General features: G+C 43.1%; 4 protein-coding genes and 1 long non-coding RNA gene across 13 annotated transcripts; 3 read left to right on the top strand and 2 right to left on the bottom strand.

Annotated features, from left to right (window-relative positions):
• Positions 1-6,648: 6,648 nt before the first annotated feature.
• Positions 6,649-18,830, top strand: CELA1 (chymotrypsin like elastase 1). Its single transcript, XM_056801001.1, has 8 exons — positions 6,649-6,757; positions 7,295-7,377; positions 9,218-9,318; positions 10,397-10,522; positions 13,021-13,157; positions 14,389-14,534; positions 17,751-17,900; positions 18,673-18,830. The coding sequence occupies exons 1-8, from the start codon at positions 6,718-6,720 to the stop codon at positions 18,688-18,690; spliced, it is 801 nt and encodes a 266-aa protein (XP_056656979.1). The 5' UTR covers positions 6,649-6,717; the 3' UTR covers positions 18,691-18,830.
• Positions 18,831-27,369: 8,539 nt separating this feature from the next.
• Positions 27,370-29,314, bottom strand: LOC130454445 (uncharacterized). The gene is made up of 2 exons (XR_008912054.1): positions 29,006-29,314; positions 27,370-27,781 (listed from the first exon to the last, which is right to left on the bottom strand). It is a non-coding gene; the product is annotated as an uncharacterized LOC130454445 (long non-coding RNA).
• BIN2 (bridging integrator 2) lies at positions 28,618-64,699 on the top strand. 2 transcript variants are annotated; one of them, XM_056798206.1, is made up of 12 exons: positions 28,618-28,913; positions 38,480-38,560; positions 47,175-47,229; positions 48,424-48,518; positions 49,801-49,896; positions 52,563-52,670; positions 52,844-52,929; positions 53,685-53,760; positions 54,942-55,024; positions 56,813-57,509; positions 59,355-59,717; positions 64,434-64,699. In XM_056798206.1, the coding sequence occupies exons 1-12, from the start codon at positions 28,833-28,835 to the stop codon at positions 64,485-64,487; spliced, it is 1,875 nt and encodes a 624-aa protein (XP_056654184.1). In that variant the 5' UTR covers positions 28,618-28,832; the 3' UTR covers positions 64,488-64,699. The 2 variants fall into 2 exon arrangements, with proteins under 2 accessions (XP_056654184.1, XP_056654185.1); XM_056798207.1 differs by lacking the exons at positions 47,175-47,229; positions 48,424-48,518.
• A 19,245-nt stretch (positions 64,700-83,944) lies between these two features.
• Positions 83,945-101,215, top strand: SMAGP (small cell adhesion glycoprotein). Of its 6 annotated transcripts, none has more exons than XM_056798215.1 (4): positions 83,945-84,481; positions 85,641-85,696; positions 98,326-98,406; positions 100,416-101,215. In XM_056798215.1, the coding sequence occupies exons 2-4, from the start codon at positions 85,663-85,665 to the stop codon at positions 100,589-100,591; spliced, it is 291 nt and encodes a 96-aa protein (XP_056654193.1). In that variant the 5' UTR covers positions 83,945-84,481; positions 85,641-85,662; the 3' UTR covers positions 100,592-101,215. The 6 variants fall into 6 exon arrangements, with proteins under 6 accessions (XP_056654193.1, XP_056654190.1, XP_056654192.1 ...); XM_056798212.1 differs by having other exon boundaries at positions 83,948-84,481; positions 98,323-98,406; XM_056798214.1 differs by lacking the exon at positions 83,945-84,481 and adding an exon at positions 84,512-84,746.
• Positions 101,216-108,926: 7,711 nt separating this feature from the next.
• On the bottom strand, positions 108,927-115,488 carry DAZAP2 (DAZ associated protein 2). Of its 3 annotated transcripts, none has more exons than XM_056798208.1 (4): positions 114,950-115,488; positions 112,811-112,929; positions 112,142-112,387; positions 108,927-110,396 (listed from the first exon to the last, which is right to left on the bottom strand). In XM_056798208.1, the coding sequence occupies exons 1-4, from the start codon at positions 114,960-114,962 to the stop codon at positions 110,268-110,270; spliced, it is 507 nt and encodes a 168-aa protein (XP_056654186.1). In that variant the 5' UTR covers positions 114,963-115,488; the 3' UTR covers positions 108,927-110,267. The 3 variants fall into 3 exon arrangements, with proteins under 3 accessions (XP_056654186.1, XP_056654187.1, XP_056654188.1); XM_056798209.1 differs by lacking the exon at positions 114,950-115,488 and adding an exon at positions 114,210-114,493; XM_056798210.1 differs by having other exon boundaries at positions 110,074-110,396; positions 112,219-112,387; positions 114,950-115,100.
• Between the last annotated feature and the right edge of the window lie 27,529 nt (positions 115,489-143,017).

The raw sequence follows: 143,017 nt of genomic DNA on the forward strand, positions 1-143,017 counted from the left end.
AGCACTTTCTCCCAAGGTAGTTGTGAGCATTAAATGAGACTATATATATATATAGTATAATATTATTATTAACCAAGCTTTATACTAGTACATTTTGGTAACATTTTAAGGTTTACAAAATGCTTTCCTCATAAGAGTCCATTGAGGTAAGCACTCCAAATGTCACCAGAAATATTTTTGCACATCATTGAAATGTATTCAGTGTTTATTGAATGGAAATATCCCTGATTTGCAGATGAAGCTGAGAAAGGTCACCACCACAGAAAGAAAGAGCATCAGCACAAGGATTTGGGCACAGGTTTCCTCCGCTGGACTCCGTAGTTCTTTACACTGTCCCACCCCAGTGTTTCCTTAGCAGGGACCTTAATCCCGTCAGTCCCTTCTGTGGCCGGGCTTGAGGGGCCCCGGCGGCCCTCCCCACACGGATTCTCTCAGGCAGAGGGGTTGCCCTTAGGAAAATGCCGAACCCCCGCGGAAGGATAAATCCGATGCTGATCAGAGCTGGGGTAAATTGGCTCATGGAATCTCTCCCGTGGAAAACAAGGATTTCCCACTCCTAAGAGCTCCCTTCGGAAGAGTGAGGAGTTGGCCTCCCCGAACCCCGGGAAGAGGAAGAGAGGCAATTCTGAAAGCAGAAGTCGAAGGGCCAAAGCAGAAGAAGAAACTCCATTTCAGTAAGAGTCCGCCCGCCCGGGGCTTGCCTTGCCAGTCTTGGCCAAGAAAACTCTCAATGGGGTCACAAACAGGAAGGGGAAGCCTTCAAGCCCAGAGCCGGGGTCCTCAGTCTGGAGCTTGGGGCTCTCCCTTTTCCCAGACACCATCCTAATGAGCCTTTGTCCAACCTGAACTACCAGCATCCCTTGCTAACATCCTGTGCTGGAGGAGGAGAAAGGAGGAGGAAAATCGGGGAAAACACGAGAAGAGTGAGCCTTTCTTAGGCATCCAGGTAGCATAATAACTAGAGTCTGGAGAGATCCAAGTTCAAATCCTTCCTTAGCTGTACAAACCAGGGCACGTCACCCTTATGTCTGCCTCTGGTTTTCCATCTGTAAAATGGAAGCCATGAGAATGTCTCCCTCCCAGCGTTGTTAGTAACATAAAATGAGAGAATTATAAACCAAGAGTAAACCTTGAAGTACTATCTCTACAACCGCTAATTATGACTATTCCTCTAGAAATGCCTTTTCCAATTTAAGGGCGCTCTGGGTCTATTTCCTGCAAGTGAACTAACTTAAGGGGCTCAGAGAATTGTTTGTAAAATGTTTGCTCCGACATCCAATGTGGCAGGATTTTCTGCATCGCCTTCTCAGGGTCAGGTGAACTACGCTACCCCTCAGGCTTTCAGAAAGGCACCTGGAGGAGAGATATCTCTTCTAATGCTTGAACCCCTGCCAGCTGTGTTCCCCCCTCCCTTCCCCCCATTGTGGAGGACTGGAGAATGCCTGAAAAAGTTTAGTATCTGCTCTAGCTGGCCTGGAGTTCCTAAGGTCAGCATCAAAGCCCCTCAAAACAGCAATGCTATCCTGGCTGCAAACCCAGCCTGGATTCCTGTGGGAACTCTGCCTGCCTCAGTTTCCTCATAGGTAAAATGGGGATAATAACAGCACCTTCAGGGGGCAGCTGGGTATCTCAGTGGATTGAGAGCCAGGCCTAGAGACGGGAGGTCCTGAGTTCAAATTTGGCCTCAGACACTTCCCAGCTGGGTGACCCTGGGCAAGTCACTTAACCCCCATTGCCTAGCCCTTACCACAGTATTGATTCCAAGATGGAAGGTAAGGGTTTAAAAAAAAATAACAGCACCTCCTTTCCAGGCTTGTTGTAAGGGTCAAATAAGATCAAATTTGTAAACCTCAAAGTGCTCTACAAATATTAGATATTATTGTCACCATCATCATGCTTTGGCAGCCAATCAAAGAGCCTCCTTTTCAACACAGTTAGCCAAGCCAGCTAGAAATAGCCTAGGAAGCAGGCTGCCCAGGTTGTCCACATGCAAAGATACCGTCTCTGTATTTTGTGCATGCATAGATTCTCATTACACCAGGATTTAAATGTAAGCCAATGACCAACATGCTCTAAGATCAAATATGATTATAAAGTGCTTAGCACAGTGCCTGGCACATAGTTGATTCTTTTTTTTTTTTTCAATCCTTACTTTCTGACTTCGTAACAACTCTAAGACACAAGGGCAAGGGCTAGGCAATGGGAGTTAAGTGACTTGTCCACAGTCACACAGCTAAGAAGTGTCTCAAGTCAAATTTGAACCCAAGCTCTCCTGTATCTTTGAGCCACCTAACTGCCCCACATAGTAAAAAAAAATTTAAATCCTCACCTTTCATCTTAGAATCAATACTATATATTGGTTCCAAGGCAGAAGAGTGGTAAGGGCTAGGCAATGGGGGTCAAGTGACTTGCCCAGGGTCACACAACTAGGAAGTGTATGAGGCCAGATTGGAACCCAGGACCCCATCTGCCACTCAGCTGCCCCCCACATAGTAAATTCTTAATAAATGCTTGTATCCTTCCCTTCCCAATGTGCAGGTGAAACATTTGCCACACCCAAGCTACATTTCCAGCATCTTTTTAGGTTACATCCTCATTTTATGTAAGGAGGCTTGGGAGATAAATTTGGCTGAGACCCACGCTGTGGGGATCTGTTTTTTTATTCTTCAGAGCTTGTGCTTTTGGTTAAGTGCTGCAGGTGTGAGTCTCTGGCTCTTTTGCTCTGCTTACTTGACTGAAGAACCTTTTTTTTCTTTACTCTCTTTCTCTCTCTTTTAATTTATTATTGAAATTCCTACATATTTTTCAGTACTAGGACTATTTATTTATTTTTACTCCTACACCAAACAGCTATGAACAAACAAGATGTATTCAGGCTAAATGGAAGATAATCACTCATCTCTAGGTTGGTGCCTGCTGTTAATTCTAGTGCTACCTGAGCCCTGTCTAACCCCACCAAAAAAAGAGTTCTGTTGAGAGGTTTCCTAGAGTCATCAAGAGACCCCCAGACACATGTAAGATGACACATCCATCCTGTTCCCAAGTTGGCTAGCTCCCTACTTCTTGAAGCCCAGACCCTGAGGTTCTGGCAAGAAGGTCTATCTGAAATACGATGATGGCTTCAAAGTTAACTGGTCTGTTCTAAAATCCTCTTTGGCCACTCCATCTTTCATTCATTCAGCAAGCAATTGTCAGGTCTTTTTATGTGCCTGGCACTGTGCTAGTCACTACATAGTGACAGATGAAAATGGCAGCCTCAGTCCTCAGGGACCTTACAATCTGTTGGGGAAGCCACTGGTATACAGAGGGGAAGCCTCTAGTGGGCTTGTACTCTGATCACTTCCAAAAGGAAATATCCCTTGGACCCTGGATCGGGGACACACATAATCAGAGACTTCTAGTTGGTCTCCATGTATTGGAAGGGAAAAAGAATGGATTTCTTTTTTTTTTTAGGAATGGATTTCTTCTTCCCTTTCTCCATGGCAGCTATGAAGGCTGCTCTTAAATGACAGCAATGTATAGATGTTTTCCTAGATAAGCTTGAGCCCGGATTTTAGGGTTCTGATTATTTCTTGTGCTTCATGTTTCTTTCTCTGAGCACAGGTGATCAAAAAGCAATTCTGAGATGAATATTTTTCTACTCTTCCACTCTGCCTTGGATTGGACATAAGAGCAATAGGAGACACAGATTTTCAAGAAGGGGAGTGATGGGCAGTATAAGGGTCATGAAGTTGATTTTGGGAATCCCACTGAATTAGGTCAGGGGCCTGGTGGGCAGTGAATCAAAGAGTGGTCATCTCAGCCGCCTGGTGTTTTATATTTGCCTACAGTCTAAAGTCCAAGCTCTGACAAGGGGGATGGAGAGGTCTTCATAAAGGTGGAGTGGAGTTCCCTCAATCATGCAGGGTTTTTCTACTTCCAGTGGCTTGGTAGAGCATCCCATATCAGGCTCCTTTAATCTCACGACAGACCACAACTCAGGAGTAAGCATTTATTCGTACTTTGCTTCTCTTTACCTGCCTATCTCCTTTATAGAGTATATGAATTAAATATAGAGGGTACCCCTATTCAAGTGGACTCACCTCATTCGGTAGGATGCCATTGAGTCATCTGACTGGGATTTCCATGTGGCAATTCAATTCCTGACCATCAGAAATCCCCATAGATGAAGTGTCCAAAATTTAGGACTCTCAGACAGGGACTGAAATAAATCCTGGCCAGTTAGTGCCTGGGTTACTCTTTTTCATTTTATTTATTTTGTCAGTGCTTATGAAGCAGGTTTCAGATGAAGAAATCAAAGCCATCAATAATCATATAAAATGTTCTAAATTCCTCTTGATTAGAGAAATGCAAATTAAGACAACTCTGAGGTACCACCTCACACTTATCAGATTGGCCAATATGACAGTAAAGGAAAATGATAAGTATTGGAGGGAATGTGGCAAAATTGGGACATGAATGCATTGCTGGTGGAGTTGTAAATGGATCCAACCATTCTGGAGGGCAATTTGGAATTAAATCTGAAGGGCTGGCTATACAACAATGCATATCCTTTGATTTGATAATACCACCACTAGATCTGTATCCCAAAGAGATTTTTTTAAGGGGAAAAGACCTACTTGTACAAAAATATTTATAGCTGTTCTTTTTGGGGTGGCAAAGATTTGGAAATTGAAGAGCTGTCCATCAACTGGAGAATGGCTAAACAAATTGTGGTATATGATGGTGATGGAATAGTATTGTGCTATAAGGAATGATGATCAGGATGATTTCAGAAAGAACTCGAAATATCTTCATAGATTGATGCAGAGTGAAATAAGCAGACCAGGAAAACACTGTACACAGCACCAACAATATGGTGGAATAAACAACTGTGATAGACTTAGTTACCTTCAGAAATACAAAGATTGAGGACAATTCTAAGGGACTTAGGACAAAGAATGCTTTCCACCACCAGAGGACTCAGAATACAGATAAAGGCATATGATTTTTCAATTGTTTATTTGGGTTTATGTTTGGGGGTTTGGGTTTTATAAGATTACTCACAAATTTAAAAAATAAAAACAAAGTGCTTATGAGTCTTTTATGTTGTAATCATTTCTTTTATGATGAAGAAACAAACAGCTGCCTCATACCTGATTCTTTTCAAAAAGAGACCTTGTTAATACCTTCGGACAAGACCATAGACATGAGAGACAAGAAACAGAACCTGGCTTGTAGGAGAAAGAGGTGTCTCATAATCCTGAGTCAGTGGGTCTATTACATGAATAAATACAAAGTAATGGGAGGAGAGGGGAATACAGATAAGCAAAGGGGAGGCTCAGGAAATGCCTGTCTGGAAGGTATAACTGGAGCTGGAAGATTGGCAGAAGTGGAGAATTCAAAGAGGAAATGCTAAAGAGGAAGTATATTCCTGGGATGGCATCTATGAAGAACAGGTAATGAGCCCAATTAACTAGAGCATGATATGTGCAAAGTAATATATGATCAGCCTGAAAAGAAGACAGGCAGGTAAGGGGAGGCAAAGTATGGCTGAGCCCTCATTACGGAGATGTGCTTTGTTATGAAATTGAAGGAGTACTTGGATATGTATACTCTTGGATATGTATACTCTACTAAGTCACTAGAAGCAGAAGTGCCCACTTCACACAGAGACTCTAAGTTGGATTCCACATGGCTTCTCTCCTTTCAACCTTTATGAAGACCTGTCCAGCCCTCTTTTCAGAGCTTGGACTCTAGACTGACTGGGTAAATAATATAAACACCATATGCCTGGGATGACAATCTGGTATTTACCCCTTCTTTGGTTCACTGCCTACATGCTATTCTGTGAGTCCCCTGACCTAATTCAATCAAAATCAACTTCATAAAGCCCTCTGCCATCCATCACTCCCCTACTTAAGGACATATAAGGCTCCTATCACTCCCAGGTCCCATCCAAACTCCAAGGCACCATGGAGTAGAAGATAGGGTACTGAATTCAAATGGATCCTTACTAATAGTGTGACCTAGCTTAAACTTTCCATTCCTTAGTTTCATCAACTGTGAAATGAGAGGGTGGAACTGATGGCCTCTAAAGTCCCTTCTAGTTCTAAATCTAAAACTCTTTTACCCACTGTTATACAAGTGTCTTGGGAGGATCCAGTTAGGGTCCTCTCATCTCTCATCAGACCCTACTTCCCCTCCTTTCTTCATCTCTCACTCTCCATATACCTCCAGCCTCTTTTCTGCACACCTTCCCCAATCTTCACTCCCCAAAATTCATCCTAGACCTCCTACACTGAAACCCAGGGCTCTGTCCATCTTCCTGGTCTTTCTCTACCTCCATACCTGTCCTGAGTATATGTTCTGTCTTCCCCATTAAATTGGGAACTCCCTGAAAGCAAGGAGTATATGCCCCCTCCATCTGGATCCTCATTCCTTTAGTGCTTGTGAACATAAGGCACACAGACTAACTCAAAGCAGATGTGTCACCATCTTGTTTTTGACGATTTTTTCCCTTGAAGAAATCAGAGTTTATTGATTAGATTCAGATTCAAATTTTAGCCTCGACCTTGGTTTGTCTTTGAACAAAAGACAAATGAGTTTGTATTTCCATAGTCACCTGCAGTTTTCCCTCCCGTTACATGGTCTTTATCAGCTAGTATGGAGTGATAAGAGCCCTATAAAGCAGGGTTGTGGGGGGCCTGGGAGTTAGTGGTCTAACCCTCAGGCACCATGCTCCAAATTCTGATCCTCGCTCTCCTGGTCTTTTGCGGTAAGTCTGACCTGTGTTATGTAGTTAGGCTGGATCAGGAGGTCTCCCCAAGCTCTAAGCCTGTTCTTAGGCTCAGAATAAAGGTTGGTCCCTACTCTATGCCCTAATACTATAGGAACAGCTTTCTTTTCTTGGTATCTCCAATGGCAGGAGTTAATGTACCCTATCATTTAGCCATCACTGTAGTGGGCCATTACCCACTGACATGTCTTTGGACCTGTCAGTTGAGGATGAGGCTCCTTGAGGAGTGCTGAAGGGAATTCCCCTCCATTATTCACGGGAAATCTATTGGTTAGAGACCTCAGCAAATAGCCTTAGTTGGGAGTGCATAATGGTATCCCTAGCCTCAGAGAATTAAGTCAAAGGCATTTATTTATGACTCAGTGAAGTTCTCAGTCTTCTAGGAAAAGGAGAGGGCAAATATCCAACAATCCTGTGCCTATATCCCCTTTAATACCACATTGCATTCTTTAGCCTTCTTATAGCATAGCTAAAAGGTTGCTCCGCCATTAATCATTCCTTTTTCCTTTCCCAAAGGTCACGGCTTGGAGGATTTCCCAGATACCAATGCCCGAGTTGTGGGGGGAACCAATGCCCAAAGAAATGTCTGGCCTTCCCAGGTAGGTATGACCCCATAGGTACAGCTTTCCTCAAACCCAGGGTTCTCCTATAAGCCGCATACATCTGGAAGCAGAGCTCAAGAGGCTTTGGAGTCACGTTTTGAAGGTAGCTGGAACCCGCAGCTTCTCTAACTGCAGGAAGATTGGAAATTAGAACCTGGAAACACAAAATGGACTTATACCTTCCACACAGATATATACTATAGTTAAGAGACACATGGGTACATGACACTTGCACTTATAGGAGCAACTAGGGATAGACTAGGTAGAGAGAGGACTAGGAGTTAAGGAATTCTGAGTTTGAATCTTGCTTTGAACTCTTACTTAGCTGTGTGAACCTGGGAAAGTCACTTATCCTCTCTGTGCCCCTGTTTCTTTGCCTGTAAGATGAAGGAATAGACCTGATGGCTTTTGGGGGTTCCTTTTAGCTCCAAATCTGATTTCATGGGTCCTCCATTTCTCATTCACCTCCCAGACATATATTGCCTAGGTACCATTCACCCAAACTTCCAGGCACCCAACCCTTTATATCATAAAACCCACTATGCCATGATTTAGGTTTCATTCTTAGATATGACTGCCTACATGTTACATTATGTTGGGTCATGTTATTTTGTGTCACATTTTGTCATATTATCCTACATCATATATTATGTTTACGTTGTGTTCTGTACTCTATATCTTATTATTATAGTCCATATTCATATCATGTTGGATTATATTCTTTATTCATATCACATGACGTTATCTTTTTCATTAGCTTCCTTGGGCCTCAGTTTCCTCTTCCATAAAATAAGGAAATTGAACGTATTGACTGGAGGACCCATTCCAGCTTTGACATTCTAGGTTATAATCCATAGCTACCTCTAAACACACACCTGCCCTCTCTATCTCAGCTTCTAGCTTAAATATCACTCACACGTCTTCATCTCTCCTACACACTGATCACACAGAGTCATGATTTGGCTGCTTTAAAGGCAATTTCCTACTTTTTCATGTCAATAGTCGTACTGTAGGACCTCACTTTACACAAACTCAACACACAGGTGTCATTGGTGATCAAAAAGGATCTGCACCATTTTCCCAGGCTGCGTAAAGACTCACAGCAGTTCTCCCAATCATGTTTAAGTCATCGCATTGTTTCATACCTAACATTAGCTCCTACACATAAGTCTTGTCCAGAGCTCTTGCTTGTAACAAGCTGCACCTTGTTAGGCCAGTGCTTCTATTTGTTTCATCAATGCGTCTTAGTGATTGATAATGGTCCCATGGTACAAGAGTAGTGATGTTCATAGCTCTGAAAAGCCTAACAAAAGCTCTAAAGGGCCTAGGTGATGCTTGTATAAGAAATACTCATTAAATAATGGGGTTTACTATTACACTGAATTTTCAAAATCAGAGGAAGGAGTATATCTCCAGGATATAGGTAAAGACATATGGAGAGGGACAGATAGACTGCTGGGTCTAGAGTTGGGAGAACTTCGGTTCAAACTGGACTTCACACACCTCCTAGCTGTGTGACTTTGGACAAGTTACTTAACTCCAATTGCCTAGCCCTTGCCACTCTTCTGTCTTAGAATTGATTGTAAGACAGAAGGTAAGGGTTTAAAAAGAAAAGAAGGAGGAAAAAAAAGAAACAGTTATGAAGAATCCAGAATTATGAGGCTCTGAACAGCAGTTTGATGCCACTTCTCTTCCCAGGCAAAGGATATTATCATTCCCATTGCAAACAGCCCCATTTTCTTTTGTTTGAGAGGGGGAATGAAACTTGGAAAGTGGTGAGATAAGCAGGGAGAGAATTAACCATTGATTCCTCTTTTTCTTTACCTGATCGTTCTAGATTTCTCTCCAGTACTCATCTGGGGGCTCATGGTATCACACCTGTGGAGGGACTCTTGTTACCCAGGACTGGGTGATGACAGCAGCTCATTGTGTGGACAAGTAAGGAAAAAAATAAGATAATCATTTCTCTAGGTATTAATAGAAGTTGGTATTAGCCACTAAGGTTCTGGACTTATCTGAAAGTTCAAATCTTGCCTCAAATACTTTTTTAAAAAATCTTTACCTTTTTAGAATTGATAATAAGTATAGATTATATGGCAGAAAAGTGGTAAGAGCTAAGCATATAGGATTAAGTTGTCCGGGTTCACATAGCTAGGAAGTGTCTGAGGCCAGATTTGAACCCAGATCCTTTTGACTCTGGGTCTGGAGCTTTATCCATTATTTTACCCAATGGCCCTATTGTCTCATCTGTAAAATGGAAATGATAATTACATCAAATCAGAGAGTTATGAGAATCAGATGAAATAATATCTTTAGAGTGCTTTGTAAGCCTTAAGGTATTAGATAAATATGAGTTCTTATTATTGGTTTAGGGAGAAATGAGGACTGGGTGTCCAGCATTTGTGAGTGAGTTCTGTGTGTACCATCCTTTCTCCAGTATGGCCAGGAAGAAATGTCTTTAATATGGAAATCTACATATTGAAAGCTTCTGGAGGGAAATCTGAGTGGTATACGGGAACAAACCCTTTAATGGGATATATCATATTCTAATATTATCTTTACAACTCTCCTGTATAGAGTGGTTAGACCATGAACCCAAACTATTGAAATGGGAAAGGGAGAAAGATTACAGGTTACAGATGAAATGTTGATGTTTATTTTGGAGTCTGAATTGCTTCTGTATAGGCTGGATAAAATGAGCTGATTTAGCAGACAGACCACTTGGAGTCATGAAAACTTGAATATAAACACTAGCCTCTCTGTGTCCAGTAGCTTTGTCTATAAGATGAGGATAATAATAGAACCCACCTCCCCTCGGGTTGGTGTGAGAATAGAATCAATGGAAAGCCTTCTCAAAATCTTCAAATACTAGACAAATGTGAATTATTATTGTTCTTAAGCATTAAACAAGATGATCTTGCCCATTATTTTCACACCGAAGGAGATTTGCCATGGTAGACAGAATGAGGGACCTAAACTATGGTAGGTCACCTATGGCTTTCTTCTCCTCCTCCAGCAACATGAATTTCCGAGTCGTGGTTGGAGATCACAACCTGTACCAGAATGATGGCACTGAACAGTATGTGAGCGTCAGGAAAATTGTGGTACATCCAAACTGGAACCCCAACAGTGTGGCTTCAGGGTGAGTAATAGTTAATAATTCATCTGGGGAGGGTGGTCTAGGGTGAGAAGAGGTGTATTGGAGCCTCGCCTCCATATTTTCCTCCTGGGGACAGGGAACAACTGGATCCTGTGTAATCCTGACTGGTGCTCCATGATATCTGAATTGTTTCTTTCTGGCTGTTTGAAGTATTTTTTCCTTGGCCTGGGAGCTCTTGAACCTGGCCATAACTTTCCTGGCAATTGTCATTTGGGGAATTATTGTAGGAGATGATCTGTGGATTCTTTCAAACTCTATTTTACCTTCTTGTTCAAGAATATCAGGGCAAGGGGGACAGCAGGGTGGCCTAGAGATGGGAGGTCCTAGGTTCAAATCTGGCCTTAGACACTTCTTAGCTGTGTGACCCTGAGCAAGTCACTTAAACCCCATTGCCGAGGCCTTACAACTCTTCTGCCTTGAAACCAACACACAGTATTGATTCTAAGACAGAAGGTAAGAGTTTTTAAAAAAAGAATATCAGGGCAATTTTCTTGGATAATTTCTTGTAATATGATGTCCAGGCTTTTGTGTGTGTGTGTGGTTATGACTTTTGAGTAGTACAGTAATACTTAAATTGTCTCCCCTGGATCTATTTTTCAGATCGGTTGTTTTTTTCAATAAGATATTTCATATTTTCTTCTATTTTTTCATTCTTTTGATTTTGTTTTATTGTTTCTTGATGTCTCATGAAATCATTAGTTTCTCTTTGCCCAATTCTAATTTTTAAAGACTGAATTTCTTCTATGATCCTCTTTTGAAGTTGCTCTTTTCTTCATTGGATTTTTTGCCTCTTTTCCAGTAGGTCAATTCTGGTTATAAAACACTATTTTCTTCATTTCATTTGTCTTTTTCCAGTTGATCAGTTTTGCTTTTTAAGCTGTTGTTTTCTTTTTCACATTTTTCTTTAACCTGTCTTATTTGATTTTTTAAAATTCCTTTTGGAGTTCTTCCAGAGCATAAGCCCAATTTCCAGGGTTTTTTTCAAGGTTTTGTTTTAGTTCCTTGTATCTTGTCATTTACTGTTGGTACTACTCTCTGGTCTTTTTCCTATAGAAGCTTTTGATAGTTACCTTCTTTTTCTGTTGTCAATGCATTTTCTTAGCCTTTTGTTTTTATTGGGGGGTTTTTTTGTTGTTTTTTGTTGGGGGGGGGTTGCCAGTGGGCTGTAAGTTCTCTTCTCTGCTAGTTTATTAGATTAGTCTGGTTGAGCTAATTTGCTTGAGGCTAAGTCTTCAATATAGCCAGCCATAGAGGCCTGAAGGTTCTCAGCCAGATAGACCCCTGTTCCTCCCTGCCAGTTGTTGTCAGGGCACAAGACCTCAAAGGGGGTGTCTGAAGTGCTCCTCCACCAGTGCAACCCCTGTCCCAGGATCCCAAGGTTGGCTGTACCTAATTGCAGATCCTAGAATATTAGGGGGAGTGGGGGTGGTCGGCCAGGACTTGTCTATGTACAGTTTTATTTCTGGTCCCCCCCTTATCCTGTGAAGATCTACTGTCTGCCTATCTTTCAAGTTGTGTTCAGTAGGAGAGGCTTGTGACTCTGTCTTGTTAGTTTGGGGTTTCTGTCTTTTTGAAGCACTTCTTAAAGACTGGTACAGAGGGATAGTCAGAGCAGTTTCAGCTTGTGCTACAACTAAACTGCTATCTTGACTTCTTGCCTTGACAGGGAACAACTAGGAACCTAGGCTTTACTTCTGTGCCCCAAGGCCTGGCCCACTCTGGGCAAGGAACTCTATTAGAACATAGGATTAGACATGGAAGGAGCTATAGCAATTATCTAATCCAACTTCTTTTGAGAGTTGAAGTAATTGGGACCTAAAAAGGTTACCTGATTTGACCAAGGTCACATCATAAGAGCGAATTGTGAAATTTTCAGTGTGAGTGAGCATCACACCTTGAAAACTGCTAAGGTGCTAAGCATGCTAGAGGGAGCTGCTCCCTTCCCTTCTCCATGTGTGCCTGAGGACATTTCTCGTATCACTCGCCCTTAGCATATGCTAAGATGATCATTAGGACAGCTAGGTGGTATAGTGGATAGAGCCAGTCTGGAGTCAGGAAAACCTGAGTTTAAATCTGGATTCAGACACTTACTAGTCACTTACTTAACCCTGTTTGCCTCAGTTTCCTCATTTGTAAAATGAACCAGAGAAGGAAAAAGAAAACCATTCCAGTATCTTCGCCAAGAAAATCCCAAATGGGGCCACTAACAGTTGGACACAACTGAACAGCAAGATTATTGTTGATTGTATTATTGTCTGGACTTAAGGAAGCGATGGAGAAAATGTTTATAATGTAGACTAAATTTTGAAATGTATCCTGTCTTTTAGAAGAATCGGTTGTTAAACATTTACTCCAATGCTTCCTACTGATATATGACAGAACTTGGACAAATGTTTAGAAGGAGAAAGGGGACAAGTGCCTTATAAATGGACAGAGACCATCTATGGCATGTGAATGATTCCTCTCCCTTCTGTCCACAGCTATGACATTGCCATGCTCCGTCTGAGCCAGACTGTCACCCTCAACAGCTATGTCCAGCTGGGCACCCTGCCCCCATCAGGTCAGATCTTGCCCAATGGCAACTCCTGCTACATCACAGGCTGGGGCAGAACCAAGAGTAAGTCACTAAACTTGTCATCAACACAGATAGCCTTGATTAACTGTTTCTCTATATTGAGCATGCAGCATATATGTAGTCTGCGCTTTCAAGGGGCTCATCATACATGTCAGACACATTGATTCTTGCATATATAGAAGGAAGGACACACAAACCAAAACCAAAATGGTATGTGAGCTACTTACATCTTTGAATCAGTCTTGGAACTCTGGAACTAAAAGGAATATTAGCAATCATCTAATCTAACAATGGAATGATGGCAAACCTTTTAGAGACCAAGTGCCCAAACTGCAGCCCTCATGCTGCATGCGAGTCCCCTGCCTTACCTCAGACAGGGGAAGGAGGAAGTATTCCCACTGAGCAGTTGGGCAGAGGGGCAGGTGATGTGAGAAATGTCCTCAAGCATTTAGAGAGGGAGAAGGGAGCAGCCCCCTCTGGCACACGTGCAATAGGTTCACCAACATGGATCCATTCTAATCCCCTCATTGTACACCAGAGAAAATAAGATCCATCAAAGGTAAAATTGATTCCCCGAGGTTACACACTTAATTAGTGGCAGAGCAAAACTTAGAACCCCTTGCCTTAGAGTCCTGTGACCTTCCATGACTTCCACTGCCTCCATGGATAGGACAGGAAGAGTAGGTATGTCACTGGAATGTGAATATGAGTGCATAGAGGTAGGGAAATTCCAGGTTTAGATGAGAAAGGATCAAGAAAGGCTATCAGTTTTTCTCAAATAACCTCAGAAGACTTCTCAGAGGTAAGGAGTTTTAAATAACTTTTTTTTAAGCCTTTATGTTCCATCTTAGAAGCAATACTATGTATTGAGCCACCTAGCTGTCTCCTTAAATAACTCCTAAATGAGTGATGATAGGATGATAGTTGGTCAGATTAGAATGGTGTTAGAGGTACATGGCACAGTTTGGTCAAAATTTCAGAGGCAGGAGGTCAAGTAAGTAATGGGAATTCAAAGTTATATTAATCAGGAATAAGGTAAAGAAGAGATAGTCTCTGCATTCAGGGAGTTTATAGTATAATTATAGAAAAGGAAAGATAGCTATATCAACATATATAAACAGTAATTTCCAAAAGATAATGAAGAAAAGGGGGCAGAGAGAATGATTTCTCCGAAAGAGGATTCTCTGTAGAGGGATCCCACTGAGGATGTAGCTTCGCAAGGACTCAGGACTCGGGCCCCTTTCTCATCTCACACTTCTGGTGTCCCCTGTAGCCAATGGGCAGCTGGCTGAGACTCTACAGCAGGCATACCTGCCCGTGGTGGATTATGCAACCTGCTCCAGCAGCTCCTACTGGGGATCCACTGTCAAAACCACCATGGTGTGTGCCGGAGGAGACGGCGTGAGGTCTGGATGCCAGGTAGGAAAGCAAATGGCCTAGCAAGACCCTCCTTTGGGATGGAGAGCAAATGAGTTGAGGGATTGATGCCCCCCTCTTCACCTTCAGAACCAGCCAAAGAGTTTTCCGGCCCCTTTCCCCTCTCGTTCTCTTCCCTCCTCCTTTCACAAATCAAACTCAGCAACAGACTTGTTTTCTCTTGTCTACTCAACAAATTAGGAACACTCTTATCTCTCCTCTGTCTCTATTTATCTTTGCAAACATTTGTGCATATGTGTGTATCTGTGTGTGGGGGGTGTGTGTGACAAAGTGTGTTTTAACCCTTACCTTCTGTCTTGGAGCCAATACTGTGTATTGACTGCAAGGCAGAAGAGCAGTAAGAGCTAGGCAATGGGGGTTAAGTGACTTGCCCAGGGTCACACAGCTGGGAAGTGTCTGAGGCCAGATTTGAACCCAGGACCTCCCATCTCTGGGCCTGGCTCTCAATCCACTGAGCCACCCAGATGCCCCCAGTCCAAGGTTTTAAAGAAATTGAAACCTAGGGGCAGCTAGGTGGCTCAGTGGATTGAGAGTCCGACCCAGAGATAGGAGGTCCTGGGTCCAGTCTGTCCTAGCTGTGTGACCCTGGGCAAGTCACTTAACCCCCATTGCCTAGCCCTTACCACTCTTCTGTATTGAGTCTAAGACAGAAAGCAAGAGTTAAAAAAAAAAAAAAAGTAATTGAAATGTGGGGCTTAAAGCCCCACCTCTCAGTTGACCAGCTTTCCAGGGCTTTCAGCACCTTCTGGGAGCAGCTGCAGAAGGCCTTTGCATTTGGCCCCCAGGTTTTACCTTTACCCTTTTCTGTCCCGGCTCCATCACTGCACTGAGCATCTTGGACCGTCCAGTCCCTGAACCTGTGTGGTTGTCCAAGTTCAAAGATAGGCCATATCCAACCACTCTTCTTCTGCCCATAAAACTATTTTGGATGAAGACAATTCTCTGGCCCCTTCTTCGCCCTGTCTACCACTTGTTCTGGAGCACAAGCGGTGCTCCTGGGCCTTACAGAGAGGGATACAGGCTCAGACACAACATGGCCAGGTGCCAATAGAAGGAAAACGACCCAGAAGGACAGTTTAGCCCGAGACTCTCTCTAGACTAGAAATACCGTCTGGCTGCTTCAGAGCCCCAGAAAGAGAAGGGTGGCTTCTCCCTTAGAAAACTCGCCTCTCCTGGAATCCAAGCTCTTCTTGGCTCCAGATCATCAGTCCAGTCTCTGATGCTAAATTCGCTCCTCAGTCAGTCAGAGGATCTTGGTCCCATGGCTGGTTCTGAAGCATCTCCCCTTATTCCTCCTACTCACTGGTTACTGAATCCCCTCTTCTCTCCCCCCCTTTCAAGGGAAAGAGGGAAACACTGAGCAGGTCCTCTTTTCCATCACCTTAAAATGAGAAGGATCTAGGTCTACACTTAGGGTCACCCCCCCAATAAAGTTCACAAAAGACAATCCATTTACGTATACATTAAATCCAAAAAGTATGCACCTACTGAATGCAAGACATTGGCATAGGAGAGGCTCTGGGTATGCAAAAACAGCTGACGTGGTGACTGCCACAATCTCACTCTCATTTCTTCTTGATTATAACATCATGAAGGAAGTTTTATCATGACGTATAATTATTTCTCCCCATCTCACAGATAAGGAAAACAAAGGCTGAAAGAATAACTAGGAAGTCCAGGCTTCCAGTTCCAAACTAAGCCTCCTCCGTTAGACGCCAACCATCTTAAACTTCTAGTATTGTAGGGGGACGTGGTACACACAATTCACTTTAAAACAAAATAATGCACAATGAATATGAATAATAGATGTATTATGTTTAGCATCGGGAAAGAAAGGGAAAACTTCATGAAGGAAATAGCCCTTAAAGAAAGCGGAAAGTTTCCTTGGTCTCTGGAGAAGCAATGTGCCTTTCTTCCTGTGCCTCTCCTAAAACCCTGCCTCCTTAATGTCTTCTTTGGTGAAATTCCCTGAATTCGCTTCTCTGTGCTAGAGTGCTAGAGAAATATTTCTCAGGAAGCAAAGTGGAATGTGATTTGACTTCACCTTTCAAAACGGGGGGTTTTAACCTTTTTAGTGTGTCCTGGATTCCTTTGGGGGTCTAGTAAAGTCTATGAATCCCTAAGATTATAAAAGAAAACGGTTCCAACAACAATAAAGATAATTTTTCCATATCTAAATTCATAGACCCCACTGAAATCTACCTACAATGCATGGACCCTAGATTAAGAAACCCTCTTCAAGGAGTTGCCCATAATACAAATATTTGGGGGCTTGTTCCAAATTTTTGGAGACTAATCATTTGCCTCCTTTTTTTATTAACATTTTTTTCCAGTTAACAAATATCTATTTTCTTGTCTTTCCACCTCCTCCCACCATTGAGATGGAAAAAAAAAAAGAAAAACATAATCCTTGTCATAAACATGCAAAGTCAAGCAACAAATTCCTAGATTGACTGTGTCCAAAAATGCATGTCTCATTCAACATCCTAGGTCGTCAACTGGCCCTCTAGAATCGTAGATGGTCACTGCATTGGTCAATTCTTATGGCTTTTACTTTTATCCCCCTTTTCAAAATACAAAGAAACAAGAATAAGCAGTCTAAGGGGCATCTGGGTAGCTCAGTGGATTGAGAGCCAGGCCTAGAGATGGGAGATCCTAGGTTCAAATCTGGCCTCAGCCACTTCCCAGCTGTGTGACCCTGGGTAAGTCACTTGACCCCTATTGCCTAGCCCTTACCACTCTTCTGCCTTGGAGCCAATACATAGTATTGACTCCAAGATGGAAGGTAAGGGTTTAAAAAAAAAAAAAGAATAAGCAGTCTTTGCCTTCTCTTTCCTAGAATAGATCAGTGGACTCCTAGATTACCAGGATCTTCCTTACCCCACCAGAATGGGCATCAATTTCTCCAAGAGACAGGAAAATCGAGATAGGAAGAGAAACCATGCCACTGAATTGAGGCAGGAAAGGAGACAAAATCTTCAGGAATGATGACCATAGCTGCCCCCCAGCCAAAACTCCTCTTCTCGTGTGTCAACCTTTCTTGGAAACCACTTTCTTCAAAACCACTAAAACTAGTGGTTTTGTCAACATCGAACAAACTAGCCAAAAGGTCCTTTGCAGAATCTGAGAACTATATCTGTGATGGGCCCTTCCTGCCCTCTGGAAGCCTGCTCCTAAGATAATCTCTCTTTTCTCCAGGGAGATTCTGGGGGTCCTCTTCACTGCATGGTTAACGGCCGCTATGTCGTGCATGGAGTGACCAGCTTTGTGTCCAGCATGGGTTGTAACGTTGCCAGGAAGCCCACAGTCTTTACCCGAGTCTCCAATTACATCACTTGGATCAATAATGTAAGTTGGCCTAGTTGCCAGGCACACACAGTGTGGTTGTACTGTATGGACTGGGAGTATGGGAGGAATAGAAAACTAGGACAGACAGAAGGATATCCCCTGCCCCCAGGCCCACCCCTCCTTGGTTATCCTTTCACACCGCCCTGATCTTTAGGGAGGGAAATACTCTGACTTGGATTCATCTCCTGGGTCAGCCACTCTCTTTTGTGATCTTCTCTCTGGATCTCCATTGCCTCATTAGTAAATAAACCAAGGCCCAGTCAGCCTCCAAGGTTAAAACCACTCTGCATCCATTTCCTGTGGATGTGGGGTAGTGACCAAACAGGGTGGTCTGCAGGAAGATTGGGCACTTCCCCAGAGGAGAAGAGAGAAAGCCTTGTCAGTAGCCACTAGGCCCTTCTAACAAAAGGGAATTTCTTCTTGGGGTAGATTGTTCCGCTGCAGATAATGCTGTTTGAATTGGAAAAGGCCCCTCCATATTAGACTCGTCCCATTGGGCCAACCCATAGGCACCCAAGAGTGCTCTCCCTTCCTCATGGCATGTAGTTTACAATGACGTGCCAAGAACTCCAGAGGTGGCCCAATCCTAGTCTTGTTTCTCCGAGGCCATCTTTCTCATTAAATGGGGTATTTCCCAGGGCAAAAGACTCCATGCCCTCCTGCCTTTGGATTTCTCCTCTACCCCCAGTTCCCCAGTCATTGCCCAGAGACTGATAAGGAAGAATAAAGGAAGAGCAGGAACAACTCTTGAGTGCAACTTCCTTTTTTTCAGGTCATTGCTACCAACTAAACGTTTCCCTGAGACCAAAGCTCTGTCTTTCGACAAATGCCTTCCCCTCCTCTGAAGAAATCGTGGAGAAAGTTCAGGATGAGGGGATTTTGTGCCAAATGTAGACACTGTATACCAAATAATAAAATCAATTGATCAAAACATCCCATTTCTGATCCTCCTTCCATCTAAAATTAAAGTAAGCTATGAAAACGCAGTTAATGTTACCAAGGCATGGTTTAGTCAACTGACTTAAGTAATAAATGCTTAGAACACTGCCTGGAGCGTAGTAGGTGCTTAATAAATATGGGTTGATCAGTTGTTGATGTAAGCATCAGGAAGGAGTTTGAATCCTGTGTCAGACACTTACAGCTGTGTGACCTTGGGTACATCACCTTCCCTTAGGGCTATTGTTTTTTTAATCTTGGTTTCCTCATCTGTAAAGTAGAGGGGATAATAGGACAAATGCAGATACTGTATACCAAATAAAATCAATTGATCAAAATATCCCATTTCTGATCCTCTTGGATCAGAAAAGCATTGGTGTGAGGATTAAATACTATAACATATGTAAAGACCTTAACTTCACGATAGACATCAAGAGCTATATAAATGCTACTTGTTGTTATTATAGTTATTATATAGTTGAAAGCACTTCAAAGTTTACAAAATGCTTTCCTGGGGACAACTAGGTGGCTCAGCAGTAGAGCTGGGAAGTCCTGGGTTCAAAGCTGACCTCAGAGAAGTCCTAGCTCTGGGCATGTCATTTAACGCCCACTGCCTAGCCCTTACCACTCTTCCGCCTTGGAACCCAGTACAACAGAAGATGGCGGCATGTCATTATTGCCATTGTTCAGATGAGGATAATGATGAAGTGTGGAGCGGGCGAGTCCATTGCATGGGGTCACCAAGCTGGTAAAAGGGAGTGCTGTAACTCCATCCAGGTATTTGGAGCCCAGTCGGCTCAATGCAATAAGGGTTGTGTGCCAGGCACTGTGGAAGAGTGTCATGCCAAAACCAAGTGAAACAGATCTGATTCCTGCACTAAAGGCCTTCATTCGTCACTGGGGGTGATGCAATCGATGTGCAAGTGAAGACAGTACAAGGGAAATTGGGGGAGGGAAAAGCAATGAGCAGGGAAGGCTCCGTGGACCAGAAGGCAACGACTCCTCGCCGAGTCTTGACAGGAGCCTCTTTCAGACCTGGATCATAGGTCTGGGGCTGGAAGGAGCGCCAGAGGCTACCCAGTCCACCTCTCTCAGGGGAGGAAACCGAGCCCATGGGAGTGTAAGTGACTTGTCTGTGGTTACACAGATAGAAGGAAATTGGTCATCGGTCAATCAACTGGAAAGTAGTTTGTGAAAAAAGCAGCACTATGGAACAAGGCCAGAAAATGTGCAAAATAAATCAATACTTCTAAGAAGTAATTTCTGAGTTTAAGCTGGCATTTTATTGCAGGAGCTGTAAATTACAAAATGTCAGGGTCCGGATCTGCCTCAACTCTGCCAAAGACCAGAGACTGGAACTGCCCACCCAAGTCTTTTAGAGTCTATGCAAAAAAATCAGATTACATAAACTTCCCCTGAAACGGGGTCAGCTAAATGTTTCTTCAGAAGAGGGAAAACCAAAGTTTCCCCTGTAAGAACGTTTCTTTCAGTTCATTTTCTTATCTTCTTAAAAGGGGAAACTTACTGTCATGTAGTCCCTTTATATCACATCTGGTGAAATGGCCAAGGTTATTCCGGAGTTTCAAAGCCAAAAGAGACAGCACATTACTAAGAAGTCTGGAGATATCCCAAGATGTTAAAGGCAAGTGCCAACTCTCCTAAGCAAAGGTATTTTTGCAAGATACTTCAAGGGATTTTAAGGACAATATGATTATTGATGACTGATTCTCATGTATAATCATTTAATCAGTTAACGATTGGGATTATTCCTTACAAATTGTCACGAAAATACTGCTTCTCTCATAGGATTGCATGCAGAGAAGATATAGTTGTACAGAGGCATAAAACAGTGAATGTAAACGGAAGTTGCTTAATTCGATTATCTTTCACAAAAGTGAGGTAGGAGGTGCAACGAGGGCTCAGCTGAAACTAAATTAAAATAATTTCACAGTTACAACATTTCAGAATTTTCAGGAAGGCAACTCCTAAGTCATCTAGTCCAACCCATACCTATGCAGGAATTTGTCCATCAATAAACACTTATCAAGTACCTACTATGTGCCAAGCACTGTACTAAGGAGAGAGACGGTGTTGGAATTGAGAGAGGTTGGGGAAGGCTTCCAGTCGTCTTTTTTTCTTGAACACCTCCAGTGAGGGTGAACCCACAACCTCTTGCTCCTCAAACTGCCCGTTGATTTGGGGCTAGGCCTAATCGTTGTCACATTTTTCTTAAGTTCATTGTTTTTCTCTTTCCGTGGTGATTAGGATGCACCTTCGGACAGAGTATTTACCGGCTCAAGCATAAATCTTGGCCAGGATGTCTTCCCTTTCCCACCCATTCTCTTCAGAGTCGCCCTGCCTGGACTGACATAGCTAGACTTCGATCCATAAGTTAGTCCATTCCATCCTAAGAAAGTAGGGAGGACAGAAGCTAAAGCAATGTGAATGGAAGGGTGGCTCAAGAGGGGCTCCAACAATGTGAGAGAGTGAGAGCTTGAAGAGCAGAGGCAATGGAAACAGAACAAGATCAAAACAACCAAAAGCAGATGCTGCAAACCTGTAATGACTAGGCTTAGTTTCAGAAAAGGCAAAATATTCTGCTGGCTTCTTCACCGAGGTAGGGGACTGTGGGTATGGAGCATGCCATATACTATCACGATTTTTTGAGAAGTTGTTTAGTTTTACTGAACCATTCCCCCCCTACTTTTCCAAATGAATGCTTTCTGGAATGGGTAAGAGAAAGGACTACATTATGGAACAGAGGTAATGTAAAAAATGTCAATAAGTGCATTTTTAAAATACAGTTTCTATTAGACACAAATACACCATTGGTGGAGGTGTGAACTAATACAACAATTCTGAAAAGCACATGAAGACAACATTCGAACTGAGCCATAAAACTATGCATACCTTTTGATCCAGCAAATACCACTATCAGGACTAGATCTCAAGGAGATTAAAGCTAAGAGAAAAGGACTTTTCTATACCAAAATATTTTTAGCAGTTCTTTTTGTGGTGGCAAAGAATTGGAAACTGAGAGATTGTCCATCACTTGAAAAATAAACAAGTTGTGATATGTGGTTGTAATGATCAATAGGATGAGTTCAGAAAAACCTGGAAAAACTTATGTGAACTGATGCAAAGTGAAGTGAGCAGAACCAGGAGAACAATGTGCACAGTAACAGAAATATTATATGATGATCAAATGTGAAGGACTAAATCATTATCAGCAAAGCAAGTTTCCATGACAACCACAAGGGATTCATGATGAAAAATGCTATCCACAGCCAAAGAGGGAGCTGTTGGAGTCTGATTGCTGAACAAAGAATACCATCTATCATTATATTTCCTTCATGAGTTTTTTTATAGGTGATATGCATCTTCTATTATGACATGAGCACCATGGAAATATGTATTGCATGAAAGTACTGATAGAATAATATATGTAGGGGGCAGCTGGGTAGCTCAGTGGATTGAGAGCCAGACCTAGAGACAGGAGGGACTAGGTTCAAATCTGACCTCAGACACTTGCACAATAGCCAATACACAGTATTGACTCCAAGATGGAAGGTAAGGGTTTCAAAAAATAATAATAATGATATGTAGTAGCATGTTGGTGTATATTATAATAGTATTTAGATTATTTACCACTTTGGGAGGCAAGGGGGGGTTGAAAATGTGAATTCTAATATGTCAGAAAGCAATTATGAAAAATTGTTTCTACATGAAAAAATTAATAAAGGGGGGAAATGCGAATTTATTTTACAAGTGAAGTAGATAGTTTGCCAGAGAAGTTCTCTGTTTAGGAGTCTGAGCCCTAGAAAAAGAACTGTTCATTCATTTCTTGTTACTTTTCGGAGTAGGGAGAGAAACTTGTCAACAGCTTCGGTAGAGGAAGTTATGAGGAACTGAAGCTTGGCTTGGGAGGGTGGTTATTTCCACATCTGTTATCTTCTCTGAATGGATTTGAAAATAAAACCCCCTCCTGAAGAATGGAGTCTAGGGAGAAGCCTGAGAAAAAGGCTTAGTTGAGGGAATAGCTGAGGAGTCATCTGACCCACTGATGCTGCAGGGGGTGACCTTTGAGAAGGCAGCCCTTTACTAGTCTAGCATAGTACTGTACCATGCCATTGCTATAGTTACTTCAAGGAACTTCTGGAGCAAGACAGTTCCTTCTTGTGTTTTAGTCTCATTTTTAGTCTTGTCCCAATAAGAGTGAAGACAGAGTGAGTTGACAACATGATAATAGCCAACATTTATATAGCACTTGAAAGTTTGTAAAGCATTGTCTTTAGGTTATTTGATCCCCACCATCACCCTGGAGGGGGGTGATATTATTATCCTCATTTTACAAATGAGGAAACTGAGGCTGGAGATCAAGTAAATGACGGAGACAGGATTTAAAACTTGTCTTCTTGACATCAAATCCATTGTTCTTAGTCCACTGCAATACCTAGCTGCTTCCTCTGTTCTCTCTTTCTAAATCCCCCCTTTTTTGTAATCTTAATAAACCCTTATCTTCCTTCTTAGACTCAATATTAAGTATCAGTTCCAAGGCAAAAGAATGGTAAGGGCTAGGCAATGAGGATTAAGTGACTTGCCCAGGGTCACACAGCTGGGAAGTCTCTGAGGCCAGATTTGAACCCAGACTTGTGGCCTGCCTCTCTATTCACTGAGCCTCCCACCTAGCTGCCCCTTTCCAAATTCCTCTTAAGGGCCAAGTCTCAAGATTTTGCCTACAGTGTATAAAATAGCTAACAGTCTATCAACATTCCTTACAAGGATTCAATGAGTCAGTGGGGACACTGAGCAGAGCCTTCATATCCCATCTAAGAGGCATGCCAGGACAGAGGTGTCATTCTTTAGCCTTAGTAACTTAATTAATAAAATATTAACTTTGACGAAGCTTTTCCTAGGCATACCCTCTACCAATATGCATGTATGCTCCAGTTCTCCAAGGCTTTACCAGCAGGACAAAAGCTCTTGTTAAGCCTTATCCCCCCTCTGCCTTTGCGCTGGCTGTATCCCTCAACTAAATTCCTCAGCTTTGCCTCAGAATCCTTAGCTTCTTTCTACCCAAGTTTTGCCTTCTCCATGAAGCTGGAAATCTGGAAAAGCTTCTGGTGTCCATGAGATGACAGCCTTGGCATTTCTTGTCTGAAGTCCAACCTAGCTAGTTTTGGATAAGCTCATCACTGGATATCAGTCAACCAACAATATTTATTAAGCACCCACTAGGTGCCAGGTACTGCCAAGTGTTGGGGATACAAAAAGTGGCAAAAGAGAGGACAGTTCCTGCCCTCAAGGAGCTCGCCAAAGTGATGAAATTTTAGGCCACAGAAGCTCTTGGATGCATCTATGAAGTCAAAGAAAGGTTTTGATCTGTTTTACTATCGTTCATATACCACACTCCATTTTTTCATCTCTGGTTCCATAGACTTGAGGAGAGGAAGCACTGAGCGTAGTATCTGGCTCATGGTAAAAGTTTGGCACGTGCTTATTGATTAATTCACTGTTTATGAAGCGAAGAGTCATGATAATTTTTTTTTTAAGCAAATGAGGTTAAGTGACTTGCCCAGGGTCACACAGCTAGTAAGTGTCTGAGGTCAGATCTGAACTCAAGGAGTCTTCCTGACTCCATTCTGGGCACTCTCTCCACTGGGCCCCCTAGCTACTGATAAAATTGTAGAACAGAGCCAGAAGTACAATATTGAAGTACTCATTCAGTCAATATTCTTTGAGTATTCATTGGGGTTGAATTGGAATCAAGTGGCCTAACTGGGCTTATAAATATATGCTAGAGAATGGGGGTGGGGGGAGATAGGAGATGGGAAGAAAGAGAAAAGGAGAGGAGAGAAGACAAGAGAGATAAGGAAGGGAATGGAAGAATTGGAAAAATGGAGAAAAGAGAGAAAAGGGGAGAGTGGAAAGATATAGCAGGTACAGAAAGATAGAAAAACATAAGAGATAGGAAACAGCCAGGATTGAGAAAGGAAAGAGTTAAGAGCTAATTCAGAGAAGAAGAAAAAACAAAAGGAAGAAGACTGGGGAAAGGGGGGATGGGAGGGTTGGAGGGAGGTAGTCAAAAATAGAGAAAGACCACAAACTGAATATGAATCAGCACAATGGGACTACATCTAAAATAGGCAACAGGATCTTGACACTGTGAATGAGAGGATAAGATAACCCTCCATCATCAGCTTCCAGCAGTCCTTTGGAAGATCGGTGGGTTCCATTTTTTTTCTCATTTTCTGGTGGTAGTTTTATTTTATTTTTTTGAAAATTGTATTTAGCCAATTTAGAACATTATTCCTTGGTTACAAGAATCATATTCTTTCCCTCCCTCCCTTCCCCCAATCCTTCTCGTAGCCAACGCGCAATCCCACTGGGTATTACTTGTGCCCTTGATCAGAACCCATTTCTATGCTGTTGGTGTTTGCACAAGGATGATCATTTAGAGTCTACACCCCCAGCCATATCCCCTCGACCCATGTATTCAAGCAGTTGTTTTTCTTCAGTGTTTCTACTCAGTGGGTTCCATTTTGGGCCAACCACAGAAGGCAACATGGAAAACTTGGAGCTGAGACAATTTATCTAGAGAGGAGAAGGCTGAAAGGTAAATGAAAATGGTCCTGAGATGTGAGAGAAGACAATGAACTCATTGCCATTTGGGTTTACTTCAATCTCTGATGAAGAGCTGGATTTTCTCCTTTCTTTCATATAGTGTTTTAAGGTTTACAAAGCACTTTATAAACATTATCTCATTTTATCTTCATGATAACCCTGGGAGGCAGATGCTATTATTGTCCCCATTTTATAGATGAAGAAACTGAGGTCTATTGAGTGTAAATGACTTACCCAGGGCCACACAGCTGGTAAACACGAGACTGGATTTGACTTCAGGTCTTCCTGACTCCAAGTCCAGCATGCCATTTTCTAGGTCATCTAGCTACCTGTCTGAGCCAGTCTCTCACTTGAGCTCCAATCATGTCACTATAAATGCCTCTTGGACATTTGAAATGGATGTTAAACCCAGCAGGTGAAAAACAGAAGTATTTCTCTTTCTCTTGTCCCAAGCTAACTCTTCCAAACTCTTTCTCTCCTCCCAAACACATAGATTTAAAACTTCAGCATCCTACTTCACTCCTTGCAATTTCGCCCTCCACATGTCCCCATCTCCCATCTCTCCCTTCCCACGGCCACCAGCCCAGTTCAAGTCTTTATCATCTCTTGGCTGGCCTTTTGGAATCACCTCCTGATGGGCGCCTGAGTGTCCCCTTTTCTGAGACACCAAGTCCTCATAATCTGCTTCTCTCTGCTCTAATTCCTCCTTTCTATCTCCAGAGCTCTGACCCTGATCTGGCCTCTCATCCCCTCAAGCCAAGCCAAGGGTGACAAGCTCCTTTCTGGCTGGGTTATCCATTAAACAAGAATGGAGGGCTTACCAGTCCCTGCTGGACATGGCTCTAGGACCCCAAGATGTAAGCCCACACACCAAGAAAGAGACAGACCCTCTCTCAAGGAGCAGGCTAGATTCTTGGAATTGGGGGCTGGTTTTCAGTGGATGGGGAGGTAGGTAAATCCAAAGTCACTTGAGAGGAGAAGAGAGAACTACAAAGGAGATCAGAGAAGATTTATCTGGTGTTTCCCCCTGAGAAGGAGGAAGATCATTATAGCTACCAACACCTAACATTTATATAGTGCTTTGAGGCACACAAAGTCCTTTACATATATTATTTGATCCTTGTGACACCCCTGTGAGGAATATGCTATCATACCCCCATATTACAGATGAGAAAACAGACTGAGAGAGCTGAGGTGCCTTGCCCAGGGTGAGAGTGCTGAAGAGCTCGATTCAAATCCCACCTTAGACTTGAGAGCTGTGGGACCATAGGCAAGTTATTTCTCTTCTCTGGACCTCAGTTTCTTCATCTGTAAAATGGAGACACAGCACTTACCTCCCTGAGTTGTAGAGATCGGATGTGATCCAAGATGTAAAGCCCTTTGCAAACCTTGTTTGTTGCACAAGGGTGAATTCTGTGTCTCCTGGGTTGTTCATTTTTCATATACTGTATTCATTTCTAATTATTAGGGACAGGGATAGAAATATTAGGGATAATAGGGATAGAGAAAATATTAGGGAGGATTACTGTGTATTCCTGTGTCTGGGAGGTGGGCCATCCTGTTGGCTTCTTTCTGCATTTTCTTTGTCCTTGGCAATCCCCAGGAATGTCTGCCTTTTTTAGAGAATTTGGTTAATAAAGGGGGAGATCCTTTTCCAGCTCACCTGTCCACCTGTAGGGACTGTGAGGGCTGGATAGGTTGATGGACCATCTCTAATTAGCTATCACCAATTAAAAAATGCCTTGAGATGGTCAAGGGGGGCTGAATAAGAAGCTCCCCAAAACCCAGTGGTTGACCCAGCTTGAGTGGTTCCTGGTCAGAAGACCTACCTCTATCATCTTATTGGTTATGATAGTGGCCTCACCAATAAACCTGACATAATTCATCAGCTTGCATTCTTGTCCCCAAATCAGTCTCTCCAGATAATTTTATTTTATTCTGTTTTTCTTTTTTTCTAGATAATTTAATGGCAATCGTTTTGGCTGACCACAAAGAGCATTCCTCTTCTGCTTACCAGAAAACGCTTTGCCCCAACACTGGGCTCATTTCTGGGGCTTTTTTTCCGGTGTTTCCTTTTCTTGAAGTGTTCCTGATGGCACGATCTTCGGTGGGTAAGAATTCTGCCTTTGGGGTGTGCCTGTTCAATGTGTCATCATGTTCCTGCCCAGACTCCTTAGCCAGGGCTTCCAGATCGCTCAGCTCTATATCCTTTCTGGATTTCTTGCCTCTACTACGCAGGTAGGATGCAGGGCGGATGGGGGCTGACTTGCATTTGGCATCTTCCTTCCTCAGAGAGTGCACAATCCTTAGGAACTTGGCCACTTTGTAGAGGAAGCGAGAAGCATTTGTTTTTAACAAAAATCTCCTTTGATCTTCACAAAGAACCCTACAAAGTAAGGGCTGTAATGAGCCCCGTTTTACAAGGGGGAAGACCCAAGCCAGGTTAAGTGACTTGCCCAGGACCCTACAGCTAGGAAGTGTTGGAGGCTGGCTGGCTTTGAACTCAAATCTGCCCAACTCCCAGCCCAATGTTCCATCTACTTCACCACTTTGCTGAGTTCAGAGCTCTTAGGAAATATCATATTTTGATCACTGCATTTAAGGATCTTCGTTTTTTTTCTGTACTCCTATGTATCTGCGTAGAGGAAGAGTCAGTCAACAGCATTGCCTCAGAGAGTAGAGAGCCAAGTCTGGAGACAGGAAGTCCTGGGTTCGAGTCTCACCTCAGACACTTACTGTGTGGGCTCGCCCTTACCCATTTACTTCTTTGAAACTGAAAGGTAAGTGTTTTTGTTTTGTTTTGTTTTTTCAATGGGGTTATTATAGGGCAGCTAGGTAGCACAGTGGATAAAGATGGAGGTTTGGGGGCTGGAGGTCTAATGTGGCCTCAGACATTTTCTAACTGTGTGACCCTGGGCAAGTCACTTAACCTTGTTTGCCTAGTCCTTGTTAGAGCAGATAACGAAGGTAAAAAAAGGCTCATCACAGCTCTGAGCCTGGGCTAGGCCCAGCCCCCCGCTCGCCCGCTCCCAGCCCCCCCCCAGTCCCCATCCCCCACTGTGACTCCCGACTCCCTAGGGTGGCAGATCTGGGCCTTGAATCAGGGCAGGGCAGGACTAGTGGGGGGTGTTAGGTGGGATTCAGGAGCTCTTCTCGCATCCTCCATCTGGCTAGGTCTGGCCCCGCCCCCTCCTAGGGGGACTCAGGGAGGGGCCCAGGGCTCTCCCCCCACCCCACCCCCGCCAGGTTGCGGGGCATGCTGGGAGCCAGGCACTTCCTCCCCAGGCAGCACTAGAGGAAAACCACGACTGACTAGGCGGCTCCGACGGACGAGGCTGCTCGGGGCCCGGCGGGCAGTGCTCAGGGGCTAGGATGGCGGAGCGCAGCACCAGCAGCAGCGCAGGGCTGCTGGCCAAGCAGGTGCAGAAGAAGTTAAGCCGGGCCCAGGAGAAGGTAGGTGCCGAGGCCGCCTCGACCGCTCTGGGGCCCATCCACGGCCTGGCCCGCTCTCACCAGACCCGAGCCCGCTCTTAGCCCGAGTTTACCTGAAGAGGCGGGCCGCTCCCACAATTCCCTGTTCCCTAATCCTGACACTGGGCCCGGAAGGCGGGACTGAAATAGGAGGCCAATCCAACGCCGCCCCTCCCTCGGATTGGGATTCGAACCCAGGCCCTTGGGCTCCTTGAAGGCCCTCCTCTGACATGCCCCACCCAGTTCCCCCAAGGAACTAAGGCTGGCAAAGCGCTTTCCAGAGGGGTCTCCTTTGGGGGGGGGGGGAAATAATCCTCAGCACCCCTGCTTGGGCCCGGGGGCACCTCTGCTTTGAAGGCGAGGGAGACACCCCTGTAGGCAGCGGGGTGCGCACCCACTGGAACTGGAAAGCCCAAGTGGGGAGGGGCCAGGAAACGGGGATCCCCCCAGATCCTTGAGGCATCTCAGTTAGGGTTCACCATGATAGATTAGACCCTTCCAAACCAAAGGGGGCTCAGCCTTTCTGAAGGGGCCCTCATCACTGGTAGGGTCACCTACACGGGGGCTCTTCTTGTTCTTTTGAACCCTCACCTTCCCTCTTAGACTCCATACTAAGTATTGGTTCCAAGGCAGAAGAGCCAAGGGCTAGGCAGTTGGGGTTAAATGACTTGCCCAGGGTCACTCAGCTAGATGTCTGAGGTCACATTGGAACCCAGGACCTCGGTGGTGTCTAGGCCTGACTGAGCCACCTGACTGCCTCTATCAGTTACTTTTAAGAGTGTGAAGGAACCTAATTTTCAATAATCAATAAACTCCTATAAGCAATTTCTGAGATTGTAAAAAAGGAGTCTTTAGATGAAAAGCGCTGAGAAGGGAGGATCTGGTCCAATTCCCTCATATTACAAAAGGAGAAACCTCAGATCCCCTGCAGGAAGACTCCATTAGACATTTAGCAAGTTCTTTTTTTCTCATCTGGACATCAGTGGCCCTGAAGAGCACAGCCAAGGAGATAAGGGACTCCTGCTTAGATAGATGGGAAGCTCCCCTGAGGTAAGGCTTAGGCTAGAAAACTCACTTTCAAACTTACACCCAGAAAACAGGGCACTGAGTCAGCCGGGGGTGTTTGGGAGCAGCCCTTCCAGGGTCCTAAGAAGTGCCCAGGGTGTTGAAATCAAATAGCAGCCCCTTTGGCCTTGGGCCTTTCCTCTAGGGCCATTATTTGATAAAACCATTTAGTATGTAAAGCTCTTTGGCAGGGGGGTCTGTATAGGCAATTAAATATTTTTGTGGCCATTTTAAATGAGTTCGATTCAAATCCTGATTCTCACAATTTATTAGCTTTATAATATTGTGCAAGTTGGGGTTTTTTTAACCTTACCTTCTGCCTCAGTTTCGATTCTAAGACAGAAGAGCGGCAATTGGTATGAAATAATTTGCCCAAGGTCAGACAGCTAGGAAATGTCTGAGGTCAGATTTGAACCCAGGACCTCCTGATTCCAGGCCTGGAGCTATCTACTGTACTATTTCACTGCCCCCGCTGATTCACTCTTTTTTTTTTTTAATTGATTAAGAAAAATTTCCCATGGTTCCATGATTCACGTTCTCTCCCTCTCCTCTCTTCCTCCCCCCTCCCATAGGCAATGAGCAAGCCCACTGGGTCTTACATGTGTCCTTGATCCAGACCTATTTCCCTATTGTTGATATTTGCCAGGTGATGGTTTAGAGTCTGCATCCCCAGGCCTATCCCCATTGAATCATGTGATCAAGCAGTTGTTTTTCTTCTCTGTTTCTACTCCCACAGTTCTTTCTCTGGATCCCACTGATTCACTCTTGAAAAATCACTGGGTGTTGTGGAAAGTTTGGGGTCCATAGGAGGGAGCGCTTTGGGTGGCCAGATTTGTTATCTCTCCTCCTCTCTGACCCTGTTTTAACTTTAACCTTCCCACGAGGCCTTTCCATTGAGAGAGCCTCGACCTCAGAACTCAGCTGGGAGTATTAGGGTGGGACTTGTGGGTGCCTGAAGTGGGTCAGGGGCAGGATGTGGGCTGGGAAGCTATGCCTGACTTCTCTTCTCAGAGCACTCTTTTGACTGTCAAGAAACATGGACCAGGCACCGTGCTAAGCACTGGCTTAGGGGGAAAAGTTCTCCAAGCGGTCCAGTGATCCCCAGATTCTTTCCTGGGGGCCTGGAGGTCAAAACGAATTTCAAAATACTAAAGATGTTATTTATGTAACCCAAATAAAGAAAACCTCTCCAAGGGCTTCAGTAATTTTTTTTTTTTGATCCCTCTCATCTGTCCTAGTAACAACTTTAGGACAGAAGGACAAGGACTAGGCAATTAGGATAAGACTTGCCCAGCATCATCCATATAGGACGTGTGTGTGGCCACATTTGAACCCAGGGCCTCCCATCTCCAGGCTTGGCTCCCTATAGCCACCTCCTGCTCTGTCTTCAGTAGTTTTAGGAGTGAAAAGGGATTCGGAGACCAGAAAGTTTGAGAACCACTAATATAGGGTTCTTCTTCCAGGGCCCAGGAGTCCCTTCTCTGCAATTTTGTCTCAGAGGAATTCCTAGGACGGTCGTGTCAAACCCAAATAGAAATGGGGGCCCCCAGACTCCTCATCAGGCTCCTGAGAAGTCACATGTGAACCCTCTCTGCGTCTTCTCCTCTCTTGCTAAATATTTCTCTCTCCTTTTAATGTGGCTGGAGTTGGGAGGACGGGTAGCCCTGGCGGGAGAGAGGGCTGAAAAGAAGCTTGCCCGGGTCACCGGTCAGTGTGTGTCAGGGATGGTTGGTTAGAAGAAGGGAAGCCGGCCTTCTAGACCTACTCCATCCACTGGCCCTCCAGCAAGGCCCTGCCCTCGAGGAGCTCACAGGCTGGCAGGGAAACTGCATGTAAATAGCTAGACACATGCAAGAGAAAAAGGACCTGGCCATTGCAGAGGGGACGTTTGGGAAAGGAGGTGGGATTTGAGCTGAGCCCTGACGGAGCCAGGGAAGTGGCGCTCATCGAGAAAGTAGAGTGGCTATTCAACAGCCCCCGATGGGATGGATGGGATGGACGGAGGTCCATGCTCCAGGAACTGGAGCGTGAGCAAAGACTTGGTGGAAGGGAGTCCAGTGTAAGAAGACGAGAACGAGCAGGGCAGCTCAGTGGATAGAAATCCAGGCCGAGAGACCGGAGGCCCTGCGTCCAAATCTGGCCTCAGACGCTTGCTAGCTGCGTGGCCCTGGGTTTAACCCATATTGTCTATCCCTTTTAGCTCTTCTGCCTTGGACCTGATACTTATATTGCTTCAAAGCAGAAGGCAGGGGTGGAAGAAAAAAGAAGACTGGAAGCCAGAAAGGGCTTCTACTACTCCCATACACTTGTAGAGCAGAACAATATGGTCAGATTATTTTGTACCGCAGATATCTGTGTGACATTATTGACGGTTTTATTTGGGGAAGTGGGGTTTCATTGACTATTCTCTTACAACAATGATCAATATGGAGGCTTGTTTTGTATGATATAATATAACCCAGATCACATTGCTTGCCATCTCCAGGAAATAATTTGGAGCTCATAATTTTGGAAAATGTAGGTTGAAAATTGCTGTGACATGTAGTTGGGAAAATAAAATCTCTTTGAATAAAAAATGAACAAATCTATATCTGTGTGAATTATCTCCGCTTACTAGAAGTAATGAAGTGCAGCAGAAATAAGGAGGTGATGCTCCCCCTATGCTCTAGCTTGGGCACAGTATTGTGACCATTTCTAGGCACCACAATTTACTTTCATCTTATTATTTTTTTTAGTGATTTTTTTATTTAGTCAATTTAAAACATTATTCCTTGGTTACAAAAATCATATTCTATTCCTCCCTCCCCTCCCCCTGCAATTCCACTGGGTTTTACATGTGTCCTTGATCAGAACCTATTTCCATGCTGTTGATATTTGCATTAGGATGATCATTCAGAATCTACATCCCCAATCCTCGACCCTTTTATTCAAGCAGTTGTTTTTTCTTTGGTGTTTTTACTCTGCATGTGGATAGTTTTTTTTCTTGTAGATCCCTCAAGATTGTCCTGGATCGCTACATTGCTGCTAGTAGATGTTCGATTGTACCACAGTGTGTCAGTCTCTGTGTACAATGTTCTCCTGGTTCTGCTCCTCTCGCTCTGCATCACTTCCTGGAGGTTGTTCCAGTCTCCATGGAATTCCTCCACTTTATTATTCCTTTGAGCACAATAGTATTCCATCACCAACATATACCACACTTTGTTCAGCCATTCCCCAACTGATGGGCATCCCCTCATTTTCCAATGTTTTGCCACCACAAAGAGTGCAGCTATGAATATTCTTGAACAAGTCTTTTTCCTTATTATCTCTTTGGGGTACAAACCCAGCAGTGCTCTGGCTGGATCAAAGGGCAGACAGTCTTTTAGCGCCCTTTGGGCATAGTTCCAAATTAGGCACCACAATTTAAAAGGAACATTGATATTGGTTTAGTGATTGGAAAGCTGGCCTAGAGGCCAGAAGCTGGACCTGGGTCTGTCCTGACCCTGACACAGGTGTCCTTCTGGGCAATTTAGACTTGATATGGGAGGGGGAGAATTCCTTAACAATTAAAGCCATCATTTTCATCATTTGATGAATTACCTTTAGAGGTGGTGAGTTTTCTGGCTATAGATGACCACCTCCAAGATATGTGATTGTGGGGATGCCTTGTATGGGCTGAACTCATGGCTGCTGCCTTCCAACTCACAAATTCTGTGATTCTGTGAATGTTTACTAATGGAAGAAGCTTTGGGTATCTCTCTTCCAGCTGTTAGCATCTGCTTACAGAAGACAATAACTATTTATCAAGAAATCTTGAGTGTAAGCTGAAGCATAATTTTTTTTCAATTTACTTTTTCTTGCCCTTTTCCCCCACACGGCTAATATGGAAATATGTTTTGCACAACTTCACATATTTATCATTGCTTACCTTCTCAATGAGGGAGACAGAGGCCGGAGGTTCAGAAAAAATTTGGAACTCAATATTTTTTAAAAGAATGTTTAAAAACAAATCTTTTAAATTGTCAAACTCCTCTATGTTTTTAAAACCTTACCTTCTGAAAAAATCAGTGCTAGGCTAGACTAAAATCTCTTCCGAATCTAAATTTATATTTAATGATCTGGATTCTAGTTCCAACCAAATTTCACCATACTAGACCATGGACATTAAGTCACTTAATGTCTCTGGGTCTCAGTTTTCTCAGTCTTTAAAATGGGATAAAAATACTTGCACTACCAAACCCCCCAGGGTTATGTTTAGGTAGGGGAAAGTGCTATATAAACATGAGCTACTGTCCATTCCTTTCCTAAGCTTTGCATCAGTAGGGGAGAAGGATCTGGCTTTTGGATAGAGGTGTGAGAAGGAAGCGTCTTCACTGCCTACCTTTTCAAGCAGAGAACCAGACACCAAGCTGGCTCTGTACCTTGAGGATGATCTGTGCCCAGCCTGAGGACTAGGATAGAGGATACTTGGGGCACACCTGGGGCACAAACAGGTGAGAGACAAGGATTGAACTAGGACAGTGCAGTGAAGAGGGTAGGTTTCAGACAGAGGGAATGTCCTGCATGAAAAAGGAAGAAGGACTTGAGTTTGTCCCCCTGGAGAACAGGAGTCAGTCGGTGATAAAGTTTCATGGGTGATAAAGCCGGTGAGCTGGCAGAGGATTTTCCTCCTAGGGAATCTGCAGTTTCCTTAATTTGAGAAAATGACCTTCTTCTTCAAGGGGTTTTCCAGTTCTATCCCCAGGGTCCCTGAACACTGTTCAGCAGAGGGATCTCTCAGGAAGCCAGCCTGAGTCTTCTGAGGGAAGCCCACCTCCCATCTTTCACCTTGGCTGCCTCCAGTTCTCCCAACTTCTCATGACTTCCTTGACCAATATTTCTTATCACTATCATAATTCTGTCTCAAAAAAAGAGAGAGAAACAGCTTACTTGTTTGTTCTTTTTCTATCCCTTGAAAGAAATCCCCATAGCCTGATGGGAGCCAGAGCGAATATTTCTATCATGATTCAAGAAGAAAAGCTGAGGTTCTGGGTCCTCACATTGCATAGATTCTTTTTTCTAAAATTAAATGTTTTATTAGAAACTGCATTAAACATTAATACAAACAACCACACTTGACTAATACTTATTTATATTTAAAAATAAATTCATTTCAATGCAACAAACAAAACTTTTAGTTTCTCTTTTAAGTACCCACCAGAATTCTGTTTCCATTCTCATTCACATCTCATTGGATCAGAATTGATGTGTATCCCATTATTCTGGTTCTGGGTTATTGTTCTCTTTTACTTTGCATTATTTCATAAAAATATCTCTGGATCTCTGTACTATTCAAGCTTGTACATTCTAAATGCTTAATGCTATTCTATATATGTTCACATATCACATTTTATAAAAACACTTTCCCTATTGTTTGACATTCAGATGACTTCCAGTTTTGTTTTGGTTTCTTTTGCAATTACAAATGATCCTGCTATGAATTACACTCATAAATGACTTTTTTCTTTTGGGGGGATATTCTTTGGATTTTTGTAATTTTCCAATGATTCCCTTCCTCTCCTCCCCTCCATTATCACACCGTAGAACCCTTCCTTGCAACAACTAAGTATACTTATACTCTCATAGACTGTTAAATTATTAGAACTATAAAGTACTTTAAAGAACATCTTGTTTTACAGATGAATAAGCTGAGGATAAGGCAAAAGAAGTGATAAAGTTTTGACTCTTTATGCAGGTTATTAGGTAGACCTCTATCAGTCAGTCAGCCTGGGAGCCCAACAGGCCAAGCCAGAAAGTGTGGGTGCTCAAGCTAGGGCTGTTCCCTCCATTACCTCCTTCCCCCAAAGGCAAACTGCCCTTCTGCTCTCAGGTCTTGGAACCACGTCTCATTGTCCCCTGGACAAATTTTTTTAAGTGTGTTATGGGAATTTTAATTTTATTTTTAAATAATATTGCCCCCAATTACACGTAAAAACATTTAAAAACATTTTTTAAAAAATGTTGAGTTCCAGATTTTCTTCTTCCTTCTCACCCTCCCTTCTTTCTACCTCTCCCCTCCCTGACACGGTAAGCAATCTGACATAGAGTTTACATGTACAATCATGTAAAAAATTTCTCCGTATTAATTATTTTGTGGAAAAGATCTCTCCCTTGGACAAATCTGGAGGACCAAAGATCGATCTGGCCCAAATGGTCCTTTATTCATAAGAAAAGTCAGAGATGGACCCAGTTCAGCTCTAGCAGCGGAAGAGAAGGGTGGAGGTAGGGGAAGGAAGTCTGCCACACCTAGCACATCACAGAGTACGTTTGCCACATTCTGTTGGGGAAGTATATGGTCTGTTGGGTTAGAGAGGCTGGGGAGCCCTCTACTCAGGGCTGTGCAGAAATCTAGATGTAGCAAAACAAAACGATGGGGCAAGAGAGAAATAACAATTCTGACGAGGGGACCAAGACTTCAAGCTTCAAATGTTTGTGAGATTGCTGGGCTTCACACTAGGCAAAGCCCATAATCAAATTCCCCAGAAGTTAGGGAAGAGCATTAGATTTGGTACCTCCAAGAGGTCAAAGGAAAAGGTCCAATGTATGCAACAACAGTGAGAACAGCTCTGTGGTGGCAGCAAAGAACTGGGCATTGAAGGTACACCCTTCAATTGAAGAATGGCCGAACAAGTTGTGGTAATGGATACTATTGTGCCACAAGAAATGACAAGGAGTGGGGCTTCAGAAAACATGGCAGGATCTGTGTGAACTGATGCAAAATGCAGGGCGAGCACTGTGCCGAGTAACAGCAGTTGTAATGATGGGCAGTGGGAAAGACTCAGCTACTCAGATCCAAGACAATTATAGTGAAAAAATGGAAAATCTCCACCTCAGAGAGGGAACTAATGAACTTTGGAGTTCAAATGAAAATAGAATTTTCCAGGGGGCAGCTGGGTAGCTCAGTGGATTGAGAGCTAGCCCTAGAGACGGGAGGTCCTAGGTTCAAATCTGGCCTCAGACACTTCCCAGCTGTGTGACCCTGGGCAAGTCACTTGACCCCCATTGCCTAGCCCTTACCACTCTTCTGCCTTGGAGCCAATACACAGTATTGACTCCAAGACGGACGGTAAGGGTTTAAAAAAAAAATAGAATTTTCTTCTTAGGTTTGTTTTTTTGACAAGTTGGCTAGTATGGAAATACATATCAAATGAGATCAAAATTGATAATCATAGTTTTTGTGGGGAGGAGGGGAAAAGTCCAGAACTCAAAATTTAAAAAGAAAATAATGTTAAAAATAAATAAGTTTTTTTAAAAGAAGGGGGAATAAAAGAAAACTCAATTTTAAATTGGATGTCAATTTTCCATTGGCAATATTTTTAAAATTAAGTTTAATTAATTACTTTGGAATACTTTTCCATGGTTCCATGATTCATGTTCTTCCCCTCCCCTCCCCTCCTCCCACCCCCTCCCATATCCCACTGGGTTTTACATGTGTCATTGATCAAGACCTATTTCCATATTATTGATATTTGCACCAGGATGATCGCTTAGAGTCTACATCCCTAACCATATCCCCATCGACCCCTGTAATCAAGCAGTTGTTTTTCCTCTGCATTTCTGCTCCCACAGTTCTTTCTCTGGATGTGGATAGCATTCTTCCTCATAAGTCCCTTAGAATTGTCCCCTATCATTGCTGCTAGTAGAGAAGTCTGTTACATTTGATTGTCCATTGGCAATATTCTGTTACATCCAGAAACAAGTTTGTTAGCCATTCCTCAGCCAATGGGCATCTGCTCTGGTTCTTGTTCTTTGTACTTCAAAGCATTCTGGGATCTATGGGCTCCTCCTTTCTACCTCCTTTCACATCTTCAGCTATATGCCTGCAATTGGAATCCCAGGGCAACAATTTCAAATCACTTTGCAAAATGGAACACTGACAGCACCCCCAACACTAGGAGTACATCTCATTCCAGAATCGTCTGTTTCCACGTTTGTCATCTTTGCCAATTTGCTAGATGTGATTTGTTCTGATTTCTGTTGAGAGTGATTTGGTGTCATTTTTCATGTTTGGAGTTCTTTGGGGGAGCTATTTGTTCATACCCTTTGACTGCTAGTCCTTTGGGGGCTCAAATATTTATGTTAGTTTTCTGTATATCAAACCCAAATCAGATGGTTGATGCAAATTTTCTCTCCATTTCATAGCTTCTCTTTTAAAACTAGTTTCATTCATTTTTATTCATGCCAAAGCTCTCAGCTTTTTTAAACGAGCCCAGACAGAATTCCAAACTGGATAATCTAAAAGCTGTTTCTAGCTGGTTTTGAAATGTGTTCTATGACAGAAAAACACCACATCTACCCAGATTCTGTTGGGCTCAGGCACATGTTAGATTCTTGTGGAGAGCACAGCAGGGGCGGTGAAGCCTGGATGGGAACAGGGAAATCTAGCTGGGCAGGGGTCACTTGCCATCCATTGATTCCTAGTTAAGGAACAGGAAGAGACATTGAAACCTCTGACATTTTTCCAGGTGATGCAGAAACTGGGGAAAAAAGCAGAAACCAAAGATGAACGTTTTGAACAGGCTGCCCAAAACTTCTACCAACAGCAGGTGAGTAATTCTCAGGGGAGGAAGAAGGCCATGAAGTCCCAGTGGCCACATGTAATAGGTGGGGAAGTCTGCCAGCGCGACTTCTTCCCAGGAGAAGGGACTGTCTGTGAGTCCCCACCTTCCTCCAACATGAGAAAAACTTCCTGGGATCATGGATTCAGTCAGCCCGTCAACAAGCATTTAAGTGCCCTCTCTGTGCCAGGCCCTGTGATAAGTGTTGGGGATTTAGGTACAAAGAGTAAAACCCAACTCTTAAGGAGTTTATCCTACTGTTCAGAGCTGTAGGTCATCTAGTCCAGCCCCCCTTTTTTATAGCCTTGGAACCTAAGGATCGAGAAAGAGTACGTGACTATTCTGTCCAGGGTCATATAGGGAATGAGTGGTGCAGTACAGTCGGGATTCCAACACAGAACCATCCTTGGATTCCAGAGCCAGCATGGCTGCTGAGCATAGCAAGTAAGAGAGCCATGGCTGTATTCGGTACTGAAGTTTGGCTCTGACCTTAGTCGCTTCCTAGTTGTGTCACCCTAGGCAAGTCATTGAACCTCTGTGCCTCAGTTTCCTCATCTGTAAAGTGGGATAAGAACACCTACCTTCCAGGGTTCCTATGAAGATCAAATGGGACCCTATTTGTAAAGCTCTCTGCAAACCTTAATGAGCTGTAGCTCTGCTTAGCCCTTACTATGAGGGCTTCTTCCACTAGTGCAGCATGTCCTAGGGGTAGATTCACTTATCTTTTTCTCTCTCGGGGTTTGCAAGTCTCCCCATTCCCATTCCTCCCTTCACCATTCCCAACCACATTCTATCTGGGCCCTAGGCAAAATGGCTGGGAGTGCCGGCCATCTCTGTTTTTTTAGTCCCTCTATCCCCTCCCCTCCTTCCTAGCTGCCTTCTGGCTTTGCCCAAGTCCTACTTCCTGTGGAAGTGCCCGTGTTCACCCAACTAACCATCCCTCCTCTCCCCAGGCAAGTTTGGAGTTTCACTTCACTTACTAGTGGGTGAACAATTCAGATGTGAATGACGGATATCCTGGCTGTGATCTGATCTATTGCCGAGGCCTGTCGATTTCCCCTTGTTGATATCTCTTGCATACACGCTGCCCTCTCCTCTGACAGTGCCGCCCCTCTGGCACAGCCCTTACCTCGCACTAGGATGGTTCTAGAAGACTGCTGGCTTGTGTCGGCCTCAGTTATCTCCCCGCTCCATTCCATTCTCCTTTCAGCTTGCAGGTCTGACCGTGTTACCCCCCCGTCGGCCAAGATAAAATATGAAATCCTCTGGGCTGGCGTTCAGAGCCCTTCCTCAGCTCCCTGTCGCCCACCTTTTCAGTCTTCTATCTTACACGCCACCAGATCCGACCCTGGAATCCCATGACCCTGTCCTCATCCCTGGTCCAGCCATTGTCCCCCAGCCTGGATTGCCCTGGCCTCCTCGTTGCCAAGCCGTCTAAAATCCCACCTTCCTCAGAAAGCTTTTGCTGATCCCTCGTAACCCTGTTGTCTTCTCCCTGGTCATTATTTCCACTTTATCTTCTATAGCTTGTTTCTACAGAATTTGTTTACGTGTTGCTTCTCCTGTTAGATGGAGCTCCTGGAGGGCAGGGATTGGTTAAAGCATTTAATAAGTGTTTTGTCTGTCTGACTCTCCTACGGATGAACAGTTTCTCTACCAGAATTTCACTCATTTGCGATTCATACCTACCTTGAAGGTTAAGTGTATTAGTCGTTCATACCAAAGTCTGACTTGCTTTAGTCTGCTGTAAGATTTAAATTAATATCAATAACTCCAAGTATTATTTTATAAAGTTTGTTAATAATCACTTGAAGTAGAAGAAATTTAAAAAAAGAAATAGAAGTTCAAAGCCTAATAAGCCACGTGTGTAAATTCTCCCGCTGGCTTTCAGCCAACTTTAGCAGTTACTTTCCGGGAATGGGGGGGTCACACCAAACTTTATCCTCCACATGTTTATGCAGCATAAGCATGCAAATGGGATGCTGGGTAAATGAGTCCTGGGGAGCAAATTCTATCCCCACAATCCCCCCTGTGATTCCATTGGGAGGCAAGCATGTTGAAATCTCCCAGATTTACATGCTTAGACTCCCCATTGAATCATTACACATAACCAGCTTATATCTCTAAAGATCTCTTACTAAAGGTACATACAATATTGCCCTTTCTAAGGAGAAATTACAAAAATTTGGAGATAAAAGAGAAAGAGCAAAACCAATGTTAGATGGGCACATGGACAAAAAGTCAGTTAGGGGGGCAGTTCCCTTCGGCATGAGAGTTTACCTTCAGAATAAATGCTTTCACCACCACCCCCCAGTTCAATTCACTATATCTCAAAGTTCATTCTGGATCTTTTGATGCAGTATGTGGTTTCTGCAGGCATCTCCATGGCGCTTTCTCCAAACGATTCACTTTCTTGATTAGAGGAATTAGCAAGTTTCTTTTCCTGAAATATCTCTAAAAGATATTAAAACTTGCATTATAGGATAATAATACAATCCCCCCTGAGGAGGGTGTTGACCAACACCTGGATTACCCCAGGATACATGGCTGACTTATTCTGACTAGGAAGAAAGGAGGAAAAGTATTTTGATGCACAGTGTACTCACAGACATCTGGAGTGGTTCAGTCATAATCTAATCCTTTATCACTTCAAACTTTTTTCCTTGATTATCTCCTCCACTCTTTTTGGATGATTGATTTTTTTTACCCTTACCTTCAGTCTTAGAATCAATACTATGTATTGGTTCCAAGGCAGAAGAGTGGTAAGGGCTAGGTAATGGGGGGTCAAGTGATTTGCCCAGGATCATTCAGCTGGAAAGTGTCTGAGGCCAGATTTGAACCCAGGACCTCCTATCTCTAGGCCTGGCTCTCATCCACTGAGCCATCCAGTTACCCCCTGGAATGATTGATTTTTGAGTCAAAAGATAGCCCAGTTCTGCCTTTTACTGTTTTGGGGCCAGTCACTTCTTTGGGCCCTAGGTTCCACATCTGTCAATTGAGAAGATTGGACTAAATCAGGAGTTCCTAGGGTTTATAGATTTATTTTTTTTTAATATTTGATAAATTTATTTCAGCAAAATCAGTTTTCTTTGTAATTCTAAATATTTTCTTTTTATGCATTTAAAAATATTATTCTGAAAGGTGTCCTTGGGCTTCACCAGACTGCTGTGACATTGAAATGGTTAAGAACTCTTGATCTAGAGAATTTCTGAAGAATCTTTACAATTCTAAATCAATAATTCTTCTCTAATCTCCTTAAGAGGCTGCTAGTTTAGTTAAGTGACATCTTAATCACTTGATTGCTGTGATGGCTCCCTAATTGCCTAATTATTCCCTAATTCCCTAAAAGCTTCCTAACTTTTCTGAGGAATTATGCTAGTAAGAAACTTTTTATTACTAATTTTCAATATGGTATAGGATAAAAAAAAGGGGATACGGTCCAAATAAATTAATCAGAGTATTTTAATACCTGGAGAAGGGAAATAGTAATGAGCCCCAATCTCAAAAAGGGCCCCAGCAAGTTAATTAGTTAAAGCAACAATTTTTGTGAAGGGTTGTTTACTGTTTTATTTTCAGTTGCTTAGCCAGATCGGACAGTAGGGCTACTTCTGATCCTGGAAAACCCACAAATAGATGCAGTTTATTAGGTTAGATCACTTCTGACAAGTCTTTTCTCCACCTCTCACAAAGCATAGTTCTAGAGCTGGAAGGGTCATTGGAAGGCTCTTAATGCCGCCAATCCCTTCATCTTACAGATGAAAAAATGAACTTAAGAAAGGCCTAGGATCATATAAGATAGTGAGTGCCTGAGGTTGGATTTGAACTCGGGTCTTTCTGGCTCCTTGCCCAAAACTCTGCTACCTGCCTTCAGTGTTCCCGCCATTCCACAGACCTTTACATTTTACAAACCCAGGTGGTTTGTGCTTCATTTATGGCCTGTTTTTACTGTGTTTCTGTTTTCTCACCTAGCAAGTGTCCCTCGTGTACAAAACTGTGCCTATGGAAGTACTCAGGACCAAGGGAATAGGACCGGTTGGTTGACTGAAGGCTGTGCCTGTTTGTACAAAGGGTGGGAAAAGCTGAACCTCATTCAGCCTCTGATGGCCTTGGCAAAGCCTGAGGGATCAGAGATCACAACATTTTAGAGCGGAATGGGCCAGGACCCCCAGATGGTGCAAGCCCAGCCAACCCATTCCGCTTGACAGATGAGGGGCAGTGACTCTCGCAGGGTCTGTCACCCAGCTTGTTGGGGGCCAGGCTGGGGGTCTGTCTCCCTCAGGCCAGGGCTCTTCCACGAGAATCAGATCAATGAGGCAAGGAGAAGGGATCTGGGAAGCTCCTCTTTGATAAATGCAAGGGCTGAAGGCAGGTGATGTCACCCAGAAATGCTGCCCCACGTTCCCCATCTCCCCTGAAGGCAGAACAAGGGCTTAAACTGAAGTATGAGGCTCCTAGGCCAGACCTTAGGGAGGAACTTTGTGATCGACATGATTGAGATCTAAGCATCTCCTTTGATGGAGAGTTGAAGATTCTTCCTAGAGAATTCTCAACACTTTGGGCTGGATGAAGGGTGGGCCTGCTTTCTAGGACAGGAGGTGAATGCAGTCATTTTCCTTTTTTGATTTTAATTTGCATCGATCTCTTTTTTTTACAAAAAAGACTTTCTTTCTGAGTGTGTGTATTTTTATTTCTATCTGTATGTACATGCATATAAGCACACGTAGCACATAGTTTACATACATAGTCAAGGTCCCAGACTGGCGGTGACCTAGACTTTGGGATTGCCTTCTCGGGGGGCTCCACTTCCCCACCTCAGGGGCCTGGCCCTTCCGGCCTTGTCCTGTGGGGCCACAAAGCCTGTGTGCTTGGTTAACTGTAAGCAGCCAGAATGCATTTCTTGGTGCTCTGGCACTGGATTGGAAGAGCTCAGTTCCATCTCCTCAATCCCTCCTCGGCCATTGCCAGCTCTGTGACTTTGGGCCCTTTACTTTATCTCCGAGTCTTAGTTTCTTTGTTTGTACAACGGGGATCATAAAGCCTGTTCTGCTTACCTTGGTGTGAGATCAAAAGAAATCATCCTACAGAGTGCCATTTAAAATGGCAGCTAGGAGTGCTCCCATTCCCCCGGAATACTTTGGGGCTCCCCTCTTACCTCTCGCCCTTTGAGGGCCGGAAAAGGAGATGATGACATGCCTGGGGCGGGACAGACTAAGTCACATCCGATACAGGGTAGAGCAAAGCTTAGGGAGGTGGGGGAAAAGTGGCTTGTGGGAAGATTACTGAGTGCCTGTGGGATAAGGGAACAGGTTTGCCTATATGGAATTGAGAGGTGATTTAGGGGCAGAAGTTGGGCAGGGCTTAGAATTGGTGGAGAGGACCTTTATATGTCCTAGAAATCTAGACCTCTAGAGCTAGAAGAGGCCTGACTTGACCTAACCCTCCCACCCTCATGGTGCAGCTGAAGGAACTTAAGTTTTTGGTAGTTGTTTTGTCATTTTTCAGGTGTGTCCAATTCTTAACGAATCCATTTAGGGTTTTCTTGGCAAAGATACTGGAGTGGTTTGCTATTTCCTTCTCCAGCTCATTTGACAGATGAGGAAACTGAGGCAGACAGTATGAAGTGACTTGCCCCAGACCCTACACCTAGGTAGTATCTGGGGTTCCAGGTCTGATGCTCTGTCCACTGTGCCAACTAGCTGCCTCTCCTTAATTTTTAAATGGGCCCAAAAGAAACTGCTGGTAGAGGGTGGGTTGATCTGTATAATACTCCATACTTGAAGGATCTGTAATTTCATCACTGTGGCTACTCCCTCCATCCAGCAAATCCCTTTAAAAGTCTCCTTTAAAAGCATCCTTCAAAAACTTTCAGCTAACTTCCCCTCCCTTCCAGCTTCCAAATTCCCTTCCCTCCTTCCTCTTTACAGAGTCCTGGAAAATGTTGTAGGCACTCATTTCCTCCATTTCTTTCCTCTTACTGTTTAGCACTTCAATCTGACTTCTGACCTCATTACTCAGCTGAATCTGTTCTCTCCCAGGTTATGGAGGATTTCTTCTCTTTTTTAAATAATAACTGAGTTAAATGGATTTTTTGCTGAGTAAAGAGAGTCCATGCATTCTTATTTTTTGCCTAATGCTTTAGTTTTTGCAAAGCACTTTACAAATATTATCTCATTTTATTTGCATGCAGATAATAACAACTTCTTTCCTTTTTGCCCATGCTTCCCTCAATTTCTTTTATTTTTTAATTTAATTTAATTAGATGATTTAGAATAATTTTCCATGGTTACAAGACTCATGTTCTTTCCCTCCCCTCTTCCTTCCCTCCTCTCGTATCTGACGCACAATTCCACTGGATTTAACATGTGCCATCGATCAAGACCCATTTCCTTATTATTTTTTTTAAACCCTCACCCTCCATCTTGGAATCACTACTGTGTATTGTTTCCAAGGCAGAAGAGGGGTAAGGGCTAGGCAATGGGGGTCAAGTCACTTGCCCAGGGTCACACAGCTGGGAAGTGGCTGAGGTCAGATTTGAACCTAGGACCTCCCATCTCTAGGCCTGACTCAATCCACTGAGCTACCCAGCTGCCCCCCTCCCATTTCCTTATTATTAATATTTGCACTGGGGTGATCTTTCAGAGTCTACTTTCCCAGTCATAGCTCCACCAACCCATGTGATCAAGCAGTTGTTTTTCTTCTGTGTTTCTACTCCCACAGTTCTTCCTCTAAGTGTGAATATCGTTCTTTCTCATAAGTCCCTCAGAATTGGTCTGGATCACTGCATTGCTGCTAGTAGGGAAGTCCATTCATTACCTTCGATTGTGCCACAGTGTGTCAGTCTCTGTGTACAGTGTTCTCCTGGCTCTGCTCCTCTCGCTCTGCATCACTTCCTGGAGGTCGTTCCAGTCTCCATGGAATCCCTCCAGTTCATCATTCCTTTCAGCACAATCGTATTCCACCCCCAACACATACCACACTTTGTTCGGCCATTCCCCAGTTGGAGGGCAGGCTTTCTTACCTGCCAGAGCTTGAAGACCCTTCCTAGATCCTCATCTTCCTCCCCTATCTGCTGTACTTGACTCTGCTGCCCACCTTCTCCTCTTAGAGCCCTTCTGGGTTTTCATGTCCCTGCTCTCTCCTGGTTCTCATGGCTCTCTGTCGAATCTCTGGATCATTAGTCACGTGACCCCAGGGCCGGGATCCCCATGGGCTCTGTCCTAGGCCCTCCTCTTTTTACAGTGTCTTTCTGGTGACCTTATCAGTTTGCTGAGTGTGGTTTACAGATCTCTACTGGTGGCTTCTGGATCCACAGATGAGCTCTCGTCCCCCTCGCAGATTTCCAGGTCAAACGGAGCATCCCACAAACATCTCAAAGACAACAAGTCCAAGAGGACACGCTGCCTTTCCCCCCAAACCAGCAGCACTTCTGAACTTCCCTGTTCCTGTCCGATACCGTCGGCCTCCCAGCCGCCCAGACTGGCAGGCTTGGAGCTCCGCTCAGCTCTTCAGTCGTCAGTCATTTTCCAGGCCTTGTCATTTGCTCCTCCCCAACAGCTCTCCCGTCTCCTCTTGTGCAGCCCCTACTACCGTCATGTCCTCTCTCTTACTTCATTGGCCTCCCTTCCAGGCTGCCAATGTCCTTCCCTCATTCAGTAAACCCCAGGGGCTCCTATTGACCCCAGGACCAAGCAGACTCTCCTCTTTTTTGTTCGAAACCCTTTCTACCCTGCCGTTCCAGACTCACTTTATATCCCTCCCTCTGCTGTCCAGCCAAGCTGCTCTTCTGACACGAGTCCCTTAATCTCTGGGCCTTTGCACAAGTTATCCCCGATGCCAGCCCTGCCCCTTCAGCTTGTTTCAAATATACACACATACACTTTATATGTGATATACATCTAATATACATCAGGCAGCCAAGTGGGACAGTGAACCTGATATCAGGAAGACGCTTCTTCCTGAATTCAGATCTGCCCTCAGACACTGGCTAGCTGGGTGACCCTGGGCACGTCACTAACCCCACTTGCCTCAGTTTCCTGATCTGTTAAATGAATTGGAGAAGGAAGTGGCAAACCATCCCAATATCTGCCAAGAAAACCTCGAAGAAATCACAGAGTCCGGCATGACTGAAACAGGAGCAACAACAAATAGTATACATGTCTCTCTGGTTAGAATGTAAGCTCTTTATGGGCCAAGACTAAGGCCTTTCATAGTGCAACCCCGATTGATTGGGTACAACTCATCTGCGTCCCAGTAGACAGTTTCATGAGTTGTAGTAAAACAAATCAGCCATTGTGATTTGTACCTGAAGCCTTTTCAGTTGGGTAGAACATGAGGGAGTTTGTGCTGTCTTCCATGTGCATGGACTCCAAGAACCAGGGGCTGTCTCTGGGTTAACTACGAAGAAAATAGAACTGAGTGGAGGAATCTATGGAAAGAGCATGCAGATCTACATGTAGCCATCAGGACTGTTGAGTGCTTAAATTATAATAGGTGGCAGCCTCAAATTGTCTGTTGTACCTTATTCTAGGGGTATCCCTCTTCCTTTTCCATCATTCGGAAGAGTCTTTCCAGTCATTTAATCAAATTAACTTCTCTTTTTTAGGCTGAAGGCCAAAAACTATGCAAGGACTTGAAACATTTCCTTAGTTCTGTTAAAGGTATGTTTTCCCCCAGCTGTGACCCGAGAGGGCATTCAGGTCTGTACTAAGTAGCTGGAAGATAGGATAGGGAAAGAAAGGAGAGTGACGTGTCTTGCGGGAGAGGCCACCAAAGCAGAGATGCTTTTAGTTTGTTATCCGAAATCCTGCCTTCCCATCTCCCGTCTACCTTGATCTTTTGAGATCTATCTGCCAAGCTTTTGTTGGCTGTATTGGTTAGAATAACCCTACCAGGTGCTAAACTAATCCAGCCATTGTGGAGGGCAGTTTGGAGGGAATTCTGTCCAAAGAGCTTTGATCCTCTAATACCAGTACTAGGTCTATACCCCAAAGAGGTCATGAGGCGGAAGGGACCCACTTGTACAAAAATACTTATAGCAGCTCTTTGGGGTGGCAAAGAATAGGAAGTTGAGGGGAGGTCCATCAACTGGGAAATGGCTGAACAAGTTGTGGTATATGACGGTAATGGAAGTACTATTGTGCTATAAGAGATGATGAGCAGGACTTTTTCAGATCAGATCAGATGCACGAATTGACACAGAGTGTAATGAACAGAACCAGGAGAGCATTGTACCCAATAGCTGCAATACTGTACAGTGATCAACTAGAAGACCTGGCTACTTTGCTCAGTACAGCGATCCAAAACAATTCTGAAGATGACAGAATGCTCTCTACCTCCAGAGATAGAACTGGTGGAGCTCTGCTTTTTTCACATTCGTTTACTTATGTTTCGGGGGGTTGGGGTTTTATAGGAGTATTCTCTTACAACAATGACCAATATGGAAATATGTTTTGCATGATAATATATATATATATATATATATATATATATATATATATATATATATATATATATATATATATATATATATATATATATATATATATATATATATATATAACCTAGATCAAATTGTTTACCATCTCCGGGAGGGAGGATGTAAGGAAGGGAGACAATTTGAATCTTACAATTTCAGAAAACGTATTTTGAAAATTAATATTATGTGTACTTGAGAAAATAAAATACCTTTAAAAAACCAAGAATAATCCTACCGTGAGCTCTAGCCAACTTCTTTAGGGAGCACATCTTAAAGTGTTCGCCTAATGATGATATGATTTGCATGTCATTTGTATAATCAGTGGAATGAATTTTGAAGTGAAACCTCTTATAGAGACTGACTTCCTTTTTTTCAGTGATGCATGAGAGCTCGATGAAACTGTCCCAAACACTGCAGGAGATCTACAGCTCTGAGTGGGAGGGCTACAGGGACCTGAAAGTCATTGCAGCGGTACAGAGGAAGACCTGGGGCCACTGACAACCACCACCTACCCTATGTAGACAAACCTTGCAGGCACCAGGGGAAATGGAGAGTTTGTAAAAGACATGGTCATGGTCCCTGCCTTCATGGAACTTACATCCAGTAGGGGAATAAGACACAAATAGAAATGACTATAATATATAATATTACACAATAAGGGCCTTAGGGGAAGTCCAGAAAAAATTATGTGAGGTCTGAGGGGAGAAAGATCATTGCCATGTAGTGGAATTAGGAAGGATTTTGAAAGGAGATATGGTTTGAGATGAGTTTTAAAGGGTGACTGGGAAATCTCCAGACAAAGACATTCCTCATCCTTGAGCTATAGTGTCCCTTTGCTCTCACCCTTTGTCTCACTGCTCTCCTCCCTGAAAGTTAGGTCCAGGCTGGGATTCTGGGCTTCAGTCAAGCTGAAAAGAACTGAGAAGTGATTCTTCTTGTCCTTTGCTATTAAAAATGACAGACTTGGGACAGATAAAAAAGGGAAAGCTGAAACTTCGATTTAAAAAGGGGTTGTCGGGGGCAGCTGGGTAGCTCAGTGGATTGAGAGTCAGGCCTAGAGACGGGGAGGTCCTGGGTTCAAATGTGGCCTCAGACACTTCCCAGCTATGTGACCCTGGGCAAGTCACTTGACCCCCCTTGCCTAGCCCTTACCACTTTTCTGCCTTGGAACCAATACACAGTATTGATTCCAAGACAGAAGGTGAGGGCTTAAAAAAAAAGGGGGGTGGTTGTTGTTGTTATTGTTTGATGGGTTACAAATATAAAGAGAACTTGAGGAGGCCCTTGGAATTAATGGGAAGATGTTGACAAGTGGGCCTGGATGGGTGGAGATCCATACTCTGGAGGAACCAATGAGATCCTAACTCCATTGGAGTTTTTAAAATTATTTTCATCTATAGATGTCAGTTTTCTGGACTCTTAACAGTCCTCACCAAAGCCTTTCTTTTCCTTCTGTCAGAGATCCTAATTTTTCCTCTTAATCCCTACTTCCCCCCCAGTATTAGTATCTGGCGCTCATTTTCCCCGTGTTCCTAAGGTTCATCTACTCCTTCAGATGGGGGACATGCAGAGGGCAGGGACTCTCTTTCTCTCTTTCTGGATCTTCCCCCCAGAGCCCAAGACAAGGCTGACTGGCTGGCAGCACTCTGGGACATTAACCTAGTTGGTAGTTGCTCCTGAAAAACAGGATGGTGGGAAATTCTCAACACCTCCAAAGCAAACTACCTCCTCACCTCGTTGTGTTTACCCACAGAACAATAATCTCCTTTGGGAAGATTATGAAGAGAAACTGGCTGACCAGGTCTTGAGAACCATGGAGAACTACGTATGCCAATTCAGTGATGTTAAGGTATCCGCTTTATAAAGGACCAGGGTTGGCTCAGTGTCCGGGCGAAGGTCAAAAGTGAGACAGATTGGGGTAGCGGACCAGGACCACTCAATGTGCCAGGTGCCAGGTGGGCTCAAAAGTAAATAACCGGGAGGACTTCTCAGGCCCCTTCCAATTCCAAATCCTGTCGTCTTCTGTTCTCACAATCTCCGAGAGAAGACAATAATGGCATGATCGTTCCTAAGAGAGATATAGTCAGGAGACTTCTGATATAGGAGGGTAGAAAGAGTTAGATTTGGGCTAGGGTTTGGGTTAGTCCTCCAGGTGAGATTATGGAGATTAATTGAAGATTACATTTGAGGCTAAAACGATCTGTGCCCCAAGAGGAATTGGTTTACTTCTTGGACCTCCATTTCTTCTCTAAACTAGGGGATTGGGCTAGATCCAAACTATCAGTGAATACATTTCTGTTGTCATAAGAATTGGGTTTCCCTGAGAAAATGTTGATGTAAACTGTAAATATTCAGTATGAATTCCTGCATTATCCAGACTGTTTCTCAGATGGGCCCATTTTGGAGTAGCCTTAATTTTGCTTACTTTGCTTTGGCCAAATTGTTCATAACCTTGTAGCTGAGGTAGACCAGATGCCTAAATCCACAGGACCATCCCCACCCCCCCATTCCCATCCATACACATTAAGACAAAGGCATTCTGTGGCTAAATCTGTAGAAGAAATACTGGACTAGATGATTTTGAAGGGTTTATCCAGATACTAAATTCCATGATTTCTAGTTCTGGGACCAAGACAAGAAAAAAGAAAGAAAGAAAGAAAGAAAGAAAGAAAGAAAGAAAGAAAGAAAGAAAGAAAGAAAGAAAGAAAGAAAGAAAGAAAGAAAGAAAGAGAGAGAGAGAAAGAGAGAGAGAAAGAAAGAAATAGAGAAAGAGAGAGAGAGAGAAAGAAAGAAAGAGAGAGAGAGAGAGAAAGAGAGAAAGAAAGAAAGAAAGAAAGAAAGAAAGAAAGAAAGAAAGAAAGAAAGAAAGAAAGAAAGAAAGAAAGAGAGAAAGAAAGAGAGAAAGAAAGAGAGAAAGAAAGAGAGAAAGAGAGAAAGAGAGTAGGGGAAAAAGGAACAGGAATAGAAGAAGAAAGGGAAGATGGAAAAGTAACTAGAAAGTAGACTAGGAAAAAGAGAATAAAGATGCACTTGCCAGAAAGGACTATCCTCATTCCCTAGAGGTTCCTCTGCAGCCAGTGGTTCTAGGCAGAGAGGTCTGGGTATGCTCCGGACATGTGGGTGGTCAGACCAAGCCTGTGTTGTCCAGGTACCATTTTACAATCATGCTAATTGTCTGCTTTCCAGCAATGACAGTAATTGCTAAATTGTGCTTACAGTCTCATAAGCACACAGTAAGAGAGCTCTCAGAGGCAACATTCACTTAGCTTTGGAGAGATTAATTGATCTTCCCTGATCTGTCCCTGAGCTAGTCCATATTAGCAGTGGAATTTGAATGTAGCTCTTCTTGATCCTCCATCTCTGGGCCAAGCTGCCCTTCAGAGTGGCAGCTGGTGGCAACCACTTTCCAACAACAGCAGTGGGCACTGTGTAGGCCCCACAGCCCTACTAGTTCATTTGTGCTAATTTGCTAAACTTTGTCTTTCTAAAAATACCTGTAGGCCCCAGTTTAGACTCCCAGGATGTCTAGACTTGTGGTTTGGATGGAGTTGGGACAGGCTCTCTCAGGGGTTTCATAGGATCTACAGCCGTGGAGGCTGTAGGGGACTTTGGAGATCACAACGCTCTGAGGCCAAGACAAGTTATATTTAAGTTAATTCACGGCTTGAAGGCAGCTGAGGGGCTCAGTAGATAGAGAACCAGGCCTGTAGACAGGAAGTCCTGGGTTCCAACCTGGCCTCAGACACATCCTAGCTGTGTGACCCTGGGCAGGTCCCTTGACTATCCAGCCTCAGAGCTCTTCTGCTTTAAAACAAATACTTAGCATTGATCATAAGATGGAGGGCAAGGGTTTTAAAAAAAATAAATGAATGAATTCAGGGCTTGGTTTGATAGGGACTCAGGAGTCCAAACCAGGCACAGTGCTCTTCAATCCATTGTTTTTCTACTGTATGCCACTGCCTTCCCATGTTGATGGCTGGTGATCTTTACATGAGCCTCTTCCTCCAGGAAGTTTAAAAGAGGGGGCTGGGGGCGAATGTGGATCTTCTCATTGAGCTCAGCTTGTTTCGCTTCATTTCCCTACTTCCTCTTCTTGGTCTCTGCCAGGCAAGGTTAGGGTCACGCTGAGAAGCTGGTGCTCCGATCTCTAGCCCACCCAGTAGGGAAGTCAGTGGGACCTTTTTCTTGTCTTTTAATCAATTTGTATTGCTATTTTCTGCTCTTCTATCACTCAGTTATCTCCAATATCCCTTCTCCCTTTCTCAGAGAGTCATCCCATGTGACAAATATTGTTTTAAAAAGGGGGAAATCAGCACAGCTGATGGATTCCTTGAAAGTCTATAAACATGGCAAACGACCATCTCCCTGAAGGGCTCTCGGGTCCATTCCTGCAGTCTTGCTCCCTTTTGGTTCAGGTTTGATCTAGTCGGCGTGTTTGGTTCCTTTCTCTTTCGGTCACTGTCTGTACTGTCTCCTGGGTTCCGTTTCACGCCTTTTTATTCCTTCCTGGACCAGGAGAGAATTTCCAAGCGAAGTCGGAAACTCGTAGACTATGACAGTGCCCGGCACCACCTTGAAGCACTACAGAACTCCAAGAAGAAGGACGAGACCAAAACCATCAAGGTAACGAGGACGAGAGGGCCTGCTGGATGAGAGCCAGGGCCCAGTCCCTCCTGTGTCTGCCCTCGGGAGGAGAGGGGGTGGCAGAACCAGGGCCCGAGGGGAGGCACAGCAGGGGAGGACTCGGGCCTGGCCCACGGTCCGGCTCTCTGACCCACCCCCACCCCCATTCCCAGGCAGAGGAGGAGTTTTTCAAAGCACAGACAGTGTTTGAGGACCTGAACCGAGACCTACAGGAAGAACTGCCCCTTCTCTACAGCAGGTAAGGGGTCCAGGGAATGAGAGAAGCGGGGGATGTCGTGGTAAGGGGCTGCCCATTGCCCGAGGATGTGTCAGTAGCCTGAAGAGAGCCCGAGAGCCTCCCCCAGACCTGTCTCATGCCCTCCGCCAAGCCGCTCTGTGACGGGCCCGCGTCCCCATCGGTGACAGATCCTGGGGGGAAAAGCAAAAGGTTCTAAAGGCTGCACAAAATGAGCTGCTGTTATGGCTCCGTTCTTGCACCCCTCGATAAAACCAAGCACGAACCTGCAGGTTCATAGAAAAGCTCACCTGGGGCGGGGTGGGGAGCCCTAGGAGGCACTTTACAGAGCCCCGGTTGTCTTTCAATAGAATTTGCCTAAAAATCCAATTCAGTTGAACTGGACTTTTTTGAAATGGTGCCATCTTTGAAGGCATTTAAAATGGGATTCCTTAACAACGGCCCCTTCCACCCAGGGCCCGCTGCCCATCTGCCCTCGGACCTGAAGAGGGGAGAGGCTCCAAGCATCGGGACGGAGGGGGGCGCTTGGAGAAGTGCCCGGTGTCTGGAGGACCAAGCCTGGGACCTGGCACACGGAGGGGAGAGCCAGCTTGGCGCTAGCTCTGACCAGGGCACGGCCTCCCTGGGCCTCGTAGGGGAAGCTCTTGTTAAGCCCAAGAGATGAAGGGCTGTGCCTTGCCTCCCCTGGCGGGGCCCCTGGTCCCGAGCCTCTGCCCTCCGCTAACACCTGCCCTCCTCTCCGCTCTGTTCCCCCATAGCCGCATCGGCTGCTATGTGACCATCTTCCAGAACATCGCCAACCTCCGGGACATTTTCTATAAGGAGATGAGCAAGGTAAGAAGCCAAAGCGCCGTGGGAAGGAGCCCGCGTGTGCTAGTGTGTGTGTGTGTGTGTATGTGTGTGTGTGCATGTGTGCGCATATGTGTGTGCGCGCATGTGTGTGTGTGTGCGTGCGTGTATGTGCGTGTGTGTGTGTCTGTGTGTGTCTGTGTGTGTGCGTGTGCGTGTCTGTGTGTGTGCATGTGTGTGCATATGTGTGTGCGTGTGTGTGTCTGTGTGTGCGTGTGCGTGTCTGTGTGTGTGTGTGTGTGCGCGCGTGCGTGTGTGTCTGTGTCTGTGTGTGTCTGTGTGCGTGTGTGTGCGCGCGTGCGTGCAGACAGTGCAAAGGGCTCAGGGCAGGAGTGGCACTGAAATGAGAGCTTCCGGCGGGGCCAAATTGATGCAGGTTTATTGATAAGTGGGTGCCGAAGCCGCGGAGGACACCACAGTCCCTGCCCTCAGAGCTTCTTACGCCCCAGTGGACAAGGCCGCCCTAAGTCAGCCCCAGAGCAGGTGGTGACCTCCGACCAAAGAGGATCTCAGACTGAAGCGAGAAGCGGTGAAGGCTCGGGGATGAGGCCTGACCCCGGGAGAGCTCCTCAGGCCCCCCACCCTCCGCCCTAGCCCCTGGTCTCCATACATCGCCCCCCCAGAGCAGTGGGGGGTCTCTCAGTCCCCCCCCCGAAGTGGGGACCTTCTCCACACTGACCCGAGTGTGGCCCGTGCTCAGAGGAAGGTGGCGCCCCTCTTCTTGGGCGGAGGGCTTCAGAGTACCCTAGAAGGGCAGCTTGGGAGGTCATGTGGTCCGACCCTGTGCCAGAGGCAGCATGGACATGTGACCCAGGCTGGATCGGCCTCTACTCCCAAAGCGGGCCCAGAACCCGGCACCCGTCCCCTTCGTAGCGTATTGGGAGGGAAGAGGGGACGGCACTGCTCCCACAGAGCATCTCTGGAGGGGAGAGCTCCCCGCCGGAGGGCTTCTCAGCAAGCAAGTGCTCCCCTGGCACCCCCACCCCGTGCTGGCTGGGTGCAGAGACACCCCTGGGGCCGGGGCCGTGGGGAGGAGCCTTGGCCCTGCCCTTCTCTTGGAAGCTCCCTGCGGTGGTCAGAGAGAAGCAAAGGGCCAGGGCTAGAGGTGGCCGGCTTCCCCCCTCCCCCCAGGTCCATTGCCTCCTTTTGTCTCTTGTTCACCACAGCTGAACCAGGACCTGTATGAAGTGATGAGCAAACTGGAGAAGCAGTATTCCAGCAAAGTCTTCGTGGTCAAGGGCATATCCAAGTGAGCCCTCTCTGGGCCCCCTTTGTTCCTTTCCCCCTCGCCCTGCTCCTGTCGCCTCCTCCTCCTGCAGCCCAGGCCTGCCCAGGATGCTGGAAGGGGCCCTGATGAGCTCTCCAGCCAGGTGGCAGCTTCCCCGTTGTGCTCTGTACTTTCCCACCTGTGTGCCTTTGCGCACGGGGCTCCCCTCGACCCTCTTCTTGGAACGCCCTCCCATTTCTGCGCCCAGGATCTCCCTGTTCTGTGAAGCCTCTGAGGCCCTGCAGGCCCCTTATCTCTCCCTCTTCCGAACTCTTAACCCTTACCTACGGGGTGCTCCCAGCCTGAGCAGGGCCCCGAGGGGGGAGGGAAGCTGGGGGCCCCTGCCTGGGGGCCAGCCATGCCGTTGTGATGTCTTCATCTTCTCCCACTGTTCTTTGCTGGAGAGCAGGCCGGCCCTCATCTTCTGGGGAGCCCCAGAGCTCTCACGGAGCCCTGGGGTTGGACTCGCTGTAGTCAGGGCCGTCCTCTGCACTCTGCCTTCGCTGGCTCCCAGACAGGCTTCCCTCTGGCACCCCCTCCTTCCAGGGACGGTGAGGTGGCTCACACCTCTCACTTGGCAGCTCTTCTACTCTGATAAGCACAGTAAGGTGGGTGCAGAGAGCCAGGAAAGGGAGATGAGAGAATCCTGGGCTGGGGCCGGAAGTGTGCCTCCAGGCAGGTGGGGAGAGGGGCCAGCATGTCCTGCTTCGGGCTTTGTTTGCCTGGCCAGGGGTGGGGAGGAGGAGTCGCCTGCCCGAAGGAAGCCTCTTCTCCAGCTCAGACATCCAGAGCATCCCAGCCTAGTTTGCTCCAGCCCATATGCTTTTTCCAGTGAAGAAACTGAGGCCCCAAGAGATAAGGCAGCAGTTCTTCACCTCCGGAAGTCTGGGATCTCCCAAGGCCAGAGACAGTTCCTTAATTCGCTGCAGCAAAGCTTTCTGAAGCTTCTACTAGGTAGGAGGCATCCTGCTGGGTTCAGCATGAAAAAAGGAGCCGGGCTCTGGCCGGAATTCTGCCTCTGCCTGTCCGGGTCCACCATGGCTTGCCTCGCTCTATCCCAGCTCTGCCCCAAGTCCTCGGTTTCTCTTCCCTCCCGCTTATCTGGCAGTCTCGTGCTCCTCCTCCTAGCGGCCCCAGCGGGAAGAGGATTGCAGCCGGGCTCAAGAGCCTTCAGCGCTCCCCTGTGTTGTGGAGGGAGAGCTGAGATCCTCCCTCCCCTCCCTTATGGCCTCACTTTGTCTGTCTGACTTCAGTTGAGGCGGTCAGGTGAGAAAACGCAGCGCCTCGGCTCCCGAGCGAATCCTAGCTTGGGTTCCTGGAGGGGGCGGCACTGAAGCCCCCCAAAGGTAACGGACTTGCCCAGACTCCTAGTTGCTAGGTGGTGGTAGAGCTGGAGATTCTGACTCTCCGGCCAGTGGTTTTTTCCTGGTGACATTGTAGAATGCTGCTTCTCCTAGAAAGTCTCCTGGCCTCAGTTTCCCCGCTTCTAATATGAGAGGATAAAGAGAATTAGGGCTTTTTCGACTCCCCAGTTAGGATTCTGAAGAAATGCCAGCGGGTTGGTGACTAGACTAGTGGTATGCGGCAGGGCAGATCTCCGGGAGGCAGAAGGGGTTTGGCCTGTATTACCCCGGGCCTTCTAAGGAAGAGAAGAGAGAGGGCCTTTCATAAGGAGTGGCCGGAGTGGCCCGAGGAACCGCCACCCGACGTCGGGGGGACCGGGCTTCTCTTGAGGCCTTTTTCAAACACCCTTTTGTGCTCTCTCTTCAGGCACCGAAGCTCCTTCGTCATCTCGTCCCCAGTCCCGAAGTTGAGTGGCTCAGTGCTCGCCGGAGAGGGCAGCCCTTTGACCTCCCCCAGAAGTCTTTCTCCTGAGCAGTCCTCTTCCGGCAGCCCATCTCCTGACAGCCACTCTCCCAGAAGTTCCTCGCCTACTGTTAACTCTCCCCGAGTCCCTAGTCCCACCGTGACCTCCTATTTCTCCTTTAAGCAAGAAGGAGAGTTAGTCTCCGGAGAGGGAAAAGCTCTCGCTCTGGAGCTAGTCCAGAGAGGAGACTCCCCTGAATTCCAGGATAGCCCCTTTGAAGACGAGGGGAGTGGGCACCCAGAAAGCCCCAGGATTGAAGAACAGGCCCTGCTGCCCTGCAACGGCCCAGCTCGGGCCGAGCTCCCAGATGAAGGCTCCCCCGGGGCCTTGCCTTCTCTGGGGGAGGCTCCCTCCCCGGCCCCAGGAGAGTCGCGGCCCCTGCTCCAGGCCCCTGGCGAAGGCCAGCCGAAGGAGAAGATGCCCAGTCCCAGAGTCTCGGCTCCCCCCAGTAGGCCACCTCCTCCTAAAGCCCTTTCCAGCCCAGGGCCCTTACCTATTCTCATGGCCGCCGAGAAGCCGTGCACGCCCGAAGCCAGCCAGGAGGGCTTCGGTGCCAGAAGCTCCGAGGAGCACGAGTGCCCTCCGACAGCCATCCTCAAGGTGAGAGGGCCCAGAGCGGAGCCCTCGGGTCTGGGGGCGGGAGAACAGGAGGAAGGCTCAGAGACCCAGTAGCTTTAGGTGCCTTGTTGGATCCCCCCAGTAACCCTGCAGGGCTGGTACATTTGAGGATGCTGAGGCGGGTCCCCTCGCTAGATTTGAACTCGGGTCTTCCTGGCTCCGGCCCATGTTAATAATGATAGAATTACAGCACTGACACAATGCTTTAAGGATTTATAAAGCGCTGTGTATCTGTTATCTCATTTGAGCCTCACAACGACCCTGGAAGGGACATTATTAGCATCCCCATTTTACAGATGAAGAAACTGAGGCCCTTTTAGTTAAGTGACTCACCAGAGATCCACCAGGTGGAAAATGTCAATTATTCTGGCTCCAACTTTAGTATTCTTCCTTCAAAGCATACCAGGGGTCTATTGGAGAGAGCGATCAAGTACCCAGCTCTTCCCCTAACTAGTTGGGCAACCCTTGGCTCTCGCTCTCTCTAAATCAGAGGCACCAAAGTGTTTGCAACCCCCGGCCGGTGATCAGAAACGCAGAGGCCTCGAGGCCACCTCAATTATCCGACTTTAGAATGAATTCTAAACCCCTCAGCAGCCAGAGAGCAGACGGACACACTGTCCGCCCACTGGCTCTTCCATACTAACTGGGCAAAAATCCTCAGCCGAGGCTCATGGTTGCATCTAAGGACCGCCCATCTGAACAAAGGACTGGACTTGTTCTTTATGGCAGAACCAGGGCCACGAATGTTACAGGAACGTTGGTGGTTCCGTTAAAGAACCTTCTTTTAATTGAATTTGACAGTTTCCAAAAATATCCACGCTAACAATCGGCCTCCTTCCAAAATAGAACTGGTAGTGAGTTTCTCCCTCTTCCTGCCATCCAGTCACGGCTCACCTTTTGGCAGCTTCCCTCCATGGCTCCTGGCTGTCCCCTCTGGGGCTCAGGAGAGCAAGTCTGCTCCGTGCTCCGGGTACCGTCCCCTCAAAGACGTGAAGCCTGGGATGCTGCTTCCCCAGAGGCTTCTCTCCTTCGGCTCAGAGATGCCCTTGCCTCCGTCTCGGCCTGCTCCGCCTCTGAACGTAACGCAGTTGCAATGCCCAGGACTGAACACGGTGCTTGGGATGAAGTCTGAGATGGCAGACAGTGGGGCCGTCCCCTCCTTATTCCTAGAGTAGCAGCTGCTGCTGCTGGAGCTTTGGGGGCTGCCACCTCGCCCTGCTGACTCTCCCAGAGCTTGCGGTCCACCGAAACCCTTAGATCCTTTTCAGACAAATGACCGTCCAAACATCCTTAGGGTGGCTTTGGGCCCACACTGATTTCATCTAACTGGGTTCTGTGAAAGTCCTTTTGGATCCAGGGGCTGTCGTCACACGCGAGCATCTCTGTCCCCTCCCGGTTTTGGGTCACCTGCAACTCTCAGGAGCCTTTATCCATGTCATGGGCTCTTAAATCGCCGAAGGCCCAGCACGGATCGCTGGGGGACACCACCGAAAACTTCCTGCCATGGAGTCCCCACGTAGCCTTGCATATATACAAGCAACAGAAAATAATTGGGGAGGGATGAACAAATCCTTTCTTCCGTCGGGATGGAGGGATTTCTGCCCTGGGTGGCGTGGACTCAATTATTATCAACGTCCCCTTTAACTCTAATGATGCTGCCTTGGTGTTATGTCCTCAGTGGACGCCAGCAGGGTTGGGGTTCAAGGTGGCATCTTCCCACATAATCCACCTTGGTTTGCCAATAACCAACTGCCTCGACCTGGGCCTCGCTTTCTTCCAACTGGGCCAGAAGGTTCCATAATGTTCTGCTCTTTCTTTGTTCTGCAGATTTTCTCTGAACTTGACATAAAGGGAGATGGGAAGAAGGAAGAGAACAAGGAACTGGACCAGAGCAAGAAGCAAGACTCCGAGGGCCCAAAAGAGGAGATGAAGAAAGGGGGCAAGGACTCAGACCAGAGCAAGAAGCAAGATTCAGATGGCACAAAAGTGGAAGGGAGGGAAGAAAGCAGGGAACTGGACCAGAGCAAGAAGCGGTATTCAGATGGCGCAAAAGGGGAGATGAAGAGGGAAGAGAGCAAAGAATCAGACCAGAGCAAGAAAGAGGATTCAGATGGCATCAAAGGGGAGATGAGGGAAAAGAGGATGGACTCAGAGCAGAGCAGGAAGCAGGATCCAGACACGCCCCTCCAGGTACTGAAATACATTTCATGACTTCTTCCTGTCCCTCAGACCTCCTCCTCTGCTATTTAGCCCGAAGAGTCAGGCAACAGCCGGTCTATGCACTTATGAAGCATCGGTTGTAGGCCAGGCTGCGTGTTAGGAGCTGGGGGATACAAACAAGGCAAACCCTTCTAGGAGGACCCATTGCCCTGTCTGTCATCCCACACCAGTCTTTATCCCTCTGTTTCTGGCTCCTGCCTTGTCGCTTACAGACATTGCCAAGTCTCCCCCATCCTTAAAACATCCTCAGGGGGTCCAACTCGACGCCCCTCCTCCTCCCTGTGAACTGCTTGGAAGGCCATCCCTACCAGGAGGCCCGCGCCTCCTCATCTCACCCAACCGCTCCCAAGTTGGCAGCCATTCCTCCTGGCCAGGTCCAGGGTCCTCAGTCTTCCTTCCTGGCCTCTACAGCCTTGGACGCGGTCCGTCCGCCTCTTCTGGTGCCGAACGCTCAGTGTCTTGCTTAGGATCGCCTGGGCCGGTCTTGAGAGTCTGTCCCTTTTGAAGGTCAAGTCCAAAATGGTGGGCCGTGGAGGAAGACTCTAGGACGGTTTGGGTTTGGGGTAAAGTGAGCTGAAAAGCCTAGAGATCGGGCATCCTGGCTTCTGCCCCAAAACACAAAGGGGGAGCAGAGAGCACACAGAGGGGTCTCTGAATCTTACTTTTCCCTTTTTTTAAACCCTACCTTCCATCTTGGAATCAATTCAGTTTATTGGCAGAAGAGGCTAGAGTCAAGTGGCTTGCCCAGGCTCACCCTCCTAGAAAGTGTCTGAGACCAGATTTGAACCCAGGACCTCCCATCACTAGACCTGGCTCTCACGCCACCGAGCCGCCCAGCGGCCCCTGCTGGATCTCCTTTCTATTGTAGTCTCTCAAGTTCAACATGTCCCTCAGAAAAATGACCTCATGGCAGGTCTCCTCCAGAGACAGGCAGCCAACTCCGCTGAGATTTTGTGTGAGGCCCGAGTCTGAAAGGGGCGGGGGGCTCCTTTCAAGGCTGCTCTTCCACAGACCCCCACGGGGGTATGCTAGAGCCAGAGGGACAGAGAGAGCACGCAGCGAGGGCCGGCTCCAGGCCGCCTGCTGAGCTTCAACCGAGCCAAGAAAGAGGACCACAAAGCGGGACTTGGTATAACTGGGGGACAGGGCTCCAAGAGAGCGGGCCCAGGGGCTTCTGGGAGGCACACGCCCACGTGACATCCGTGGCTGGCTGGGAAGGCTTTGGGCTCCTGTCGCCATCTCCCCTTCCTCCCTTTGAGGCTGCTGCTGCTGCGCAGTCCGAGTCCTTGTAGCCCCTTTGGCTAGGACCCGGTCACTCCCCTTCTCCCCTCCTTCTTCAGCCCACTCGCCTTCCACCCCTCCTCCTGCCTCCCCCTGGACAGCCTTCCCTGTCCTGCCCGCCAGCCTGGATCACTCCATCCTCCCGTCTGTCCTCAGTCCTGAGGCGCTGCCTGCCCGCCTCCCCACAGGCTGCTGCGCCTGGCCTGCCCAGCCTCCATCCTCCCTCCCAACCCAGACTCGGCCATTGCCCTGACCTCCCCCTCCTGAGTCTGTGCTTGCTCCGGGGCTGCCCTCTGTCCTCTCCTCCCCGCCCTTCCTCTGTTGGCTCCTTCCCTACACGCGGGTCTGCTTCCCATCCTGGAAGGGCGCCCGGCCGCTCCATCCTGACGGCCGCTCTCTTGGTCCATCCTGCTGGCCGCCCCGCTCTCTCGCCCCACTCTCTTGGTCCATCCTGCTGGCCACTCTCTCGCTCCATCATGCCAGCCGCCCCGTTCTCTCGGTCCATCCTGCCGGCCACCCCGCTCTCTCGCTCCATCCTGCTGGCCGCCCCGCTCTCTCGCCCCACTCTCTTGGTCCATCCTGCTGGCCACTCTCTCGCTCCATCCTGCCGGCCACTCTCTCGCTCCATCATGCCAGCCGCCCCGTTCTCTCGGTCCATCCTGCCGGCCGCTCTCTCGCTCCATCCTGCTGGCTGCTCTCTCGCTCCATCCTGCTGGCCGCTCTCTCGGTCCATCCTGCCGGCCGCCCCGCTCTCTTGGTCCATCCTGCCGGCTGCTCTCTCGCTCCATCCTGCCGGCTGCCTGGCCGCTCCATCCTGCTGGCCGCTCTCTCGGTCCATCCTGCCGGCCGCCTGGCCGGTCCATCCTGCTGGCCGCCCCGCTCTCTCGGTCCACCCTGCTGGCCGCTCTCTCAGTTCATCCTGCCGGCCGCTCTCTCGGTCCCTCTCCGTGCTCTGCTGGGCCTTGTCTCCAGCTTCCTTTCACACTGGACGTGGGTGTCTAGGAGACATCTCAAGCTCAGCGTTCAGTCTGTGTCCTGGCACCCTCCCCCTCCTGCCTTCTTGGTGGCTATTTTTTTTATTTACAGTCAATACTGTGTATTGGCTCCAAGGCAGAAGAGAGGTAAGGGCTAGGCAATGGGGGTCAAGTGACTTGCCCAGGGTCACACAGCTGGGAAGTGTCCGAGGCCACATTTGAACCCAGGACCTCCCGTCTCTGGGCCTGGCTCTCCATCCACTGAGCTACCCAGCTGCCCCCCTTCCCAGTTACTATTGAAGGTTCCAGCATCCTCCTGTCCGTCTGGCTCCCCGCCTGCTCAGCAGCTCCCCACACACCTCTGGCCCTGGTCCGAGAGCCTCATCGCCCCCCCGATGGCCAGCCTGCCTCAAAACCTCAGCCGCTTCGCCAGCCAGCCAGCCAAGTGGTGTTCCCAAAGCCCAGGGATCCCCCTCAATTCTGCTGGCTTCCCCCTCGGCCCTCCGCAGCCCCACACACTCCTCCAGCCCAGGCCCGGGCCTCTGCGCAGCCTCTCGGCTGTCCCTCTGCTCCGCGGCCTCCCTGGCTTCCCGCCAGTCTCCTCCACTCTTCTCCATCCCGCGTAGTCTCGCCTCGTAGTCACTGTTCTGCCTCTTATCTCTCCCACGGGCCGGTTGACTCTCTCTGTGTCCTCAGCGCGGCGCCTGGCATGTAGCAGACACTCAGAAATCTGGACAGATGGATGGATTGATTGATTGATTGGTGGGTGGGGAGGAGGCAGAACAGAAAGGCCGAGGCCAAGGAGGGGGGTGGGGGTGGGTGTGCGCACATGCACACGCTCAGCTGGTGCTTTTGGATTGTTTCGGGGTGCTTTACTCATTTTTTCAGACCTCTCCAGACTCCTTTGGGGGCTTTCTTGGCAGAGATACTGGACTGATTTGCCATTTCCTTCTCCAGCTCAATTAATAGGTGAAGAAACTGAGGCAAACAGGGTGCAGTGTGTAAACCTCAAAATTTCTTAGACTTATAAATGTTGGAAATTTCACCATTGGGAAATTTCATACTTGAAAAATTTCCTATTGATAGTGGGTCTTGGCTATTGGAATGTGAACCCCATTGGCATGGGAGGTTCCTCCTCCTTCCTTCTTAAGATTACTTTAGGACAGAAACCTTTTGCTGAACAATGGAAAGGACTTTGACCTATACTTAAGCACAGAACAGGAATTTCTTTGAGTCATGATTGATTTTAGAATTGATACAATGGAGATACTTGGAATCAATCTCCACCCTACTCAGTCCTAACAGGATTGAGGAAGGGCTGCAGCATAGATCAAAATTTAATTATTCCAATCTCTACCCTACTCAGGTTAACAGGATTTAGAAAGGGCTGTAGCAAAGGATCAAAGATTTAATTATTTGAAAATATGACCTTCAACAGACATGTGCAAAGGGGCAGACCTCTGGGCGGTCCTGGGTTAAGCTAGAGCCTCCATTGGCACAGGGAAATTGATGAACAGTGATTGGTAGATGTGAGGACTGAGGGGAGGGAACTTGGATGGTTTCCTTAAAGATAGAGGGGTCTGAAGACTCAGGGAGGTGGTTGAGGAGTTTGGCTGAGTGGTTGGAGTGTGCTCTGAGAAGCTTGCTCTGAAGGAAGCTGAAGGTGGGGGCCTCTGAGACTGTTTCTCCATTTTGGTCACGTGAGTAATAGGGACTGATCTCTTTTCTTTGCCCCAGCTATCTAAGGGCTTGGGCCTTTTGGCCCAGCCTAAACAGAAGGGGTATTTAAGCCCTATTCCTTTCTCTCCCCTTTCGCTCTCTCTCTCTCTCTCTATCTCTAATTCCTTTCTTCCTCCTGTTTGTAATTAAACTCTATAAAAGACTGATGGCTGATTTGAGTTTTCATTTAGGAATTACATAGCTGAATTCCTTGGCGACCTTAAATTAATATATATATATATCAGTCTTTTAAAGTGATTTCCTTGTCACAAGTGACTTGCCCAGGGTCACAAAACTAGGAAGTGCTGAGGTAGGACCTGAACTCAGGCCCTTCTGACCCCAGGCTCTGTCCACTGTGCCATCTAGCTGGACTGGCCTACTTTCTCCCTGAAGGGCCCTTCCTACTCAGTTGCATTCTGGGAAACTCCCGAGACCCAGCCGAGGGCCAGGGACGAGGCAGATGGATGAATGTGGCCCTTGGGAGCCTCCCCAAGCCTCAGGCTGGAATCCGCTGCCAGAGATGGACAGAGAGGGCCCGGCCATCGCTGACCCTGAGGAGATGGCAGGAGGAATCCCCCGGTTTGGGCCCGGTCCGTGTGGCCAGCCCCTGCCTCCTCCTCGTCCCCTCTCCCGGCCAGCTCGGGTCAGTGAGCAGGAGCCTCGCGGAGCGCCCTTTGCACAGAAGCTCCTGACGGCTGCTTTTTTCTTCTAGGTGAAGGATCGTCTGAAAGAGGAAGAACATTTAGCGAGAACTTCCCAACTCTGATCCCCAGCCCGGGGAAGGAGCCCGCGTGGAAGCAAGATGTCCTGTGGCCTGCCAGGCCGGTCCAGCAGGACCTCCCTCGGGGGGGCAGCTTTGGCTGGGGATGTGCTGGAAGCCGGGTTCGGGTGTTGTTAGCACAAAGAGCACCCCCTCTCCTGCACACGGCCCGGAGGGCAGCTCTCAGTGTTAAAGGCAAATAAAGTACACGGTTCTGAGTGGGTCGCTCGTCCTTTCTGTCCGTCCGGTGTGAGAGGGGCCCCCAGCAGGCCTGCGCCTTCCTTTGCCATCCGCTCTGCGGAGAGCTAGGCCTTCACCTCCCAGAGCGTCCATTCGCTTCCTTGACTTCTCCTCGTGCTGCTCTGTTTCCTCCTGAAGCTCCTTTGACGGCTCCTTTAAAGTGCGTGTGTCGGACAGACAGAGACATGCGGGGAAGGGCTAAGCGGAGAACGTCCTTCGGCCGGCTCCAGGAGGACTCCACGTGGGGGCTCTGAGTCATTGAGTCTAACTCCTTACCAGCCCAGGGACGTGCGCGAGACCCTAAAGGAAATGGGTGCTTTTGAGCGCTGCCCAGCTGGCTCCGGGAATCTCAGAGGCTTTTCTCCCAGCTTTGCTGGTAACAAACTGTGACGGGGAAAATAACCAATTCAGCTCACAATCAGCAAGGCCCCGACTCAAGTCCTCCCCGCCGAAGTGACCCTGGGTAAGTCACCATCCCTCCCCACTGCTAGAAAATTCACACCTCCGGTGGCAAAGATGCCTATCTGCTTCCTTAGAGGAGGTTCCTCATGGGGCTCCCTACGCCAATGAAATCCCAGGCCTAGGAACAAAAATAGCTGTAAGTCAACAAACATTGCCTCTCCGTGGTTCCCTAGTACACAGAGCACTGGACCTGGATTCAGGAACCTGAGTTCAAATTCATCCTCATAGATGAGCTATATGACCCTGAGCCACTGGCATCACTCCTGTGCCTCAGTTTCCCCATCTACAAAATGGAGAGAATAACGCCCAACTCCCATGGTGGTTGTGAGGAATTTGTAAAGTATTTTGCACCCTTCCGGGCGCTATTTGAAAGCTAGTTACCAGCGACCACAGTGAAAAACCAAAATATTTAGAGACTAAATAAAAATTCTGTACTGTTAGGACTCCCAATTCCAGCACCCTTTCTACGATGCCATTCTACATGGGCATGTGTATAGGAGGGAGCATGGCAGATGAGCTGGTTCACTCCCAGGGACTGTAGAATCCATGATGGAAATACATTTTCCTGATTTTCTGGGCCAGTAAAGCTGCCTATGGAAAGAAAGGGCACAAGCTTCCCCGGTCCTGCCACCATCGTGGGTGCCCACCTCCTTTTCCCCAGCCAGGAGAGAGCCCCCCCCCCCATCCTCTACACCTCTGGCTCTGTCGGCACAAGATGGTGTGTTTTAAAACAGAGACATCCCCAGAGAAGATGGGGAGATCATTCCCTTTTTAGCTGCGTTGCTTTTTTTGTTGTCAACTTTCTGAATTAAACATTTTCCCAGCAACCCATGAAACATTTTTGCCAATTGTTCTCTGATATTTTAGGGTTCCGTTGCAAAAGGAATAAAGGGGAAGGAAGGTAGGTGGCTGGCTGTTCCCTACTCATGACTCCCAACAGCTCCTTTCATCATGAGTCCTTTGGGGCTGTCTTGGGACCCTGTTTTGGGGAGGATACATCATTTCCCAAAAAAATTTCGTGTCACTTCTTGGGTTCTCAACAAGAATCGCAGAGACTCCTTCCCTCTGGCAAGCAGGAGAAAAATCATTTGAGAAAATGCATCAGAGACAGAATGTTCATAGAAGCATCTATATATAACAGGGAAAAATTATATGAACTACCTTGGGGTCCACAACAGATTTCCGTTTTCAAGTTGAAAGGGATTCAAGAAACAAACCTATCCGATCCAACATCTTTATTTCTTTTTTATTCATGGTTTTTTGGTTGAATATTTTTTATTCTGAACTTGACAATGAATGACTAACCACCATGAATATTTCTACATACAAGGCATCAAAAGATTTTTGCATGTGAAACAGTAGATCTGCCATGGATCACCAATTTGTTTGATTTTTAAGAATATATCACCTTGATAAGCCCAAAGATCCCAGCTTCTGGGACAAAAACCCACTATTTGATAAAAACTGCTGGGAAAATTGGAAGACAGTGTGGGAGAGATTAGGTTTGGATCAACACCTCACACCCAACACCAAGATAAACTCAGAATGGGTGAATGACTTGAACATAAAGATGGAAACTGTAAGTAAATTGGGTGAACACAAAATAGTATACATATCAGATCTTTGGGAAGGGAAAGATTTTAAGACCAAGCAAGAGTTAGAAAAAAATCACAAAATGTAAAATAAGTCATTTTGATTACATGAAATTAAAAAGTTCTTGTACAAACAAAACCAATGCAACCAAAATTAGAAGGGAAGCAACAAATTGGGAAACAATCTTCATAACAAAAACCCCTCACAAAGGTCTAATTACTCAAACTTACAAAGAGCTAAATCAGTTGTACAAAAAAATCAAGCCATTCTCCAATTGATAAATGGGCAAGGGACATGAATAGTCAGTTTTCAGTTAAAGAAATTAAAACACATGAAATTAAACGCATGAAAAAGTGCTCTAAATCTCTTATAATCAGAGATGCAAATCAAAACAACTAACATGATGGCAAAGGAAAGTAATGAATGCTGGAGGGGATGTGGCAAGGTTGGGACATTAATTCATTGCTGATGGAGTTGTGAATTGATCCAACCATTCTGGAGGGCAATTTGGAACTATGCCCAAAGGACTGTCTGCCCTTTGATGCAGCCGGAATGGCTGAACAAATTGTGGTATATGTTGGTGATGGAATACTATTGTGCCCAAAGGAATAATAAAGTGGAGGAATTCCATGGAGACTGGAACAACCTCCAGGAAGTGATGCAGAGTGAGAGGAGCAGAACCAGGAGAACATTGTACACAGAGACTAATACACTGTGGCACAATTGAACATAATTGACTTTTCTACCAGCAGCAATGCAATGATCCAGGACAACTTGGAGGGATCTATCTATGAGAAAGAACACTATCCACATTCAGAGGAAACCCTGTGGGAGTAGAAACACAAAAGAAAAACAACTGCTCGATTACATGGTCGAGGGGATATGGCTGGGATGTAGACTGTAAATGAACATCCTAGTGCAAACAACATCATTGAAATAGGTTCTGATCAAGGGCACATGTAATACCCAGTGGAATTGCACATGGGCTATAGGAAGGGGTGGGGGAGGGGAGGGAAAGAATATGATTCTTGTAACCAAGGAATAATGTTCTAAATTGACTAAAAAAAAAGAATATATCAACTTAAACATAGTTGTAAAAACATCTGCCCTTCTTATTCATGTTCTCTTTTAAACTGCCACCCTCTCAATTCTTTCATTTAACATAGGGGAAACTGAGGCCCCATCAGATGAAAGGATCTGCCCAGGATTGCATCAGTTAGTCAGAGAGTCAGGACAAAAACTTAAGAGTTCTTTCCTCTCTTTCCAAGGAGCCTGAAATATACTGTGGACAAGGAAAGACACGAGTAAAACACGGAGGGTCTTGTACTATTAATGTTTAACACCATTCTTGTTCATCTAAGTCTTCCTGGGGGTCAACCTTGATCTCAATAAATGAGATAAAGAAACCTGTAAGGGCTACAAGAAGATGAAGCCTTCAGAAAAGGAAGCAAACATAGCGTTCATTATGTCCATCTAACTGATGGAGGTATTCCTTCCCACCAGCTCACTCTGTTGGCATCCCTGGACTCCCATAAATTGGTCCTAGGACTTCAGCCTTCCTCTGCTCATCCTGACATATTTCACAGATAGATAGCAGTGAGATACATGGTCTGTTCTCACTCCTTTGTGCCCAGCCCATCTTCCCCAGGGATCTGCTTCTCAGTTACAGTTACTACCACCAATGGATCTCTCCATTGCCCTTTGGGTGAACTTCCACTTTAATTCTTTCAAAACGGAGGTTGCCCATGATTCCCTGGGATTTGGCATCTGGGGGGGGGGTAGTCATTAAAAGATGAGTCACTTTCAAGGAGAAGTTTGGAGTCAATAAAAGCTCTGCATGATATCTTAAAGGGACTCAGTTCCTTCTCCTCTTTATCCTATGGAACTCTGGACCCACCTTATTGTTCTTCCATCTGTCCTATCAATCCTGGATAGATATGCAGGTAGACAAATGCAAGTATGTGCTTGTAGATTAATTCTCAGGAGGGAAGGGAATGTATGCACAACACACGTTTAATTTACATTATTAATAATTTCTCCAATCACTTTCTTATCTAGACAATCACCAAAGTGATAAATCAAGTCCTGATTGGAAGCATTTGCTGATGTTTGAGGTGTAAAAAGTTCACCCTGGAAAATTAACAATTGACTCTCACAAGATGGTAGGATCTGACTCCATCACCCATACTCCTAGACATGTTCCATACCTTTTTTTTTAAAACCCTTACCTTCTGTCTTAGAATCAATACTGAGTATTGGTTCCAAGAGAGAAGAGCAGTAAGGGCAATGGGGGTCAAGTGACTTGTCCAGAGTCATACATCTAGAAAGTGTCTGAGGTCAGATTTGAACCCAGGACCTCCTGTCTCAAGGCCTGCCTCTCAATCTACTAAGTGACCTAGCTGCCCCTTCTATACTTTTTCTGTCATAGGTCCCTTTAGCATTCTGTTTAGATCTACAAATTCCCATAACTTCTCCATTTTAAATACATAAAATGTATAGGATTACAAAGAAAACTAACCACTGTAATACAATTTTCAATAAAAAAAATTCAGTGGATCCTAAGTTCTTGTTGAAATCTTGGCAACAAACACTTTTTATCTACTTGGTGTTTCCTGGGTGAATGATTAGACCAAACATCTTTTGATGGCAGAGTTTTTCTTCCAGGAGCTTCCACCATGGTTTAGGACTTCACACAATCAACACAATGTCATCCATAGACAAGAGTATCTGGAGGAACCTAGCATCCACCAGGAATTCCTCTTTCACCTGTACTCTTTGATAGATCTCAAACACAATGATGAAATATTCCAAACAGGTAAAAAAAATTGGGAAAAGCCCTGTTTGTACCAAAATATTTACAAGCTTTTTTTGTGGTGGCAAAGAATTGGAAACTAATGAGATGTCCATCAACTGGGGAACTGCTGAACAAACTGCAGTATATAGGGTAGTGAAGGAATACTATTATGCTATAAGAAATGCTGAACAGGGTGATTTCAGAAGGAGCTGGAAAGACCTCCATGAACTGATGCAGAGTGAAATGAGCAGAACCAAGAAAACACTGTAAACAGTAACAGCAATACTGTGGAATGATCAACTGTGACAGACTTTGCTACTAACAGCATAAGGTTCCAGGATGATTCTGAGGGACTTATGGAAAAGGATGCTATCCATCCTTTTCCTGTGGGAATAGAAATGAAGATCAAAACATAATTTGTCACTTGTTTGTTTGGATATATGACTTGGGGTTTGGGTTTTATAAGATTATTCTGTAAGAGGGGGAAAGGGATTAATTTATAAATTAATATGAAGATTGAATTGGATTATTTGAGTGTGGTCACCAGGAATTTATATTCATTCCAAAGAGATTTATTTATAATTTTTTTACAAAATGTAGAAAGATTGAAGTAAGAAAATCAGAGAGAGAATAGGGTAAGATATCTAGTTTAAGCACTAAGTCATTTACTCCCAGCCCCGCGCAGGAAGAGTTAGTCCTTAGGCCTCGGCAAAGCCCAAGGACCTGGGGAAGTCTCTTCAGAAAAAAACAGCAGTTAAAAGCTTTTTCAGCTTTTTCAATCTTCACATGTCAGTTCAAAGGAAGAGATTTTAGAACAGCCCACATCCAGTCAGCACATTCTTCACCAGCCTCTACTTCAAAGAATGAAGAACTGCCAGTAGAACTCCCTTCAGGAAGTTGTAACTCCCTTTTAAAGACACTTTCTCTTGCACCACTTCCTGTGCCTTCCCCTAATTCTATGTCTACCAATCACAGTTGAAGTCTTGCTTTAGGACTGCCCAGGAGGCAGTCAGTTGATTCTGATTCGTCACCCTCTATCACATACATGAGTCACAGACCTCCTCTACTCAAGTGTGAATGGAGTGTTTACACTTTTGGTGATTAAATCTAAAAATGGGCAGATCTTCCTACTCAACTTTTAAGTAGGGTATTCTAAAAATAGGCAGGGGTTACAATTTAATCTTCACAATCAGGGGAGAGTTCATTAATTTCATTTTTACAATCAGGGGAGAGTTAATTTAATCTTCACAATTTACCTGCAAAAAATTACCAATATGGAAGTGGGTTTTGCATGATGATTCATGTATAACTCAGACTGAAATGCTTGTCAACTCCAGGAGGGAAGAAAGGAGGGAGACAACATTAATCCTATAACTTTGGGAAATGTATGTTGAAATTTGTTATTAAAATAAAATAAAGAGAAAATGCAAAAAAAAAAAAACAATCACAATGATGAATAACTTTGACACATATACATCTCACTATTTGATACTTCATCTGATCCTTATGGAGGTCATTGACTAGGTTGTTTCTTTAATTATATATTCCGAGGAATTTTAAACAATCTTAACGTGGGCACTTGATTGAAAAAAGAGCCTGTAAAATGTTCTACTAAATCAAACAATAAGCACAATGAATCATGTGTTCTCCACATCTTTCAATTAATTGTGAATTAGTAAAGACATGATCCATGGCTGAATGTCATTTTCAAAAGCCTGCATTTTCACTATTCCCTTCATCAAGGATGTTCTAGATTCACAAATTAATGATGAAAATTTGGTACAGATAGTCGAGTAGGCACATAGACCAGTTACTGAGATTTTATACATCCTCATATATACTAACATGCTGATATATCAGCGTTCCTGAGATTCTCTCCCTCTTTTGTGATACCTTTTTAGAATACCTCGTGTATGGCGCCTTCAGATACTTTATGGAACCCACAGGAAGGACCAGCCTGTCTGGTGGGAGGGCTTGCCAAGCCTGTTGCCCACCTCTCACCCAACTCTCACTCTGTCTTGCCCAACACCCACAGCCCTGTAAAACTGTCTCAGCAGAGGGGGTAAAACAGGGTGAGGGCCCCAAACCTGAGGGGTGTCTACCCCAAGCACATGAAGACTTGCCCTGGCAGAATGGGAAGAGGAGACCAATTGGTTCCACTGGCCATGAAGGCAGTTGATGTTGAGATGGGGACACAGGGCACACCCCAAGTCCTAGAGGAATCTCAGGTCAAGGATTGCATTTCCCAATCTGGCACCCCGACAGTGCTGGCTGAAGAGAGGATTCTCTGCCTCTCAGTTTAGATGCATTTACAGTAGTTTTGTGATAGGGGGTCTTAGCCCAGAAGGACACCTCCTGTTTGTGCCTCAAGCATCCCTAGGTTCCTCTAGATAGGCAGCTCACCCACCGTTATGATCAGGATATCATAAATGATGTATACCTGCATTTCTGCCCCGGACTCACTATGCCACTTAAATTCCCTTATGTGTCCCTCCCACCTTTCTTTCTAAGACATGAGGACCCTGTTCCTTTAGAATATAAAATTCTAGACTCTTTCTCTTTGGGGAGGCAGTTTGGTCCTATACCTGCCTCCTGGCCATTCAACCTAATAAATTTCTTTATTTTTTTTTTAATTTAAACCCTCACCTTCCATCTAGGAATCAATACTGTGTATTGGTTCCAAGGCAGAAGAATGATAAGGGCTAGGCAATGGGAGTTAAGTGACTTACCCAGGGTCACACAGCTGGGAAGTGTCTGAGGCTAGATTTGAATCTAGGACCTCCCATCTCTAGGCCTGGCTCTCAATCCAGCTGCCCCCAAATTTCTCTATTTTTAAAAATATTCACCAGAGCCCATTCAGTTCTTAGCAAAGAGCACCCTTCCCAACCCAGTTTAATAATAAGCTTTCCCACAACAACGTTGGCTAAGTTTAACAGTGAGATGTAAAAAACAACAACCCCAAAAATAAGATTTACTCAATCAGAGGTCCTGGAGCCAACTTAAACAGGCTGAGCTGGTTGTTAAATTTTCCACATGAGCCTTATATTTTGGAAATCAGCAAATACTACAAATCAGAACTTGAGCTGTTATTTCATTGATAGTCTATACTTAAAGTGTTGGGATGAAATGCTTATAATGTAAAGGAAACTTTAACATGTGTCACATACATTTTGGGGAGTTGAACCTAAAAACTTTACACCACTAAGTTGTCCTTCTAGGACATCAGGCTTGTTTTCTTGTACCTGGACTCAAATAATGAGCACTTCTCACTAGGACTCAGAGGGGGAAGAATGGGGTTGTTGCTAGCCCCCCTTTCCAAACTGCCTGTGCCCCAGCTCTGTAACCAGTCATGTTCTGCTATTACCCACGCTGTTCTGTTCTTTGTTTTATATTTGCCAAAACTACAAAAGGGGAACTGTCCTCTTAGGAGGGGTCTTTGGCATAAAGGGAGGCAAGCCATGGACCAACCAATTACTGAAAGGCAGCCTGCCTGCCCCTGCTAGTAAATGTGATCTCCCTTGGAGAATTGCCTTTTGTTAAATTTCTCTCACCTGGATGCACTCTAGTTATCAGATAAGTGCCCAGAGAATGGCCTTTGGTTGTTCTCTAAAGGGAGGAATCAAAGGTTTCCCAGAGATGCTAATTTTTTAAAACCCTAAACTTGAAAAGCATATTCGAGAGATACCAAAGGGTATGAGTGGGAAGGGGAAATTGCCCACACCCTAAGGTCCAAGAACTGTTTCAATCCTACTTGCATAATGTTTTTCTCCAACCAATCAAAGGAGGTTATAAAATAACTGCTCTTAAGTTTCATTTTCTACACCATCACTTCTTACTTATCACTAATCTACTTCCCTGAAGGGAGCTCAGGCTATCTCTATTTCCCACAGGCTTATCTACAGACTCAATCATTCCTTCTAGATCTTGGCCACAATTATAAGTCAGATAATAATCTAGGATTCAGGCTGAGGCTTATCCAGTGGTGGAAGCAGTTGTAGTCAAGGGGTAATAGCTTTGTGGGGATGGAGGAGAGTTATTGGATCTGCCCATTCTCTTGATCAGAGCATAATCCTCTGAACTTCAAAAAGTCACAAGATTTTGGATATCCAATGGTCGTGCTAGAGAAGTCCTTGGAATATCTGTGATTGACTACAGTATCCATCTTGAAATCTAATGAAAAACTTGACCTACCAGGAAAGGCAACTTAAAGACTTCACAAGGAGTCTAGAAGAAAACTACAAACTACCTAAGGGGAATTTCATGAGGATTCTACAAAGGGAAAAAAAAGAGAAAATTATTTGTAGAAGGATTTTCTGCACTGGGAGTTTCCCCAACTAATATCATAAGTTCTAGAAAAAAAATATGCACCATATACTTTCTCTGATTTAGAAAATATGCAAATCCTAGAGTTGGGAGAAGGAAATGGCAACTGCTCTAGTGTCTTTGCCAAGAAAACCCCAATGGAGTCACAAAAAGTCAGAAGCTACCAAAAATGACTGAACAACAATAAGAACTAGAAGGCAGTGTGATACAGGGACAAAATGAAGGACAAATTTGGAGTCAAAGAACCTGAGGTCAAATCCCAGATCTGGTATTGTAAAACTGGAGATTTTGAACCCTAGACTTCAATCCCCAGAAGTGCTTGGTATTTCCCTGAATTCTCTATAATCTCACCTGAGTCTCTACCTGGGCGAGATCACAATTGGTATTTAACTGGCAGTAAAGTCTCCCATGCTCTTCTTCTCTTCTATTGCAATGATGTAGCAAGTAAGCTAAACTAAGCATGGGGATTTTGAATGGGCTAATCAGCCATGGGCACATAGTTTTTATTTTGTATCTTCTTTATTCCTTGATTTCTAATAATCCTTAATAAACCTTAAAAAATATTTTTTATTATTAGAAATATAATATGATTTTTACAGTTTATGGCAACCACAAAGGAATGAGAACTTCTCAATTTTTTTTTTAAGATAACCTAGATAATTTTTTTAAGCCACGTTTCTCCTGCCAAGGCTCCCTTGATTCAGCTCGCTCATACTGCCTGCTCCCACCTCCTGCCATTCGCACTTGCCTCCAGCCATCTACTCGACTTTCTTGACCTTTTTGACCCAGATTGCTCTCCAAGCCATGGCCCCAGCCCCAGCATCTCTGACCTCCTAGCCAGTTCACCCCAGGCCAGCCCCAGGATCCAGACTGCTGGTAGCTGCCCCTGTGTCTAACTGGTAACTGGTAAAAACTGGGGTGCTCTTTCCTTAGGCAACAATTAGCCTCCACATGGCAGGGGACCTTGGGGGGGGGGCGGGATAAGGAGAAGGAAGAGACTTTTCCAACAGGAAGTTGATTACAAGCATGGTGTATGTCAAAGAATATTTTTTTGAGTACACTGATCCTTTTACTTATCTCACCTGAGATTCAGGAGAGAAATTCATCTCCCTGCAATGAACTTTAAACAATGAACTTTAAAGAGACTGAAGGTTATATTTTTAAGGCGTTTCAGACTCTGATGTTTTATAAAAATCTCTGTATTTTATTGCATTTTGCTGATTGTTTTAAGATTTAACTTTGTTGGTTTTAAGTTCATATATTAATGTATTCAATACTATTCTGTTACCCTGAATCATTTTAATGTACTGGGCTTAAACTACTGTTATATTCTGTCACTTTTACCCTATAACTATACTGAACAAATATTACTGAATAAGCCCATATATAAAAACAGCCTTTTCTATTTTGACATTGTAAATTGTCACATAGAGGATAGATGGACTTCCTCAACAAACTGGTTACAATTGTATAACAACCTTTGAAAAATTTAATGAGCTAAATATCTCCAATTGATTTTAAGGGATCTTTTAGACATGATTTTTAGATTTTTTTTCTACAACTCTGATCATTTTGCCTGCCTCTAACAGGAGGTAAGGTCCATTTTAGTAGCTGAAGTGAAATACAACTATAATCCCCACCTCCCACATTTTTAAAAATGTGAATGGATGGGACATCACAGTCTCATACCAAAGGAGCTGGGAAGTTGATCCCAGGGCATGGTACCCCTGGATGGCTCCAGAAAAGGGTGCATCTCTCATTTATAACTCTTCAGCTCACTTTACCCTTTCACCAGAATGATCTCTAGATTCTTGGTGACATTCTTAGACCCAACATCAACAGTACAGAGGTTTGGTTTGTTCCTAGACTCCTCTGCCACATTTTTGTAATGATGGTAGTAATAGAATTTTTTTAAAAAATATCTTAGCCAAGGGTTAAATATTGCTACACCTGAAAAACTTGTGACAAGTATCCATTTTCTTTATATGTCATACAGCAGACTTATGTGAAATATGATAGTAGATTTGTTTGCTATTGTAATTAACTGGGCTATTGTGAGTTTTGGGGATTTTGATACTTTTTGAATGTGCATTACCTGTTATTCTTTATTTAAAAAAACCTGTTACTTTGTGAAAATCATTTTGTACTCACACATGGCTGACACAGTATGTCAATGATTATAGGTTATATTTTTGAATTTTTAAAATTCTCATTATATTTTCTTGCATGTGCAATATACTATTTCAGTTTTTTATTTTTTCTCTCCTTTTTTATATTTGAAACACATGTCACCAGTATTAAGATTTTCTTTAACTTTTTTTGATTTTTCAGTAACATAAGTTTAAAATATATTTGCTATAATGTCAATGCATACCCAAAAGCTTGAGACTATAAAAAATGATGTCGTTAATTGTTTTGAAAAATTATGGGACTTTGCTTAATGATTCTGTCTGATTCCAGGACAAAAGAATACAAAAAGAGCCAGTGCACAGTGCCAAAGAAGCACAAAGCTAAACTGCATAGGGCCAATCGAGCACAAGGTCAAAGAGACCAACCAATCCCAATGGCATTGATGAAAATTTTGAGCTAAGACAAGAGGACTTGAACATGTTTGGGGTTCAAGGTTGTGGCTGTTTAACATGTGTTAAAGGCAGGTCTTCCTTGTTCCACATTCTACCAAGTATCTCAAATTTGGCTACTATAATCTAGTCCCTTTTCTGTCTTTCATAATGTGGCAGCTTTCTGTAGTCCTGGCTACTAATTGGGTAAATGCTGATATCATTTTAATTGGGCCCTGATTCAAGGACCTGTTATAGATTTATTTTTTCTATACTTAGAAGTTTTATACATAAGACTTTGATAGTCTATATTTATCCAGAAATTATCTTTTTTAATTTGGATTTTTTAAATGTTTTTTTATTTCTCTTGCCAATTGATTCATATACCTCATAACTCAGCCATGCATCCCTGAGTGATCCCTGTGTTTTTCAATCACCCTCTTCATGAGGGGGAATGTATAAATATTATTATTATTATTTTAAATTGCAAAGTTTAAATTCCTTTTGAGAAGAATTTTAGGTTAAGAAACATGCTACCTGGGGGCAGCTGGGTGACTCAGGCCTAGAGAAGGGAGGTCCTGAGTTCAAATCTGACCTCAGATACTTCCCAGCTGTGTGACCCTGGGCAAGTCACTTAACCCCCATTGCCTAGCCCTTACCACTCTTCTGCCTTGGAGTCAATAGACAGAAGGTAAGGGTTTAAAAAAAAAAAGAAACATGCTACCTCTCTGAATCCAGAAAGTGAATTGTTTGGAGAAGACACCATGAAGATGCCTCCACAGACCACAAGCTGCACCAGAAGATCCAGAGTGAACTTTGGGATGTGGTGATTTGAACTGTGTGGGGTTTAAATGCATTTGTTTTGTATGTATACTCTTATGCCGAAGGGGACTTCCCCCAACTGGCTTTGTGTCAATGTACCTAGCAATTATTGGTTTTGTTCTCTTTTCCTCATCCTCAAATTATTGTAATTTTATAGCTGGTATGTTTACAAGACCCATCAGAGAGACTAGTCTTCCTCGGACCTCAGGGGGAATGTAAAAATGGAGAGTTTGAACCCTAGACTTCAATCTCCAGAAGTCCTTGGTATTTCCCAGAATTCCCTATAATATCACCTGAGTCTCCACCTGGGTGAGATCACAATTGATATTTAACTGGCAGTAAAGTCTCCCATGCTCTTCTTCTCTTTCATTGCAATGATGTAGCAAGTAAACTAAGTTAAGCTAAGTGCGGGGATTTTGAATGGGCTAATCAGCCATGGGCACGTGGTTTTTATTTTGTATCTTCTTTATTCCTTGATTTCTAATAATCCTTAATAAACCTTAAAAATATATTTTTTTTATTATTAGAAATATAATTTAATTTTTACAGTATTTAATCTCTTTGTGACCTTCAGTTACTTTACCTCTCTAGGATTCATTTTTTTCATCTATAAAATGAGGGAGATGGGCTAGATGGCATCTGAGGTCCCTTCTAACCCAAACTAAATCTATGATGCTATTAAAGCAGGTGGTGTAGATTGTAATAGTTATAAGGATTGTTGAGGAGATTGAAGAGAGGACAGGGGGTACAGGGATAAGGAATGTTAATGGTCATGCAATTTGTAACAGGGAAATGAGGAGTTGAAGGGAGAGAGAATATGGCTGCCAGTGAGGTAAAAGGAGAGAGATGCCCCAGTTGAGAGGCTATCTTTGAAAATTGGGTTTTCCGAGAAATGAGACCCCTATGATAGCCTGAGAGGATGTCTTTTCTATTGATTGATGTTGAAGATACCCCAGAGCAGGTAAGCATGGACCCTGCTGAGGGACAAGTCTCTCCTCAGACCAAGGTTGCCCAGCAGGGATCTAATGAGGACCATTTAAGATTGAATGGCTGTCCTTGGGCTCTGCTCCCTCTATGTCCCCCTGAAATGATAGTTCTCTTATCTGACTGCAGCTATTTAAATAAAGATAAATTTAATAACAAGTTTGGATTGGGGAGGTATCAGGAAAGAGGGAATAGGAATTTCCCTAGATTGGGTTTGAGTCTCTCTCAGTTTTTGAGCTGAGGCCAGGTCTCACAGGCTGGTGGAAGATTGCTTTTATTCCTGTCTAAGATAATCTATGCTAGTTTTATTAAGTTCAAAGTCTTTAGCAGTAGACAGCAAGAGGAAGAAAAGGTTCTGACTTTCAGAGCTGGTTGGGCCTGTTTCTTCAGGCTGATGCCCCAAAGACCGGCTTTACAGTTCAAACTGCTCCCCTTAAATCCTTTTGTTCGATGACACAATCACAGGAATCCAGGTAGAGCACACAGTTGGGAAATATCCAGAAATAGAGGTACTTCTATCCTGAGACAGGGAAAGAGCGCTCCTTCCAGTCCAAGGGCCAGGAAAGAGACCTTCCAGAGCCAACTGACACTCTCCAAGTTCCCCTTCCTCCACCAAGTGTCATTCTTGTCAATAGCTTCTCTCTAACATTCCAATGCTGTTTGTTCCAACTGAGTGGCAGAAAATCTAAAACTTGCTTCAGTTTTCCTTTCCACAGGATTCAGGGGTATTTTAAAAAGATAGTCTAGAAACAATTACCAAAAGTGCATCAGAGTTAACACCACCCTTCCTACAGGCTTGTGTCTTTGTTAACTTTCTCTCTGGGTTTAAAGGCAACCTGTCCAGTAGGCTCTAGAATACACTCAGAAATCACCAACAGAATATTACAAAACTTCCCATCTTCCTAATTAACTGGAATTCTCAATTTTTTACCCATGGGCTAGTTTTCTTCTCTTAAAATTAAAACTCCAAATGCATAGGATTTAATGTTAATGGTCATGTAATTTATTAGCAGTATCAAATGGCAAAAAAAAATGCAATAGAAATGAAAACATTATCCAGAAAACTGTAATAATATGGCAACCGGGTTCTCTTTTCATCTTCTATTCCTTCTTCCAGTCAATTTGGAGAAGAATACAAATGAAAACATGATTGAGATTCAAATTCTGGATGGAAATTTTAAAATGTCAATGTTCTATCTTCCCAAAAGTCTGACCCTACAGAACCTGACTCAAACAGAATGAGAGAAATATACTAGAAGTAAAGGGTATTTTAATGTATTCTCAACAGAAAGAATATGTGTGTGGGAACCCCTCTTCTAAGGAGAGGAGCCCCTTAGATGCAGAAATTAGCCAGCGGAAAAGAAAAAAAAAACAAACAAACAAGATTATTGCTTGAGGGACAAGTGGAACAGCAGATTCTTGTCAATAACTCCTTGGGTGATTTTGGGGTCTTGAGGAGATGAGCTGATAATTATCCTATCTGGAAATCTCTGGACCCTTCCTGGTGAGATAATGATCATCTTAGTAGGAAAGATTCCTAGGATTGTTCTCTGTCCCCTGATTCTCAAGTTTAGCTTATAGTCACAAAGGATTATTGTTATGTCTCAGAAACCCCTAGTAAATGGAGCCTTGAGCAAATCCAACCAATTATAATAGGCAGCATTCCTTTCACTTTTTCACAAAACATTATGTTCTTGGGAAACAGCTAGGTGTCACCCACCCCAAGAAGATGGAAGTTAAGGGGAGAAAGAGAGAGAGAGAGAGAGAGAGAGAGAGAGAGAGAGAGAGAGAGAGAGAGAGAGAGAGAGAGAGAGAGGGAGGGAGGGAGGGAGGAAGGAAAGAAGGAAGGAAGGAAGGAAGGAAGGAAGGAAGGAAGGAAGGAAGGAAGGAAGGAAGGAAGGAAGGAAGGAAGGAAGGAAGGAAGGAAGGAAGGAAGGAAGGAAGGAAGGAAGGAAGGAAAGAAGGAAGGAAGGAAGGAAGGAAGGAAGGAAGGAAGGAAGGAAGGAAGGAAGGAAGGAAGGAAGGAAGGAAGGAAGGAAGGAAGGAAGGAAGGAAGGAAGGAAGGAAGGAAGGAAGGAAGGAAGGCCAGTACCAGAGCTGCTCCAGAAATGACAAGATGTCAATTGACCCCAAAGCCGGAAGTGAGGGGACTACAGCCAAGCTGCAAAGCAACATGGATCAGAATTGCCCCCAGTGCACCAGCATTCCTGAGGGGCCAAAGAAGAAGCCTCCAGAGGAAGCTGGGAGACAGAATTCAGTGGAAAGAGGATATCAGTGCAATGCCGCTCAAATTGCTTCTCCTAACCTGTGCCTTGGCTAATTGGGCTCCCTCCAAGTGCACCTTTCCATTTATAAATGCTCTATGTGTCCATTCTTCCCACTGCTGCTCAGTGTAAGAGAGTGTAAGTCAAATTTCTGGGGGATATTTTTTACTCCTACTGTTTTTCACAGTCGATAAGCATTTATTAAATGCCTACTATGTGCCAGCTTACTATGTGTTCTAAGTGACAGAGATACAAAGACAAAAGTCAGTCCCTGCCTTCAAGGAGTTCACAGTCTAATGGGAAAGAAAACGTAGAAACCACTATAAGGACAAACAAGATACACACACACACACATATACACACACACACACACATACATATATGATAAATTGGAGATAATCAACAGAGGGAAGGCATTAGCATTAAGGGGGATCAGATAGGTTTTCTGTCAAAGGTGGGATTTTTGCCAGGTCTTAAAGGAAGCCAGGGAAGCCAAGAGGTAGAAGTGAAGACAAAACATGGCAGACATGAGGGGTAGTCAGGGAAAATGCCTGGAATGGGAAAATGGAGTGTCTTGCTCCAGGAATAATAAGGTGGTCCATGTAACTGATTCAAAGAGTAAATGTGTGGGAGTGAGTGAGTGAGTGAGGTATAAGAAGATGGGAAAGGGAGTCAACTAGGTAGCACAGTGCATAGAGGATCAAACTTGGAGTTGGGAGGACCTGTATTCAAATTTGACTTCAAATACTTCCTAGATATGTGACCCTGGGCAAGTCATTTAGCCTCCATTGTCTAGCTCTTATCTACTCTTCTACCTTAGAATCAAATATCAATTCCAGCACAGAAGTTAAGGGTTTAAAAAGCCAAGAATATTGGAGGGGGGGGGGAGGTTACAAAGGGTTCTGAAAACCAAATATGGGATTTTATATTTGATCCTAGAGGTGACAGAGACAGTAGAGTCACTGAATAGGAGGCTGTTATGGTCCAACCTGTGTTTTATATAGGAAGGTTACTTTGGGAGCTGAGTGGAGGATGACCTAGAGTGAGGAGAGACTCCTGACAGAGAATTCTATTGCAATAGTCTAGGTGTGAGCCAATTAATAAGAATTTGCACCAGGGTGGTAACACGGTTAGAGTTGAAAGAAGGGGTTGTATGAGTGATGTTACAAAGGCAAGCCGCCATGGGGAAGGCTCTCTCCTTTTGCTGTAGAGCTTGCTCATGGGCTCAAGGGATCCAGTAGCGATTTTGTTACCAAGGACAGCTCAGTTTCTCACCTAAGAGTTAGGGACAACTTCCGGAGGGAAATCATGCTATTGTTCCCTCCCTCTCTTTTTTCATTATTGTCTTCAGGTTAGAGTAGGCATGGACAGGAAATCAGACAAGTAATAGGTGACTTATAAGGTCATCTGTTGAATTTATTCAATCATGTGCTGGGGATAAGTGTTATCTCTGGTTCACCAGCTTTGGTGGTTCCCAAAGGAGTGTTAATTTGTGGATTCCCTAAGAGCTATGTCACATAATCTTTGTTGGACACTCATTTGAGCACAAGGCACTGGAGAAGCCCTAGGAAGGACAATGTTTGAACCTCTCCAATTACTCGGAAAGGGGAATCCCAGCATAGAAAAATGGGCCAAAACCATTCCATTGATACCCTGGGGAGGACAAATATTTCACTTGGGAAAGGGTCCTAATAAATTGAGGGTGATATGAGCTAGGAAGATTTGACCTCAGACACTTACCAGATGGATGACCCTGGGCAAGTGATTTAACTTTGTTGCCTCAATTGACTCTGCTGTAAAATGGGGATAATAATAACACCTACCTCAAAGGATGATTGTGAGCACCAAATGAAATATTTGTAAAGCTCTGAGCATGAAGCACACAGTAGGCATTTAATAGGTGACTTTTGTTTTCCTGCCTTTCTTCCTTACATGCAACTTACACCTCCAATTTCCTTGTCTTTGCACATATTGTTCCTCTGTGCCTAGATTTCCTTTTTGCCTTAACTTCATCAAAGTTCAGCTCAAGCAAACATTCCTACAGGAGGCCTTTCCTGATCTCCCCAGATGTTAACCCCCCCTTCTGAAATAACTGTATTATTTTATATTTACTTATATGTATCCTTGCACTCCATCACCTAGTGTTCCCCACAACTTGAACTCATCTAAGACTTTCCCAGTGATTTTTTCCAATTGGGAGCCCTGTTTCCAGACTCTTTCAAATGCAAAGGACCACTTAAGGTCTAAAGGGGGTACACATTTGCAACCTGAAAATTCAATTATTCTTTATCTCATTGTTTCTGTTAACTGTCCCTCACAGCCTGAAATTTCATATAAAGGACTGAGGGACTCAATTTTTCAGGAACCCTCCCCAGGAGATCAATGGAATGGTTTTGGCCCATTTGTCTATACTGGGATTCCCCTTTCTTTAGGTCCAGGAAAATGAAAAAAGAGAGGGAGGAAATAATAGCATGATTTCCCTTTGGAAGTTGTCCCTAACTTTTAGGTGAGAAACTGAGCTGTCCTTGGTAACAAAATCTCTACTAATTTCAGCAAAAGGAGAGGGCCTTCCCAATGGTGGTTTACCTTTGTAACATCATTCACACACCCCTTCTTTCAACTCTAATCATGTTACCACCCTGGTGCAAATGCTTGTTAATTGACTCATACCTAGACTATTGCAATAGCCTGCTGATGGAATTCCCTCCCTCTAGGTCACCCTCTACTCAGCTCTCAAAATAATCCTTTTTTTTTTTTTAATCTTAGAATCAATATTTTGTATGGGTTCTAAGAGAGAAGCTAGGAAGTGTCTGAGGCCAAAATTTGAACACAGGATCTCAGGATTCCAGACCTGATGCTCTATGCACTGCTTCACCTAGAAAGTGGTGATATCCCATTGGAGAGAAAACTTCCTTTCTTGGGGTTTCAGCATAGGCTGAGGAGGAATCTCCGGCATGGGATTCTGACTCTGAGGGGCTGCTCTCAGGTTAGCTTTGGGTCCCCAATACTGAAACCTACTTTCCGAGCCATTCAGAAATTAAGCCAAGGGAAGAGTCAGTTTGCCTGTTCCACAGATGGCCCTTTCTCCAAGCTCAGACTCCTCTCTGGAGGGGAGCTGGTCCACTAGAGCATAGATACCCTCCCTTGCAAACCTTGGCTTTCATTAGTGTCTTCTCTTTCAACAGCCCTGGCAGCTCCCTGAATGCTGTAAAGTGCCCAGGCCCTAGGTATGGATGTAAAGATCCCCTTCCTTGGATTTACAGCCCAGCCCAATGGTGACCTTAAGCCTGACCAGGGGAAATCCAGAAGCCAGCCAGAGAGGGTGGAGCCCAGCCTGTCATGGGAGGAAGCAATGGTCCCAGGAGGCAAGCAAAATGACTAGCAAAGAAGGAAAGGCAGCTTTTCCTGCCAGGGGATGAGAGGAGGCTGAGGGAGGAAAGGAAGCCGGGCAGGGACAGAGAAACTGGAAGGGGTGCCTTCCCTGCTTTTTTTCCTGTCCCACCCAGTCTGCCTGTGCCCCTTTGCCCACTGGAATTTTGGTCCCAGAGCAAAACCATTTCATTCCTTCTCTGTCATTTGTGTTTCCACTGGATTCCTTTGTCCTCGGGGTTTCTGTGTCTCTGTGTCTCTGTCTCGATTTCAGAGGCTGAGGCCTCAGTTTCCCTATCTGTAAAGGAAAGGGACTGAACGCTCTGGGTGTGTGTGTCTCTCAGTCTCTTTCCAGTCTCTCTGTGGTGTCTCTGTCTCGATTTCAGACGCTGAAGCCTCAGTTTCCCTATCTGTAAAGGAAGGGGCTGGCCTGGAGGGTCTCTGGGTCTCTCTCTTTCGGCTTTACTCGGGCTCTGGGTGTGTGTGGCTCCCCGTCTCTTTCGAGTCTCGGTATCTCTGCGGTGTCTCTGTCTCCCTCCCACTTGGAGCAGTGTGACTGGCTCTTTATCCCCAGCCAGTTAGACTGGAAAGGTGAGCCGGGCGAAGGAGGGAGGAGGCTGGAGGGCGGAGGGAGGGGAAGTTCCTAGGGATCGCCTTCGCTCCCGTTCCCAGTCACCTTTACCACCGCTGGGACCACAGCCTGCCGCTCCTGGGGCTGGCTCGCCCCGCTTGAGCCTCCCCGGCGCTCCAGTCCAACCACCCGACCCCTCCTCTCCCAGAGCTCCGGGAGCCGGCCAGGGGACCCAGAAGGGCGGGAGGGTCCTCGCCCCATCTAGGCTCTCCTCCACCTCTCCAGGTAAAGGGGGAACCGCGCTCCAGTCGGGACCTCAGTGGGCTTCCAAGGTCCAGGACAGAGCCTTCTGCAGCCAAAGTGGGGCGCCGTGGGAGGAGGGGACGGACCCAGGAACGCGGAGTCGTTTGAGGGCTCCGAGGAGAAGGGGGGTGGGGGGTGGGGGGGGCGGGGGGAAGAGAACAAATAACCGGACGGAGTTAAACTCCCAATGCTGGGGATAGACGGCTCTGCCCGCGTGTGTCCTTCCGCGGGGTCGGGGTTTAAGTTTCGAAGACGGAGAGGCTCAGGGTAAGAGTCCCGGGCGGAGGCGGCCCCCATACCGCTATCGTGCTCTCGAGGGCGTGGGGACACTTTTCTAGTTCCCCGGCATCCCGGAGACCTATGCCCTCCCCCTCCGGCCCCTCCACCCCTCTGGCCGCCTCCTCCTGGCTGGGGAAGGTCCCGGGGACCGTCTCCGTTGGCTCCAGCCTGACATCTAGTGGCCAGTCTTCGGCGGGCCGATGGCCTCGTGCTAATGTCAGAAGCCGGCGGCGGAGCCGGCTTGTGCATTTCCGTCTGTTTCCCTTTCGGGGGAGTTAAAGTAAACTTCTGGCTGAGTGGAGTTTGGACTTTTCCTGGAATGCAAATGAAAGGAACGTGGATGCAGTGAAGAGTGGCCTCGGCCTGGGTTGGAACTAGCTCCAGCTGCTTGGGGACACTCCCAGAGAGGGATAATCACCGACTGAGCAATTCAGAGACGAGGGAATGGACTAAGAAAGACTCCTCTCTTCTGAGATGGAGGAGTTGGGAAAAGGAGTGGGTTTGAGGAAACTGGGGACCCCAGAGGCCTTTAGAGGAAAGGCTCTCCGCCTCTAGGCCCCCTTTTCATTTTGTTTCCTCCTTTATCCTTTTTCCAAGGGAGAAGACTCTTACTAGCACCATGACCGGCCTCCCAACCCCACCTCTTCCAAAAGGTAAGCGCTATCCCATTGCACAGAAAACTCCCTTTCTTGGGGTGTCAGCCTACACGGAGGAGAAACCTCCAGCGTTGAATGTCTCTACTGGATCCCTTAAGCACACGAGCAAGCTCTCCATTTCTCCAATGACTTTCAGCAAAACCAGAGGGCATTCCCCATGGTGGTTTACCTTTGTAACATCACTCATACAACCCCTTCTCCCAATCTACCTCACGGAGGGGCGGCTCTGGGTTATCTTTGGATCCAGGCAATCAAACCCAACTCAGCCCAACCAAAGGCAGCTAGCTATACGAGGTCTTTGTGGACTGCCTGTGCCCTGATGAGTTCACACTTTCTTGGAGTCCTTTCTGGAATGACACCGGGAGCATTTTCAAAAACTGGAAAGTTTCCCCGCTAATAAATTTAGGCTTTGGTTCTGCCATCAGCCTAGTTAGGGAGACAAGGCTAACACACAGGAAACAAAACAAAATTATTGTATTTGTTATGGTCTTTTGTTGTTCTAGCACAATTCACTTCCAAACACGTCCCTCCTTCCCGTCCTGCCCAGCAAATCATCTTTAAAAAGAAAGGAACAAAGGCATTTCAGCAAAACCAACCAGTACGTGGAAGAGTGAAGGCAATATTCCACTCAGTTTGTTTCCTTATTTATTCAGACCCAGAGAGGAAAGTACATCTCCTCCACTTTTCTCTGGGGCCAAGCTTGGTCATTGTAATATAATTTAGTTTCAGTTTTTTTGTTCCTTTCATTTCCAGTGTTGCAGATTAATTGAGATGTTTGTAAAAGCCCTTGGCCCCTACTATGTATGCAGCACCCAGTAGGTGCTTAATGAATGCTTATATCTTCTCCTTTCCTTTCTTGAATTGTGTACACAGTTTCATTATTCTTCTCCATTCATTCTGCATCAGTCCGTATCAACAGAATCGTTCTGAGCTTCTCCGAATTCTTCATGCTCATTTATGATGCTGTCATGGGTTCTACATTTATGATGTGCCACCATTTGTGTAACTCCTTGATTCAGGGGCATCTCCTTTGTTCTTGATTCTTTGCCACCACAAAAATACTGCCAGGAATGGTTTGTTCTGCACCGGCCCTTTCTATCTTTGAGCTCGTCTGGGAACTCGGGTAGCAGCAGAGGCATCTCTCTCTGTGTTAAGGATATGGACGTTTTAGTCACTTTTTATTTTAGCACAGCCCCAAATTGCTTCCCAGAATGGGCAGACCAGTTCAACCAGAGTGTGCCTGCCATTCGTGGGACGCAATTAAAGAGCAGTTGATGACAGTATAGGATTCAGGTTAGGACTGGAAGTGTGGTTGCCCAGAAGGGAGAAATTAGTGTCTGAGGAAGTACTAGGAAGGGCTTCCTTGAGGGAGGAAGGAGGACCCAGGCTTGAGCCCTGAGAGCATCCCTGGCTGAGATTATGGGATCAAAGACTGGAGAAGGGGAGGAAAAGAACATGAAGCATGGAACCATGGGAAAATAATCTCAACTAATTAAATTAATAAACTTAAATTAAAAAAAAGATGGGAGCTAGAGATGACCTTGGAGCTCATCCAGCCAATCAAACCTCCTCGTTTTTTATGGATTAGAAACTGAGACCAAACCAAGTGACTTGCCCAGGGTCCCTCGAGGGGGAAGGGAACAAACATTTATTTAGTGCCTACATACTAAATTAACTACTAACACTGGAGATAATATTCTGAGATAATACTTAAGTATTAAATGGCTTCATTGACATTTCCATTCCCATCCTCCTGCTTGAAGTGCTTTACTTGGTGACGGAGTGTGTATGGAGAGGAGAAGGGGAATGGAGAGAGGACAATGGGTAGATTAACCTCTTGGGAGCCCAAGGGATTTGCGTTGGGAATGCAGAGTGGGGGCTAGAGTTGAACAGTCCTGGAAAGTCCAACAGATAAACTGGAGAAGTAGCCATTTGGTGCAGTAAGTCCATAGGAAGCTTCCAGACTATTGAACATAGGATGATTTTTTTTTTCACAGTAAAAGCCAGTCCATCTTTACTTTAGTGAATGTGGGATACAAATATTTTACAACCTCCAGCATTTTCTTAACCATTTGATAAAAAATTCATTAGAATATTTATTGTATAACAAAGAAAAAAAACAGCACAGGGAATAATTTTTTTAAGTGTTTAGAAACATTTACCCAGACTTTAAAAATGAAGACATTTTTTAAAATTACCTTCTGTCTTATGGGTTCCAAGACAAAAGAGCTATAAAGGCTACCCAGCTGCCCTTAAAAATGAAGAAATGGGGGAAGCTCGGTGGCTTAGTGGATTGAGAGTGTCAACGTGGAATCTAGAAACCCCAAACTTGTGGTCTAGTGGGATCTGGTGAACCCCAGGTTTCAGGACTAGCTCATAGGTTGGAGACTCCGAAGTTTGTACTTGTTCCCTGTTCCTGTTAGAAATCCACCCTGAGGGGAATCTCAGGCTTAACTATCCACTTCAGATGGGACTAAACCCAAGCCAAAGCAGAGTGACTCTTTGGTGCTGTAGGCACCCTGTCATTCTTGAGTTCTATCCTCCAAAGGAGGGTGTGATATACTGGGAGAGGCTTCTGGAGACTGGAAGAGTCAGTTTATACAAATTGCAGAAGAGAAAACAAGATTAAAGCCAGGTAGGGGGGAAAAGGTCCCAGGTTGGGTAAAGGATCAATGCATTGAGGTGGTTCAGCTCTAAATGCCTTGTCCTGTGTGAATTTTAAAAATCAATACTACAAGTACTATATTTAATAATATTTATTAATTATTATTAATTATAATTATATTAATTATAATTATATTATGATTAATTATTGCTATTTAACTTGAAGCAAAGGGAAAGTAAAACTCACACCTGCCTTTGTAATTCAGGCTCCTGTCTAGCCACCAGAGAGATTTCCTATGGGAGATCCCTTTCAGGAGCTATTGAAAGGATAGGATTGTCCACTTCCCAGCATCTCATATGCCACCAGGCTCACCCACCCTCCCTGTTATGTCATGTTCTGCCCCGTAGGCATGTGCCTAATAATTATGGGAGAAAATATGAGCAACCCCTGGCAGAGAAGGAGACCTAGTAAAGCATTTGCCAATGAGCAAGTCTCAAGCCAAGAAGGTTAGTAAATCCAGTGGTAACGGATCAGATGTCACAGCGATAAGAGCTTTAGTGCAGCTCAGGGACAGAAGAGACAAAGGAACACCACTGGTATCTAGGTTAACCACAAACGGAGACAAATGAATTAAAGTGCCCCATGAATTCATTTTGCTGTTGGTGACCGTCTAGCCTGGATTGGGATTGGAGTGGTTCCCAAATGTTTTCATCATCCTCTCTGCATTTCCCTGTTTTCAAGGGTATCAGGACTTCCACACCCTTGGAAGAAGGAATGGGATCTTTTTCATTTATGAGGACAAGGGGCTCCAGGGAGAAGAACTTGATCAGGGAAAAGTGATAAACTCCTAATCCAAGTAGGCACACATTTATTAGAGAATTTCAGGGTGCTTGACCTTTCAAATACAAAAAAAAAAAAGACAAAAAGATCCTGCCTTCAAGGAGGTTGTATTATACTGGAGGTGGGGGTGAGGAGGTAGGGAAGATAAGATCTTAACCAGGAAACATCACAACTTAATTTTAGGAGGACGGAAAAGCCATTTAACTCCAGGGATCAGGAGAAGCTCATGCCCTCTCTTTATTTTTATACTGCTAGTTTCAGAGCTAGTCCTGGGAGTCTACAAGTTTTTGGTGCTGCCAGTGTGGTGTGATCTTAAGAGAGGTGTGTATTCTGCTCTTTCCTAGAAAGGGCTTTTGCCCCTCTGCAGTCACTAGTTCTCCTCAAGTCCTGAACTCTCCTGTAGTACTAGCACTCCTCTCTGCCTTGGAATTCTGTAGTTATATAGAAGATCGTTTTGGTTCTATTCATTTCATTTTTCATTATTTCATGTAGATCTTTTCAAATTTTTTTTAATATTCTGCTTATTGTTTCCTACAGTACAGTAGTATTCCATCACAATCATGTACCACAATTTGTTCAGCCATTGTCTAACTCACGCAGCTCCTCAGTTTCCAATTCTTTGCTACCACAAAGAAAGCTGCTAAATATATATATAAAGAGAGACAGAGAGGGTTTTGCTCTTCAGAATGAGTGGATTGATTCATACTTCCATTAGTGTCTGCATTTTTCCATCCCCTCCAACATTTGTCATTTTGCTCTTTTATCATTTTAGCCAATCTGATAAGTGTAAAAATCTCAGAATTGTTTTAATTTGCATTTCTTCAATAAGTTGTTACTTTGAAGGCTTATTTTTTTAATGTCCATGATATGGTTTTAATTTCTTTATTCAAAAACTGTCTGTTCATATCTTTTGTCCATTGGGGAATGGATCTTATTCTTACAACGTTGACCAAGTTCTCTATATAGGTTAGGTGTCAGACCTCTATCTGACAGTGTCTATTATAAAAAATTTTCCTCAAATTTCTTGCTTTCCTTCTAATTTTGACTACACTGGTTTTATTTATACAAAATCTTTTTAATTTAATGTAACCAAAATTATCCATTTTCGATCTCAGGGTACTCTCCATTTCTTGTTCACTCACAAATACCTCTCTTATCCATAAATCTGGTAGGTAATGTTTCCTGTTCTTGTGCTTATGCTGTCTCCTTTTCCATGTATCTATTCTGATCTTGTCTTAGTCAACGGTATAAGATATTGATCTAGTTTTGGCCAAACTACTTTCTAGTTGTCCCAGAAATTTTAACCAAATAGTGTGTTCTTATCCCAAAAACTTGGATCTTTTGGTACAAAATTTGTACAAAATACAAAAATTTGTTGTATATCTGTTCTGTTCCACTGCTTTGCCTTTCTGTTTCTTAGCTAGTAATAGATAATTTTGATCATTACTGCTTTATAATACAATTTAAAATCTAGTACTATTAGAATGCCTTCATTTATATTTTTTTCATTAATTCATTTGATATTCTTGATCTTTTGTTCTTCCAAGTGAATATTTTTTTGGGGCTTAAATAATTTTTGGTAATTTAATTTGAATAAATAGATAAGTCTAGGTAGGATTGTCATTTTAATTATATTGGCTATGTCCACCCATGAACAATTTCTATTTCTCCAATTATTTACATCTGACTTTGACTGTGTAAGAAGTACTTTGTAATTATATTTGAGGTCTAGTAATTCTTAAATCTTTTCCTTCTTGATTCATTTTTCAAGTTAGTAATTTTTACCTGGAAGTCAAGGTTGTAATGTCAATGATCAAAAGAAAGGAATGGAAATGCAGGAGAAGAATCCATTCAAGGAAGGAGAGGTGACTAAGATATCTCACATTTTCTTAATTTTTTTCAGCCTTTTAATATTTTAAAAATATTTTCCATTTTAATATTTCTTGTTGCCTTATCAGATCATTGGCTTCTGTTTAGTCCATCTTGTTTTATTTATTTAATTAAAAACCCTTACCTTCCAAGGCAGAAGAGTGGCTAGGCAATAGGAGTTAAGTGACTTGCCCAGGGTCACACAGCTGGGAAGTGTCTGAGGCCAGGTTTGAACCTAGGATCTCCCTTCTCTAGGCCTGGCTCTCAATCCACTGAGCCACCCAGCTGCCCTGTTTAGTACATTTTAATTTTTAGGAAGTTTTGTTTCTTGTCCCTCTATGCCAAGCTGCTAATTCCTTTTCCAATCCTTTCTTCCATAGCTGTCATATCTTTTACAATTTTTTCTTAAAATATTCTTGTTCCATTTATTAAAAAAAATTTTAAGCTACTTAAACAAAAATTGCTGCATTTCTTCCAGAAATTTTAATTGTCTTTGACGCCAAACTCTATTTTTCTCTAAAGCATTTCTTATAGATGTTTTAGAGCCATTCTCTTCTGTGATTGTTTCTTGAGGCTCCCTGCCACACTAATAATTCTTTATCGTGAGTGTGTTTGTTTGCCCATTCTCCCAGCCAATTTCCTGACTTTGGATTTGATGTTAAGGCTAAAGCTCCACCACACCTGTGCAGGTAAGATCTGGATAGATCCTGTTGTTGCTTTCATGGGATTTTGAGTATCATGTTTTTCCAGATTCTTGAGATCAGGCTTGCTGTCCAACCTCCCCTGCCTCCCACCACCCCTCCGCCCTAGCCTGAACTCTGCAAGTTAGAATAGACTGATGCTGAACTGGAAAGCTCTATTGATTCAAAGAAACAAATAGATGTTCCTTTTTGGTCTGTGATTTCTGCCTAACCCTATCAAATGTTGGCAGTAAGTCCCTGCTCTAAGCTTCAGGTCTGAGACATACCATTGCTGCTGCTGGCTTCTGAACTTCCTCCTTTCTTCATTAACAGCCCAGGGACTCCCCAAATGGCTTCCACTCCCTTATTTAAATCTTTTCATTATGCCCTGGATTTGTGACATGGAACTAGATCATGATTTGAAAAACCTGCCAGTTGGGACCTGTCCCTGTTAGAATGCCCTGTTCCTGGCCCAGCTGTTGCCAGTGTCCAAAGACCTCCTTGTCTGCCTCCTTGTGTCAAGCAGGGCTATGCAAGTGACTCGTGGTGATGTTTTCTGTATTTTCTCATCACTATTTGATCTGATACACTTTCTAATTCTGTAGGAAGGATTTTTTTTTTGGAGAATTCACACCACTAATTCTTATTACTCTGCCCTCTTGGCTCTTCCCCTTATATATTTCAAATAAAAGAGAGATCATGATTAACTTTAGAGAGAGCTATTTCAGGTTAGTTACCAGGTCAGAAGCTAAATAATAAAGGATTATTTGGAATCAGAATGAAAGAATGAGAAGCTGTTTTTTCTAGGAGTTTGACTAAGAAAGAGAAGAGAGAAGATGGGAAATTGAGAGGATGATATGGTTGAGTGATGGAAGTTTTTTTTTGTTTTATAGATGGGGAAGATTTGAGCACCTGTGAAGGCAATAGAGAAGGAACCTCTAGGGAAATATTGAAGATTAAAGAGAGGGGATGATTGAGGGGACAATCTGTTGGGGAAGACAGGAGGGGATAAGAGCAAGGGCACGTGCTTCTTGAAGTATAAGATTCACTTCATTATAAGAGACTGGAGCAAAAGAGAAGAGAGTAAAGTTTTGAGATGAAGAGAAGGAGCTCATGGTGAATGGTTATAATTTCTTAGTAAAGTAAAAGGAGAGTTAGCAGTGAAGTTTGATGAAGGAAGAAGGAAGGGAGCCCCAGTGGCAGCCAAGACAAGATCGTGAAATAGAAAAACGTTACTTTCTTCTTGTTATTCCTGCTTTACCCTATCTTCTTCCTCTTTTCCTACCTTCATTCAAGAGAAGAGAAAACCTCAGTGAGTGGTTTTCTTTTCAGTGTTCTTGTTAATACACTACATCGTCTAAGTACTTACTACTAGTTAGGGCTTTGTGTTGAAATTCAAGAATGTCTTCATCTTTCTCTGCTTTGCGGATATCTGAATTGTAGGGAGGGGGCACCAAATGCAGAGAGAAAGCTAAAGAGGTTTCTTCAATGATTTTTAACATTTCTTCCAATCTTAAACCAGAGCCTTGTCATAATACTAGACACACACACACACACTTCCCTTGTTACTCCTCCTCTCCAGCCTCTACTTGCTCCTTATGAGCAAAGATCTTAATGCCAATTAGTTGGTTAAAATAGTTCATATTAATATGCTAGTGGGAAAAGGTTAGAAATCTCTCTTCTTAGAGATAACCTACCTGGAGGATATTTTTAAAATTTATTTCTTAAAAGATATTTTATTTTCCCAATTACATGTAATAACCATTTTCAACATAAGTTTTCTGAAATTATAAGATCTAAATTGTCTCCCTCCCTTCCTCTCTCCCTCCCAAGGATGGTGAGCAATTTGATTGACATTATACATGTATAATCATGGAAAACCTATTTCCATATTGGTCATTGTTGTAAGAGAATATAAAACCCAAACCCCAAAACTAAAACCCAAATAAGCGAATAAAAAATCATTATGCATTCATCTGCATTCCAACTCTAATAGTTCTTTCTCTGGGGGTGGATGATATTCTTTGTGATAAGTCCTTCAGAATTGTCCTGGAAGATCCAGTCCTAGAGACGGGAGGTCCTAGGTTCAAATCTGGCCTCAGACACTTCCCAACTGTGTGACCCTGGGCAAGTCACTTGACCCCCATTGCCTAGCCCTTACCACTCTTCTGCCTTGGAGCCAATACACAGTATTGACTCCAAGACAGAAGGTAAGGGTTTAAAAAAAAAAGAAAAAAAAGAATTCTCCTGGATCATTATATTATTGAGAGTAACTAAGTCTTTCCCAGTTAACTATCCTGCAATATTGAGGTTACTGTGTACAGTATTCACTCTATTCTGCTTACTTCACTCTGCATCAGTTCATGTAGATCTTTCTAACTTTTTCTGAAATCATCCTGCTGATCATTTCTTATGACAAATAGTATTCCATTACCATCATGTATCACAGCTGTTCGGCCATCCTCCAATTGAAGGATGTCCCTTCAATTTCCAATTCTTTGCCATCACAAGAAGAGCTGCTATATATATTTTTGTACAAGTAGGTCTCTTCCCTTTTTTTAATGATCTCTTTGGGATATAGACCTAGTAGTGGTATTACAGGATCAAAGGTTATGCACAGTAGTACAGTTCTATAGCCCTTTGGGCATCATTCCAAATTGCCCATCAGAATGGTTGGATCAGTTCAGGACTCCACCAACAATGCATTAGTGTCCCAATTTTGTCATATCTCCTCCAAAATTTATCACTTTTCCTTTTTGGTCGTGTTAACCAATCTGATGGATATGAGGTGGTACCTGTACGATTTAAATTATGTCCAATACTTCAAGGATTATTTTTATAAAGTTTATTATCTGACAAAACAGAACCATGTGACTAAGTTTTTCTGAAGCAAGAGGCTGAGAAAGAGAACTACACCCCATTTATATCTCGTCTATGTCAGTATGTAATGACAGGAAGTGAGTAGGTGCTGGGAATTGTAGTTTTGCTGGGGAATCATAGTTTTTAGGGTAACAGATTCTAATTACACAACCCCGCCAGGATCCTTTGGGAGACTAGTCTCCCCAATGGATCAGGTGAACATAACCAACTTGTAAATTACAATAATTTGGGGATAAAAGGGAAAGAGAACAAAACCAATGATTGCTAGGCACAGTGACAAAAAGTCACTTAGGGGGCAGTCCCTTTTGGCATAGGAGTATACATACAAAATAAATGTGTTCAACCCCTCACAATTCAATTTCACTACAACCCAAAGTTCATTCTGGATCTTTCAGTGCAGTGTGAGGTTTCTGCAGGCATCTCCATGGTGTCTTCTCCAAGCAGTTCACTTCCTGGATTCTGGGAGGTCGCAAGTTTCTTAACTTTTATAAAACTAGAATTTTATGACAATTATACAATCCCCCCCTAAGGAGGGTGTTGACAAACACATGGATCAACTTAGAAAATATTAATTTTCACTAAGAAAAGAGCTTCATAAAAGACAGTAGTATAGCAGCTAATTCAAGAAAACCTTTTGGGTCTAAAATGTCACCAAGAATCTAGATCATTCTGGTGGAGGTAGATTAAGCTGAAGAGTTAAAAACCATCCAGAAACTACTAGGTTTCATGGGAAATGCTCCCTCTTGGGAGCCATCCAGGGGTACCACACCCCCTAGGAAAACCTTCCCAGGTCCTCTGGTATGAGACCGTAACAGCTATAAAAGGCATGTCTTTATATGTCTCATCCATTACATTTTTATAAATGCGGAGGTGGGGAATAGTGCTATCACACTTCACTTCAGCTACTAAATGAACCCTTACCTATTGTTATAAACAACTCAAAGATACTTTTATAATGGTATCTTCTCCGGTTCAGTCATATGGAGAGGTACAAATAAAGACAACAGCACATAAAGCTAATTGTCAAAACACAGTAACTTAAAGTGACATAGTGTAACAGAATAGATTAGATTAGAACCAATATGTGAAATTAACAAACAAGCAATCAGAAAATACAATATCTGTGACAGGATCCAGGCACTGAATTCAAGAGTTCTTTTTTCCAATTCTGGTACAGAGACTTCCATAAAACAATGGGGTCTGAAAAGGCATAAAATCCACCTCCAGACTCTTTTAAGATTCCTTCCCCTCCTCAGTATCATCATCCATCTAGGTTCCTTTTGATCACACCTCTGGGATCTCCCATAGTTAGGGAGAATTCTGCACTGAACATAGTGTGGAGGAATCCCATATTGGATATATTGTAGAGACTGAGCAGGTCAGAATGGCAAGGGGATGTAGAGAGATGAATTTTCCTCGCAAGGACACTCAGGAAAGGTAGGAAGAAAAGACATCCTAAAACAGGGAGCTGTTTGAGATAGGTAAAACACCACTCTTTCATAGGGTGAGCCATGCTACTTTCTGTTTGGAAGAGTAACCTTCCTTCCCCTCCCCTCAGGGGTAAAAACTGCCAGGGAGCAGTTTGCTTCCCCTGCCACATGTACAGGAAGTTAAGAGGGTAGAAGCTCTCTGGTAAAAACCCTTTAGGAGACTAATTACTGCCTAAGGGATACACATCTGGGCTTCCACAGCAAGCATGGAGCACTCAGCTGTTGGCAATGTAAGGGAAAGAAGAGTTTATACTTTTCCAGCTTGTTTGGAGAATGGCTCCAAGGACTAGCAGCTTGTCAGCAGCAGGAGCAGCAGCAGCAGCAGCAGTCAGGAACAGGCAGCTCTGCACTGCAGGGAAAACTCCAAAGAGTTCCCGAGGGATGGGGGATAGGAGAAGTATGGTTTCTTTTCAAACTAATCTACTCAGAGAGAATTAAGGGTTCTGAACCCCACTTCTGGTGGGGTTTAAATGTAGGATTTAATTTATGTCCAATGCTTCAAGTGTGATTTTTATAAAGTTTATTATCTGACAAAAAAGAACCATGTGTCTAAGTTTTTCCTACTTGCTCAAAAATCTCCGCTCCACCAAAGCCGAGACAGGAAGGAAAGAGGTTGAGAGATGAACTATACCCAATTTATATCCTGTCTATGTCAGTTTTTATAATGACAGGAAGTGAGTAGGGTACTGGGAATTATAGTTTTGCTGGGGCTTATAGTTTTTAGGGTAGCAGATTCTAATTACACATACCTCAGAGTTGTTTTATTTTGGATTTCTTTAATCAGGAGTGATTTGGAATATTTTTAATATGATTATTGATAGCTTTGATTTCTTCATCTGAAAATTGCTTATTCATATCCTTTGACTATTTGTCAATTAGAGAATAATTTATATTCTTACAAATTTGACTCAGTTCTCTATATTGAGAAATTGGACCTTTTTCAGAGAGATTTGCTATAAAATACTTTTTCCTTCTAATCTTGGTTGCATTGGTTTTGTTTGTACAAGAACTGTTTAATTTAATCAAAATCATTCATTTTACATCTTATAATGTTCCCTATCTTGTTTGGTCATAAATTTTTCACTTCATAAATCTTCTGGGTAAACTGTTCTATGTTCCCCTAATATACTTATAACACCATTCTTTATGTCTAAATCATGTACCCATTTTGACCTCTTGATATAAGGTGTGATATATATAGATGTGTGTGTGTATATATATATATAGGATTTAATTTATGTCCAATACTTCAAGTATGATTTTTATAAAGTTTATTATCTGACAAAAAAGAACCATGTGTCTAAGTTTTTCCTACTTGCTATTATATATATATATGTACACCTAGTTTTCCCCGTACTGTTTTCTAGTTTTCCCAGCAGTTTTTGTCAAATAGTGAGTTCTTGTCCCCAAAGCTGGGATCTTTGTGTTTAACAAACACTAAGATTGCTAAGGTCATCTGGCCCTCTATATTGTGTATCTGATCTATTCCATTGATCTTCCTTCCATTTCTTAGCCTGGATCAGATTGTTCTGGTGATTATTGTTTTATAACACAATTTGAGATCTGGTATTGCTATGTCACTTTCCTTTGCATATTTTTTCATTAGTTGCCTTGATATTCTTGACCTTTTGTTCTTCCAGATGGCTTTTACTATTATTTTTGCAAGTTCTAGAAAATAATTTTTTAGCAATTTGCTTGATATGGTGCTGAATAAGTAAATTTAGGTAGAATTGTCATTTTTATTATATTAGCTCAGCCTACACATTCCAGTTATTTAGATATGACTTTAGGGGGCAGCTGGGCAGCTCAGTGGACTGAAATCCAGGTCTAGAGATGGGAGGTCCTGGGTGCAAATGTGTCTTTGTCCTCAGATACTTCCTAGCTTTGTGACCCTGGACAAGTCACTTAACCTCCATTGCCTAGCCTCTTCTTTTGGCAGAGGCAAAGGACCATGGGTATAGAATATTGCATAAATTGTCAGACATGGCAAATATGTTGACTGGTGTTGTTGAACTGCCTCCCCCTCTTTTTAACCATTTGTTGCAAAGAATGGCTTGATGGGAAGAGGACAGAGGAGAAACAGATTCAGAGATGAAGGCATTATGTGAAAACAAAGGATCTTCATAAAAATTAGATTTTTAAAATCAGGATTTGATGTGGAAACTGACTGTGAAGCTGTGGCAAGAAGAAGAATTGTCAACATAGCAACTGTTGCTATATTAACTGTGCTTTCTTTGACTCCTCTTGTGAATACGCCAGCAGAAGAGCTGATGTCCACTCCGCTGCTACAGGCGACTGAAACCCTGACTCCTACAGCTGTTGCCAACACTGCTGTCATCGCAGGTAAGGGAGCCCCTGGGACCGAGAGCTCTTTCTTAGCTCAAAACAAAACAAATGAAAACTGATAGGTTTTAGTGACAGAGAGCCAGGGGCTGTCAAGAAAGTGGCTTCTAAAGCCACAGAGGTGGGATAGCCAATGGGACCCTCTGGTCTTTTCCTCAACCATACCGTGGTTATTGAACAGTGACTGGTAGGTTTCTGTATATGGGTCATCATTATGCAACTTCATCCTCCCACACGTAAGTTCAGTACTTTGAGGATCTCTTCCTGATAATGATCCCCTCAAAAATTGGCCATTTTGGTCCTCAAAAATGCAATACTGTCCACAGCTATAGAAAGGCTATTCAGGGAGCCTTTCCATTTTGGTAGATCCTATTTGCCCTAAAGTTTGGGCTTCACTGGCATCACTTTCTTTTTTGGGGGGGGGGGAGGCTACTTCATTAGTTAATCTAGAATATTGTTCTATGATTACAAGATTCATGTTCTTTTCCTGCCCTCCTCCCAACCCCCTCCCGTAGCTAATGTGAAATTCCACTGGATTTTACATGTGTCAATAGGTCAATACCTATTTCCATATTATTGATATTCGACATCACTTTCAAGATCCCATTATCATTGAGCAGCTGGGTTGCTTAGGGGATAGAGCACCAAGCTTGGAGTCAGGAGGTCCTGGGTTCAAATCTGGACTCAGACACTTCCCAGCTGTGTGACCCTGGGCAAGTCACTTGACCCCCATGGCCTGGCCCTTACCACAGTATTGATTCCAAGATGGAAGGTGAGGGGTTAAAAAATATATATGTAATAAAAATAATAACCAATAACATTATGTGATAAACATCATATAAAATGTTATCATTACTAGTCAGACCAACTGGATTCACATCATGGCTCTGACACTGTCTACCTGTGTGACCCTGAGGAAGTCATTTAACCCCAATTACCTAGCTTTTGCTCTTCTGTCTTTGAGTTGTTACTAAGACAGAAAATTATGATTTTTAAAAAATCCATTATTATATCCATGCCACTATATACTCAAGAATTACCACATAAAAACCTATCTGTTCAAAGATATTTATAGAAATATTATTGCGGAGGGGGCTGAGAATGGGAGCCACAAGCAACCTGACTATGAAGGACTAGCAGAGCAGTTACAGAAAGTGTGCTATATTCATGGAATATTCGAATTAAAGTTAGTAAGTGTGAGAAATTGAAAGAAATATCTAAATAACGGACATTCAAAAACCAGGAAAGGGCATGTGCTCATGGATGCAATTGAATTGGGTGCAAATGAGGCTGATAGAGATTTATGGGTTATGATAGTTGACTACCCTGAAGCTCATGTTTAAATGTAATAGCTGCAAAGCAATTGGAATTGTTATCCTTACATTTGTAATAAGCCACTTAAACTTGTGGAGGAGGCAGGAAATTAAAGTGATAGGCTTGGCGGGAGCCGGGTAGACCTATTAGCCCCCAGTCCCATCCTAGGAGTGGGCGGGTTGTTGGTTTGACAAGTCAGAATGAGGAGCAGATTGGGAGCAGGTGGAAGGACGGATAGGCGGCTCAACAAAACTTCCCCAGATGAACCATACTTCCTGTTGAGATAAATGACTTCCTGTTTCCCTCCTTCCTGTTCTATCAGTCATCAGCACTGGCTGGGACTGGCTTTTTAACTCATTAGAGGTGGGGAGTGGGTGGTTGGGGGAATCCTTGCCTCCTGAGCAGAGGGATTAAGGCAACAGCCAGCAGTTTTCATGGAAACCAGTCAGGGAACATGCCGGAAATCGAGCCGTTCTTTGTCAGGGACACGGCGATGTTTGCTTAGAATGATGCTGGCTTGCACTGGGAGGGGAGGGCACAGGAGGAGGAGGAATGATTTATAGAAGAAGAAAGGTGGGAGACTGAAGCAAAATTTCAGGGAAAGGAGGAAAGATGGTGGGAACCAAAGCCGAACGGTTAACTAGATTGGGTAACTAGCCCTTCCACAATCCCATGTCTCCCCTCTTCTTCCCAAGGTGTGATCACAGTGGTTTTCTTCACTCTGCTCTCAGTCCTGGTTGTAATCATCATTTACCTGTACAAGAACAAAGGCAGCTATATCACCTACGAGCCGCCCGAAGGAGAAGCCAGTGCCACTCTGCAAATGGAGAGTGATTCAGTCCAAGGGAAGAAGGAGGAATATTTCATCTGATGACTGCCCCCAAACGCCTCTGGCCTCTCGATGCCAGGCTTGGGAACAGAGGGATTAATTTATTAGGTGAAAAATGTGTCAAAAGCCAGAGATGGGTGTTGATAATCTGAGCTCTCTCCGGGTCAGGATCCAGGAATATTCCTGGTCTGGGTGCCAGGAGCAGAGACCTGGGGGACCAGGGAAGTACAGAAAGCAGATTCTGATGCCGTTAGCTAAGCTTGTCATGGCTCCCAGTGTCATAGACCAAATGGCCTGTATACTTAAACAAGGTAGGATGAACTAACAGGTGGGCATTTACCCAGGACTTCTGCACTCTTGCTTGGTGGGCAAACAGTGATGGGAGTTGCCCAGTCCTACCCCATATTCTGCCTCCTGGCTGCCTATAACTCATGAAGAGCCCTCATGAGGGGCCCCCAAAACTCATCTGGTGCCCTGATAACTAGTGCAGTCAGCTTGGGGAGAGGAAGGGTGGGGTGATGGGGGTAAAAATTGAACACATCCGCTGAGCTCACCTGGGCTGTACCCTTTCCTGGAGCCCTCTGCTTCCTAGTCCACTCTGATTCCCAATCCAATCTTGTATTAGTGATATCTTTTTTATCAGAATTAAAACTTTTTATTACAAGAGATTTTGATTTCATTTGTAGGAGGCAGAGAATAATCGTTGGCACTAAATTATTCACATTTGGGACTTATCTGGACAGTAGGAGTATGAAGCACATCACAGATAATCCAGTCTGTGTATGTTTATTTAGTTCTTCATTATATCCATGTAATACTGTACCATATAATTCAATGACACAAAAAAGAATGAGATAAAGCTGATATATGATAGCAGAGGAAGCCACTGAAGGGTTTTGAGGCCAGGAGTGACAATCAGATATGCAGTTTAGGAAGAATCTCTTTGTTGACTATTTATGGAGGATGAATAAGTAGAAAAGAGGAAGCCAGGTGGCTCAGGGGATAGAGCGCCAGGCCCAGAGACTGGGGGTCCTGGGTTCAAATATGACCTCAGACACTTCCTAGGTGTGTGGCCCTGAGTAAGTCACTTAATCCTCATTGCCTGCCTTGGAACTGATGCTTCATATTGATTCTAAGACTGACAGTAAGGAAAGAGAGAAAGAAAGGGGGTGGGGGGAGGGATGAGATGGAGAAGGAGGGATAGGAGAGAGGGAGGAGAGAGGGATGAGAGGGAGACAGAGAGAGAGAACTCGCATTTCTGCCTGAAATGGCTTCTTGAACGTTTATTAATCACCTATTATGTGCCTGGCACTGGGTTAATGGGTGGACATGAAAAAATTGCAGAAAGTTGGGCAATTTGGCCAAATTTCTAAACAAGAATCAGAAGGCATTTTTCTTATTAAATGTCTGATATGTTCTTAATTTGCCTAGAGGGAAAAAAAAATGGCTTCTTGGCCAAAGGTAGGTGAACTAGCTCCCATGTGCCTACTCCAACAAAAAACTAAGATGATTGAAATTCTTAGGAGATATTTCTTCATTTTTAGGTAATTTATTGACCAGTTAGCACCTCTAAATCTGGTCTGTTGACTCTTTCCATAATCCAAAAAGAGAAAAAGGCCCCCACAACTCTTATGCGGGTAGTATATATTAACTGATTGCTTGATTTTATAGCTGAGGAAAGTCCCTCCCTTGGACATCCCAATACATCTCTGATTGGTCAAGAGCTACAGAGGAAATGGATTTAGAGACCTCAAGTCTCTTGTTACTTCATCACTAGAGGGGTGTGTCCATGCTGGGCCCCTGAAGATGCCAGCACAATCTGGGGGGGAGGAGGGGAGCACTATGGTTTGAGTGCAGCTTGGCTGTCCTGCCCACTCTTAATCAGAATTCACCAGGGCTGGTCAGCTCTGCTTTTAGTCCTTTAACCTTAAAAGACAAGAGATCCTATTTTGATAGTTTGGAGGAGAAACTGGGTGTTTCATCCTGACCTTCCTTGAGTGGACTAAAAGGAAAAAGTAGTTCTCAGTTCTAGATTAGTTTTTCGCAAAACTAAAGCGAGTCAGAGATCAAATAATAATCAAGAAATCCAATCAGAAACCACAGTAAGTTATTTCATCAAGTAAGAACTGTACAAAACTTCAGGAGCCCATGGGCAATAGAAAAGGAAGACCACCAGAAATGCCGGGGCTTGCATGGGTCACCAAGATGAAAACCTCCCAGCGGGACACAAAAGACTGACCAGGAACATCTGCAAAAGACAGAAAACCAGCCTCCAGATGCTCAGAAACCCAGAGTGGACTTTGAGAGCAACTCGGAGCAGCAGCATCTGATCCAGGCAAGAAAATATGCAGCCCGGGCCACCCCAGACCTCGGGGCTGTCCTGAAATGTCCAAGCAAGACCTGAAAAGCCATTGCTTCGAATCTCAGTGATCAGGCGAGAGAGAGTAAAATCTAACAGCATTCTTAGTTTAGTCACTGCCCCACACGGGGAGGTAGAAGTCCAAACTGGAATCCTGGTGCCCCGGGTCAAACCCTGAAGGGATGATCACACTCTGCCCAAAAGCACAGGAAGGGGCAAGCCTGGCCCTAGCCCAAAGCCACAAATTGTGACTAAAGCTGGATATCTAAGTGAACGGAAGCCACCAATCACTATACAGGATTGTTTGATCCAGAAATACCCCAAAATCCAAACTAGGAAAGTAACTAAGCAACTGTTAAGTAGAAGCTCAAAGGGAAAAACTGATTTTAGGAAGGAAGGAAGGAAGGAAGGAAGGAAGGAAGGAAGGAAGGAAGGAAGGAAGGAAGGAAGGAAAGGAGGGGAAAAATTAGAAAAAAAAATAGCTTGAAATAGGAAGCAAGAAAGCTTCCCCAGTAAGACTTCCTTAAAATTAAAACAGATCAAATTGAAATCAATGCTTTTATGAAGAAAAAAAGTATAAAATAAAGAAATGGGGGGGGGGAGAATAGAGGGTATCATAGAACTGACCTGGAAAATAGGATAAAGGATAAGTATATATATATAAAAGCCAGAATGTTTTATTTCAAGAAATCATAAGTGAAAACTGCTAGAAGGCCAAAATAGAAAGAATCCACTATTTACTTCCTGAAATAACCCCCAAAAGAAAAAAAAATTCCCATAATCCCAAGCTTCTACTTCAGAAAGAGGAGGCAAGGAGACAGGTTTGTAGGTTATTACAATAGTCCAAGGAAGAAGCAATGAGTGCCTGACCTAGGGTGGTGGCTGGATGAGAGAGAAGACAAATGTGGCAAAAAGGGTCAACAGTAGACATATAGGTTGAAGAAGAAAGCGGAGTTTTAAAAATTTTTATTTTTTATTGTATTTTTATTTTCAGCTTTAAATTATCTTCTTCTCCCCTACCCACTGAGAAGGCAAGAAAACAATACCCACCACACATATGGAGTCATGCAAAACATTTCCACATTAATCATGTGGAAAAAAAAGCAAGAAAATATTTAAAAGTGGAAAAAATGTGCTTCATTCAATCCATACTCAGAGTTCATCAGTTCTCACTCTGAAGGTGGATAGTATTTTTCATCATGAGTCCTTTGGAATAGTCATGGATCAATGTATTGATTAGAGTAGCTAAGTCTTTCACAGTTGATTAGCATTACAATATTGCTGTTGCCAGGTACAATGTTCTCCCATTTTTGTTTACTTCATTTTGCATCAGTTTATATAAGTCTTCTCAAATTCTTCTCAAACCATCCCCTTCATCATTTCCACTAGAACAACAGATTCCATCACAATAATATACAACTTATTCAACCATTCCCCAGTTGATGGACATCCCCTCATTTCCAATTCTTTGCAGAAAAACTGCTGTAAATGTTTTTGTACATACAAGTTCCTTTTCTCTTGGATCTCTTATGAGGAACAGACTTAGTAGCAGTACTTCTGGGTCAAAGAGTAACACTCAGTTTTATAGCCCTTTAGGCATAGTCCCAAATTGTTCTTCAGAATATTTAAATCAGTTCACAACTCTTCCATCAGTGCCCCTATTTTTCCACATCCCCTCCAGCATTTATCATTTTCCTTTTCTGTCATTTTAGCCAATCTGATAGGTGAGAGGTGGTACCTCAGAGTTTTTTTCATTTATATTTTTCATTATTGGCAATTTAAAACATTTTTCATATGACCATTAATAACCGATTTATTCTAAAAAAACTACCTTCATATCCTTTGGCCATCTGTCAGTTGGGGAATATTTGAAGAAAGAGACCTTTATCGGGGAAACTTGCTCTAAAAATTTCCCCCCCCCCCAGTTTTCTGGCTTTCTTCTCATTTTGGCTGCCTTAGCTTCGTGTAAAACCTTTAAAATTCAATATAATAAAAATTATCTGTTTTACCTCCCATGATCATCTCTTGTTTAATTCTTTTAATAGATATAACAATTTTTTTCCTTCTAATTTGCTTACATCTCCTTTTATATCTAAATCTTTTACTCATTTTGACCTCATCTTGGTGTATAGTATGAAGTGTTAGTCTACCCTTAGTTTCTGTTATACTGATTTCCAGTTTTCCAGGTGATGTTAGTTGAAAAGTGAGTTCTGGCCTAAATAGCTGGGATCTTTGGATTTATCAAACTCTAGGTTACTGAGGTCATTCTGTATATTGTGTACCCTATGTATTCCACTGGCTAACCGCTGTTTGTTCTCCATTACCAAATTGTTTTGATGAGTATAGCTTTGTAGTATAGTTTGAGATCTGGTACTGTTAAGACAGTCTTCCTTCACCCTTTTTTCATTGATTTCTTTGATTTTTTTTCTAGCTCTATAAAATAATTATTTGGGAGTTTGATTGGTATGACATTGCATAAAGTAAATTTAGGTGTTATTGTCATTTTTATTGTCCACCCACAAGCAATTAATATTCCTCTAATTATTTAGATCTGTTTTTATTTGTATTGTGTTTTGCAATTAAGTTCTTATAGTTCCTTTGTGTGTCTTAGCAGGTAAACTCCCAAGTATTTTATACTCTGTAATTTCTTTATATATTTATTTATTTTCCTGTAATTATTTTAAATAGAATTTCTCTATTTTTTTTCCTGCTGGGTTTTATTGGTAATATATAGAAATGCTGATGATTTCTGTGGGTTTATTTATTATTTCTACAATTTTGCTGAAGTTAATTGTTTTGACTAGTTTTTTTTAGATGATTCTCTATGGTTTTCTACTGAAAAAAAAATGAAATTGTATTTACTGCTTTCATATCATTGATTATAAACCAATTCATCTCATATAATCCTTTATGTAGTATCGGTACTTCAGTTAGGTTAGTCTCAGTTGTTAATTAACTGTGATAGATAAAAAGTTAGCTTAAGAGCTCCTATTATCATTCTTGGAATGTTCAGTACATAATTTGACTGAATCTTGATTCTGGATAAAGATAACAGAAACAATCTGAAGGAATTTGTTACTGGTATTTGCTTTTAAAGAATGACCTAGAGAGATGCCTCTGTTTTCTTTTCTCTTCCAAGAGTCATTGCCTGAGACTCTTAGTAAGAATATCAGTAAAAAGCTTGGAACTTGATCTAGAATTTATCAACTATTAGCTAACCTACTTTGAACATTTGGTTTTGTTAATCAGTCATCTGTAGTAACTGTCAAAATCCTATAAAAACAACTGTGAACATCCAAAAGATGTCTTCCTCACAGATAGGGTGTGATGAGACCTGATTCGATTTCACTCACAAGTTAAAGTTGGATCTTCAAATCAGAACGATGGCCCAGAGATTTCTCTATACCATCCTATCATCTGCAAAAGTGAGTTTTGTTTTCCTTTTTGCCTATTTTATTTTTCTTGTCTTAGGATACTAAATAACGATTTGATATGGTATCCTTGCTTCATCCCTGATCTGAAGAATTGAAAAGAAGCCTGAGTGACTGGAGAGTTGCAGGAAATTTTAGAAGAATGGATTTTTGGGGAAAATATAATTAGTTCTGTGTTCTGACTGAATATGCCTACTAATCCTATTGAATTTGCTAATCCTATCCAAGTGGGGAAGCAACTCTTACTCACTGTCACTGTCCTGAGAGCAGAGATTATCCTCTGAGAGTATCTGCCAAAATCATAAAGGGATCTCAGTGGCAGAGTGAGAATGCTCAGCAGAAGGGGAGGAGAGGTGGAATTTTTCACAATTGCACCTCCATGGATGTCCCCTTTGCAATTAGATTTTAATTGACAGGAGAAGCTACAAGCTCAGAAAAGGAGATGTTGGGAGCTTAAAAAAGAGGGAAAAGGGGAGGTATAATTGGATTGTAAAAATCCATGTGATTAAGAAAGTGGAGTGCTATCCATCTTCCACCCTCTGAGTAGTATCAGGCTGTGTTCCCTAGTCCCCAGGAGTTCTGGTCCTCATTTTGGAGACCACTATTGGAAAGGGATAGAGAATAGTCCAAGTTGGCTGGAGCTGGGGCTCAACTTTTGTGTTGTCAACACCTTTGGCAGTCTGGTGAAGCCTACAGACCCATTCTTTGAATGTTTTTATAATTAAAGGAAATGCTAAATTTGAAGTTAGTGAAAATAAAAATGCAATTTCCCCTGCATCTGAATTCAAGAACCTTTGGCAAGACCAGAAAGTTAGGGTTGTGCCAGATTGCAGAGCCTTCTGGATGTATGGATGGATAAATGAATGAATGAAAGTTTTTATAAAGTGCTTTTCATGTGTTAATCACTGTAAAGACAATCCTTGCCTTCAAGGATCTTAAATTCTTTTTTTTTTAACCTTTACCTTCTTAGAATGGAAACTAGGTATCAGTTCCAAGGCAGAAGAGCAGTAGAAAGGGGGAGCTACCTAGCTGCTCCCAAAGGATTTTTAAGGAAAGGAGTACTACAAAGGCCAGATCTATAGGGAGGTGAAGAACATGAGATAAGTAAGGTGGGAGAGGGGGAGGAATGGAAATGTTAGCAGGACCCTCCAATTAAGTGGTTATGAGGTGGTGGGAGCAGCTAGGTGGCTCAGTGGATTGAGAGCTAGGTCTTGGGTTCAAATTTGGCCTCAGACAAGTGTCTACCTGTATGACCCTGGGCAAGTCACTTACCCCCAACTGTCTAGCCCTTGGAATGATACTTAGTGGTGATTCTAAGACAGATGGTAAGGGTTATTTAAAAAATAAAAAAGAAGCAGTAGCAGCTAGGGCAGTCCAGGCAGGTTGATAAGATAACCAAGAGTTGACAGGTTTTTATTAACTGCTTGGGTTGATAATACAGAGTGAAACGTTTAAAATGTCCAACTGTTTCCAACATCAGAGATAGCATAAATGATGACACTACTGACAGAAATAAGGAAATCAGAAGACAGAAGGGATTTAAAGGAGAAGATGAGCTTGGCATTGGACATATTACACTGGAGAGGCATGCTAGGGAGAGAAGTTTGTGAACAGGCCTGGGGCTGAGAGCTGTCAGGACTAGAGATCTGGAGAATTACCTGCAGAGGCAACAGTGGGTGCTGGGGAAGTGAAACATGGAGAAATGCAGGGAGAGGGAGTATAAAAAGAGGCAGAACTTTGGGGCATATCCTTATAGGATCCCGAGGATGGGGAGATAGGAAAACCAGGAAAATAGTTCTCACTGAAGACAAGGCTGAAGAAGGGATTTAACAACCATCAGATACTGAGATGTCAAGAATGCAAGCTGGGGGGAAAAAAGATACTGAAGTTTTTTTGTTGGGTTCAGGATCCCTAGAGATCTAGAAATTGCTCAGCTTGATTCTGCTTTTGCTCTAGTTAAAATAAAATCCTCGAGTACACAGCCTGAAAATTCCTGGGGGCAGGGAAGGGAAGGGAAGGGAAGGAAAGGTAGGGCAGGAGAGGCAAACACTGGCTGTACCACCCTCTTGGCTCTGGCAGCTTCTCAGGTTGTTCTAACTCTCCTCAGCCCAGCCACCCTGGGCCTCAGGACTCATTTACTGAATGGGCTCTGTATCCGCAGTAGGGTATGGCCCCTGTGTTGCCAGTGAAAAGTCTGGATGTTTCGCACAACCTCATTTTTTCCCTTACTGGGTCGTCTTTATGATATAACTGGGTAAAACTGCCTATAAAACCTTGCTGTGTTACAGAAATTCTTAAATCTTTGTGTGCTAGTGAAGCCTATGTCCCCCTTCCAGAATAATTTGTTTAAATACATAAAAAGACATTAATTGTACTGAAAATATAAAAAGAAAAAAGTTTTAGGTTCATGGAACCCCAGGTTGAAAATCCCTTTTTTATTGCCTCCAGATTCTGGTCTGAAATCACAAAAGATGCCAGTCCTGGGAATTTAGCAATTGTTGGTATTGTAGCAATTAAAGCCCTCATAAAGCTAGACAAGAAAATTCGGAAGACATCTAGAAATGAGCTGGGTGAGAAATACTTGGAGTTAAGGTGTAATGCAACTTCATCACTTTATTCAAATCTTCAAAATAGTCTTTATTCTACATTTTTAGTATAAAAAATCCACAAGTTAAGTGCACCACAGTGAAGAGAGAGACATACAACGCTGAACTTCCATAACAGTCAATGGTACAGTCAAACACCATATATACAGAATACAGTCAAATTTAGATGAACTGAAATTATAAGATAAAATATATTCATCAAATCCAATTCCAGAAAACACAAATTAAAAGACTGAGGATCCCTGAATCTTTTCAACCCTAACAAGACTTCGACTGCACTCGAATCATCTTCGAGTGACCATTCACAACACAATCCCACTAGCCCAGCCCATGAGTGGCGAGTTAATGGCCGTGGTCAGCTAGCTGCCTCAGACACTTAAACAGATGGCAACCCATTTCCATTCTCAAAACTCCCCTTACTTGAAGACATCCATCTGACTGTTGAAAGAGATCCCTCCTCTTGCCTCTCTGATTTAAACCTACAGTTGACCAAAGCGCAGTTAGCGTTGACACTGGGTGCTCAGATCGTTCTGGTGCTGGCACCAAAGCATACCTGGATGAGGCTTTTGTGTGCAGAGGCATCCATGAGAAGAGTACAAAAGGAATGGACCATTCTCAGCCTTTGCTGAGGGGAAAGAACGGGGCTCTATACTGTGTACACAGGTGGTTTCAGAGGATCCTTTGGAAAAAAAGGTCAAAAGATAAGGAGAGCCAAGGTCTCCTCTCACATAAGAAGTAGGGAGGGAGGGAGAGGTGCAGGGAGAGAGAGAGAAAGAAGTCTGACTGGCTTTCTGTCCTGCACCATTGATTCAATGGAGATTGGCGAGGGAAGTCGGGCAAGGGACAGAGGATGTGAAGGAAAAAGGTAGACATCTATGCATTTCATTTATAACAAGTAATAGAAATCAAAGACTTTAAGGAGATTTAAGACCAATCAGAATAATTTGGCAACTTCAATTCTTCAGAAGATTAAAGTTCCCTCCAAACCTAATTTGATGGTTTATTACTAAAAGCAAAGACCAGTATGGTGCAGTATTACTCCAAAGGAATTAAAGGAACATCTTCAGGGAAGATTTGCCCACATTCATTTTATGAATGATTACCCCCCTCCCCCCACCTTGAAATGTTTTAGGGAGGTACTGCTACCATTACATGGTTTGTTATTAAGTTTGAAAAGTGCCTGAAGGTTTGGGCACCAGAAAGACACCCCAACAACATGTGTCTAAACTTTGACTTCAGGTTAATATGACTAAAGCAGTTACATTGTGAGAAGTGCTGACGGTGTGTGATGTCTTTCCTGGCATGGGGGTGGCTTTGGTTCTTCACCAGATGGTATAGCCACCATCCGAACCACCCACGAAGAAGTTCCCCTTCCGCTGAGTTACTAGCACGTTGGCCCCTTGCATAACAGCAAGCTGAGCAGCATTGGGGGGGCAACCAGGGGGTGGAGGCTGGAAGTAAAGAATAAGGTTGAATGGGCACAGAAAAATTGGTGCAGGGAAAATGGGGCCCCAGGGAAAGGCCTATCACAAAGAATTTGACAACCACAAGAATCATGGAGCTGGCCAACGTATTACTTACTGACACCGTTTGGGTTTCTTTCCTGACTACCTAAAGACAGCAAAAAAGAACAATGGGAAAGGGATCCTCATTCTCCGTCAAAACATGTCTAGCCCCAGGGAGAGACACAGGGGCCATTCTGCCTTGTGTAGAGTTCAGTCCCGTACTGGGTTCTCTCCAATCTCAGAAGGCTCCAAGGGCCAATTTCTAAATCCTCCTTCGATGCTGCCCTTGCTCCAAGGTGAGCCTGCTCCAGCAAGTTAACTGAACATCATGCCAGTGCTCTTTGAAATACTTTTCACTTTTACAAATAATAGGGAATAATACCCAGAACAAAATCTCTTGGGAGGCTCCACCTCAGGGACCAGAATCCTACTGCAAAAGAGGATATCTCATATGTAGGTATATCCCACCCAATACTATTACCCAGCTCCAAGAAAAAAGAAGTTAATGATCATTAAATATTCCATTTGCAGGGGCAGCCGAGTGGCTCAGTGGATTGAGAACCAGGCCCAGAGACAAGAGGTCCTAGATTCAAATCTGGCCTCGGACACTTCCTAGCTATGTGCCCCTGGGCAAGTCACTTGACCCCCATTGCCTTAGCCCTTACTACTCTTCTGTCTTGGAACCAATACAGAGCATTGATTCCAAGATGGAAGGTGAGGGTTTAAAAAAAATCCAATTTTCATTTAAGAAAATAATATACCACAGTTTTGTGATGTTACAGTGGTAATTATTTATTGATGTTTACAATAAGAATGTAAATTGTAAAACAACACTGGTCAGAGCAGTGTTATTTGGAATATGATGGCAATATAACTTTGGCATGAGAAGCTAATTCAATGTGGGTATCTCCACTAAAACATACATGGGGAGCAGACACAGCCCTGGAACTGATCCTCAGAGACCACAGATGCCTCTCAGGTGAGCACAAAGGTGCTGACATGACCACTGTTGTCACTGTTAGTGGATAGTTACTTGGGAAAAGGTTGGCCAGCTCCAAATTTCCCTTCTTAAGGGTTTCATGGGAAACAAATCCCTAGATAATCTGGAAACAATTTAACTAAAAATGCCCAACTCCTGGAAACAACTTGAAGACAAAATGTATTCCACTTATTTTGCATCCTTCATTATGACTGTGCAGAACTGTCAATATCGTAGATAGTAAGATAAGTGGCTACTGAGTAAATACAAATTTTTGTCAAACCAGTTCACAAAATGGTCAAATTCAAATTGTTCTTCCTTTCACTCTTGGATGAGCTGGGAAATAGCCCCAAACCTGGCAATCAGATGGACAGGGCAAAGGGGTAAGAGACTATTAGCAACATTAATTACGAGACTATTGCTGCCAGAGGTTCTCTTTCCACTTCCCACCCTTGCTACCTGCTGACAGTTGGGTGTGCACTGCACAATCACTGCCTGGGGGTGTTGGAGGCATCCTAGCAGCAGGATCCCAGATTTAAACCTGGGACTTAAAGTCTAGCCCCTTCATTTTACAGATGAGAAACCTGAGACCTAGAGAAGTTAAACAACTTGTAATACTGAATGTGAATGAGAAGTCAGAGGTTTGAGCAACTCAAGATGGATGCTTAGGGCCAAACATGCAGCAGCCCCAGGGAAGACTGGTCATACTCACAGGAATGTTACCAGCAGTAGCCCCAGCTCCAAACCTGGCACCAGGATCATAGGCTCCATCCACCAGCACTGTTGAACCAGGGGGGTATACATGGCCAAGTGGATAATAAGCCAGTGGGACTGCAGAGCCGACAGGCCCAACAGCCACCGACTGACCCATGGGAAGAAACAAAGAAGCACCAGGATATGCAGCTGACATAGTGGGAACTGTTGCAGTGCCCGGGTGCACAAAGTTTGGACGATAGAGCTAGAAAGGGAGAGAAGGAAAAAAAAAGTTTATTGCATGAGGTTTTTAATTTGTATTTTTCTAATCAGTGTGTAATTCTCTAGTAGAGATACATTTCTGAACCCAGAAATCCTCAGCCTCTTTCTCCCTTCTACTGAGCCTATTCTCAAGTCCTTCTCACCACCTAAAGAGAGAAAACCTTATCTTCATTGTTGTCATACCTCCCCCATCCCTGCCAGAGGGTTTTAATTCCTATACTCTCAGGCCAAAAGAAATTACTTATTCATCCATGCTTTTGTTTCTCCTATTTGTGTGAAGGAATAAGTTCACACATAGTGTGTCAGAGCTGGCAGGAGATTGACAGTGGGCTGGTCCCCTCTATGAAGACAGGGTAATAGAAGCACATGTCTGTGGCTTGAACACCTGAGGACCTTGACCTCTTACCTCCGAATAGGCTGGAGGAGCATCCGTGTATGGCGGAACCTGAGGGAGGTGCATGGTTTGAGGGTACACTGGGTTCCCAGGAGGCTGCACAGGATATGTGGGCTGTGTTGGATATTGCCCTAGAAGATACAAAAAAGCACATGTGATGCACCATGCATGACCAGAGACAGAAACTGCTCAAAGACTCATCCAGCTGGGCAAACCCTGCAAAAGAACAAACAGTTACAAGACAGCCAGTAAAGGGGTGAGTGAAGAAATGATCACCTTGAAGCTCCAGAGTAGGGACTCTATAGGAGGAGTTGGGGAGTGTGCCCAGTCAGGCCCAAGGAAAGTACTAGATGAACAGGAACTCCTGTGATTATTCTTGGCTTCTTCTGAAGCTGAGATACTTCACAATACCCAGGAGGGCAGGGGATAGAATGGTCTCATATCTATTAGTTGCCAGGAATCCCAAGCTCCCGGGTTGGCCTTATCATCATCCTAATCTCTCTTGAGGTCTATAGAATTGGAGGGGCTTCTTGCTTTTATTTTGGGTTGGATCCAAAGGCTTAGAGGGAAGAGCAATTTAGTAGATGCAGAGGCCACTAGATCATATAGATTTAGAGGTGGAAGCAATCCAAACACTGAATTTTATAGATGAAGAAACTGAGCCCCAAGAAACCTAAATGACACGTCCAAGGTCACACAGCTAGTAAGTAACATAGTCAGGATTTGAATATGGATTCTCTGACTCTAGCATACCTTCCACTGCCCCTCACAGTCTCTCTACCACCATATGAAAGGGTTAGGTTAGATCACAGGGCCTTGACATGGAATAAACCTTAAACATCTAGGATCATCTAAGTCAACTCCCTTATCTAGAGTAAGGAGCCAGAAAGATCTAAGTTACACTTCTACCTCGGGTAATCCTGGGGATGCTTTTAACAGCAGTCATATCAGAGTTGTTGTGAGGGGCAAATAATAAATAATAACTGCAAAGCTTTTTAAAGATATCTTATCTGAACCTGGAGGTAGGTAGGTATTACTTTTGTATATTAGCCCAAAATATTGTATAATAGCCCAAAATAAGGGGCCACATTCCTCTTAATTTTGTAAAAAGGATGAGAGTCTAGATCTGCTAAGAATGTAATCTCTAGCTATGTGCCCCTGAGCAAGTCACTTAACCCCCATTGCCTAGCTCTTACCACTATTCTACCTCGGAACAGAACACAGTATTGATTCTAAGATGGAAAGGAAGGGTTTTTAAAAAATAAAATCTACAAATAGTTAAGCACTATATTTTAAAGGGAACCCCCCCAAACCACTTTTTTTTTCCATTCTATTTTACAGGTGAGTAAACTAAGGCCCAGGTAAAAATGCCTTGTCCCATAGATAATAAGTGAACAATATAAATCCTTACAGCGCCGTACAGATGCTGGTTATGATGACTATTACTGGCTGTTATTACGGACTCATGGATTAGAGGACACCGTGGCCTCGATAAGTTCAGCAACTTGGCCAAGGTCACACCGCAGGCTAGGAAGGAGCCGGCTCGGCTCCTGAACCTAAAGCCAAGGCTCACCGCAGGGCCCGGAAGAAGGGCTCCTACACAATAGAACAATTCAGGGCGACCCCGGGAGGGGGCTCAGGCGAGGTGCTGGTCTAGATTAACGGGGACACACACAGTTATCGGTTAGGGCGGAGGGGCAAAGTGTGGATAGAAGCTCGAGCTCCCAACCCCCACACACTCCCCCAAGGGCCCGACCCTCCCCCACCCCTTCCCGCACCCCCAGGCCGGAGGAGGGGCGGGGGGCGCCCGTAACTAGGCAGCGCGCAGCCCCACCTCCTCCCGCTCCTCATTGGCCCAGCTCCGTCGGAGTTCTCGCTCCCTATTGGACGCGCGGCCTGCCCATCTCGCCCAGGCCCCCCTGCAGCTCAGAACTGCGCCACAGGCTTTAAGGGAGAAAGCTCCGGGAGGGGGCGAGCGACCAAGCCTCGGGGCCTCGACGGGGGGGCGGGCGCGACGCGACGCGGACCCCGGGCCGGATCCCTCGGAGTGGAGGGCGGACGGACCCGGTGTGAGCTCGCGACTCCCCGGGGTCCCCTGTCCAGCCTATTCCCGACTCCGCCCTGCCAGCTTCGCCCCCCACTCGCTCTTGCCTTTGCTGTTCATGGCGGCGGTGGGTCCGGTTCGGCTCGGGGCTGCGGACGGTGTTTTTTTTTCGTCCTCTTCCTGTTCCAAGTCACTTCCGTGTCATGTGACCTTGCGTCACGGGACGTCCTCGTGCCCCGCCCCCGGAAGCCCCGCCCTCGGGCGGTGCCTTCAGGGTCCCCTCCCCCATCCGCGCTAACCCTGCACCCCCAGCCTCTCGAGACTTCGCTTTCACTAGCTTTTGGACTGCGGACCACTCGCTAGTGAATGGGTTGAGCACCCCTTCACGCCCCCTTTTACTCTTTCCCCAGGAAGCCTTCCCGGATTAGCTCATCCCGTGTTGGAATCCCGTCGGGAAATTTTAGGCAATCCAGCTTCTTCATTTCCTAAATAAAAGCCCTTCCTGAAAAGGAACAAGAGGCCCGTGACCCTTAAAGGTCCCAGAGTAGCTGCCCTCTGCAGCTCCCCCTCAGCGCAGTTCCACCTAGACACCCTGTCTCTTGACGGGCCTCGGGGCGCGCCCAAGTCCCCACTCCCTCACAGTTGGCTTACGTCTGTCCTTAAACCCTTCCCTTTTTTTGAGTTAACACTGAGTCCAGGTTATAAAGCAGAGAGAGGCAAGGGCTGGACAATGGGAATTAAGTGACTTGCCCAGGATCACACAGACAGGAAGTATTTGAGGTGATATTTGAACCCAGGACTTACTATTTTTTGTCTTCAGACAAAAAATGGAAGTTTTGTGCCTTGAACATCCGAAGAATTTCATTAAATGTTGGCTGTGACTACGAGATGAGTCATGACACTAAGCCCCATTGTATTCTGGGAAAGATTACTGGCAAAAAGGATGAAGCATAATTTAGAATATATGACTATTAATTGGCCTCGATGCTCTAAGGGTAATATAATTTAGAACCATGGGACAAGAGTGTAAGGTCCTACCTCCCCCCCCCCCCAAAAAAAGCAATGAAACTTGTTTGCTCTAGAAGACAAAGGTTTGAACCTTTGACTTAACTTAACTTAACTTGCTGGTCATTTAAGGAACAAAAGCTTGGGATCCTGTTGTTGGGCTCCTCACTGCCTTGAGACAAGACTGAAGTGAGGTAAACTAAGTCAAGGATCACAAAACCTGTTTGTCTCTGGGGAAAGCAGAAATCAGAAATGAGCTTTCCTGTGAAGGTAAGTCTGCTCAGAACCAAAACAACATACAGTCATTATCCCTGAGAAAGTAACCCCCTTTCTAACAGAGAAGCCAGGCTAGGATAAGATATACAATGCTAATGACAAATCTGGCTTCCAGACAATAAGGCTTGCTTGCTTCATCAAGGTTAGGTCGAATTAATGAACCTTGCATGTATCTTGTATCTTGCACCCTATAAAAACTGCATTGTAACTTCAGTGCATTGCAGCTTTCACTAGGAAAGCCTGTGCTGGCCAGTAGGTACCTTTGTTAATCAATAGATTAATAAATAAATATTGGTTCCGTTAATTTGAAGTCTGGGTGTCTGGACTTGCTTTATGAGGTACATCACTTCAATACCTTCCTGAATTGAGAGACACTGAAAACTGGGAGGATTTGGGTCCAACTGAACCAAGGCTGTATCTTTGAGATGTATATCCTTTCTGTGCAATTCTTGACTAAATGTCTTTTGTTCATTGTTATAAAGTCTACAAGTATTTCACCCTGTTCCAGTACTGAGTCTGAACAGCAAGGCCACACAGGCCACGGACCATCTGGCCTGCTTGTCCATCAGCCAAGCTCCCATATTCATGTGTTTACATAGACTGTACGCCATGCCTGAAAAGCATTCCCTTCTCTCCTCTGCTTCTTCAAATCCTTAGTTTCCTTAAAAGCTCAGTCCAGCTCCATGTTCTATCAATTTTTTTTCATATTCCCCCAGTTGTTAATATTCTATCCCTCTTTGAATTATTTTGTATCTATTAGTGTTTATGCCATATCCTTCTCAAAGGAGATATCTACCTCTCTATATCTATCTATCTATCTATCTATCTATCTATCTATCTATCTATCTATTTATCCATCCATCTATCCATCCATCTATCTATCCATCCATTCATCCATCCATCCATCCATCCATCCATTCCAAGAAAACATGAGAAGACTCATCTGACATAGGTTAAAGTGAACAGAAAAAGAAGAATAACAAATAATAAATACCATAACAATTTCAAAAGACTTAAGAACACATCATTAAAATGACAAACCATGATTTTGAATGACTCATGATGAACAATGCTTCCACCTCCTGACAGGACAATAGGTCCAGGCATAGATTGAGGCAAGTTTTTTGCACATGGGTGATGTGGGCATTTGTTTTGCTTGATTATGCATATGTGTTACAAAGATTTAGTTTTCTTTCCTTTTTAATGGGAAAAGGAGTCCGTCAGTCAACATTTATTTATTGTCTACCATGTGGTAGGCACTGTGCTAAATGCTAAAGATCCAAAGAAAGGAAGAAGAGAGTCCCTGCCTTCAAGGAGCAAATAATGAATGAGGCGAGAGGAGGAAAAGATTTTCATTAATTAAAAATAAAATAAGCAACATCATTCATACTGTGAAGGGTTAAATTTTGGGGGCAGGAGTTTGATCAAAAACCAGTGTGCAATTTAGTAAATGCAAAACACTTAGTTTATTATTAGGAAATATGGATAGGAAATAGGAAGGAGGAAAGTGAAAGTGACCTTATAACAGTTTGTAACTATATCCCAGATACCAATCCTAACTAAATTTTTCTAGAAAACCCTACATCTGTCTGCCTCAGAGGGCAGTATCTTCTGTTAGGCCAAAGCCCTAGCCTATTCTTCTCTATTCTGACTATCTAATATATCCATTATCTAACTACCTATCAACCCAAGTTATTAATGATCAATAAGACTGATAAGGCCTTAAATTCCTTTTCTCTATCTCTCTAACGAGAGAGAGAGAGAGAGAGAGAGAGAGAAAGGAAGAGAGAGAGAGAGAGAGAGAGAAAGGAAGAGAGAGAGAGAGAGAGAGAAAGGAAGAGAGAAAGAGAGAGAGTCATACATTCCTCTCCCCAGAAGACCCAGAGACAAAAGCCCTTTGCAACTGTCTCCAACTGACTAACTCCTCTCAGCCACACCCTTCTATCACTAACTGGCACAGCAGGAGTCTTCTACTGAAAAAAACTCATTATTCTTTTTCCTCTTAAATATAAAAAAGGAGAAATTGATAAAAAAAAAAACCCTCTCTTAACAATACAAATAATTCAACATACTTTCTATAGACTGAGTATCATTTTATAAGAAAAAAAAATATCTGTTGTTTATTTGGTGAATCATCCAGAGAAACAACATACATAGTAATATATACCCAAAAAATAGAGGCCATTTTGTGTGGTGTAGTGGAGAGAGTTCTGAGTTGGGAGTCAGGAAGACCTAAGTTTTTTGTTGTTTTCTTTTGCTTTTTGCAACCTCTAATAGTTTTGCTTCTCACCAGCTAATATTCTCCTTTTCTTTCCCTATCTGTCAAAGACTTTTTTCAAGGCCAAATTCATTCTACAACTTCCTTCATATGAAGCCTTTCTTCTCTAATCACTTCAGTCCCTGGTAATCTCTAAAGTTCTATAGAGAAAGAGGATAAAAATAGGTTGAAAAGTAGCTAGCTAGTAGTATTGCTTGACTGGAATATAGCTAGTCTGAAGCAAAATGGCATGAAATAAGGAAGGAATAGTAGTTTGAAACAAGATTATAGGTTGACCTTAAATGCCAAGCTAAGGAGTTGGCATCTTATAAGCAAGAAGAAATCGCCAGAGGACTTTGAGCAGAGAAATGACATCATCAGCTCTAGGTCTTAAGAAGATTTTTTTGGTAACTGTGTGAGGACTGATTAGAAAAATGAAGCCTAGGAACCAGGAAACCATTAGATCACTACTATTCCTTTTCCATGTAGGAAGGGGAAGATGAGGGCCTGAACCAGGGTGATAACAAAGAGAAGTAAGGACAGATGTCAGAGTTATTATGACAATACAATCAACAGGATCTTCCATTGTCTAGATGGAGTAGGGGTCAGGAAGTAGGAAGAGTCAAAGACAATTAGGAAGTTTCACACTTGAATCACTGGGAGAAAAGCAGTGCCATAAATAAGAAATGAGAGAGTGAGAAACAGGTAGATTTATGGGAGAAGATAAGATATTGAGTGTTAGATGTTTTAAGTTGGAAAAGTCAACAGGACAACCAGATGGAAATATATAGCAGGTAGCTGGAAATGCAGTTCTGGAGTTTATAGATCATCTCACTGAACTTTGGAGAGAAACTAGGAAACTGTCCAAAATTTTTTGTTGGTCAGTCAATAAACATTTAAGTTCCTACTATGTGCTTGGCAGAGTTCTAAGCACTCAGGATAGAAAAGAAAGGTAAATATAGTCCCTGATCTCGAAGAGCTTAAATATAATGGGGGGACACAACATATAAACAACTATGTTCAAACAATATACATAAGATAAATTAGAGATAATCAACAGAGGAAAAGCAATAGAATTAAGGAGGATCTGGAAATACTTTACAGAAGAGGGGGGCGGTTAGAACTGGGATTTAAAGGAAGCGAAGGAAACTGGGAGATGGCAATGAGGAGGGGGAGCATTCTAACTATAATCCTGTTCAAAAAAATCAGTCGAAGTGCCTGAAATCAGGAAGTGGAGTATATCTTATTTAAGGAATAACGAAGTGATCAGTGTCACTGGACTACAGTGGGGTAGGGTCAGTGCATGGTGTAAGAATCCTGGAAAGATAGGGAAGGCATTTTATGAAAAATTTTTAAAGTCAAACCAAGGGTTTTATATTTGCTCTTAGAGATACTAGGGAGCTACTGAAGTTTATTAAGTGCTGAAATGGTTGGACCTGTGCTTTAGAAGATAAATTTGACAACTGAAAGGAGGACTTATTAGAGTAGGGCAAAAATTGTAGCAGAGAGACTAAGCAGCAGGCTACTGCAGTAGTCTAGCTGTAAGATAATTGAGAGCATGTACCAACTAGGTTAGGAAAAAAATACTCTCAAATATGTCAGTTGGAGAAAGTTTCTAAGGAAGGTAGAGCCAAGATGGCAGAATAGAAAAACACTCAGTCAAACTCCCAAATTCCCATGTAAACAACTCTAAAATAACATCAATAATCCCCAAATTCTCCAATCTATAAAGTCTCTGAGGCAGAACTCCCAACTAATAACTCTTTATTAAAGGAAACAATCCCCTTCAAAAAATTGGATCCCATACCTTCCTCACTGTCTGTTCTCACTTAGAAGACAGAGAGGAACACTAGCACTACCAGCTATAAGAGATGGGGATATGGTCATGGTCCCAAGGTCAGAAGGAGTGCTAGTGCTAGTAGCTACAGGGAACATCTCCTGAATAAAGATCAGAGCATAGACCAGGCAATCAGTGACCACACTGCTTCTTTGATCATATTATCTTGAATGCACTGAAGATTTATAGGCACCCCCTCCCCCCAAGAGAACTCTGAAACCAGCAAGAAGGGCCTGAATCTTGGAACAGTGTCCCCTCCACCTTGGGAGAGAGCCTAACTTTAACATAAAGTTAAGGGTCAAAAAATTATGAAATGAAATATGAAAATGAGCAAACAACAACAAAAAGAACCTGACCATAACAAGTTACAATGGTGACAAGGAAAATCAAGACACAAACCCAGAAAACAACAACTATGTAAAAGCAGCTACAAGCAAAGCTTCAAAAGAAAAATATAAATTGGATACAAGCTCAATAAGAGTTCCTAGAAGAGCTCAAAAAGGATTTGAAAAATCAAGTGAGAGAATTAGAGGAAAAATTGGGGAAAGAAATAAGAGCAAGGGGGCAGCTAAGTGAATAGAGAGCCATGCCTAGAGTTGGGAGGTCCTGGGTTCAAATCTGTAATGGTTATTTATGAAATAGACACTGATGCTTCTTTTTTTATGATTGTTTATTTATTTAAAGAAATACTTTATAGCTCATGCTTGCAGATAAGGAAATTTTACTGTAGACAGTACCAACAGTAGCAGCCACGTAGACACTGATGCTTCTTAGAGGATGGTATTTGATGGTCCAAAGGAGCTAGTTGAGGAGGAGCTGAGGTGTTGAATGATAGAAGCCTAGATGAAGTGGCTCATACTCTCACTCTCTTTCTGGCTGTGCTATCAAGGGGTGCTACTCAAGAAATTGGGGTTCCCCTGTTATGAGAGGGTGATGGTAAGATGAAGGAAAGTTTCCCCTATCAGGTGATAAAAGGGGCACCCCAAATTCCCTTACACAAGAAAGCCAGAAGGATAAACCTCCCCGAGTCTTCTAACTCAGCAATGGAGGGATCTTGATCTGCACTTGATTATGACTGATCTGTAGCCTTAACGAGTTGCTTTTCCCCTAGCTCCTTGAATAAGCCACTCAAAAATTTTTTATTTCAAGTAAAATGGACAATGAATATAAGGAAAGATGGGGAGCTGGGTTGAGGAAATCAGGGTCCCTGATTTCTAACTCAAGAGATCCCAGGTTCTGGCAGCTGTAAAGCTAAATCCAGAATTTCACCTCCCCTTCCCTCTATCTCTCACTCCTAATTTGGTACGTATAGGGCCAAGGAATAAATAGGGCAGGTGCAATAGGCTAAATAGGTCTGACCCTCACTGGCCGAGAGATTTGACTCTTTAGTTAGATGTTGTCCAAAGTACTATGATGGTGAAATACTCTTCAGGAGAAATCCTGGAGTTGGACACTTGGAAATCTTTGGTCAGGCTCTTGGCAAATCTCTGGTAAGATGAGACGCTTCTGCCCACCTTTTGATCACCACACCAAGAGCTTCGAGTTCCTCTCAGAACTCCCCCAGGTTAACCTTCTTCTCCCATGATCCTCTGTTACCAACAGTCTCTGTCTGTCAATCACCTCTTCTTTCAATGTTCCATCTTTTCCTTTGCAACCTGCCCTTACAAAATCTAGCCTCAGACACTTCCTATGTACTAAATAATAATAATAGACTCTATTGATCAGTAATTGATAACTAACAGATCAGGCAGTTATCTTCTTTCTTCAGTCTTTCCCTCCTCCCTCTATACCTCCCTTCCTTCCTCTTCTTCCCTTCAGCCTCCCTCCCTCTTCCTTCTTCTTTCTAAATCAACTCGGTAAGTTTATGATGTTTCAAATGAAACAGTCTTTCTCTTCTTTATCTTAAGTAAGGGGTTTATTTGGAGAAGACAGGAAAGGATAAAGAATGGAGGTAAGAGGGTGGGGGATTTCCCTAATACTACAGTGAGTCTTAGATTGGAGGATATCAGAATATAGTTCAATTGAGAGAAATGGTTGATAGGTCTGGAAGTTCAGTCACTATTATCAACAGAGAAAGTCAAAGAAATATCTGGACTTTTTGTCCTTTTTTACTGCCTTCCAAGTCACCAGGCCACCTCCAGCTTGAGTCTCCAAGGTCCAAGAGAAAAAAACTCCTTCTTTTTCCCTCTTTCAAGGCAACAAGGGACCACCAAGCAGTTGGTCTGGCTCTAACTGTTTCTCCCAGTAACATTCCAAATAGAACACTTTCATTTGACTGACAGCTGCTACAAACTCAGCTGCTACAAAATCCTTTTCAATTTCTCTCTTCCACACCTAGCTGTATGACCCTGGGCAAGTCACTTAAACTCCATTGCCTAGCCTTTACTACTCTACTGCCTTGGAACCAACAATGATATTGATTCCAAAACAAAAAGTAAGGTTTTTTTTTTAAAGAAAAGCAATGAGAGAGATGCAAACAAATTATGAAAAGAAAGTCAACCGCTTGGTAAAAGAGGCACACACACACAAATACAGAAGAAAATGACATCATCAAAAAACAGAATTGACCAAATGGTTAAAGAAGCACAAAAATTCACTAAAAAGAAGAATGAATGTCTTAAGAAGTAAAATTGACCAAATGGAAAAAGAGGCACTAAAGCTCACTAAAGAAAATAATTTCTTAAAAATTAGAGTTGGGTACTCACTTCAATAGCACATATACTAAAAATTATAGTTGGGCAAAAGTAATCTACCCAGTAAAATTGAGTTTAATCCTTCATGGGGGGAAAGGGTTATTTACTGAAGTAGAAGATTTCCAAGTACACCTCATGAAAAGACCAATGCTGAATAGAAAATCTGACTCTCAAAAATACAAGACACAAAAGAAGAATAAAAAAGAGAAATCATAAGAATAAGGTTAAAATGTTTACATGCTTATATGGGAAGATAACTATAATGCCTAAGAACTTTATCATTATTTGGACAGTTGGATGTAGTTTATATACAAATATGGCATGGATATGAGCTGACTATGATGGGAAATTTTTTTTTTTAATTAATGGGTGAAAAATTAGGATGACACTGTGAGAAAGGGAAAGGGAGAGGAAGAATGGGAGATTAGCAGCCAGTGCTTCAACCTGTCAGAACCCTCTCATTTGCCTGAGTTGTTATGTTTCCCAGATCTAGACCTAGTAGCTTCAGGCCCAAAAGTGCTTGGCATAACAACAGCCTTTGCATATGTATACTCAAGGTGAACTCTGCTGCTCTCCATCTGTTACTATCAAAACCATGGACCAGAATTAGGACTCAACTCAGACTAACCATGTCAGCTCTGACTATGGCTGTGTGATGAATAGACTTTCAATAACTAAACAAACTTGATTGTCAGCTTCTTTGATGTTGGAAAAATCCTGAGAAAAGACTCTTTAATGCTAAACTTTACCACTGTTACAGGTATACCTTCTTTGTCTTGTCACAACTATATGTATAAGCATTTGGGGTTAGACTTTGTTAAGAGTCTTTCCCCATCATGACATGACTTGTCCTTACCCTTTGGCGGAAGAAAACGTCAAAGTACCTGATGGGTACTTCAGGTTATTCTCATGTCTCATTTGAGTTGGTGGTCTACAAACCTTAATCTGATTGAAATTGACTCAGAGAGGGAATAACAAACACACTCAGTTGGCTATGAAAGTCTATATTACCATACAGGGAAGAAGGAGGGAAAGATGATAAGAGAAGGGAGGGGAGCTGATAGAAAGGAGGGCAGATTAAGAGAGGTAATGGTCAAAAGCAAAATAGGCTTTTGAGGAGGCAGAGAAAAAAAAGAAAAAGGAGGTGATAAATGGGAATAATGGGCTGGAGAGAAATATACAGTTAATAATCATAATTCAAAAATGTAAATGAGATGAACTCATCATAAAATGGAACCAAATAGCAAAATGGATTAAAAACTAGAAGCCAACAACATGTTGTTTATAAGAAACACCTATGACATATAACAAACAGTAGTGGAAACTTATGATAATCTTTTATTTGACAAAATTATAGATCCAAGTTTTGGGGATAAAAACTCACTATTTGCTGAAAACTACTGGAACAATTGGAAAGTAGTTTCATAAAAACTATGTTCAGACCAATATCATATACCTTTCTCTAAGATAAAATCAAAATGGATGCATGACCTTAGCATAAAAGGAGGTACTATAAGCCAATTAGAACAGGGTACATTACTTATCAAATAAGATAAGGTAAGAGAGGATAAGAGAGGAATTTATGAGTAAACAAGAGCTGGAGAGCATTGTGAGACACAAAATTAATAATGTTGATTATGTTAAATTTAAAAGGATTTGTACAAATAAAAACAGTCTAGCCAACATTAGAAGGAAAACAGACAACTGGGGGGGGGTGTTATAGATTCTTTCTTGGATATAATTCTCATATCTAAAATATATAGAGAGGGGGCAGCTGGGTAGCTCAGTGGATTGAGAGCCAGGCCTAGAGATGTGAGGTCCTGGGTTCAAATCTGGCCTCAGACATTTCCCAGCTATGTGACCCTGGGCAAGTCACTTGACCCTCATTGCCTAGCCCTTACCACTCTTCTGCCTTGGAACCAATACATAGTATTGATTCCAAGATGGAAGGTAAGGGTTTAAAAAAAAATAGAGAGAGAATTTTATCAAATGTATAAGAATAAAAGTCATCCTCCAATTGATAAATGGACAAAAGATATGAACAGATAGTGTTTGGATCAAGAAATCAAAGCCATATAAAGGCATGTGAAAAAATTCTCTGTCACTACTGATTATAGAAATGCAAATCAAAATAGATCTGAGATATCATCTCATACCTATCACATTGGCTAAAATGATAAAAGGATGTGAAAAAATGAGGACACTAATATACTGTTGGTAGAACTAGAAATTGAGGGCTGTCCATTAGTTGGGAATTGGCTGAACATCATATATGATTGTGATGGAATACTACTGCATTATAAGAAATGATGAGCAGGTTAATAAAAAAAAAACTTGGAAAGACCTACATGATAAAGAGTGAAATGAGTAGAACCAAAAGAACATTATAGACAGCTCAGGAAATAATGTTTGAAGAATAACTTGGGGCTGTCCACCTCCAGAGAATGAACTGAAAAATAGAAACATGAAAGACACACACAAAAGAAACACACTTGAAACAAAGAGACAGAGTAAAAATAAGGAGCTGGAACAAAATCTATTATGCTTTAGCTGAGGTAAAATAAGAAAAAGGAAGAAAAAGCAGGGATAACAATCATGATCACTGATAAAGCAAAAGCAAAAATGGACCTAATTAAGAGAGGTAAGCAAGTGTAACCTCCTGTAGTTACATATTAATATTTTTGTGGGTGGACACCTGAGAAGGAGATTGGAAACTGAGGGAAAATGGATAGAGGAAAGAAAGAGAGATTGAGAAAGAGAGAGAGAAAGAGAGAAAGAGAGAAAGAGAGAGAGAGAGAGAGAGAGAGAGAGAGAGAGAGAGAGAGAGAGAGAGAGAGAGAGAGAGAAAGGAATAAAGACTCAGAGACAAGGAGTTAAAAAATAGAGGCTACATCTCGCATGCCCCTCTGATGGAATTGAGAGAGGGCTCTACACATGCCCTCAAACTTTTACTGGAGAGTTTAGGAATGTGGAGTGGGAGGTGGCTAATGAACATGTGACATGGAATAGGCTTTAACATTGGCTCAATTGACAATCATGTATCCAAAGAGGAGGAGGGTAATCAAACATGTGACTTGGTATGGAATGTGGTCTAACAAAGTGGGAGCTAGGACCCTGTGGCAAATATTGTCCTACTCAGGAATTCTATTGTCCCTTGGACTGAAGATTTGGAAATTGTTACAAGGAAATCACTTTAAAAGACGGATATATATTAATTTAAGGTCGCCAAGGAATCAGCTATGTAATTCCTAAATGAAAAACTCAAGTCAGCCGTCAGCCTTTTTTGGAGTTTAATTACAATAGGAGCAAGAAAGGAATTAGAGATATATATAGAGAGAGAGAAAAGGGGAGAGAAGGGAATAGGGCTTAAATACCCCTTCTGTTTAGGCTGGGCCAAAAGGCCCAAGCCCTTAGATAGCTGGGGCAAAGAAAAGAGATCAGTCCCTATTACTCACGTGTCCAAAATGGAGAAACAGTCTCAGAGGCCCCCACCTTCAGCTTCCTTCAGAGCAAGCTTCCTCAGAGCCCAGGAACCACCCCGACCAAAAACTCCATCCTCCCTCTCTCCAGACCCTCCTATCTTTAAGGACACCATCCAAGTTGCCTCCCCTCAGTCCTCACATCTACCAATCACTCTTCATCAATTTCCCTGTCAATGGAGGCTCTCGCTTAACCCAGGACCGCCCAGAGGTTTCTGGCTTTTGCACATGTCTGTTGAAGGTCATATTTTCAAATGATTAAATCTATACTCCTTTGCTACAGCCCTTTCTAAATCCTGTTAACTTGAGTATGGTAGAGATTGGAATAATTAAATTTTGATCTAGGCTGCAGCCCTTACTCAATCCTATTAGGACTGAATAGGGTGGAGATTTATTCCAAGTATCTCCATTGTATCAATTCTAAAATCAATCAAGACTCAAAGAAATTCCTGTTCTATGCTTAAGCATAGGTCAAAGTCCTTTCCATTGTTCAGCAAAGGGTTTCTGTCCTAAAGTAATCTTAAGAAGGGAAGAGAAGGAACCTCCCATGCCAATGGAGTTCCCATTCCAATAGACTATCAGTAAGAAATTTTCCAAGTATGAAATATCCCAATGGTGAAATTTCCAACATTTATAAGTCTAAGGAAATTTGAGGTTTACAAAATACAATAATCAATAAGTAACATGACCAGGAATCTGGTATATGAATACATAAGATACAATATCAATACACCAATCATACCTCCAAGATGCTAATATACCTGGTAAGCTTTAGCAAGGAAACTACATTTTGCTAAAAATACCATGGATGGTAGAGTAATACTAATACTAAACACATACGTGCCAAATTGAATAGCATCCAAATCTTAAAAGAAAAGTTAAATGAAAACATCTCTAGAACCTATTTCCTTCTCATATGAGGAAGGGTATCATGTTGCTTGGTATCCATTATTATCTAGGAATAGACTCATGAACTATAGTTTTAGGATGTTCTCATACTCTTCTCATACTTTATTTTTATCACCAGGAAGTTTTAAACTTTCTCATTATCTCCTGATCTACAGCAAGGTGTTGAATAATTAGATCTCAAACAGCTCCATTAACAATTACTTTTGTGAAGGATGGTGGAATAACCACTGTTTTAGACAGTGTACATGACACGATTATCACTTCATCATGCCTGTACATCTTAGACCTCACTTTACATTATCCCAAAGTGCCCGTGGCGTGGTATATATCTATTATAATATCATAAGGAGATTTGGAGAAATGGCCAGGAATTGCTTGTGTAGGAATCAGTCACAAGTACTGAAGACTCAGAAAAGGAAGCTTTTGCCTCTAAAGTTCTTGGCATTGTCAAGTGGTCCAGCATTAGGAGCAGATGTGATTTTATGGATTTATTTATGATTTTATATTTAATATTGTGAAAATTACAATGAAGATGTCATATAGTACCATCTGCTTTGCAGCTGTTCCCTATAGACTGTGGGGCCTTTCTAGTTGACTTGTAGAAGAAGTCTCCTCTGTGTGTTGTTTCTTCCCATTAGAATGTTAAGTTCCTTGAAAGCAGGAACTGCCTCGCTTTTCTTTTTGTATCTCCAACACTTAACATGGTGCTTTGTGCATAGCAAGGACTTAATAAATGCTCCTTCCTTCCTTCCTCTTGATAAGGGTCAATTCCTGCAACTGGGCATCAATTCTCTAGTAACTGAATAGTAGCTATTTAGCCCAATACTCGAATATGAAATATACCATCATAATTGAACAATTTGCAAGAAGCACAAAAAAAGTAACATTTAGATGACATTTTAATCTGTGTCAACTTGTATCAACTGATCACAGAAAAAGAAAAGGGCAAACATAAATGCAGGAATCCTTCGTTTGATCCTGGGCTCAAAATAGTCTTCCTTAAATAAAAACAAATAAATTGCAGAAGTGTCCTCACATGTAACACTTTAAAAAAATCTACACATTATAGTCTAATATTGTAGAGCTGGGCGTAATATCTTTTCAGTTCCACAGCTCTGATCCCTTGTCACAATGTCTCTATAAAAGAGCATGCCAAATGACACATGAAGTTATAGCAAAACAATTTAAAGAAACAATATCAAGGAAAATAACAAGAGAAAACCCATAAGGAGAAACTACACTTTCCCACAGACCCTAATATCCATTTGAGTACTACCTGAACAAATCATCATATGCTAGTTGGAAATCTCTGAGTTCTGTCTCCCAGCAACCAGCAGTGTTTATTAATGCTCCATTTTTTCTCTGACTCCATTCCAAAGCTGCCACTTGTTGCTTATTTCCCAACAAAGATGATGACAGCCTTCTTCTCCCCAGAGATGGTTAATATCTGGTGGAACTTTATCATGCCTGTACATCTCAGACCTTACTTTACACTCTCCCAAAGTGGCCATGATATGGTATATAGCTATTATAAGATAATTATATTATAGATGTATTATAATATATCTATTATCTATTAAAAGAATGTTATCACTTTTGTGGGGAGGATGGGGGGGAAGTAGAGCAGAGACTATCCATTCCCTAGCTGTTTCATCTCCTTTGTTAGTCAAGATCAAAGCTACATTCAACAGCACAGGAAAAAAAAAACCATCTCTGTTAAAATTCATTTCCCAACAGCAAATTCAGCAGGAATTTTCTTATGTCCAATTGTAGTATTAATGAAACACAGCATTTTCATCAAAACCATCCTGTGAGATAGGTAGTGAAACTATTATCTCCATCTATGGGGTGATGAAACTCAGATCTAGAGAGAGATTAAACAATGTGTCTAGAGTCAAACAGCTGCTTGAAGCCAAATAGAGTTTTTTAATTAAAAGTTTTTTTTTTTATTTTAAAATTTTTTGCATGGTTACATGATTCACATTGTCTCTCTCCCCTTTTCACTCCCCCTCCGGTAGTTGAAAAGCAATTCCACTGGGTTACACATATTTTATCACTCAAAACCTATTTCCATGTTATTCATTTTTGTAATAGAGTAATCTTTGAAAACCAAAACCCCCAAACATATACCCATATAAATAAGTGATAAATCACATGTTTTCTTCAGGATTTCTATTCCCACAGTTTTTTCTCTTGATGTGGATAGGATTCTTTCTCATAAGTCCTTTGAGATTGTCCTGGATCGCTTTTAGTAGTGAAGTCAGTTTCATTTGATCATCCCACAATGTTTCAGTTACTGTATATAATATTCTCTTGGTTCTGCTTAGTTCACTCTGCATCAGTTAATGTAAGTCTTTTTGTTCTTATAGAAATCCATTGATTTATCATTCCTTAGAGCACAAGAGTATTCCATCACCACCATATGCCACAATTTGTTCAGCCTCGAATAGAATTTTGATTTCAAAACCAATATTCTTTGGTACACATTTATATAGCACTGTATAGATTCAGTGGATAGATATTCCTGTTTGCATATGATTTTATACTGATCGATTCAAGATGAAGAAGATTAAACTCATCTCCAAATACATGGCTATTCAAGTCAACAAAATCATTTTACTGAATTTTCATAGGTTTTTTTTACTTGTCTTTGTGTTTGCAAAGCTGTGCCCCAGGACTCAAAGATAAATTTTTAAAGGGAGAAAAAGAAAATCCAGCTGCTTTGTTAGAGGGAAAGTTGGAGCAAAGCTGCCAAAAGAGGTAAGGGAATTAAGGATGAGTGAAAATTATCCCCCTTACCTTCAGGTGAGAAACAAAACTATCTTGGGTGAAAATTTTCTCCAAATAGGCTCCTGCAACACATAAAGCATTCTAAGTAAAAATAGAAACACAGTTTTCTAAAGGGTTTTCTATAACACAAAGGGCATCTGAAGTTTCTGCAATAGAATCCTACATTATAGAGAGCATGCCAAATGGAAATCAGAACATACCTCTCACTAGGACAAGCAGGCTTAAATTCAGAAAAGTCTTCAAAAGGTATGAGGCTTCCTAAAAGGAATTCTGTTTTATTTAGGGTTCCCAGACTATAAGGTAAACTTTAGCCTATGGATCCATAATTCATGAGTATCTCAAATAGGCTATCTATAATCATGCCACATTACAGAATATAGTCTAAACCTACTAAAAAATAAATTTAAAAAAAAGAATCCCAACAATGAATATAAAAAAACTTTCAGTATGCTCTAAGCACCAGCATTCTGGGAGTGTAACATCCACAGTGCTTATAACACCTTCCATAATTGCAATGGACACAATAATATAATATGTCCATCAGTACAAAAGTATTCAAGCATCTCTTATAATCAGAGACATGCAAATCAAAACAACTCTGAGGTATCACCTGACCCCTAGCAGATTGGCTAACATAACAGCAAAGGAAAGTAATGAATGCTGGAGGGGATGTGGCAAAGTTGGGACATTAATGCATTGCTGGTGGAGTTGTGAATTGATCCAACCATTCTGGAGGGCAATTTGGAACTATGCCTAAAGAGTGCTAAAAAGACTGTCTGCCCTTTGATCCAGCCATAGCACTTCTGAGTTTGTACCCAAAGAGATCATAAGGAAAAAGACTTGTACAAGAATATTCTTAGCTGCGCTCTTTGTGGTGGCATAAAATTGGAAAATGAGGGGATGCCCTTCAATTGGAGAATGGCTGAACAAATTGTGGTATGTGTTGGTGATGGAATACTATTGTGCTCAAAGGAATAATAAAGTGGAGGAATTCCATGGAGACTGAAACAACCTCCAGGAAGTGATGCAGAGTGAAAGGAGCAGAACCAGGAGAACATTATACACAGAGACAGATACATTGTAGCACGATCAAATGTAATGGACTTCTCTACTAGCAGCAATGCAATGATCCAATACAATTCTGAGGGACTTATGAGAAAGAACAATATTCACATCCAGAGAAAGAACTGTGGGAGCGGAAACACAGAAGAAAAACACCTGCTTGATCAGATGGGTCAATGGGGATATGATTGGGGATGTAGACTCTAAATGATCACCCGAGTGCAAATATCAGTAATATGGAAATAGATCTTGATCAATGACATATGTAAAACACAGTGGAATTGCTTGTTGGAGGGAGGTGGAAGGAGGGGAGGGAAAGAACATGGATACTGTAACCATGGAAACATATTCCAAATTAACTAATTAAATTAAAATTTTTTTAAAAGTATTCAACCATGCAAAATATATCTCAAAAAAAAAAAGTCAAACTGGTCCAATTGTAAAGAAGGCATATCAGAAAACTGACTTTCTAGTCTAAAAACAAAACAACAAAATTACTAATTTTTCTCTATTGGGACGGTACAAATGTAAAGGATATGAATAATACTTAATTATATATAATTTATTAATATTATTTGAACATGGGTTTTTTTGTGTGGCTAGAAATTGTCTAATCCCAAAGCTTACTATAGAAGCCAGGTGGACCTAAGAGACCACTGGGGAAGGCCACTATGGCTGTAAGCATGCTTAGGTCCTACTCAGTGCTTATTTTGTGTCCCTCTGGTCTTATTTTGCATTTACCCAAAGCTTGAGTTTTGGGTTGTTAAGGGACTAGAACACTGGGCCTGTAGTCAAGCTGTATGACCCTGGGCAAGTCACTTAACCCTGTTTTCCTTAGTTTCTTCATCTGTAAAAGGAACTGGAGAAGAAAATGGCATACTATTCCAGTATCTTTACCAAGAAAGGTCCAAATGGAGTCTCGAAGTATTGAATATGACTAAAATGAATAAATAACAACAAAGCTTACATTTTAGGTTCCACCTGAAGTTTGGGTTCCCAAAATTAGGTTGTTTTACCTGCAGAAATATGGCTCAAATTGCCCTTCTCTAGAGACTACCTGCTGCCTATATGAGTCCAATCAGACAAATGTCCTTATGCCATGTCAAAATCACACCTGATGTAAACTTTGCTGAGACTCAAGAGGGAATCACACTTTCTTCTGACTTTCTTTTTTTCCCCCATTTGAATTAATTTATTTAGTCAATTTAGAACATTATTCCTTGGTTACAATAATCACATTATTTCCCTTCCCCCCCTTCACCCTCCTGACTTTTTGCTTTACTAATTGACCAAATAATTTCCTTTCTAAACCTATTTCAAATGTTGGGTTCCTTCTCACAATTAACGAGGGCACCCAAATATGTCCTTGACAAAGGCTCAATGCGTTAATATTTCCTTCGGGCTACACTTCCCAATTCATATTTCTTATCGGAGTCTCCCAGGGGATGAGCATCCCAAGTTCAAGTTACTCAGGACATCCACATAATACTCAAACTCTTGCTCACACGGCTCCCTTGAAGAGTCGGCATTTACAAAGGTATTTACTCCTATGGCATCATACAAGGAACTATGAAAGAGTTCCTCTATAAACCTAGAGAATACACATGAAAGAATAGCAGTCAGGGGGAAAAGTGGGCAAACTCACCAATGATGCTAGTAGAGAAGCACCTAGGAAACACATATGGACAAGGACGTAGAGCTCTGATGCCACAGGGCTCCCTGCCTTCTTTTTGGTTTGTGTTATATTCATAGTGCTTCCCCTGGACACAGCATCTTCGCTGGTCCTCTCTCCCTGGGCTCACTGGGCTGGAGTGTATGGGCCAAGGTGTCTCCTATCTAGTAAATAGCTCTTGTAGCTATACTGCAAGATAAAGTGACTTTTGAGGGGCAGTTTGGTGGCTCAGTGGATAGAGAGCCAGACCTGGAGGCAGGAGGTCCTGGGTTCAAATATGGCCTCAGACATTTCCTAGCTGTGTGGTCCTGAACAAGTCACTTAATCCCAATTGCTTAGCCCTTATTGCTCTTCTGCTTTGGAACTGATACTTTGTATTGATTCTAAGACAAAAGGTAAAAATTGAAAGGAAAAAGATGCTATAGCTCTTGGGGGACAGGGAAAGGAAATCTCCTTGAGAGTCAAGGAATAATTCCCTCTCAAATGTAGAAGTCTAGGACAACTAGGAGGCTCAGTGGAGAGGGTCAGGTCTGGAGTTAGGAGGGTCTGACTTTTTCCTACCTGTGTGAACCTGGACAAATCCCTTAACCCCATTTGCCAGACTTTGCCCTTCTGTCTTAAGAGCTGTTAAGACAGAAAGTAAGAGTTATTTTAAAAAAAAAGAAAGAAAAGAAAGGAAAAGGAAAGAGAAGAGATGAGATGAGAAGAAAAGAAAAGAAAAGAAAAGAAAAGAAAAGAAAAGAAAAGAAAAGAAAAGAAAAGAAAAGAAAAGAAAAGAAAAGAAAAGAAAAGAAAAGAAAAGAAAAGAAAAGAAAAGAAAAGAAGGAAAGGAAAGGAAAGGAAAGGAAAGGAAAGGAAAGGAAAGGAAAGGAAAAAGGAAAGGAAAGGAAAGGAAAGGAAAGGAAAGGAAAGGAAAGGAAAGGAAAGGAAAGGAAAGGAAAGGAAAGGAAAGGAAAGGAAAGGAAAGGAAAGGAAAGGAAAGGAAAGGAAAGGAAAGGAAAAATAGAAGTCTTTTTTCCCTAATGTTCCCTTACCTTTCAGGTAAATTCTCATTCACCATAGTCATTAGAGGGACTGTTTCACTTCCTCTGACATTAAAAACAAACAAATACACAATCTTCTCAATTGCCTGATCTCACTCCCTAGAAAGTTGTCTCCTGCTTGAACTGACTCCTGTGAGGGACCACCCTTTCTAATGGACTCTCGTGGTACGATTAGCTGCTCTCCGAATTCATCAAGTTTATTGTAATGAAGTACAAAACATTCTTACACTTTAAGACCATAACATCTTGTTTTTATTACCTGTTCCTCTACACTCTGTAATTTGAACTGGACTGATGATCAGGAATGTTCTCATCCAGGCCTAATTCAGGCCAGTCTGGTGGTTCAAGCTCAGAATTAAAACAAAATGAAACAGAGAGAGTCAACACTTAATACAAACATTCATTTATCAATAACACAGAAAGGTCGCTCAGGAAAGATACAGCACTGGTTCAAATGCATTAAAAAAAAATGCCATGGATTTGGGGTAGAGGAGTTGGGTCAGAAGAAAGTGCTGACATTTTCTGTGTGACCCTGGGCAAGTCATTTAACCCCAGTTGTCTACCCCTTACTACTCTTCTAGCTTGGAACTAATATTTAGTATTGATCTAAGATGGAAGGTAAAGATGTTGACTGTTGTTATTTTTTTCTGTTAATACTGAATCATGTGACAATGAGATATCCATTTAGTCTAAGGGGCACCACACTCAAGGACTGATATTTTTATGCTCTGGTTGACCGGGAAACTGAATCAATAGCTCTAGCCCTAGTTCCCTGGCCAATCAAATGTGAGGGATACCTTCCAAGTTTTGCAGGAAAATTACTCTAGCCTTGGTATCAAGGACCCTAGTTCATGTTGCTACCACACCCATTGGCAAGAAGGTCCTACGGTCTTCTAGAGGACCTTCAGCCATTTAAATCTTGAGACAATTATTGAACACACTTATTCTTGGGATTCTGGGATCCTGATATAGGCAATAGTGGAGGAGGAGGAGCTTAGCATATGTAAACAAAAACAAAAACTGAAAGACATAGTGGTGGGAAGGATGAAATATGATAATCTCAGGAAGGCACCCATTATTGAATATGGAAGAGAAGATAAAATAGAAACCTCAGGCTCCATTTCTGCCCTTTGGAAGAACTAGCTCCTCCATATTATCATGGGTTATATTTGGAACAATTCATAATGGTTTCCTTTGTGATGAGTAAGAGCAATAGTAGGAATGTCAGGGCTACAGTATAAATGATTGAACCTTGCCCCAATCTTCATGGGTAGCCAAGAAGTCATTATCCTGTTACATATAAGTTGTCCAAGGATTGAATCTATACTAAGGCCCACTCCGTACTGCTACCTATTCAATGTTGGGAATGATACTAAATTTCTTTTGGATTTAGAGTCCTCTACAAAAGAATTTCTCCCTTTTTCGACAAGGACTCTCTCTCACCTCTTTCCAGGGATGTAGGATTACCATAAAAGTCAGTTAAGGGTTTTTCTGTCTTTCAGGTAAATTCATATCCACCATAGTTATACAAAGACAGTTTCACTTCCCCTATGACATTTTAAAAAACAAAGAAACAAACAAACAGAAGCATCTACTAGTTATTCCACCCCATGGCCTTCTAATCTTTTTTCTGAGGAGTTGTCTCCAGTAGGTATTTGGAACCCCATAAGGATTTAGAGACCCTGAGACCTGGGACTCTGAGCAGAATATGAAATAACAAAGAACTTAAAAGGGTCAGCATGGACTGTGTCTAAAAGTGGTCCATCCTTTTTAGGTAAGACTTTTCTGGAGGCCAGAGCCAAGAACCTGCTGGACCAGAGAACTCTCCCTCTTCCTAAGGTGGCATGAGTATAGCTTCTGGCAGGTGGTAAACATAGCCCTATGTAATAAATGAAAATAAAATTATTAAATGTAATATTAATAAAATATTGTGGTTGCTGTTACAAAATTTACTCTGAAGTCAGTAGTCCATTAGTAGCTTGTAACAATATAATTTTAATAAAAATGGAGATATATGAAAAAAGGAAATGAAGGAAGGGGACAGAAAATCTCACCTATCTAGAAAAATACTTAAGCCAAAATTCCAAACCTGCTAAGCTGCTTAGTCTGCAAAGCCCTCAAGCACCAACCGAGAGAGAAAGAAAGAGAGAGAGAGAGCTCTGCCCCACACTTTTTATCCTCTGTGCCTCTATATCCCACAATGTATGCACACATAATATGAGGTACAGGATAGGACAAACTTAGGGAGTGACTTCTATCATTGCAATCCCCCCTGTGATTCTATAAGGAGACGAGCATGTTGAAATCTCCCAGATCTACATGCCTAGTCTAGCCAATGAATCATTACAAATAACCAGCTTATATCTCTTACAAAAGGTGCATACAATATAGCACTATCTAATGGGAAATTACAACAACTGGAGATATGAGAAAAATAAAATAGAAAGAACAAAACCAATGATTGGTAGGTGCATTGACAAAAGGCCAGTTATTCAGTGTCTATAGAAGGTACTAATTTTATATGTGAGGAATGAATCCAAGAGTCCTTTTCTCCAATTTTAATAGCTTTTGGAGTAGTTAATAGGATTTGGAATGGACCTTCCCAAGCAGGCTGAGTTCCTCCAGTGCTTGAGAAGTTCTTTATATACACTTTATCTCTTGGGTATAGGTTCTCCTTATACTGCTGATGAAGACCTTTTGGGTCTAGAATGTCACCAAAGACCTAAATTACCATCCTGGTGGAAGAGTAGAGTAAGCTAAAGAGTTACAAATATAAAACCATTCAAGGGTCACCAAACCTTATGTAAAATCCTCCCTCATCTGGAAGTCATCCAGGGGTCATCAAGCCCCATGGGAAATCCTTCCCACCTCTGGAAACCATTCAGGGGTCACCAAGGCCCATGAGAAATCCTCCTACCTCTGGGATGAGATTGTAAAAGCCATAAAAGGCATGTATTTATATATCCCATCCATTGCAAATATGGAGGTGGGGAATATACTAGTGCTATTACACTTCACCTTGTCACCCATATACTTACTAATACTCAAGTCAAAGGTAGGTGAATGATCGGTAAGAGATAGTGGCACTCCTAGATATCTGAAAATCACTTCTGAGGACCTGTTAAGATCAATTTAGATTTTTGACTCATTAAATTTTTCAAAGGTCACTATTGTAGGTTTTAACCCATATAAGATTTCTTCAGTAATGGGGGAAGGGAACAAACTGAAATAGTTAACATTAATAAGGCAATGGAGTCTGTTAAATTTTAAAATTTACCTCCAGACTCTTTGATATTTCTTCCCCTCCTGATTACCATCATTCACCCAGATTCCTTTGGTTACATCTATGAGGTCCCCCATGCTGAGGGGAATTTCCAATGTGGACGAGTCCTATTTTGGGTATTTTGGGGTGAGTTATCATTTGCCTCATTCAAATTATTATTTATTTTTATTTTTATTTGTTTTTTTTATTTTTTAAAATAAACCCTTACCTTCTATCTTGGAATCAATACTGTGCATTGGTTCCTAAGGCAGAAGAGTGGTAAGGACTAGGCAATGGGGGTCAAGTGACTTGCCCAGGGTCACAAATCTGGGAAGTGTCTGAGGCCAGATTTGAACCCAGGACCTCCCATCTCTAGGTCTCAATCTCAGTCCACTGAGTTACCCAGCTGCCCCCTTGAATTATTATTTCTAAATGTGTTTCTATTATTGTTATTATTTCTATAATAATTATTATTATTTCTATTTGCTTGATTCTAATTTCTACAGTTCATCATTAAGTGACCCCTTTTGTGGATTCCTACAAAGGGACTATGGCCACTCCTTGATTTGCATTTCCTTTTAAAATGTTTTCTGTTAGTACTTTTATTTCCTTCCTTGATGTCTCCATTAAATTACTATTGTCTTCATCTCTCTTTTCATGGTCATTAAAGACATAAACTACTACTCTTCTCGATTCCTCAAGAACCATATTAGACCAGTTTGGGCAGTAACTCTTAAAATAATCTTTGACCACTTTACAACAATTTTTTACAAACTGTCTTCTTAATTGTCTGACATTCCTTTTTCTGAAAAGATGCAGGTCTATATATCTACCTCCCAGCTCAATAAGTCTATCCATAAACTGGGAAGAATTTTCATAATATATTTGCTTTAAATTTTCTAATTTTGTCCATATACAAGGCCCATTAGAACAAGCTCTCCTTGCTTTTAGCAATGCCTCTAGTCTGGCATAGTTTCAAGTTATATTCCTCTTTATCCAAATTCCATTTTGGGTCTTCCTGTTACCAATCAATTGCTCTCCTTCCTGATTAAAAAGAGAAACAATTTTATTTTTTTCTCTTTCTGTTAAAAAGGCTTGGAGAAAAATTTCCATATCAATAAATGAGGGATCATAATTGCAGTAAATACTTTCTAGCCTTTTTATGATCACAATGGGCTTATCTTCAAAGGATGGAGTATTTTCCTTGACTCTCTCAATATTTTGTGGAGTGAAAGGAACATGGGGTCTAATGGTGACTAAATTTCCACTCTTATTGTAAGTGGGTACTTCCCTTAAGGGGAATAGTAATTTAACTGAATTATGTTCAATTTCTGTTTCTCGTTGTTGTTGTTGTTGTTGTTTGAGTTGCAATAGAGTAGGTGAGGGGTCAGGATGAAGTGGAAGGGGCAGAGGGAGAGATGGTTTGGGTAGCTATGGTTTGGGTAGAGCAAGGGATGAATTGGACATGCAAGGCATAGATTGAGAAGGTTTAGATGGTGAGGCAATGCAGGGAGATGAATCTTCCTTCTGAATCTTGAGATTACTCAATCTTTTCTCAAGGTTTTCTATCTGAGACTTGAGATCAATCAAGCTAATATTTTGTTGTTTTTCCTTGAGGAGAAATAGATAAACTGCAAGGTATCCAATTAGAATAAGAACACCCAGGAATAGCACTAAACAAAGTCATTCTGAAACTGTGAACTGTGTAAGCTTGGTAATGTTCTCTAAGAACAGGAGCTATTTCAGATAGTCAGGAAACTGTTCTCTCAGAGTGTGGGATATACTTTTCAGCAACCATACTCAGTTGCCTATTTATTTGTAAATCTAATTATTAAATTGTTTGCAATTCTACTTCCTGTCTGTGCCTGGCCTTTGAATGGAGGGTGGGTAAAAAGTCTTAGCCTGAGACAAAATTTAGGAGGGACAACAAGAAAAAAGCAAAAGCTTTCTATTTTAGGCAAAAGAAAAAACACACTTTTTTGTAGGCAAAAAAAAACAAAAAACAAAAAAACAAAACACTAGAGGTACTGTCCTAGTTCAGCCAAGAGGTTTGTAAGAGTTTACTTCCTTCCCCTCCCCCCTTAGGGGCATAAATGCCAGTGGGCCATGTGTTTCCTACAACACATGGACCAGGAGTCTGTGTAGTAGGGCAAAAAGATTTTGGTTATAGAGTACAGGCTGCAGGCTGTTGAGATTTTGCCCTTAGTAAGGTCTGAAAACTTCTCAAGATAAAGGGAACAGTTTAAGAGCAAACTTCTAGGAGTAAGATAAAGCTAAACTGTGTCAACTTAGCCCAACAATTAACTCTTTTCAATAACAACAACAACAACCAACCAACCACTGAGCTGAATCTACCAGCTTCCTCCAATACTCCAGGACTCTGGACTGCAAGATAGTACCTGTGGGGGTGGGCTAGTTTTCCCAAAAGCAAGTAGTAAGGAGGGTGAAAGTGTGCCCCCAGGTAAAAACTTTGAGGAGGTTAAGTACTGCTTAAAAAAAAAAAACAACACCTAGTTTGGGAAGCCACAGCAAGCCAATGGCTATTTAGTTGTTTATGATTTAAGAGAAAAGGAAATTTAAATATCACCCTCCATCCAGGTGCTTCCAAATAGCTCTCAAGAAAGCAGGAGTCAGACTCAGAGGGCATGGGGTGGAGGGCAGGGATGTGTGTGTGGGAACACAGTTCCTGATGGTTTTCCTTTACTAAACCTGAGGCAATGAGGAAGCCTGCTGCCCTTGTGCAGCTTTCCTTAGGCTATTTACTTTGCCATTGCTTCAGGGCTTCTAAAGCTTTTTAGAATCAAACCAATGGCTGTTGCCTTATGTAAAGGGTTAAATTTAGAAAAACTCTTTTAACAGTATCTCCCCTGAGAGTAGAAACACAGAAGGAAAGCAACTGCTTGAATACATGGGTTGAGGGGATATGGCTAGGGATGTAGACTATAAATGAACATCCTAACGCAAACACCAACAACATGGAAATAGGTTCTGATCAAGAACACATATAATACTCAATGAAATTACATGTCCGCTGTGGGAAGGATGGGGAGAGGGGAGGAAGGGAAATAATGTGATTTTTTGTAACCAAGGAATAATGTTCTAATTTGACTAAATAAATTAATTAAAAAAAATAAAGTTACGTAACCTCTCTTAAAAAAAAACCAACAAAACAATATCCCCCAAGATCCATTGGGAGCCCAGGATCTTACAAACAAAAGTAGTCTAAACTCTATATTAGAAACAGGGAGAAGTAAAGAGAAAGGGAAGAAAAAGCAAAACAAATCTTGTAACATGTACATCTCAACTTATATACAATTACAAATATTTACAGTTAAAAATAACACAATTCTGTCTATACCCTACAGAAATAAGAACCTAAAGATATTAATTCAAATTCACCTTACAAAAAAATACAAGAACATTATATACATATAATATCCCCTCTGAGGTGGGTGTTGATCAACACTTATAACACTTTCTATTTCGCTATAAAAGTATATTAATAATAATTATAGAAATCCTATAACATAACAAATTATACATTTATCTATTGGGTATAAGTCATTCTATTTCAAAATTAAACCTTTATGAATAAGAAAATCAAACCTTTTATTGAAAAGGAAAATGTCATTGAAAAATAGTGTCCAGTTGTCTCTCTTGATGCATGTAGTTAATAATTTTCAATGGCAGATACTCTTTTCACAAGCAAACAATGAATCCATGATGTCTTTTATCCTATATTGATTTCTGTAGGGGTTGTTAAAAGTACTTGGAATGGACCTTCCCAGGCTGGCTGAGTTGCTGGAAGTTCTTTATATAAACTATATCTTTGGAATTTAAATCATATAGAGAAAAGTCCAGCTTGGTCCAGCTTGCACCACAGCTCCAGATTCATGAAGTTCTTTTGTCTTGATTTGCAGATCTCTTATATATGTGACAATAGTAGTATCTCCTCCTAATGTAATGATTAAAATTTATGGAATATGGGGAGACTGAGGTATGAGATAGAAATTAGTTCTCTCTGCAAGGAGTATTATATTTTTTAGAGGTTTATTAAAGGTTAAAGATTAAAGAAAATACAGGATAAGAAACACGTGTCTAGGCCATAGGGAGGTCTAGACACACAACCTCACCTACATTATGGAAAGCACCATGTCTGCCCCAAAACGGAAGTCCGAGCCAGCCAAGAGAGACAAGAGAGAGCCTCAAAAGCCTTTGAATCAGCTTAAATACCTTCTCAATCTTGGCCCAGGTGAGATTACAAGGCATTCTGGGGAAGTGGAGCAAAGGCTCATGGGGATTGTAGTCCTGTATTCGAGTCTATTTTTTACACTAATAACGACGAATATACAGGATTAAATGGTTTTGTATGTATTGGTGGATGACCAAACAGCACCTCAAATGGTGAAATGTGTAGTTCTCCCCTTGGCCTACTTCAAAGGTAGAATAATGCTAACAGTAAAGCATCAGGTCATTTAAAATGAGTCTCAGTACATAATTTGCCAATCATGGTCTTTAATTCCCTGTTCATTCTCTCCATTTGCCCTGAGCTGTGGGTGGTATGGCATATGAAATTTTGGTGTAATACCTAGTCATGGATATATTTGTCAAGGTAACCAATCTATCTGAACATTGTTTATTTGAATTAAGTATTGCCTCTCTAGCTTGACATAATCTCATGTACTCTGTTTCCTCGTTAAAATTCCACTGAGGGTCCTGAAGAGGTCAAGTCTCATTAGTAAGCCCGATAACCTTATACTTTTCCCTTTTCATTAATAATTCATCTAATAAATGTTCAAAATCCATACAGGTTGGATCAGATTGATGGCATATAGTTTCTAGCTTTTTTATCACAGTTATGGGCTCCTCCTCAAAAGAAGGAGTGCTGCACTTAAATCTCTTAATATCTTGAGGGATAAGTGGTTTTTGATGCTTTATATTCACTAGTTGTCTTTTAGGGTTAAAGGGGAGTTATTATTATTTGTCTTAAGGGGAGTAGGCTTGGGCTTGCATCTTCTTTCTTTTGGGGTTTGGGTTTAGTTACCTTAGTGGAAGAATTAGAAATAGTAGGAAAGGCAGTTTGGGTCAGGCAAGAGATCATTTAATTTTGGTGCGTAATAGTTTTTGCCATCTGAGATATACTATTTTCGAGGTGAGAACTTTAGAGATAGTTTCACTTTGTTGGCCAATGGTTTTGGTCAATTGAGAGATGCAATCTTCCAAATATGCAACTCTAGTTTCCATAAATCTCTCTTTTAACTGTTTCCTTAGTGATAAACTAAATACTTGATACAGCTGATATCCTTTGAAATAATCCAGACAGTACAAATACTCCAAAAACTGGTAATATCCAGAGACAATTCAAAACAGTGAGATGTAACACCTCATTAAAGTTTCCTGGTAGTGAGAGTTGTTTTAGATAGAATGAAACCTCCTCCTTCACTACTTGAACCATGATATCTAGTGCCATGGTTGCACTTCTATCCTTTTGCTTAGTATTAAAAAGGAATAGAAGATCAGCAGATTAGTCAGACTCCTAGTTGGCTTACCAGGCTGTGAAGGGTTAAATTTTGGGTATTTTGTGGGAGGAGAACAGTTTGGTAAAACACAAAACACTTATTTTTTTTTTAAACATTATTTTATTTGGTCATTTCCAAACATTATTCATTGGAAACAAAGATCATTTTCTTTTCCTCCTCCCTCCCCCCCACCACTTCTCCCATAGCCAACATGTGATTCCACTAGGTATCACATGTGTCCTTGATTCGAACTCATTTCCATGTTGTTGGTATTTGCATTAGAGTGTTCATTTAGAGTCTCTCCTCAGTCATATCCTCTCAAACCCTGTAGTCAAGCAGTTGCTTTTCATCGGTGTTTTTACTCCCACAGT

The sequence above is a fragment of the Monodelphis domestica genome, chromosome 5 (genome assembly GCF_027887165.1).
Source record: "Monodelphis domestica isolate mMonDom1 chromosome 5, mMonDom1.pri, whole genome shotgun sequence".
Taxonomy (NCBI): Eukaryota; Metazoa; Chordata; class Mammalia; order Didelphimorphia; family Didelphidae; genus Monodelphis; species Monodelphis domestica.

Coding starts and splice junctions, on each gene's coding strand:
- CELA1 (XM_056801001.1), top strand. CDS start 6,718: ATGCTCCAAATTCTGATCCTCGCTCTCCTGGTCTTTTGCG. Junction 9,319..10,396: donor GCAGCTCATTGTGTGGACAA/GTAAGGAAAAAA, acceptor CTCCTCCTCCAG/CAACATGAATTTCCGAGTCG. Junction 10,523..13,020: donor CCCAACAGTGTGGCTTCAGG/GTGAGTAATAGT, acceptor TTCTGTCCACAG/CTATGACATTGCCATGCTCC.
- BIN2 (XM_056798206.1), top strand. CDS start 28,833: ATGGCGGAGCGCAGCACCAGCAGCAGCGCAGGGCTGCTGGCCAAGCAG. Junction 28,914..38,479: donor TAAGCCGGGCCCAGGAGAAG/GTAGGTGCCGAG, acceptor ACATTTTTCCAG/GTGATGCAGAAACTGGGGAA. Junction 38,561..47,174: donor AAAACTTCTACCAACAGCAG/GTGAGTAATTCT, acceptor TCTCTTTTTTAG/GCTGAAGGCCAAAAACTATG.
- SMAGP (XM_056798212.1), top strand. CDS start 85,663: ATGACCGGCCTCCCAACCCCACCTCTTCCAAAAG. Junction 85,697..98,322: donor AACCCCACCTCTTCCAAAAG/GTAAGCGCTATC, acceptor TGAATACGCCAG/CAGAAGAGCTGATGTCCACT. Junction 98,407..100,415: donor CAACACTGCTGTCATCGCAG/GTAAGGGAGCCC, acceptor CTTCTTCCCAAG/GTGTGATCACAGTGGTTTTC.
- DAZAP2 (XM_056798210.1), bottom strand. Junction 112,388..112,810: donor CTCCTCCAGCCTATTCGGAG/GTAAGAGGTCAA, acceptor CTCCCTTTCTAG/CTCTATCGTCCAAACTTTGT. Junction 110,397..112,218: donor TGGCCATGTATACCCCCCTG/GTTCAACAGTGC, acceptor CTTTACTTCCAG/CCTCCACCCCCTGGTTGCCC.